Raw genomic sequence first — 141,513 nt, forward strand, 5'->3', positions numbered from 1 at the left:
GGCCGCATTGCTATGGTTTGCCCAGAATGTTTAATACTCAGCCTTTTCTATTAGCTTCCTGGAATGTGTGTTTTGAAGGAGATGCTCTTTTTACAGGTGGTGAGAGAAAAAAAGAAAGTCTCCCAGAAGCATCCAGGTTTACGTCTTTGGTGTTTGGTGTATTTAAGCAAAGGTCTGTGGCTAATGGATTCCAAATTCATGGGGCCCCATCTCCGTTTCTCAGGTGGGGCCAGAGTGGGAGGTTTCACCAGATCAGCATCACTCAGGCCTTTAGGATCAGACACTTTCCTTAACCCATGCACCCCAGAAGCATGAATCCTAAGTTCCCTCAGTGGCCTGGTAGGCAGGGGCCGGGAGCTGGGCCCAGGTCACAGGGCTCAGGCCCTCTCTCTGCCTCACAGGAACCAGGGGAACCCCAGCCTGGCTCCCAGGGCAGCATCCGTTCCTGCAGGTGGTGGCAGGGGGACGCATGGCCACCTGAAAGCCAGGGTGGAAGGTGTGCCTCCCCCCGCCTGCCCACTGGGGAGGCAGCGGGCGGGAGTCAGCGGGAATCTGAGCAGAGGTGTGCTGCTGCCTTCCCTCCCTGGGAACCTTCCAGCAGGGGAGCCTGTGGCCCCAACTCCACAAGCACCCCGACTTCCACATGTCTCTAGGCAGCAGGGCGGGGAGCACCGACAGGGCCACGCCCATGGCACACTGGGCTGCTGGCAGAGGTCACGGCCTGACTCTTGCTGAAGTGACAAGACTGAGCTTTCTGCCAGTGGTGGGAGCAGGGAGCCATCGATGGCAAACAACTCTCAGTGACAGTGCTGACAGGCGCCCAGCCCCTTCTGCCCCCTCACTTGCCACCCCCCACCCAGCCTGCAGTGACCCTGCCTGCCTGAGGCACCCGTGAGACAAGGGGCGTGACTCCACAGCCTCTCTTCCTACATGGGGAGATGGGCACGCTCAGCATGAACTGGGAGGGCAGGTGGTCTGAAACCAGAACCCTTTGCAAGAATAGGTGGCGTTCAGCCATGATGGGGAGATGGACATTTTGATATCTCTGGTTTCAGCCGCTAGCTGCCCACATAGACTTTATGAAGAAAAACAATTTACTACATTCCAGAGAAAGGAATGTGTTAAACCCAGTTGGTCTGCGTGGCCATGAGATGTGGCTGGGAACCCCAAACACTGGAGGAGGGTCAGCCAGATGCAAAGGCATGTTCAAGGGTCACTCTGTGGCTTCCCTGGAGGCTCAGATGGGAAAAAATCCATCTGACAGAGAACTTCCCTCCCACTTATAGGTATTTGTGTCCCTTTCTCCTGATGCTGCAGTGGGCCCCATGTCTCAGTCTCCCAGCCACTCACCATTGTTCCTCTCCAGGCCCAAGACCTCATTCATTGTTAATGGCTACCGGGGCTGTTGTGGAGAGGTCAGTCCTTTCCAGCCTGTGGTGTTGTAGGGAGGCCAGGACAGTGGTGACCACGTGGGCCTCAGTCTGTAGTTTTGGGACGCTGGGTTGAGGGGCTGAAGCGTGGCAGCTCTCCCAGGGCGGAGGCTCCCACAGCAACCAGGTTCTCCCCAGGCGTTCTGGGCCCACTGGGGCTGGCATCCCCTCCTTGTTTGGAGGACTGGGGCCTGGAGGCTGAGTCCCCTCCTCTGCCTTCCTCTTGGCCCAGGGTGAATAAAAGAGGATGGTAAATCTCCTCTTAAGCAGGACTGAGTCTGGGGTGTCCATGGGTCTTTGGATCTTAACGTGGTTAGATCAGTCAGGCATATGCAGGGCACTGCCCGGCGTGTTCTTCAGGCTGAGCACCCACTGACCCTGAATTGGGTGTGTCCTCCTTGTAGAGCCCAGAGCTGACCCCACAGCAATGTGGTATGAGGCAGGGCTGGAAAGTTCCACTGTGGGGTAGAGGCTTGGGGTGGTCTCAGCTCTGATGGTCGAGAGACCCGCAGCAAACTCTCGGGGAAGCTTCAGGATGTGGGGCTGAGGTGGGTCTTTGACCTGGGATCTGTGCTGCCCTGCAAGGATCTGGGCCCATCGCACCTGCTGTATAGGAATAATCACCCACTCTCGTTGTCTAGAAGTTGTGTGTAGGGGGTTTGAGCTGGAACACAGGGTGGACACCATCTCCTGGAAACATCTTATCCAGTGGGCCGAGGTGGTTATACTATGTGGTTCTGACAATCAGGTCTCAGACGCTCCCAAGGCCTGGGGCATCGCATATGATGTAAAACTTGGTGAAGATGTGCAACCGCAGTGATCTGGACCCCTGTCTCTCTCCAGTCTGCTTGAGTGTCAGGCGGCCTCAGTCTGCCCAGAGCATCTCTGAGGCCTGGTTAAGAGCTAATTGACCTGATGACACATTTAGTTGATATGATAGGTCTACTGATAGGTGTGCCAGTGTCTCTAAGATCGATGAAGGTCTTGCTATCTATCTGGAGAGGAATCGTGAGCTGAGGTTGAAAACGTATGTGCTTAGTCACTTCAGTCGTGTCTGACTCTTTGTGACCCCGTGGACCATAGCCCACCAGGTTTCTGTCCTGGGGATTCTCCAGGCAAGAATACTGGAGCGGGTTGCCATGCTCTCCTCTAGGGGATTTTCCTGACCCAGGGATCGAACTCACGTCTCCTACAGCTCCTGCGTTGCAGGAGGGTTCTTTACTGCTGAGGGACTGGGGAAGCCCAAGGGTGAACGGTACTCCCCCTAATTCATCCACCTGGACCTGTTGAATGGAACCTTATTTGGAGTCAGGGTCTTTGCAGATGTAGTCAAGATGAAACCATCCTGTCTGGCCTTAATCCCGATATGACTGATGTGCTTACAAGGAGAGACGATTTTGGATACTGGGAGAAGGCCATGCGGTGACGGGGCAGAGAGTGTGGAGACGTGGCCACAAGCCCAGGAAGCACGCATCGCCGGCACCACCAGGAGCTGGAAGAAGCCTGGGGCAGGTTCTCCCTCGGAGCCTCCAGGAAGCACTGACCCTACCCTGGTTTTGAACTTCTGGCCTCCAGAATTGTGAAAAAATTAATTGCTGTTGTTTTAAACCACTGCATTTGCAATTCATTCTGGCCTCCAGGTACAGATTTCTTCCCTACACGCCCCCTGCTCTGGGCGGGCTCTCTGGCTTCATGACAGGAAGCTGTGAGATGTGTGGTTCAAGGGGTGGACGAAAGGGACCCGTGTCCTTCGGTGCCTGGCAGCGTCAGCTGAGGTGTATAAGATGTGAGATTGTTGGCAGAGGCCGTGGTACTCGTCCATGCTGGTCAACACACATTTCACTTCCGGGACTGCTCTCCACGATGCAGTCAGACACAATTATACCTGCATCAACTCCACCCCCACCCCCACCCACTGCTGCCCATCTTTCTTTCTGTGTGAGACTTTGAAAACTAGAATTTTCTGAAATTCCTGTGTTTGTAGGGAGCCAAGGCACTTGTTTCACACCCCAGCAGGCCAAGCCCATCCTGCTCCATCATAAACGTCTTGTTCCAGCCAGGCTGTGCTTTCATATGAATGACATTTCTCTGTGCTCTTTTGTGGTCATCTGAAGAGGCCGCCAAAGAAGAGGCAGTGAAATTATGCAGCCAAAAAAAAAAAAAAAGAATGGTCTGCGGTATCGGTTAATTTTAAATATTGTTACTTCCTGGATATTTCGGATGCTTTATAAAATGTGTGATTTCTTTTCTCATTCCAAATAAGCATTTGCTTCCGTCCCAGGACTTGTACTGGTGATTTTGTGTTAATTTCCTTACAGAGCCCCTCTTGGTGTGCATGAGCTCCAGGTTGGAGCGAGCCTTCCTGCCACACTCTAGGGCGAGCCTGGGGAGGAGCTGGGGGCCGGCCACATGGCCTTCAGGTCAAGTCCCCGTCAGAGACCCCTCCAGATCATCCAGGATAACTCACAAGCTGCCCCTGCCCCCCTCAGAAGCTCAGGGCTGACTTTCTCACAGGAGTGTCTAGTTAGGATAACACTGGTAGCCCCGTGATCCTGCCCCTCTGCCCCACTTGCACACCAGGGAGAGGAGAAAGGAGGGCAAGAATGGGCAGGGGCAGGACCAGGAGAAAGACAAGGGGGTCCCCAGGTGGGGATGGGGGTCAGCTTCCAGATGCCCCGGTCTTCTGGTTCACTTTCTGCTGGGACTTGATTTATGTCCAGAAACTTGGAGTATCAAGTCAGTCACCACTGCCCCCTGGGGGCTGGGTGTGGTCGTAGGGAAAGGCCCGGGGCATGTGCCCAGGTTGTGGCTGCCCGAGTGGCTCACGATTCTCTTTCCTGTGGGTGCAAGGGCTGGAGACCACCCAGCTGGGCTACCATCCAGTATGTTGGTGCACCAGGGTACTGGTGAGCAGCCCTCAGGGCAGAGAGACACCCATGCCTGGACCCTGACCCCAAGGGCTCAGAGGTGCTTGAAGAGGAGACAGACTGTGGCAACCAGGAACAGGAAGATGTTTCTGTCCTGGCAGCCTTGGGCTAGAGGGCCAAGCTTCCAGTGTTGGCCTAAAGCCACATGTGTGTGTGCCGGGTGTGTATGTGTCGTTCACACGTGGACCAAGTGTGGCCAGACAGCCCTAAGAGATTTCCTCCCTAGAGACCCCCTTCTCTGACTGAATGCTCCTGTGCTGATGGTTCGGGGTCCTGGGTGGGATTTGGAGCGCATTAGGTTTGCTGGGTGAGCGCCCCTGGCCGGGGCTGTCCACCTACCTACAGACACTTCTTGCGTGAGGGGGTATCTATTTCAGGGGCAGAATCTTGCCAAAGGTACAGAAAATCCTAGCAAAACTGTTGGCAGGAACCAATAAAAGCATCAGGCTTGTCAAACACACCCCATCCTGCCTTTGTTAATCACCAGCACTCCCTGGGCGCCCACGTGTGCCAGGGCCAGTGCCAAGGGCAGAGAGTGAGACGAACGAGAGGCCCGTGGCCTGGAGACAACTCCAGGGAAGCACGAGCAGACCTGCGGCAGGACACACAGCACCTGTTGGGAGAGGGGTGCCGAACCTCAGGGGCCACAGGAGTAAAGGACAGGAGGTGAGAGAGGGTCAGGTGGCATATCTGGGAACAGGGTTCCAAGCAGAGGCATCAGCACACGCATGGTCCCCAGGGCCAGAGAATGCCTGGGGTTTCTGAGGGCCTGCAAGAGGGCTAGTGTGGCTGAGGATGAGCAAGGGGGGCCTGGGGCGAAGGGTCTTTAGGGCACTGCAAGCACTCAGAGCTAAACTTCCTTTAGAGAAATCCTTGAACGTACAGATAAGTAACAAGTCGAAAATTAAAATTAGCCAAAGACCCAGACACAGTATTTCTTTCTAGGCTTCCTGCCTTGGGTGTGCAGGGGCTGAATGACTTAATGTGAGCCCATCCCACCGTAATAGCAATATTAAAATGACCTTTGAATGACTTTCAAAGCATCAACACCTTTGGTTTGTTTTAGGCAAAATGGAACAGATTTCCTTGGCCCCCAAAGCATGGCAGTCCCACGTGCCGTGCCCACTGTGTCTGAGGGGCCTGGCCCAGGGGGTGGAACAAACCCAGCATTTCTGGCACGAACCTCTCTTTAACCTGGGAGATGCAAATGCAGTCAGTTCTAGACCTGGACTCGGTGCCAGCGAAGCTGTTCTGGGATCGTTACCCTCCTGTGAGGACAGTCGCCAGGCACCGTGCCTTGATCCAATCTGAGATTCTTCAAGGTGAGTGAGGACTCCCAGATATCTGGTCTTCTGCATGTATTTGGATTCCTTTTTTTTTTTTTTTAATATATATTTTTTAATATATTTATTTGGCTGTGTCGGGTCTCATGGGCTCTCTAGTTGTGGCATGTAGGCTTAGCTGCCCCACAGCGCTTGGAATCTTAATTCCCTCCCTAGGGATGGAATCCACTTCCCCTGCATTGCAAGGCAAATTATTAACCACTCGACCACCAGGGAAGTCCTCGTTGGGCTTTTCAGCTGGTAAGACTCACAGAGTTTCTTTCAGATTTTTATTTTCTTCACTTAAGGATGTTATTCTCAGCTCATTCGATGCTACGCTTCTAGGTTTAGTGTAGTCATCTTGAGGATTAGCAATGTGGACATTTTGCAAACCATGGAAGGTAGCACTCCTAGAAAAACCTTCTTTTTATCACATTATATGTACTTTTTACGAAATATTCAATGAATCACCAACCAGCTCTATCTTTAAAGGAACTTCTCTAAGCTGAAAAGAAAAGGCCACAACGAGAAACAGGAAAAGGATGAAATAAGAGGGCTCACCAGTAAAGGCAAACAGACAGTAGAAGTAGGACACCATCCACGCACACAAACAAGAGGTCAAAACCAGTAATCACGAGAGGAGGAGTGGATGCACGCAGGATATTTGAAATGCACTGGAAAGGAAGAGATCAGCAACTTAAAACAATCATGCATGTATATGTAGACTGCTGTATCAAAATCTCATGGTCACAACAAACCGAAAGTCTATTATCATAGATGTACACACACAAAAGAAAAAGGAATTCAAGTGCATCACGAAATTCATCATATCATAAGAGAACAACAGAGGTTGCACAGCTTTGCTTGTAAAGACATCTGGCATATATGGTTTGGGATGTGGTTTGGGAACAGGAAGGGGCTGCACGTTGGGGTAGGTGGCAGAGAGGGGAGTCCTAGGGCTGGGGAAGACCAGGGAGGTTGGACAGAGATTCCACCAGCAGCCACCTGTCCGGCCTCCCATCCAGAGGGGCTGCTCTACCCTGTGGGGGTGGTGGAGGATGCCCCATGCATCATCTCAGGCCACCGATATCCTCATTTTGGTTCCACAGGTGCTTCCTGGAAGGTCCCTCAAACTGGTTCTTTTTCATGTTCTAAAGACAAGAGAGTGTCCATGATCAGCTGAGGACCCCAGACTGGGGCATCTCCCAGGTGACCACAGCGTGGCATTCCTGCCCTGGGGAAGAGCCCAGGCCTGAGTGGGGTGGAGGAGGGGAGGGTCCTGTTAGGTCAAGTGCTATGGAACATGAGATTTTTGCACTTTGGGCCCCAGAACCTGCTAAGGAGCCCTCCCTGGCATGTCCATCAGGAAGACGCCAGGAAGTTGCCAAGCTTCCTAGTCCTCAGCCTGCTCTTCCCCGCACGTCCCCTCTGCAGAGTCCAGTGGGCACGGTGCACTCAGCTCCCCACCCCAGGTTCAGAGCCTCCTTACTTGGGGAAGTGGGGAGAGTGGGAGGGGTGAGAGCCTCGCAAGACACCTTTGCCTACAAGTGCGTCCTGTGGGAACATCCCCCACCCACACATCTAGGTCTCCTGGAAGAAGCAGGAAGCCCCCATGCCATCCCCTAGGGGGTCCTAGGGGTGGTGTGGACTCCATGGCCTGTCTGTGGTGGGGCATCTGCGTTCTGGGACTAGGACTGAATTTGCTGCCTGGGGTCCTCTTGGGCAGGGGTTCTGGCTCTCTGGGACCTCAAATGCTCCCCACTCTCTCACTGGTCTCGGTGAGTGTGAGACCATGGGGCAGAGTGTCTATACCGGGTCTGGGATGACCCTAACCGTCCCCAGCCCACAGACGGGGCTCAGCGGCCAATACCTTCTGGAGCTTGAAGTTCAGGGAGCCACACCTTCGGCACTAGGCCAGTGTGCAGATCAGCAGGCTGAGGAGGACGACGAGGCAAGGATGGGGAAGATTACCAGCATCTCGCTCAGTGTGTTCAGGATTATGATCAGAACGGGGTGTGCTCATCTGCCAACCTACGGTAAATGGGCGGGTGGGCCCTCCCTCCTTTGTTCACCTGTGCAGGAGCCCCCACCACCTTGGGGGCACCCTTGAGTGGGACATCGCCTGTGGTTGGGAAGCCCATGGGTGGGAGAATGGCAGGGGGATGGGTGCATGGGATGGGCAGGGCTCCAGGCACAGAGGGTGAGGGTGTCTGCGGAGGGAAGACCCGAGGGGGCTTTCTGGGGCTCCCCTCCTGTAGCCCAGGATGAAGATAGGAACACCTACCTGTCGGAGGTGCTAGAGGCAGGTAATGCGGGTCTGCCGAAGAGACACAGGGCAGGTTGGCGGGGGCCTGCCCAGGGCCTGCCCTGACACATCCCCTCCGCCCCAGGTGTCAGATGAGCCCTGGATACAGGAGATCATGAAGGCCTCACTGGGTTCCCCGCACAGAGCCCGGCTAGGCTGAGGGGTGCCTTCTCAGCCCCTCCCACTGTTCCTTGTTCGGGGCAAAGCTGGATCCCTGCTTCCTGTCCCCAGCGCTCAGAGTGACTCTGACTGCGTATGAACAGGCGAGGGCGGGGACGGAGCGATGGTGACTTGGGGAGTTTGCAGCACAGCAAGGGGTGGGGGTGGGGGGATAGGCGGTGTTTAGGCAGGGAGGTGCCAGCTCCCTGACCATAGGGGACAGTGAGCAGGCACACGTGCCAGGGCTGCCCTGAGAAGCTCAGAGAGGGCACAGCCTGGGCATGGGTGGGGCAGGGTGGAAGTCCTCTTCAGGCCTCATCTCCGTGGCTCTGGCCACCTCAGGTGGGCAGGAGTCACTCCTCCCTAGTTGCTCCGCACTCCTGCCCACCAAAAAGAGAAGCTCTTGGGGTCAATACCCCCCACCCCGCCCTGCTCACCTACGACGGTCAGTGTGGTGATTTCGGTATTTATCTGGCGTCCCTTCAGACTCCACTTGTACTGCCCTGCCTGGGTGTCCTGGGCTTTATCAGTTACTAGGTACGCCTCGCCATCCCAAATCCAGAGCTCCCATCCATCGTGACAGAAGTCTCCTGGGGGCTTTACATTGCAGATGAGCTTCCAGGGTGCCGTGGGGTTCGCTTTCAGGGAGATGTTGATGTGGGAGAAGGCATTGGAGATGCTGCAGCTCATCGTGGCTGGCTTGCCCCTCGACACAGAAACCTCACCCTTGGTGCACTTGGGGTTGTCCCAGGCTGTGTGCGGGGAAAGTCACACGTGTGGGTCATGGCTGGACCTCAGGCCATCCAGTGACTGCCCTTCCTGGGGTCACTGGCACTACCTGGAGCCTGGGCCCCTCCTGGCCTGATCTAGGTCTCTCCTCTCACACCCATCTTGCCCCTGCTGCATTCCCCACCCCCTCCCCACCTCCTTCCCCCGCAGGCAGAGTTGGGACCATGCAACTTACTTCCACTCTGAGCACTCCTCAAGGTGGTCAACAACAAGAGGACCCAGAACATCCTGGGAGCGAGGAGAGTGGATGCTGAGGTCAGCATGGCCAGCAGGACGTGGATGAGTTTTAAGGGGTCCCTTGTCCTCCTTACTGGTTTTGGGGACACTCCCTGAAGGACGGAAAGCTGATGAGTCAGAGTTCCCTTAGGCTCCTTGGGAAGCCAGTGAGAGGGGCTGCAGCCTGTCCAGGGTGGGCGAGGGTCCCCAAGCTCCTCCCTGACCCAACTGTGTCATGACCCTTCTCGACACCTTTATAATGTCTGCAGTGGGACCACTGTCAGACAGATGAGAAACACAGATGAGACAGGAAACAAGTCCCTGGGACACAAGTCCATTTATATTGCTGGGTTTATCTTGAATTTTATATAAAACATGCAAAACTCCCTGAGAATGTGTCCTGTAGAGACAGGTCATGACACACAGAATCTCGTGTGGCCACTTGAACCTGACACCAGCCTAGGACCACCTTGGATGCTCCCTACCCCTCTTGCACTCTTGCATTCTGAGGATTGGCATTTGGGGATATTTGGTTCACTCTCCAGATTTGCTTTTATCAACAACAAGAGTCTTCCTGTGGAACTCCTTAGTTACTGCCCGGAAAGCTGAACTTTCACTTCCTTTGAAACAAATGCTCATCTCGGGCTTTGGCATCCAGTAAAACTGACGTTTGGGCTTCCCAGATGGCACAATGGTGAAGAATCTGCCTGCCGATGCAGGAGACACAAGAGATGAGGGTTCAATCCCTGGATCAGGGAGATCCTCTGGAGTAGGAAATGGCAACCAACTCCAGTAGCCTTTCCTGGCAAATTCCATGGACAGACTCAGACATGACTGAGCGACTAACACTTTCACTTTTCATAATGACATGTAGCTACCATTAGGTACTACACAGAGGATGAGATGGTTAGATAGTATCACCAACTCAATGGACATGAATTTGAGCAAACTCAGGATACAGTGGAGGACAGAGGAGCCTGGCGGTTTACAATCCATGGAGTTACAAAGAATGGGATATGACTTAGTGACTGAACAACAACAAAAAGTAGCTTCACTGCCCGAAAAATCCTCTGTGTTCCATCCATTCATCCATCCTTCCCCCAACTCCTGATAACCATTGATCTTTTTACCATGTCAAGAGTTTTGCCTTTTCCAGAATGCCATGGACTTGGTACCCTTTGGTTTTGAATTCAGTGTCTGATTTTCCTTTTCCACTTTGCTGGGTACTGGGCAGAAGGGCCAGGAGCAAAGGAAAGTGTGGATGTAATCGCTTCCAGGAGCTGAGGGCCATTGGTGACCAGCCCCAGTCCTGACTCCAGGAGACTCTGCGTCAAACAAGGAGAATGACATGGCGAGGGACAGTCTCAGCCCCCAGACCCCTGTGACTGGTGCTCCTGTCTCTGGCTTCCCTTGATTTTCTAAACTTGCTTCTATTCCTAATTTACCGTCAGAAGGACAGCCTTCTTTTCTCACATAAGTACAACATTTGTAGTTGAGGAAGAAAGACGTCACCTGAGAGACACGTGTTCTGTGCACACACATGTATGTGATTTTACATACGTGGAATCAGGTTAGACAGCCCACTACTGTCTCTCTCTTCTCGCCCTCTGTACTGTATGTACAAGGGTGAATGCTGCTTTTTAGTCGCTAAGCCGTGTCTGACTCTTTGCAACCCCGTGTACTGGAGCCCACCAGGCTCTGCTGTCCATGGGATTTCCCTTGCAAGAATATTGGAGTGGGTTGCCATTTCCTTCTCTAGGGGATTTTACCGATTCAGTGATTAAACTCACCTCTCCTGCGTTGGCAGGCAGTTTCTTTACCACTGATCCATCAGGGAAGGGTGAAAGGTGGCCCCAAAACACATGTCCACCCAGAATCTGTGAAGGTGACCTTACTTGGATATAGAGCCTTTGCAGCCATAAATAAAGAAGAAGTTGTATTAGAGAAGTGTGGGCCCCAATGTAATGTGTCTGGCTTTCCTGTAAGAAGAGAGAAATTTGTCAGAAACAGACAAGGGAGAGGCCCGGAGCTGACAGAGGCACAGACTGGAGGGATGTGGCCACAAGCCAAGGGATGTCAGAGCCACCAGAAGCTGGAAGAGACAAGGAAGGATATTTCCCTGCAGCCGTGCTGAGACTCACAGACTTTCTACCACCACTTGGAGTCCTCCTGAAGGAGTATGGCCTGTGCACAGGTGACCCCTGGCCGTCTTCTGTCATGTTATCCAAGGCTGCTGAAAGTGCGGGCTCCCAGACGGGCACCAGTGGGGACTCCCTGCCACTCTTCCCACTGCCCCCAAACCTCCAGTCTTTCCTTAGCCTTCCCCAGGCCATGGCGGGGCTCTGCCCTCACACACACGAACCTCTCAGTCCAACTTCATGAGCTCCCAGAGATTCTCACCAGGAAGGGCTCTGGAGGGTTCCAGAATCCGGACAGGGATGCCAGGGTCCCTTCCCACCAGTCTCTGCCCCCAAACTCCAACCACCTTTGGCCTGGCTCCTCATTGTCAGATGATACAGCCTAGGAGCTGGGAAGAACTCCAGGTTGGGGTAGACCCTCGAAACCATAGACCAGTCTCAACTAAACCAAATCTGTACATCGGAGACACAGACTTTTCCACCTTATAGAGTGCAGAAGCGGTGTCTGCAAAGAGCTGGACTGGGGATGGATGAGCTGGACTGGGAAGGAGCGTCAGTCTGAGGATGGAGGAGTTGGGTTGGGATGGAGGGGCTGGTCTGAGGATGGATGAGCTGGAATGGGGATGGGAGGAGCTGGTCTGGGCTGGAGGAGCTGGACTGGGGATGGGAGGAGCTCCCCGTGTCCTCAGACACCTTGGCCGGCCTTATCAGTCTGGGGTTCCACTGCTGTCTTATTTTTAAATATAGGCATAATTTGTGCAGTTTTTGCCACATATTTACATTTCAAAGTGATTCGTTATCTGAAATTCAGATGGGTTTTTAAGTCTGGCATTTCCACTCCTCTGCCTGAGTCCCTCCTCTTGTCTCTGATGCTGCAAAGGACAGGAAAATGGGAGAGAGAGAGGCCAGGGCACAACAGGGGAAGAGTGGGGTGAGAAGGCAGAGGGTCGGGGGTGCTACAGGAAGACTGCATGATGGGGCAAGAGCTGGAGGGGCCCTGAGGTTTCTGGAGTTGGGAAAAGTGAGGCAACAATTCACCATTCTCTCAGATCACTGTCACAGCTGCTGGTATCTCCATGTGTTAAGCTGGGGCACACAGCTGGGATTTGTGCTGTCACTGGGGACGTGGTCACATTTGGGAGTCAGTGGAACACCTTGGAAGGTGCATGCCATTGCCAGCACTTTGTCCTGCCACAGGACCTTGGGGAAACTGAGGCAGCAGGTATGTGGCTCGAGGCTTATCAGCTGACCAGGGGCACAGGGGTTCTAGGTCAGCAGGGATCTCCATTGCTGCAGCGCCTAGGAGAAGGTGGACCAGGTTTTCAACGCAAAGGCTCAGTGGTAACGTGTATGTACCTGGATATTTACATGGGATGGTGAGCACCCTGCTGTCCAGGCAAGCCTTTCACCAACAGTGTGGAGGGAGACGACCAACCACCTTCAGGAGACACTGAAATGGAGCCCCAACCCTGGCTCAGAAGGAAGGGATGCCCCAGTCCAGGGAGCCTTTGCTGTGTCCTGTCCCTGCTGCTATGTCCAGAAGGGAGGGTCACTGGTTGCTGCTGCTGCTGCTGCTAAGTTGCTTCAGTCGTGTCCGACTCTGTGCGACCCCATAGACGACAGCCCACCAGGCTCCCCCATCCCTGGGATTTTCCAGGCAAGAACACTGGAGTAGGATGCCTTTTCCGTCTCCAATGCATGAAAGTGAAAATGAAAGTGAGTCGCTCAGTCATCTCAGACTCTGTGTGACCCCATGGACTGCAGCCCACCAGCCTCCTCCATCCATGGGATTTTCCAGGCAATATTAGTGGGCTGGGTTGTCATTGCCTTCTCTGGAGGGATCCCTACTGGGTAGTAATAAGTTCCTCCAGGCCTGGGGGCTGAGTCTGTAAACCATTGCTGCTCTCACGGGCCATCAGTACCTGCCAGCCCATCAGCTGGGCTACTTCTCACTCTCTTTCACAAGGCACTTCTTCTGAGAATCCTCCCCTCCTTGCACCTGCTGGTTGCACCCTCCGGGGATGGGTGGGGGCCTGTACCTCCCCACCACCTTCACTATTTAGTCCCAGGGGATGAGGGCCTCCCAGGGGCTCTGGCTCCCCAGGCACTGGGAGTGGAAATTGGCTTTCAAATTGCAGATCATTCACCAGTAGTGGGAGGTGAATTGAATTTAGATTGCTGCTGCAGCTTAACCAAAAATGAAAGGAGAGCATAGAACGAGTCAGTGGAGTGCCCCTCTCCAGGTTTCCTCTGTTTTAATGAGTGTTTGTGAGTGAATGGGCTGAGTGTGCATGTGTGCCCCTTGTCAGTGCACACAAGTGTGTATGTGCATGAAAGTGAGTGTGTGTGCACAAGTATGACAGTCGCAGTGTTGGCCTGGACCTGAAAGTGTTTCACGCCAGATGTGGTCAGGGACAGCAGGTGTCCCGGTGTTCCCAGGTTTGGTCTGGGACGCAGGTTTTGTGCGGATGGGTGGAGATGCTGGAGCTCAAGACGCCAACTTTCTGCCCCTCCCAACAACGGCAGAGTCAAGCCTAGAGCTGTCCCTCAGAGACACAGTTGTCCACCAGGTCAGGAAGCCTTTGTCTTTTTCCCTCCTTCAGCGGAGAGGCAGAGCGCAGAGCCTGGGAGCTCAGCGCTCCATCTGCATCAACCCAGCCCCTATTTGAGTGCGATCCTACACCAGGAGCCCCGGCCACCACCCCTCCAGCTCTCACCTGCGACCTGGTAACCGGCTCCTCCACGCCGGCAGCTGCAGCCTGTCTGTGCACAGGTCTGAGCGGCTGCATTCAAACCGAATGATGATTCCAGGGCGGAGCCAGGAAAGGAGGAGGCAGGAAGGATTCAGAATCAATGCACCTCAGGTCTGATACCCAGGTCCTGTATTCAAAAAGGAAACCTCAAGTTATGGGAAGTCACTCCAGTTTCCCATAAAAGCAGAGACATTACTTTGTCAAGAAAGTTCTGACCAGTCAACGCTATGGTTTTTCCAGTAGTCATGTATGGATGGGAGAGTTGGACTATAAAGAAAGCTGAGTGCAGAAGAATTGATACTTTTGAACTGTGGTGTTGGAGAACACTCTTGAAAGTTCCTTGGACGTCAAGGAGATCCAACCAGTCCATCCTAAAGGAGACCAGTCCTGGGTGTTCATTGGAGGGACTGATGTTGAAGCTGAAACTCCAATACTTTGGCCACCTGATGTGGAGAGCTGACTCATTTGAAAAGACCCTGATACTGGGAAAGATTGAAGGCAGGAGGAAAAGGGGACGACAGAGGATGAGATGCTTGGATGGCATCACCGACACAGTGGACATGGGTTTGGGTGGACTCGGGACTTGGAGATGGACAGGGAGGCCTGGCAAATGCGGTTCATGGGGTCGCAAAGAGTCAGACACGACTGAGTGACTGAACTGAACTGAACTGAACTTGAATTTCAGGAACTGCCCTGAGTTCAGGGGAAAAGATGAGTTTCTTGACAGTGCATTCCTTATTATATTTTTATTAGGCTCAGGGCATTAGATGGTCATTCTAAAGAAAACGGTAGGTGGCAGTTTTCCAGGAGACCAAGTTCCTGAGTTCTCCCCTTTCAAGCTCTGTCTGAACAGATCCTCCTTTGGGGAGCTGGTTGTGTCCACCCCGCTGCGTGGATCTGGGGACCTGCCTGTCCCCTGCTGTGTACATCACCCCCACACACAGACACTGGGCTGAGCCCTGCCCATTGAGAAACCTCAGAGCCTGATTCCAGCTTTCAGAAATGCAAGTTGGGTCCACCTAGATAGAAGTCATGCTGGGGACACAGGCAGGGATAAGGAGCGAGAGTGAGTAGGAGCAAGTGGTAAAGAGTTTAAACTATAAATTGTCCTTCATTAGGCCTTGAGCAGAAGGAGCCCCTCTTCCCGGCTCCCTCCCCACGGAGAGTCCTAGCAGGGGGATATAGAGACACTCTGTGGCCAAAACAGGTGTCCCTGGGGCATACCTGAGTGCCCTCATTCCCAGAGGGTGGAGTCCAATAGGTGCTGACCTCACAGAAGTGCTGGAAGCCAGGAGTTTCCTTGCAGGGATGTGTACGTCTCTCATGTAGAAAAGGTTTCGGTGCTTATAAAAATCACTAAGATAGAAGTCTCTCTTTGAGACTCTGAAAGTGGGGAATAAGGGCAATGTGTGAGAGTCACAAGGGCGGGGAAGGACAGAGGTGTTTCGATTCTTTGTTCTTTGTTTGACTCCAGGCTCCGTTTTTTTCTAATTGCTGTAGGCAAAGAGGTATCTGTGGACACTAGGGGAGAGGTCCCATAGACTGTGGACCCAGGCTGGGCAAATCCTCCGTAGGTGGGCAGAGACAGTGCTGGTGTGGGTGGGATCCTCGTGGACCAGCCCTCACCCATCCTATGCTGACATGTGTAGACTTGTATTCTCTCATTCTGGTTGAGCAGCTTCCCCGAGGCATGTGGCCACATTCATGAACACATGTCTGCTGGCATCTCAGACACTCGGCACCCCCACTGAAGGGCAGGTCTCGGAGTGCAGACCCTCCAAGGGCTCATGGGCCTAAGGGTGTGTTTAAACAGGGCTTTGTGTTTGTGAGCTTTGAGGCTGGGTTCACAGCCCCAGAATCCTGGCTTCTCGTTTCCTCGATATTTCGAAAGCCCTGGTCCAGTGTCGCCTTATTTCCAGAGCAGCTGAGGAAGAATCCGCTTGTGCTCATTCCTACGTACATCATCCTTGTGGGGAAGATTTAAACTTTTCCTCTTGTCTCTGGTTAGGAGTGCTGTGCTGGGCTCAGTTGCTGAGTCGTGTCTGGTGTTTTGCGACCCCGTGGACTGCAGCCCACCAGGCTCTTCTATCCATGGGATTCTCCAGGCAGGAATACTGGAGTGGGTTGCCATGTCCTCGGCCAGCGGATCGTCCTGACCCAGGCATTGAGCCCATGCCTCCTGCATCTCCTGCTTTGTCAGGCAGCTTCTCTACCACTGAGCCACCTGGGAAGCCCTTGGTTAGGGGAGGGGAGTGTTTTACTTACTTCCTCACCCTAGTGCCTATATCCCCCTTCCAACCAAAATCTTGCATTTCCTTTTCTTCTTTTTTCTAAACTCCAAGAAATGCACATCCTTCCTCTTCCTTTTGAGTGATCTCCCTAGGGCTCCTGCAGTCCAGATGTCAGCGTTCATGTCACAGTCTTTTCAGTCTCAGGTCCAGAATGTTTTCAGCTAAGCTGGCCGTGCCACGTGGCTTGTGGGATCTCAATTCCTCAACTAGGGATTGGACCCAGGCCACGGCAGGGAAAGTGCCAAATCCTTTTCACTAGAGACCAGGGAACTTTCTTGTTTTAGACATTTCTAAGTTTTAAAATGTAAGACTAAAATTCTTGACCCGTTAGTATTTCTCTTTCTGATGGAGTCACCCGGAAGCATGATGTTTGCTTTATGAAATGGCTGCATTCCTCCAACATCGGGTTATTTTGTCCCCAGCTGCCCCAGCCTTCAGTGCTTTTGGGAATTATTTGTCTTTACACTTCATTTTTTGAAAGAATCACATTTTCAGTATTCATCCTTCCTCAACCAACAGCCAGATATGCCTTTCCCTTTATCTGAACGTTCTTTTATTTTCTTCAAAATAGTATAACATTTTACTTATGGAAGTGCTTATAACTGGGGTGCCTGTTGCTGCTTCAGGGATCATGAGGTAGGTCTGGCTCTGGCCCCGCCCCTGCTGTGCATTGAGTAACTCGGTCCTGAGGGTCTAACTCCTGCAGTGGCCCCTCAGAGTCAGGGAGGAGGTGGGCTCCGCCAGTCTGGCTGAGCCATGTGGTCCCCACAGCTCCCTCCAGGGTCCCTGATGCCTCCGGGCTGCCCAGACCCTGGCGCGCAGGCCACCGCCGACTGGACGCTCTCCTCTCCCCTCTGGGGACGAGCCCTGTCAGTGTAACTTAGGTCACCTTGCTGATGGGGCAACAGGAATGGAGATTCAGTGGCCACAGTAGCCAGGGGGAGGCAGCTCTGCCTGGAAGGGGAAGGGCTCACTAGGTGATTTAAACATTAGAGCACTGTTTCCCCCTTATCCTGACAACCTGTTCATTGCCCAGCATTTACAAAAGCTGTTGTTGTTGGGTTGCTAAGTTGTGCCTGACTGTGACCCCATGGGCAACAGCATGCCAGGCTCCCCTGTCCTTCACTGCCTCCCAGAGTTTGCTCAGATTTGTGTCCATTGAGTCAGTGATGCTGTCCAACCACCCCATCCTCTGCTGCCTCCTCATTTGACTTCAATCTTTCCCAGCATCAGGGTCTTTTCCAGTGAGTCAGCTCTTCTCATCAAGTGGCCGACAGAATAGAGCTTCAGCTCAGCATTAGTCCTTCCAGTGAATATTCAGGGTTGATTTCCTTTAGGATTGGCTGGTGTGATCTCCTTGCTGTCCAAGGGACTCTCAAGAGTCTTCTCCAGCACCACCATTCAAAAGCATCAATTCTTCAGCACTCAGCTTTTTATGGTCCAACTCTCACATCTGTCCATGACTACTGAAAAAACCATAGCTTTGACTATATGGAACTTTGTCAGCAAGTGATGTCTCTGCTTTTGAACATGCTGTGTAGGTTGGGCATAGCTTTCCTTCCTTCTGAAAGAAGCAAGTGTCTTTTAATTTCATGGCTGCAGTCACCATCCACAGTGAATTTGGAGTCCAAGAACAGAAAATCTGTCATTGCTTCCATTTTTTCCCTTTCTTTGCCATGAAATGATGGGATCAGATGCTATGGTCTTAGTTTTATAAATATTGAGTTTTAAGCCAGCTTTTTCACTCTCCTCTTTCACCCTCATCAGGAGGCTCTTTGGTTTCTCTTCACTTTCTGCCATTTAGAGTGGTATCATCTATGAGGTTGTTGGTATTTCTTCCAACAGTCTTGATTCCAGCTTGTGCTTCACCCAGCCTGGCAATTCGCATGATGTACTCTGCATAGAAGTGAAATAAGAGGTAAACAGAAAGTAAGTCTCCGGGGATGGTATCCCGAGAGGGAATCCCCTGGTGTGCTCACAAGCGCTGTGGTTTATGTACAGGATGTACAGTGCCATGAGGGGGTTGGTGGCCCCATCCCTTGGTGGCCCTGACTGAGACACCGCCTGCCCGCTTTCCTCAGTTAAGCACCCATCCTGCTGCTGTCCCCCTGCCTCCAAACAGGCTTACCAGCCTGAGCTTCCCCCTGGTCCCCAAAGAGCAAGTTCCCTCTTGTTCTAATGCCTCTGAGCGCAGAGTGGGTGTCCTGCCCCCGGTGGGGCCCAGTCGGGTGTTTACCTTGAAAGGCAAGTCCTGTGCAAAAGTGACGAGCTCCCTGGCATCACCCAGGGTTGTGGCAGGAAAGTCACAGGTGGGGCTGCAGGCACAGGAGCTGGGGATACCAGATGTGAGTCCCTGAGCCAACTCAGACCTTCCTGGGGGACTGGTCTGGCTAATCTGGGCCTTGGGGGAGCATCCTCGAAAACTGCCAGGGTGCTAGATGACTTGGGGTGTTCAAACCTGCTCCCCACACCATCCTCACCTGTAAGGTGAGAGGCATCCCTGGCACAGGAACTTTGTGGGGCAGGATAAGTCCATTTTTGTGTTGATTTGTTGATTTTGTGTTGTTATTTATTGATTTGTTTAAAGTACTCTGCCCTAACAATGTGAATTCTTTGCCAAATCAACTCTTGTTTATTCAACAAACATTTGTGGAGGGCTGAGTGGGAACCAGTGCCAGGAAGGGTGAGGCTTATGACCCAATCCCGGGAAGTCCCTGGACCAGCAGGCCAGGGAGGGACATGCAGTTACAAAAACATACATAAAAGTTAGAGCCCTTCAAAGAGGCTTCCCTGCATCCCATTGAGCCTGAGAGTGGCCCACATGCCCCAGCCTCCGGCTCTCTCTTGCCCCAGTCACCCCATGTGGTCCCCAGAGAAGGTGGTGGAGGAACCTTCACACACAGAGTCTGCTCTCTCCTTTCAACTTTCTGCCTCCATTCCCAGAATTACCCGAGAATCAGGACGCTTCTCTGGGAAGACTCTAACCCCAGACCAAAGAGAGGGCAGGCCAGGGCCCAGGATGTAGCACCTTCTGTTCCCGGGAGATGCCCTCCCTCCACGGGAGTTTCCGAGAGGCATCTCAGAAAGAGTGCTTGGGACAGAGGGAGACTCCTCAGCTGTTCCTGGGGGAGGCAGGAGCTGGGAAAGACCTTCTTCAGGGGCTGCTTGAAATGGTCGTTGAGGGGGAGGGTCCCTGGGGGTCTGTCGTGTGGCAGAGAGGGGCCCTGGCCCTGGAAGTACCGCTGAGCCTGGAGGAGCCAGTGCTCCTGGGACCACCTGAGGGGAAGCAGAGGATCTGGTTGGGGCGCTCCTGTGACCGCAGCTGCATCAGTTACAGGTTCCATACACAGCTCCTGTGTGTGGACATGTCTGGTGTGGACTGAGGGGCTGTGGTGAGGCTGGGCACGTCTGACAGTACTGTCGGGGCATCAGCAGAACCAGGCAGCCCAAACCCCCAACTGTGCAGACAGCATCATCCCAATTTCCCTTTGAATGCACACCTGCCTGCATGCTAACTCGTTTCAATGGCGTCTGACTCTTTGGGATCCACTGGCGTGCAGCCTGCCAGGCTCCTCTGTAATGGGATTTCCCAGGCATGAATTCTGAAGTGGGTTGCCATGCAATCCTCCAGGAGATCTTCCCGATCCGGGGATCGAGCCTGCATGTGCTTATAGCTCCTGAATTGGCAGGCAGGTTCTAGTGCCATCTGGGAAGCCCCTTCCTTTTGAATCCATAGAAATATATACTTCCAGAAAAGCTAGACGAACATAGAATGTCATCAGGAAGTAAGTCTGAGTCTGGGAACTAAAGGTTTTTACAGTTTCTTCAACTTTTTTTCCTGCAGAATTTCTACAACAGTCCTGTGCTCGAGTAATCAGAGAATACTGTGTTCTTTAAGAATAAACAGCAATTTTTATTAGGTTAGAGAGAGCGGGGTTGATGGGATGATAGGGACAGTAGAATGACCCCTCCTTGGCTATCTTAGGCTTCCCCAAGGCCCCGGGGCAGTGGGTGGAAGGGCTGGGGCCAGGCTGAAATGCCCACGGGCTCTAAGTGCAAAGCCCTGGACCTTTGAAGGCCATCATGTCCCCCTTCTGACCCATCCCTGGCCTTTCCCAGGGGAGGGCTGTGGGACCCTGGCACCACCATGCTGCCTTTCCTGGGTGGAAGGTTATCCCAAGACCATCTGGAGAAGAGAGAGAGCTCCCAGGGGCTCCTGGATGGTCACCAAGGCTGAGGGGCCATCCCTGAGTGACTCAGCTGAGGGCTGCAGCCTGCTGGGCTTGACCCTGCACACAAAAGAGGAGCACAGCGTGTCTTGCTCACTGTCCAGTTCTGCAAAGGTTGATCCGCTGCAGCTGGGGACTCACCGTGCACTTCTGTGCTCAGATAGGAATTAGAGACGTTAACGGACTCTGTGTATCCGGACAAGCAGCCTGTCAGATGATTAGATGCGTGACTCAGGAAGAATTTCACTGACCCCAGCTGCTTGCGTTTTCCCACACAAAGAAAAGCACCCTCACCCTTAACTTGTGATATATCTGTTCTCTGTGGCAAGCAGTAGAGTCACCTTCGCCCAGATGTATCCTTGACCATCTGTATGTGCCAAGTCATTTCAGTCGTCTCCGACTCTGTGACCCTATGGCCTGTACCCCACCAGGCTCCTCTGTCCATGGGATTCTCCAGGCAAGAATTCTGGGGTGGGTTGCCATGCCCTCCTCAGGGGATCTTGCTAACCCAGAGATCCAACCCAGGTCTCTTACGGTTCCTGCATTGGTAGGCGGGTTCTTTACCACTAGAGCACCAGGAAAGCCCACCTGTACTCCTGGCCAGAAGCCCCACGAACTGGCCTCCCCCATCTCTTGGGACGGATTCTCTCACTCCATCATAGCTCTCTCACTGTGTGGTTTTTTTTTTTTTGTTAACTGCATCCCCCCAGAACACTCCCCCAATGCCACCCTGTTCAGAGGCTCACTCAGCCTTGAGTGGGGGTGAGAAGGTTCAAGGGTCTTCCCGTCCTCCTGGCCTAAGAAGATTGGCCCTCAGCACCAGGACACTCCAGGAGCACAGATCCCCCTCCTGTCCTCCCCCTCCTCACCCCAACCCTGGGGCAGTGCTTTCTTCCTCTGCATCCTCATTTGAACTCTGACCTCCTCTCTTGATAGAGGCTTCCAGGCCCAGGGCTAGAATATACAGGCCAGAGGCCACCAGGTCTGAGATGACTGAGGGTCAAAGTTTAAAATTGGGTATTTTCCCACAAGGGGCCCCGAGGAGGGCTGTGAGCAGGTAGGGCAGGTGCCCTGGGGACAGGTCCAGAAGCCTGGGCATCAGCTGGTCAGCACACACCTGAGGGTTCAGGTCCCCACCTTCCGGAATGTGCCAGAGTCAGCCTGAGGGGGAGGTCCACAGGCTGAGAGCAGAGCCCAGCCGGCTGTTCAGGCTTCATGGGAACCCCAGGGGACTGTCCACACTGAGGCTGGGACCCTTGGGGTGGGGGTGAGGGAGGGAGAGAGCGTGCAGTTCCCTTCTTCGAGGGGTCAGTAAACAGGGGTGTTTTGTTCTGACGAGGTCCCTGCTCTACCACGGGGTCAAGGTCAGCCATTCGCAACACGGTGGGTTCTCTGTGAAGGCTGCTCAACAGCCATGGGTGTCCCTGGGACAGAGGAACAAGTGTTTACAGAGCTGGCCCCCCAGCCCCTCCCCACTTTGGAGGTGGCTGCTTCTGATGTATTTGCTGAGTTGAGTCCAACTGTTTTACGATGTCATGGATGGTAGACCATCAGGCTCCTCCATCCCTGAGATTTCCCAGGCAGAATCCTGGAGTATGTTGCCATTCCCTTCTCCAGGGGTCTTCCCCACCCAGGGACCAAACTTGCCTCTCTTGCTGGGTAGACAGATTCTTCATCTCTGAGTCACCTGGGAAGCTTTTGGAGGCAGACTGCTAAATAAAGGAGGGGAGTAAGGCTTTCAGAGAGCACTGAGTCCCACCTGCTTCATAAAATATTCACACTAGTCACAAAACCCCGTTTGTTGCCATTTGGCACAAAATCTCGGGACTTGACTGGTGGCATGTGAATGGAGTCCCCACACTCCTTCACTCTGTCGGGGTCTAGCCCCAGCAGGATCCAGGGATACCCTCAGATTGACGGCCTAGGCGATAAGGATAGCAAAGTGGAGAGCAGGGCTTGATCTTCCTTCAGATCAGATCAGATCAGATCAGTCGCTCAGTCGTGTCTGACTCTTTGCGACCCCATGAATCAACAGAACACCAGGCCTCCCTGTCCATCACCAACTCCCAGAGTTCACTCAGACTCATATCCATCGAGTCAGTGATGCCATCCAGCCATCTCATCCTCTGTCATCCCCTTCTCCTCCTGCCCCCAATCCCTCCCAGCATCAGAGTCTTTTCCAATGAGTCAACTCTTCGCATGAGGTGGCCAAAGTACTGGAGTTTCAGCTTTAGCATCATTCCCTCCAAAGAAATCCCAGGGCTGATCTCCTTCAGAATGCACTGGTTGGATCTCCTTGCAGTCCAAGGGACTCTCAAGAGTCTTCTCCAACACCACAGTTCAAAAGCATCAATTCTTCGGCTCTCAGCCTTCTTCACAGTCCAACTCTCACATCCATACATGACCACAGGAAAAACCACAGCCTTGACTAGATGAACCTTTGTTGGCAAAGTAATGTCTTTGCTTTTGAATATGCTGTCTAGGTTGGTCATAACTTTCCTTCCAAGGAGTAAGCGTCTTTTAATTTCATGGGTGCAGTCACCATCTGTAGTGATTTTGGAGCCCAGAAAAATAAAGTCTGACACTGTTTCCACATCTATTTCCCATGAAGTGGTGGGACCGGATGCCATGATCTTCGTTTTCTAAATGTTGAGCTTTAAGCCAACTTTTTCACTCTCCACTTTCACTTTCATCAAGAGGCTTTTGAGTTCCTCTTCACTTTCTGCCATAAGGGTGGTGTCATTTGCATATCTGAGGTTATTGATAATTCTCCCAGCAATCTGGATTCCAGTTTGTGTTTCTTCCAGTCCAGCGTTTCTCATGATGTACTCTGCATAGAAGTTAAATAAACAGGGTGACAATATACAGCCTTGACGAACTCCTTTTCCTATTTGGAACCAGTCTTTTGTTCCATGTCCAGTTCTAACTGTTGCTTCCTGACCTGCATACAAATTTCTCAAGAGGCAGATCAGGTGGTCTGGTATTCCCATCTCTTTCAGAATTTTCCACAGTTTATTGTGATCCACACAGTCAAAGGCTTTGGCATAGTCAATAAGCAGAAATAGATGTTTTTCTGGAACTCTCCTTGATAAACACAGAAAGCCAATAAAGCTCCTGTGTTCCAAGGAGTCATCCTGAAAGAAGAACAGAGAGAACAGGAGGGAAAAGGAAAAAAAAGAACAACATGGGGAGAGCAAGCTTCCGTGAGTGAGGCCCATAACTTTATTTTCAAAAGGAACTTTTATACCTTCACTTGTACATAAAGGGAAATGAAAGATGCAAAGTCATACAGAGTCAGCCCAAACATTACATCTGTTTTGTCTTTATCAAAACCAGGATTTTTTCTGCATAACTTTCCCATAAACAGTGTTGTGTACAATATCTTCTGGCCTTGGAGGCATGTGGACATTTTATGACCCTTTTTTGATAAAGGCTGCTCAGCCAGAAAACTTATTTTCCCTTGAAGTGTTTTTTCTTTATATTTCTCCCAGCCTCAGAAAATACTAAACAGAGTTACATTTTCACGGAGCAAAGGTGCAGTGGGTCGCAACAAAGAAAGAACCAATTAGCTCAAAGGTCTGATGTGGGTAATTCCAAGGCTGCTGCTTGTTTTTCTTACATTCCAACTACGTTAACCAATCACTCCCAGGTGCACAGTGGATAAGGGATATGGGCACTCGGCAGCAAGCATTGGCCCGATAATGAAGCCCTTTACCAGTACTATCTATTCTAATAATTGTTCACCCCTTAAAGGACTCTATGCTCATTAGGACTTTTAGAATGTTTTGGCTTCCCGTGCCTTTCAAGGTTGCGGAGTTGTGAACAATCATGTGTGTTAATTGCAAGAGTATGGTAAACCTGTCAGGCAAGCTAGAACGCCAACAGAGGGGTTAAAATAGAAATATTCCTTTTGTGTCCAAGAGACTTCTTAACTAAAGCCCTAAGTTGACTTTTTCCAGAGAAAAGAGGTCGGGGATGACCTCCTGTTAATGTCAGAAGAGTTGGTGAAAGGCACAAAATAGTAAGGCAGACAGATTCTGGTTTTGGGGTAGATGCTCGAGCAGGTTCAGGGGGTCCCTTGAGGCCCGATCCGCCTTTGCCTGTCAGGTCTCTTCCGCATGACCTTTGTCATGGGTGGGGTCTCCCGTGGAGGCTCCCGGCATCACTCCATCGTTGTTGCGCATGGAGTATCGGCCACCCAGTTGTCATTTCCTTGTTGGATTTTCACTGGCTCAGCTGATAAAGGGTTCAAAAAAGCATTCAGAGGCTGAAAGAATGTGGAGATTGTTTGCTACTAAAGGAGCAGATGGGATTCCCTGGTGGCTCAGATGGTAAAGAATCTGCCTGCAATGTAGGAGACTCAGTTTCCCTCCCTGGGTCGGGAAGAACCCCTGGAAGAGGGAATGGCAACCCACTCCAGTATTCTTGCCTGGAGAAGTCTGTGGGCAGAGAAGCCTGGCAGGCGACAGTCCATGGGGTCACTAAGAGTTGGACAGGACTGAGCGACACACACACAAAGAGGAACACGTGGACCCGGAACCAATGACGTGGCCTTGGGCCTGAAATAGTCATCCCTCCTGCACGTCTCTGGCTTGCACTCTGCTAGGGGGAGGGGAGGTGGGTGGGAAGGCACTTGTTGGGAGCAGGAGGTCATCTTGTCTCAGAAACCAGACTAGGGACAAGACAGGGGCCTTGACAGAATGGCCAGCCGAGGGAGCAGCCCAGCCTCCTGCCTCCTCGTCCCCGTGAGGGCTATCCTGCCAAAAAGCTGAGATGTCTGGGAGGCAGGCAAGATCTTAGTTTTTTGTATGTCGTGTTTTAAGCCAGTTTTTCATTCTCTTTTTCAGTTTCATCAAAAGGCTCTTTAGTTCCCATTCGCTTTCTGCCATAAGGGTGGTGTCATCTGCATATCTGAGATTATTGATATTTCTCCCGGCAATCTTGATTTCGGCTTGTGCTTCAACCAGCTCAGCATTTTGCACTATGTACGCTGCGTATAAGTTAAATAAGCGGGGTGACAATATACAGCCTTGACGTACTCCTTTCCCAATTTGGAACCAGTCTGTTGTTCCATGTCTGACTCTAACTGGACAGGCCTTCTAGGCAGCTGCTCTCGGGGGTGGTCGGGGGAGGTGGAATACCATTCTGAACTGGGCCCCAAGTTGGCAGGTGTGAGTCAGCATGCCTGGGGGGCCTGGTCTGAGGGTCTGCTCAGGGTGAGGGAGACTCATATGTGGGTGATCCCCCAGGCACATATACACCTGACCAGGTCTCCTCTCAGCTGCCCGTGCCCTCTGTTGGAAGAGGGGCCTCCTGGTGATGGTCTGCGGTGGGGTATCCGTGGAAACAGGGGCCTCCAGCCCTACCCTGTGTTCCTGCCTGGAGAATCCCAGGGACGGGGGAGCCTGGAGGGCTGCCGTCTATGGGGTCGCACAGAGTCAGACACAACTGAAGTGACTTAGCAGCAGCAGCAGCAGCAGCAGACCTACCCTGGCAGCCTGTGCAGGGGGCCTGTGCCACACGGTCATTCAGGGGTCCAGGCAGCCAGAGGCCCCTCCAGCTGGTGACACTGTCGTCATCAGAATCACACTTGGGCCTGAAGGAGTCTTTTGGGCCTAGAAAAGAAAACAACAGTCTCAAAGGCCCTTGCTGAATCATTTAACTTCAGAGAAAACAAACAGAACTTTAGGTCCCGCCCTGATGCTCCAGGCCGGTTGCATCTATCTGGGACTTATCACCCCCTGTCCAGAGACCTTCCACCGCCTACACCTGCCCAGAAGACTTATCACCCCCTGCCCAACTACAAATGCCATCTCAACTAAAGAATACCCAAAACATCCCGCCTGATTAACGTTTCCCTTATCGCTTCCACAAACCTCCCTACAAATATGGAGCCTCCCTGGTCCCTCTGGCTCTCAGCCTGGTGCTTAGGCCGACTGTCGCCCCTCCTTGCCTGAATGAAGGTAACCTACTTCTGTTGAGCTCGTCTTTCCTCTCTCTGCCTCAGCCTGAACTATACCTTACGTTCTTGGTGCCGAAACCTGGAAGGGGCGAGGCACTCGGCTCACTCCCTCTCACTCTCCCTCAGTCTCATGTTTTCCCTTTTCCAGGAATCCGGGAGCGCGAACATCCTCCGAGCTCACTTTTCTGCCAGGGCTCAAGTTCCCCTCCGGGACACTAGTGCCTTCGTGAGGGGTTCAAGCCTTGGCCTAAGGCTTTATTGGTGTTTTGCGTACCCCCAGGCCTCGGCTCTACCCCCTTTCCCTCTCTCTCTCTCTCTCTGATGACCTCTGGAATAGGGAACTCCTTCCATTCGACTGCTCTACATGCAACACTCCACTCAAGCCGGCCCCTAGATTAAGGTAAGATCCGGACGGTGTTCAGGAGGCGCTCTAGAACTCAGTCCTCTCCGGGTCCCGGGGACCCCCAGCCCAGGGGCACTCTGTAGGTGACGGTGGGGGATGCTCCACCTCAACACAGAGCTCTCTTCTCATAACTCCTATTGCGACTACGGGTGAGGACTCAAGCTCTCAATAGGAGCCTCTGCTTGCCTTTCAATTATGGGGTCTGGCCAATCCATCCCAAAAGATTCCCCTCTGACCTGTGTTCTCAAAAATCTCAAACCACTGTCACTCACTGAACTCAAAGCTAACCGTTTAAAACAACTCTGTACACAGATTTGGCCTCAATAATAATTAGACAATCAAGACCGCTGGCCTGAAGTCAGCACATTTGACTTGAACATTCTTCAAAATCTCATCAACTTCCTTAAACAGAATGGCAAGTGGTTGGAGGTCCCATATGCCCAAGGCTTTTGGGCCCTTTGGAGCAGGCCCTCCCTATGCAAGGCCTGCTCCACCCACGAGGTCCTTCTATGCACCTTGTCTCCCAAGCAAACGGGCTCTTCCTCAACTAACCGCAGACCGCGACTTTCCGCGCCCCTTCTCTACCTGCCACCCGCCAACCCTCTCCTTCCCCTTCATCCAACTCTCCTACTGGCCCAGAAACCTCTCCTGACGCCCCTCGACCCCGCTACTCCATCTCCCCGACTCCCCCTCCCCCCTTCCTTCCCCCACTGCCACACGGTCATGTACCCAACATGATCCCCTGAGAGAGGTGGCAGGACCAGAGGGCCCCACCTGAGTCCACGTACCATTTTCATTGTCAGATATGAGCCAGATAGAAGAAAAGTTAGGATCGTTTTCTGAAAATCCTACCAGACCCAGGAAAGAATTCCTGAGACTCTCCCAGGCCTATAACCTCACATGGAGTGGCGTCTATTATATCCTAAATGCCACTCTCACCCCTGATGAAAAAGGCCATATCTGGCAAGCTGCAAAAGTCCATGCTGATCATTTACATAAGCAAGACTGGGAGAACCCAGGTGCTGATGAGGCGGTGCCTCCGTTAGATCCCCACTGGACTTACCAGCCCGGTGACCCAGGTATCAGGAGAATCATATGATTACCTGCATTCTAGAAGGGATGCAGAAAAATACTCATATCCATGTCAATTATGATAAAGTCAGGAAAATCTCCCAAGGGGCAGACGAAAATCCAGCTTTATTCTCGGCCCGCCTCACAGAGGCAGTCCAGAAGTATACCAACCTAGATATCACCACCCCTGCTGGCTTACTCTACCTTCACATTCATCAGCCAGTCCGCCCCTGACAATCAGATGCAAGCTTCGACAACTAGAAAAGGGCCCTGAGACCCCCCAAAGAGACCTTCTAGAAGTAGGCTTCAAGGTGTTCAATAATAGAGAGGAGGAGGCTAAGAGAGAAAAGGAACATGAGAGAAAAGCTAAATATGCCTTTTTGGTGGCAGCAATTAAGGGAAGAGATCAACCTGGCCCAAGTCATCCCAGAACGAGATTTAAGACCCGCCCCTCAGCCCCGGACCCTGCTTCCGATGCAACCAGTTCAGGACACCGGGCAAAGGCATGCCCACATCCACGGTCCCCCCAAAAGCATGCCCAACCTATGGCCAATGGGGACACTGGAAGATGGACTGTCTGCAGGGACGCCCTGGCAACTCTGGGGAAATCCCCACTTCTCCCCAGAACCCCAGCCCAACCCTACGAGAGTTGTTCCAATGATGGAGCCCAGGTTCCAGCCCCCCGGCCTGTGTCCCAAACATGAGCTCAGAACTTAGGGTAGATGGGGTAGTGGCTGGAAAAAAGACCTTGTTTATAGTAGACACCAGAGCTGCTTTCTCTCTCTTAACTTCCTACTCTGGCCCGACTCAAGACTCAGAACTCACAGTCAAGGGGGTCTCTGGAGTTCCCCTAAGGCCAAAAATCAGCCCTCTATTACTCTGTCAATTTGGAAAACCGACCCTTATACACTCATTCCTCATAATGCCTCAGTGCCCGATGGCACTCCTAGGGAGAGGTTTGTTATCCAAATTGGGAGTCTTTATGACCATACCCCTCTCGATACAGTCTCTATATTCTGCATGCAGATGGCACCTGGACGGTCCCTATCCCTCACCCTGACCTTCCCTTGGATCTACCCACCTCAGACCCCCAAGTCTGGGACACTGATCACCCATCCGTAGCCAAACATCATCCCCCAGTCCACATTACCCTAAAAGACCCCTTGACTATAATTACCCAACAACAGTACTCTCTCACCCCGGAGGCCCACAAGGGACTTAAGCCTATCGTAGACCATCTTCTTCAAGCCTCTATCCTAATTCCTACCCATTCACCACACAACACCCCTACTCTGGCAGTAAGGAAGTGACCAGGATCTGGTCCAGAATCCTGAACCAGGATCTGTGAAAGTCAATGAGGCTTTTCTTACATCGACATTCCCAGTAGTCCCTAACCCTTACACCCTTCTCTCCGCCATACCCCTGACTGCAACCCACTTCACGGTATTAGATCTCAAAGATCGCCTTTTTCACCATCCCGCTCCACCCCCTCTCACAACCCCCTTTCACCTTCACCTGGCAAGATCCCGAGACTCACGTTTCCCAACAACTAACATGGACAGTTCTCCCCCAGGGGTTCAGAGACAGTCCCCACTTTTTTGGACAGGCTTTACAAAAGGACCTAGAGACACTCGACCTAGCCCTGAGTCATCTCCTGCAATACGTAGATGACCTCCACCTTTGTAGCCCAACCCGAAAACTCTGCCTCCAACATACTGCCAAACTCCTTGGGGCCCTGGGATCCTGGGGTTATCGGGTATCCCAATCTAAGGCCCATATAGCCCAGACCATCATCACCTACATGGGGCTCTCCATATCCCATCAACAAAGAACTATTCCCCCAGATAGAATCCAGGCCTTGATTAACTGTCCACTTCCAAAAACGAAAAGGGAGCTCCTGTCTATCCTCGGCCTCCTCAACTTTTTCCGTATCTGGATCCCTAACTTCCCCCTCATGCAAACTGCTCTATGAGGCAACTAAAGGATGTCCGGATGAGCCCCTTTTTAACCCCTCCTCTCTGGCCAATCCTCTTCGCCAGCTCACCCAGAGCCTCCTCCGAGTGCCAACTCTCCACCTGCCAGATCACACTAGACCATTCTTTCTCTTTGCACACTCCAACCAAGCACAGGCCCTGGGACTTCTGTGTCAGCGGGCTGGAGACACCTGGGTTCCCATAGCCTATCTATCAAAACAGCTGACATGGTGACCAAGGGCTGGCCTCCCAGTATACAGGCCATGGCTGCTATCGCAGCCCTCGTACCCGAAGCAAATAAACCCTCTAGGCATGCCCCTTTAACAGTCTGTTCTCCACACACCTTCGGAGACTTACTATCACATCTGGCTTTCCTCTCCCTTCCCCCTTCCAGGGTACAGGTCCTACATACTTTTCTCCTCGACCCTCAGCTCTCATTCTCCCCCTGCTCTCCCCTTAACCCCGCCAGCTTATTACCCACGTCCTCTACAACAGACTCCCTCCTACATAGCTGCAGCCTAACAGTAGATCTTACCCAAAACCCCTTCCAACATTTAACAGATCAGCCCATCCTAGACCCAGACACCCCACACTGGTTCGTTGATGGCAGCTCTCAAAAATCCCCACCCTTTGCAGCAGAATATGTCATCATCCAAGGGGACCTTTGTCACAATCATGGAACCCAGACAATTGAAGCTTCACCTCTGCCACCTCACACCACCTACCAACAGGCAGAACTGATAGCTCTCACCAGAGCTTTGAGTGTGTGAGTGTGAAGTCGCTCAGTCGTGTTAGACTCTTTGCGACCCCGTGGACTGTAGCCTGCCAGGCTCCGCTGTCCATGGGATTCTCCAAGCAGGAATACTGGAGTGGGTTGCCATTTCCTTCTCCAGGGGATCTTCCCAACCCAGGGATCAAACCCGGGGTCCTGCTTTGCAGGCAGACGCTTTATCCTCTGAGCCAAAAGGAAAGCCTTTAACTGGGAAGCCACCAGAGCTTTAACTCTGGCTAAAAATCTAAGGGTTAACATCCACACAGACTCCAAATATGCCTATAACGTACTTCACTCAAACATCCTAATATGGAGGGAAAGAGGTTTCCTAACCCAAAAGGGACCCCCCATTATTAATTCAGACCTGATCCACAAACTCCTAGAGGCAGCACTCTTACCAAACAAAGCCGCCATCCTCCACTGTAGGGGCATCAAAAGGGAAGTGTCGTATCAGCCACAACAATGCTGCAGACCAGAAGGAAAGGAGACAGCCCTGTCCCATCCTTCCCTCCAGTCCCCTGTCATCCTAGCTCTGACTCCACACGACCCTCCCTCCACCACAGAAATCCTCTCTTATCTACACTCACTTTTTCCTCCCTCATCCAAGACACTCCGACAGTTCCTCCGTAACCACTTCCCCATATCCAATGCTGACCAACAATATTTAGATAACCTTACCTGCTCCTGTCAAACATGTCAATGTACTAACCCCAATTCCAACCTTAAACCGACATCCTTTCCAACCCATCAAATGCGAGGCAGCCTCCCAACACAGGACTGGCAGATAGACTTTACGCATATGCCCCCGGTCCGGAGAGTCAGATACCTCCTGGTCCTTGTGGACACCTTTTCGGGGTGGATAGAAGCATTTCCCACCACAAACACAAGAGAGGGAGTTTCATGAGTACCTGCCATAAGCCAAATGGAAGAAACATATGTTTCTATCCCATTATCCACTGGGGGTACTCAGATGGGGGCGGGGTACTAGATCAAAATCGGGAAAAGAAACAAGAACAAGTCATCAAGAACATAACTTCCAGGTTACAGGCGACCCCTGAGCCTTATAAATGCCTAGACCTCCTTTCCCAATTATGGCCTGTCCTAAAACCTCCCTCTGGCAACCAACACCTTATCCGCCTTCTCAACTCTTCCTTCCAATTCTTCCGTACACACAACACACATCCCAGTCTTAGATATGCATGTCACTGTCTCCCTCAGTGTCATAACAATTCCTTTACCTTCAACCTGGCCTTTACAGGGCAACTACATCTCCCCTTCCCAACAAAAAACTGCACAACCCACTGGGCCAGTCTCTGACAATGCCCTACTCTCAGCCTCTTCAAACCTAACCTGTATCAACTACTCTAGTCCCAACTACACTGGTCTTACAAACTCCGCTCCCTCCTTCTGTTCCACTTGGGTTCTCTGGAACAGCACAAACAATTGCACCAATCCGGGAATCCTCACTGTCTGCGGGACCTGCACATATTCGTGTCTCCCATTGGACCCCCTGGACCTTGCATCTTGGTCTTCCTGACCCCGGGCCTAACATTCCTCAAAGAAGAAGAGGTAGAATAAAGAGTCTCCCCACAAGGGGAACTTTCCCACAAAAAAGACCAGCTGTCATAGCCCCCTCCTGATTGGGACTGGCAGAGCAGCAGCCCTAGGCACCAGGATTTGAGGCAGCTCGACCTCTGCCCAATTCTACTACAAGCTGTCCTAAGAACTTAATGAAGACATGGAGCAGGGAGTGGGGTCCTTCATTTCAATCCAAAGACAAATTAACTCATTAGCTTCTGTGGCTCTTCAAAATAGGCGAGCCCTGGACCTTCTCACTGCAGAAAAGGGAGGGCCCTGCCTTTTCCTAGGAGAAGTGTGCTGCTATTTTGTTAATGAAATGGGCATAGTCCAGGGCAGAGTCAAAGAACTTAGAGACAGAATTGAACGCCACAGAAAAGAGTTACAAAACCTTTACAGTCCCCGAAAGCAGTTCCCTTGGTTGCTCCCTCCTGGGACCACTGGTACTTATCATTCTATTCCTCTTATTTGGACCCTGTTTCTTCAATCTCTTTCAAAGGTTTCTCCAAGAACGGATTCGGGCCATCTCTCGAGATCAGGTCAACACCATTCTTCTTCTCGAGAGCCTCACCCCAAGCTCAGAAAAAGGAGACCCTGGGCCCTAGGACGATCCTCCATTCCAGACCCAACTCGTTGCCCCTATCCAGCAAGAAGTAGCCAGAGAGATACGGCACCCTTTTTCCCATTTTTTTAAATGATTTCAGGTCTGGAATGAAGGAGTCTTTTGGGCCAAGAAAAGAAAACAAGAGTCTCAAAGGCCCTTGCTGAATCATCTAACTTCAGGGAAAACAAAACAGAACTTTAGGTCCGGCCCTGATGCTCCAGGCCGGTTATATCTATCTGGGACTTATCACCCCCTGTCCAGAAACCTTCCACTCCCTACACCTGCCCAGAAGACTTATCACCCCTGCCCAACTACAAATGCCTTGTCAACTAAAAAGTACCCAAAACATCCTGCCGGATTAACTTTCCATTATCACCTGCACAAACCTCCCTATAAATATGGGGCCTCCTTGATCCCTCTCTGAGCTCAGCCTGGTCGTTGGGCCGACTGTCGCCCGTCCTTGCCTGAAAAAGGTAACCTACTTCTGTTGAGGTCGTCTTTCCTTTTTCTGCCTTGGCCTGAACTATGCCTTACAGGGCCTGCCCTGGCTGCACGTGTCGCTGTCATGTTGCAGGGCAGTTCACGGAGGAAAGGGAGCGCCCGGGTCACTTTTGCCCCGTGTCTCTTCCAACCCAGATCTACACCTTTTTCTCAAAACAGACTTCGACACAACTTGCATGTATCATTTTCTTTTTTGTCTGATGTTCAATCTTTACTTAGACAGCATTGAGACTCTGCAGAGCAACTTGACCTTGGAGCTCAGTGTGGCTGGAGGTTGCCCCAAAGCACCCGGTGCTGTCCTGCTGGGCTCACCGGGCACTTCTGTTAGCCCACCTGCCCCATGACGGTGGTCACTGCCCTCGGGCTCGACTTGACCCACAGCCGGGCGCTCTCACAAACACGGGCTCACGTAGGCTCACATGGTGCATGCCATGGAGCCACGGGGCTGGGAGCAATCCCTGCTGTCCTGGAGTCAGACAATGAATAAAGCTCCAAGACAGGTTTAGAGTTAAAATTGTCAGGAGAATTGTAGAATTTAATTATAGAATTAAGCACTGCTGAAGAGCAGAGGGCAGTCCACCGCTCATAAACACAGGAGACCACATCAGATCTGAGGACAGTGCTGGTGTGATCGACCCTGTCCCCTGCCCGTGCATCCCTGGAGCACCTGGTCACATGTGGCTTTGTTCTTCAGGTCTGGACAGCGGCGATGCTGTGTGCTGCTCACCAGCTGCTGCTGCTCCTGGACCACACGGGGGGAGGTGTCCAGGAGCCATGCCCCATGCTGGCCCACACCTCACAAACCTGGTGGCCACAGATTTGTTTCAGGTGGGTCCAACCCCACTCCACAGGCAGGCATGGTGGCCAGCCCTCCCTGGGGCAAAACCTTCCTCTGTGGCTTGGCCCAGAGGAGAGGGGCCCCTAGCTTCAAGGGCTGATCAGTGGCCAGAGCTCCCTCTATCATCCTGCAGGACACACAGTCAGGGCAGATCACAGCACAGCACTGGGGATTCAAGGCCAGAGACGCCCAGAAGACTCACGTTTCTCTTTCATTAGAGCTAAAGACTTCTGACTTTCTGATTTGTGTTTCCTTTGAGGGGCTTCAGGTTAACCTGTCCTTATGGTGGGAAAGTGGGATTTGGGTTTCTATTTCAGTTCTGAGTCCCAGTGGTTGGAGGGATAGAAGACACTAGAGCCTCAGGACACACAAAAGGAAACCAGAGCTGGAGGAATGGGCCCCCACTTGCTGGCCAGGGAAAAGGGGTCGTCAGGGCTGAGGTGTCTCCGTGAGGTTTCCTACATTCCTCGGGCTGGCTGCTGCTACCGTCCTGCCCTGGCCATCACCCCAAAACCTTTCTTTGTCTGTCTTTCCTCCTCCAACTCACCCACCGGACATCTGATGCACTTTCCCTGCCAGGTTTTATTTTGACACATTCCTTTGACCAGTTTCCTTAGGGGAGCCTGGAAAGCACATCTCCGGCCCGCCTCACCCCTACCCCCCACCCCCACCCCCCTCCTGCCATCGCCCAGGGCGAGGGCATGATGAACCTGTAAGTTACTGAGCCACCCTGCAGAGGGCGCCAACGGCACAGGTGTAGAAGGGTTTCCAGAGACAGGGAGGCCTTAGGATGGGGGTCTAAAAAAATCCACCCTGATCCACCAGGATACATTGGGATCACGGTACATTGGAGTGTCAAGATCACAGGGAAGAAATGTGGAGCTTGGCAACCTATTGCAAAAGTAGCAAGTTCCTCCTCCTCCTTCAAACACAAATGACCAGAATCAGGGCAACAACTAGCCTGGCCCCTTTTTGCCATTTCCACTCTGTCTCTCCTGTTTCCTCCAGCAGTGGCTTGGAAGCCAAGCCTGGGGGGAGGGAGTGCAGCAATGGCTTTAATTAGTGAGTAATTCTATTACCTCCTGCACCACATTCCTGGCCCTCGCGGTTTAACCTGGGCAATGAGCTTCCTTGTCTCATTTGCCTGCAGCTTAGATTGGAGACCAGGTACATGGTTTAATAGCTTATTTCTTAGCGCTTTTCCTAATTATATGCTAAGTCGCTTCAGTCATGTCCAACTCTGTGTGACCACATAGATGGCAGCCCACCAGGCTCCGCCGTCCCTGGGATTTTCCAGGCAAGAATACTGGAGTGGGTTGCCATTCCTTCTCCAATGCATGAAAGAGAAAAGTGAAAGTGAAGTCGCTCAGTCCTGTCCGACTCTTAGCGACCCCATGGACTGCAGCCTACCAGGCTCCTCTGTCCATGGATTTTCCAGGCAAGAGTACTGGAGTGGGGTGCCATTGCCTTCTCCTTCCTAATTATAATACTGTTGCAAAAGGGGAAACATCTTTTACGACCCACAAATCCTGTTTTCCCCAAGCCATTGATATAAATGATTTTTAAATTTCGATTCCTGAGAGAATGGCATTTAAATTGACAGAGAATTCCTGCATCGTCTGGGTCTGAGTATGTGAGTATGTTTTAGCCCAAATGTCCTGAGAGTCCAACATCCACAGTCTTGCTTTCCAAAAAGGAGCAGAATGTGCAGCTTTAACCAAGGGCCATGCGTGGGGTGGCTGGCACAAAGAACGTTTCCTCCTCCCCAGGCAGGCCCCATCCCTCCACAGGGAAGCGTGTCACTCTGCCCCATTACTCGATCTGTTCGAAAAGCTTGGGTGTAAAGAGATTGTGTTTTAGGGACCTCCATCCACCAGGCCAATTACCCAGCCCACTCCCGAGTCACTGCTATGGTGACCTCCTTTCTACGGCGGCAAAGACGATCCAGCGTACTGAAGACTGTGATTCTAGAAGCTGGAGTGTTCCGAGGACTTGCTCCTACAATTTCTCTTTCTGCAGAATCAGGAAAGAATGAAAAGGAATTGCCACCAAATCCCAAGAAGCAAAGTCCACCAAAAGAGCGCACACCAGCCACTGCCTCTGCTGAGGGGTTTGAGAAAGCACCTTTAAGAATCTCCAGCATCATGATTATGGCACATACACCTTCTTAGCCCCTTCATGGATCCCAGCCCTGTTGTGGTGAAGGGGCTTGTGTAACTCAGTGAAGCTGTGAGTCATGCCACATGGGGCCACCCAAGAGAGATGGGATATAGTGAAAGGTTCTGACAAAATTGATCCAATGCAGTAGGAAATGGAAACTCCTCCCAGTATTTTTGCCATGAGAACCCCATGAACAGTATGCAGAGGCTTAAAGATATGATACCTGATGAGCGCCCCACCCCACCCCACCCCTAGATCAGAAGGTGTCCAATATGATACTGGGCAAGAGCAGGATAAGCAGAGTGCAATTACTAAAAGCTCCAGAAAGAATGAAGAAACTGGGCCAAAGTGGAAACGACGCTCAATCACTTCGTGAGCCACTCGGGCAGCCATAACCTGGGCACATGCCCCGGGCCTTTCCCTACAACCACACCCAGCCCCCAGGGGGCAGTGGTGACTGACTTGATACTCCAAGTTTCTGGACATAAATCAGGTCCCAGCAGAAAGTGAACCAGAAGACCGGGGCATCTGGAAGCGGACCGCCATCCCCACCTGGGGACCCCCTTGTCTTTCTCCTGGTCCTGCCCCTGCCCATTCTTGCCCTCCTTTCTCCTCTCCCTGGTGTGCAAGTGGGGCAGAGGGGCAGGATCACGGGGCTACCAGTGTTATCCTAACTAGACACTCCTGTGAGAAAGTCAGCCCTGAGCTTCTGAGCGGGGCAGGGGCAGCTTGTGAGTTATCCTGGATGATCTGGAGGGGTCTCTGACGGGGACTCGAGCTGAAGGCCATGTGGCTGGCCCCCAGCTCCTCCCCAGGCTCACCCTAGAGTGTGGCAGGAAAGCTCGTTCCAACCTGGAGCTCATGCACACCAAGAGGGGCTCTCTAAGGAAATTAACACAAAATCACCTGTACAGTCCTGGATCAGAAGCAAATGCTTATTTGGAATGAGAAAAGAAATCACACATTTTATAAAGCATCCAAAGTATCCAGGAAGAAACAATATTTTAAGATTAACTGACACTACAGACCACTCTTTTTTTTTTTTTGGCTGCATAATTTCACTGTCTCTTCTTTGGTGGCCTCTTCAGATTACCACACAAGAGCACACAGAAATGTCATTCTTATGAAAGCACAAGCCAGGCTGGAACAAGACGTTTATGAGGGACCAGGACCGGCTTGGCCTGCTGGGGGTGTGAAACAAGTGCCTTGGCGCCCTACAAACACAGGAATTTCAGAAAATTCTACTTTTCAAAAGTCTCACACAGAAAGAAAGATGGGCGGCAGGCGTTGGGGGTGGGGGTGGAGTTGGTGCAGTTATAATTGTGTCTGATTGCATCGTGGAGAGCAGTCCCGGAAGTGAAATGTGTGTTGACCAGCATGGACAACTACCACGGCCTCTGCCAACAATCTCACATCTTATACACCTCAGCTGACGCTGCCAGGCACCGAAGGACACGGGTCCCTTTCGTCCACCCCTTGAACCACACATCTCACAGCTTCCTGTCATGAAGCCAGAGAGCCCGCCCAGAGCAGGGGGCGTGTAGGGAAGAAATCTGTACCTGGAGGCCAGAATGATTGCAAATGTAGTGGTTTAAAACAACAGCAATTAATTTTTTCACAAATCTGGAGGCCAGAAGTTCAAAACCAGCGTAGGGTTGGTGCTTCCTGGAGGCTCCGAGGGAGAACCTGTCCCAGGCTTCTTCCAGCTCCTGGTGGTGCCTGCGATGCGTGCTTCCTGGGCTTGTGGCCACGTCTCCACACTCTCTGCCCCGTCACCCGCATGGCCTTCTCCCAGTATCCAAAATCGTCTCTCCTTGTAAGGACATCAGTCGTATCGGGATTAAGGCCAGACAGGATGGTTTGGTCGTGACTACATCTGCAAAGACCCTGACTCCAAATAAGGTTCCATTCACAGGTCCGGGTGGATATGGATTTGGGGGAGTACCATTTACCCTTGGGCTTCCCCGGTGCCTCAGCAGTAAAGAACCCTCCTGCAACGCAGGAGCTGTAGGAGACGTGAGTTCGATCTCTGGGTCAGGAAAATCCCCTGGAGGAGAGCATGGCAATCCACTCCAGTATTCTTGCCTGGAGAATCCCATGGACAGAGGAACCTGGTGGGCTACGGTCCATGGGGTCACAAAGAGTCAGACACGACTGAAGTGACTAAGCACATACGTTTTCAACCTCAGCTCACCATTCCTCTCCCAGATAGATAGCAAGACCCTCATTGATCTTAGAGACACTAGCACACCCATCAATAGACCTATCAAATCAACTAAATGTGTCGTCAGGTCAATTTGCTCTTAACCAGGTCTCAGAGATGCTCTGGGCCAGACTGAGGCCGCCTGACACGCAAGCAGACTGGAGAGAGACAGGGGTCAGGATCACTGCGGTTACACATCTTCACCAAGTTTTACATCATACGCGATGCCCCAGGCCTTGGGAGCGTCTGAGACCTGATTGTCGGAACCACATAGTATAACCACCTCGGCCCACTGGATAGGATGTTTCCAGGAGATGGTGTCCACCCTGTGTTCCAGCTCAACCCCCCTACACACAACTTCTAGACACCGAGAGTGGATGGTTATTCCTATACAGCAGGTGCGATGGGCCCAGATCCTTGCAGGGCAGCACAGATCCCAGGTCAAAGACCCACCTCAGTCCCACACCCTGAAGCTTCCCCGAGAGTCTGCTGCTGGTCTCTCGACCATCAGAGCTGAGACCACCCCAGGCCTCTACGCTACAGTGGAACTTTCCAGCCCTGCCTCATACCACATTGCTGTGGGGTCAGCTCTGGGCTCTACAAGGAAGGCACACCCAATTTTTGGTCAGTGGGTGCTCAGCCTGAAGAACACACCGGGCAGTGCCCTACAGATGCCTGACTGATGTAACCACGTTAAGATCCAAAGACCCATGGACACCCCAGACTCAGTCCTGCTTAAGAGGAGATTTACCATCCTCTTTAATTCACCATGGGCCAAGAGGAAGGCAGAGGAGGCGACTCAGCCTCCAGGCCACAGTCCTCCAAACAAGGAGGGGATGCCAGCCCCAGTGGGCCCAGAACGCCTGGGGAGAACCTGGCTGCTGTGGGAGCCTCGGCCCTGGGAGAGCTGCCACGCTTCCAGCCCCTCAACCCAGGGTCCCACAACTACAGACTGAGGCCCACGTGGTCACCATTGTCCTGGCCTCCCTACAACACCCCAGGCTGGGAAGGACTGACCTCTCCACAACAGCCCCGGTGGCCATTAACAATCAATGAGGTCTTGGGCCTGAAGAGGAACAATGGTGAGTGGCCGAGAGACTGAGACATGGGACCCACTGCAGCATCAGGAGAAAGGGACACAAATACCTATAACTGGGAGGGAAGTTCTCTGTCAGATGGATTTTTTCCCATCTGAGCCTCCAGGGAAGCCACAGAGTGACCCTTGAACATGCCTTTGCATCTGGCTGACCCTCCTCCAGTGTTTGGGGTTCCCAGCCACATCCCATGGCCACACAGACCAATTGGGTTTAACCCATTCCTTTCCCTGGAATGTAGCAATTTTTTTTTCTTTCATAAAGTCTATGTGGGCAGTTAGCAGCTGAAACCAGATATAGCAAAATGTCCATCTCCCCATCATGGCTGAAAGCCACATATTCTTGCAAAGGGTTCTGGTTTCAGACCACCTGCCCTCCCAGTTCATGCTGAGCATGCCCATCTCCCCATGTAGGAAGAGAGTGGCTGTGGGGTCACGCCCCTTGTCTCACGGGTGCCTCAGGCAGGCAGGGTCACTGCAGGCTGGGTGGGGGATGGCAAGTGAGGGGGCAGAAGGGACTGGGCGCCTGTCAGCACTGTCACTGAGAGTTGTTTGCCATCGATGGCTCCCTGCTCCCACCACTGGCAGAAAGCTCAGTCTTGTCACTTCAGCAAGAGTCAGGCCGTGACCTCTGCCAGCAGCCCAGTGTGCCCCTGGGCGTGGCCCTGTCGGTGCTCCCCGCCCTGCTGCCTAGAGACATGTGGAAGTCGGGGTGCCTGTGGAGTTGGGGCCACAGGCTCCCCTGCTGGAAGGTTCCCAGGGAGGGAAGGCAGCAGCACTCCTCTGCTCAGATTCCCGCTGACTCTCGCCCGCTGCCTCCCCAGTGCGCACGCGGGGGGAGGCACACCTTCCACCCTGGCTTTCAGGTCTCTGCGTGTCCCCCTGCCACCACCTGCAGGAACGGATGCTGCCCTGTGAGCCAGGCTGGGGTTCCCCTGGTTCTCATGAGGCACAGAGAGGGCCTGAGCCCTGTGACCTGGGCCCAGCTCCCCGCCCCTGCCTACCAGGCCACTGAGGGAACTTAGGATTCATGCTTCTGGGGTGAATGGATTAAGGAAATCTCTGATCCTAAAGGCCTGAGGGATGCTGATCTGGTGAAACCTCCCACTCTCGCCCCACCTGAGAAACGGAGACGTGGCCCCATGAATTTGGAATCCATTAGCCACAGACCTTCGCTTAAATACACCAAACACCAAAGACGTAAACCTGGGGTGCTTCTGGGAGACTTTCTTTTTTTCTCTCACCACCTGTAAAAAGAGCATCTCCTTCAAAACACACATTCCAGGAAGCTAATAGAAAAGGCTGAGGATTAAACATTCTGGGCAAACCATAGCAATGCGGCCTCAGTGACTGGCGGCCTGCCCTCATGGAGACCGGGCTCGTCACTGGCTGTCATCTGAGTGAACGGCTGAGGCGCTTGATGAATAACACGTGTTTTCCGTTAAAATCCATTTCTAAGGTTTATTTCAGTTTGTTTGTTTTGAAGTCAGAGAAAACCCAAACTTGTATGGAGAATGAGCTGGGAGGTTCAGATATTCGACACAGGCACAGGTCACACTCACTCAGCTTGCACTCCATGACGGTCCTGCCCACAGGCTGTAGACGGGCCTGCACTGGAGAAACCGCAGGACGTATGTGGGCAGGTCTCGTCGCCGCCACGGACCCCGCTGTGGACACGGTGCGGGATGCCATGAGGGGACATCCTGAAGGGAATCACAAGGGGACCCAAAGAGGAGTCACTACGAAGGGATAATCATGAGAGGATGCCACGAGGAGACACCATGAGGGAAACATCATCAGGGGATGTCATGAGAGGACACCATGAGGGCAGCCGTGAAGGGAACATCATGAGGAGCCGCCATGGGGAAACCGCTGGGTACACTATGAGGGGAACAGGATCAGGGACGCCACGAGGGGATAGTAAGGAGGAGACCCCGCGAGGAAAGAAACATCATCCGGGGAAGCCAGGAGGGAACAACCTGAGGCAATGCCATGAGGAGAATATCAAGAGGAACAGCCATGTGGGGAACTTGAGGGGAACTGTGAGAGGATTCTCTGAGGGGATATCAGGGGAGTGTGCCATGAGGGGACATTGACAGATACACAAACGGCCCCACAGAGGCATAGCCACGCCTCCTACTTTATGCCCCTGTTCCTGCTGTGCGTTGCACTTTTGTTTAAAGACCCACGACTAGACAAAACCAGCATGTAAACACAAAACTGAATCACACCCATAAATCTTTGGGTGGTGGGAGGATTATGGAAACTGAGGGATTCTAGGAACCCTTGACCTGCCCCACTGGCCTGTGGCAGGCCCCTCAAGTTCCTGGGGATCCCAACAACACGGAGGAGCAGCCCTGGGGCGGCAGCTTCTGCTCCCAGGCCTGGGACTCTGCTGCTGACTTAGTGTTTGCCAATGGCATCCCCTGGTGGTGACTTCAGGCTGCATGGACTGGTGTGTCCCCACCCCAAACCGCAGGCTCCAGAAAGGAGCCCCAGGCCAATGCCGGCCTGGCTCTCATCAGAACCAAAACTAAGAGCCTGTCCTTGGAAACGCTGAGAACTCCCGACTCTGATCTGTCAGGCCTCTGTTTTCTAATCTGTGGAATCACGATGCTGCATCCTCGGCGTCCATTGTTCTCTCCCGGCAGAGCCCTGTCTGGTGGGTTGGGAACATGTGGAAGCCATCCCCAGGCCAGCTCTGCTGCATCAGTAGCCCCACAGACCTGCTGTGAGTGTGCAGGTGTGTCATGTCTGTGAGTGTGGGAGTGCAGTGTCTAAGTGTGCATGCATGTGCCCCTGGTGTTAGGTGTGTTCCCAGGGCCCTTGGAGCAGGTACCATGGTTCCTGGATCCCTCGTGCCTCGGCCAGGTCTAGTGACTGCAAGTCAATAGAAGGCCTGATTAATAACCACAGGACCTTGAGATGCAGAGGGCTGGACCCCAAAGGCAGAAACCACAAACGTAGAGGACTGAACCAGATGTTGGCCAAGGCCACTTTTGGGAAGGATTTTCTGCTTATCTGCATTTTCCAAGGCTTCTAAAATGAACATGAACTTCTGTGGAAATAAGAAAACACACAACTGTAACATTCTCAGCCAGTCTGTAGCCTATGTCCACAGTCTGGGTGAAGCAGAGACACGGAAAAGCATCAAGAAGGGCAAAGGGGTGACCCATCCAGCCTTCCCCTGCAGATGGAAACCCCAGGCCATGCAGAAGCCTGTGAGTGGGGTGCGGGTAGTGTGGATGCTGTGTCACCGTGCTGGGTTCGACAGCAAAGGGGCGGGGGGCGGTGTTAGGGAAATGACAACGGAGGAAGGCTTGTTCAGGTTTCAGGGGCTGGAGAGAAGGCCTCTGACTGACTTCTGATCTTGCCTGGTCCATGTGCCTGCTGGCAAACACAGAAATTGTTACCAGTAAGTCAAGGGGCACTTTGGATAAGAAAGGGAACGGGGCTTGGATTTTCTTGAGCCCCTGGAGTTCTGGCCAACTCCCTGGGGTCTGGAAAATCTCCTGACTCACAAGGTGCAACAAACAACAATGTAAAAGGTGAAGGAAAACCAGAGCTGCATTGTTGCACACCCACGGATGATGGTATCAGCTGCACCCTGGGATTCCAAGCGGGAGCCTCCAAAACTGCAATTTGATGTCTCACCTGCGAGATTCGGACCTTTTCCCAACTGGGACTCCATAAGGCTTTTATCGAGGGACCTTCCAGCTGTGTTTAAGTCTGGATGTTGGTTGGCCCCATGTGGTGATGTATGTGCTGTTACTTTTCTCTATTGTTTCTATTTCTCTTCTTTTAATGCCTGTATATTAAAATTAAGCCAAATGACCTTCTAGTAAATATTGAAATTGTTTATTTTGTGAGAAGTGGTTTCTTTTATTAATGAATCCTTCGAATCAAAAACAAAAGTAAAACTTTCAGCAAAATGGTGAGGGGGAAGGGTGGCTCTGAGATCTGTCACCCAGACAGATGTGATGCGGCACCATCCTTGAGGACTGTTTTACCTCTTTCTGTGACAATTTAGATTCTCTGCAATCTCAACAGACTGAGCTGGCAGCATAGGTGCCCACCAACATTCCCTGCATGCCGGAAAAAGTGATACTGCCGCTGGGGGTGATTTCCAAATTGGATCCTGGAGCTCATCTTTGTACTAAGACTCCAGGAACAGTCATGCTTGTCTGGGGTTCATCCCTTGCCAGGCCACACAGGACATGTGTGGACTTACCACAGGGCATCCAACCCCGAGACACTGTGAGGCCAGTGCCGAGAAACTTCAAAACAGCCGAGTTCATGCCAGACTGCTGGGGCTCAGGGCCCCCAGAGCTGGGTGTGGCCCCTCAGCTGGACTCCAGCCTGGGTCAGGCCCCCTGAGAACTGGAGAAACAGAAGGTGCCGTGTCAGAGTCCAAGGCCCTGAATCCTCAGCCAAAGGTCACTCTCATGTGGAGAAACCTCTGCAGCCTGTTCAGGGTCTGGTGTTGACTGGTTCACACCCTGGGCATCTTGCCCTGAAAATGACACTCTCTGCTCTAGCTTTCCGGTCGCCACCAGATACATCCACTACTGATCGTCGTTTCTGCTTTGGCCCAGTCTCTTCATTCTTTCTGGAGCTGTTAGTAATTGCCCTCTGCTCGTCCTGCTCTTGCCCAGTATCATATTGGACACTTTCTGATCTGGGGGCGGGGTGGGGTGGGGCGCTCATCGGGTATCATATCTTTTTGCCTTTGCATACTGTTCATGGGGTTCTCATGGCGAAAATAATGGAAGGAGTTTCCATTTCCTCCTCCGTGGATCATTTTTGTCAGAACCCTTCACTATGTCCAGTTTCTCTTGGGTGACCCCATGTGGCATGACTCACAGCTTCACTGAGTTACACAAGCCCCTTCACCACAACAGGGCTGGGATCCATGAAGGGGCTAAGAAGGTGTATGTGCCATAATCACGATGCTGGAGATTCTTAAAGATGCTTTCTCAAACCCCTCAGCAGAGGCAGTGGCTGGTGTGCGCTCTTTTGGTGGACTTTGCTTCTTGGGATTTGGTGGCAACTCCTTTTCATTCTTTCCTGATTCTGTAGAAAGAGAAATTGTAGGAGTAAGTCCTCGAAACACTCCAGCTTCTAGAAGCACAGTCTTCAGTACCCCGGCTCGTCTTTGCCGCAGTAGAAAGGAGGTCACCATAGTGGTAACTCAGGAGTGGGCTGTGTAATCGGCCTGGTGAGTGGAGGTCACACCCTAAAACACAATCTCTTCCCATCCAAGCCTTTCGAACAGGCTGAGTAATGGGGCAGAGTGACACGCTTCCCTGTGGAGGGATGGGGCCTGCCTGGGGAGGAGGAAACGTGCCTTGTGCCAGCCACCCCACGCACGGCCCTTGCTTAAAGCTGCACATTCTGCTCCTTTTTGGAAAGCAAGACTGTGGATGTTGGACTCTCAGGACATTTGGGCTAAAATGTACTCACATACTCAGACCCAGACGATGCAGGAATTCTCTGTCAATTTAAATACCATTCTCTCAGGAATCGAAGTTTAAAACTCATATATATCAATGGCTTGGGGAAAACAGGATTTGTGGGTCGTAGAAGATGTTTCCCCTTTTGCAACAGTCTTATAATTAGGAAGGAGAAGGCAATGGCACCCCACTCCAGTACTCTTGCCTGGAAAATCCATGGACAGAGGAGCCTGGTAGTCTGCAGTCCATGGGGTCGCTAAGAGTCGGACACGACTGAGCGACTTCACTTTCACTTTTCTCTTTCATGCATTGGAGAAGGAAATGGCAACCCACTCCAGTGTTCTTGCCTGGAGAATCCCAGGGACAGCGGAGCCTGGTGGGCTGCCATCTATGGGGTCACACAGAGTCGGACACGACTGAAGGGACTTAGTATATAATTAGGAAAAGTGCTAAAAAAGAAGCTATTAAACCATATATGTCATCTCCAATCTAAGCTGCAGGCAAACGAGACAAGGAAGCACATTGCCCAGGTGTTAGGAAACCCAAACCGAGAGGGCCAGGAATGTGGTGCAGGAGGTAATAGAATTACTCACTAATTAAAGCCATTGCTGCACTCCCTCCCCCCAGGCTTGGCTTCCAAGCCACTGCTGGAGGAAACAGGAGAGACAGGGTGGAAATGGCAAAAAGGGGCCAAGCTAGCTGCTACCCTGATTCTGGTCACTTGTGTTAGAAGGAGGAGGAGGAACTTGCTGCTTTTGCAGTAGGTTGCCAAGCTCCACATTTCTTCCCTGTGATCTTGACACTCCAATGTACCGTGATCCCAATGTATCCTGGTGGATCAGGGTGCATTTTTTAGACTCTCATCCTCAAGCCTCCCTGTCTCTGGAAACCTTTCCACATCTGTGCTGTTGGCGCCCTCTGCAGGGTGGCTCAGCAACTTACAGGTTCATCATGCCCTCGCCCCGCGGGGGAAAGGTGTGCTTTCCAGGCTCCCTAAGGAAACTGGTCAAAGGAATGTGTCAAAATAAAACCTGGCAGGGAAAGTGCATCAGATGTCGGGTGGGTGAGTTGGAGGAGGAGAGAGAGATGAAGAAAGGTTGTGGGGTGATGGCCAGGGCAGGACGGTGGCAGCAGCCAGCCCAAGGAATCGCAGGAGACCTCACGGAGAGACCTCAGCCCTGACGACCCCTTTTCTCTAGCCAGTAGGTGGGGGCCTGTTCCTCCAACTCTGGTTCTCTTTTATGTGTCCTGAGGCTCCAGTATCTTCCATCCCTCCAACCACTGGGACTCAGAACTTAAGATAAACCCAAATCCCTCTTTTCCACCATGAGGACGGGTTAACCTGAAGTCCCTCAAAGGAAACACGAATCAGAAAGTCAGAAGGCTTTAGCTCTAATGGAAGAGAAACGTGAGTCCTCTGGGTGTCTCTGGCCTTGATTCCCCAGTGCTGTGCTGTGATCTGCCCTGACTGTGTGTCCTGCAGGGTGATAGAGAGAGCTCTGGCCACTGATCAGCCCTTGAAGCCGGGGGCCCGTCTCCCTCTGGGCTCCAGCCACAGGGGAAGGTTTTACCCCTGGGAGGGCTGGCCACAGTGCCTGCCTGTGGAGCAGGGTTGGACCCACCTGAAGCAAATCTGTGGCCACGAGGTTTGTGAGGTGTGGGCCAGCATGGGGCATGGCTCCTGGACACCTCCCCTGGTGTGGTCCAGGAGCAGCAGCAGCTGGTGAGCAGCACACAGCATCGCCGCTGTCCAGGCCTGCGGAACAAAGCCACATGTGACCAGGTGCTCCAGGGATGCACAGGCAGGAGACAGGTTGATCACAGCAGGCACGGTCCTGAGATCTGATGTGGTCTCCTGTGTGTTTTTGAGCGGTGGACTGCCCTCTCTTCTGCAGCAGTGCTTAATTCTAAAATTAAATTCTATAGTTCTCCTAACAATTTTAACTCTAAACCTGTCTTGGAGCTTTATTCATTGTCTGACTCCAGGACAGCAGGGATTGCTCCCAGCCCCGTGGCTCCATGGCATGCACCATGTGAGCCTACGTGAGCCCGTGTTTGTGAGAGCGCCCGGCTGTGGGTCAAGTCGAGCCCGAGGGCAGTGACCACCGTCATGGGTCAGGTGGGCTAACAGAAGTGCCCGGTGAGCCCAGCAGGACAGCACCGGGTGCTTTGGGGCAACCTCCTATGGCATGAGGGGCTCCAGCCACACTGAGCTCCAAGGTCAAGTTGCTCTGCAGAGTCTCAATTCTATCTAAGTAAAGACTGAACATAAGACAAAAAAGAAAATGATACATGCAAGTTGTGTCGAAGTCTGTTTTGAGAAAAAGCTGTAGATCTGGGTTGGAAGAGACACGGGGCAAAAGTGACCCAGGCGCTCCCTATCCTCCGTGAACTGCCCTGCAACATGACAGCGACACGCGCAGCCAGGGCAGGCCCTGTAAGGTATAGTTCAGGCCAAGGCAGAAAAAGGAAAGACGACCTCAACAGAAGTAGGTTACCTTTATTCAGGCAAGGAGGGGCGAAGTCGGCCTAACGACCAGGCTGAGCTTGGAGAGGGATCAGGGAGGCTCCATATTTATAGGGAGGTTTGTGCAGGTGATAAGGGAAACGTTCATCAGCCGGGATGTTTTGGGTAGTTTTTGGTTGAGATGGCATTGCAGTTGGGCAGGGGTGATAAGTCTTCTGGGCAGGTGTAGGGGGTGTAAGGTTTCTGGACAGGGGGTGTTAAGTCCCAGATAGATATAACCGGCCTGGAGCATCAGGGCGGGACCTAAAGTTCTGTTTTCTTTTCTCTGAAGTTAGATGATTCAGTAAGGGCCTTTGAGACTCCTGTTTTCTTTTCTAGGCCCAAAAGACTCCTTCATTCCAGACCTGAAATCATTGTAAAAAAATGGGAAAAAGGGTGCCGTATCTCTCTGGCTACTTCTTGCTGGATAGGGGCAACGAGTTGGGTCTGGAATGGAGGATCGTCCTAGGGCCCAGGGTCTCCTTTTTCTGAGCTTGGGGTGAGGCTCTCAAGAAGAAGAATGGTCTTGACCTGATCTCGAGAGATGGCCCAAATGCATTCTTGGAGAAACCTTTGAAAGAGATTGAAGAAACAGGGTCCAAATAAGAGGAATAGAATGATAAGTACCAGTGGTCCCAGGAGGGAGCAACCAAGGGAACTGCTTCCGGGGACTGTAAAGGTTTTGTAACTCTTTCCTGCGGCGTTCAATTCTGTCTAAGTTCTTTGACTCTGCCCTGGACTACGCCCATTTCATTAACAAAATAGCACCACTCTTCTCCTAGGAAAAGGCAGGTCCCTCCCTTTTCTGCAGTGAGAAGGTCCAGGGCTCGCCTATTTTGAAGAGCCACAGAAGCTAATGAGTTAATTTGTCTTTGGATTGAAACGAAGGAACCCACTCCCTGCTCCATGTCTTCATTAAGTTCTTGGGACAGCTTGTAGTAGAATTGGGCAGAGGTCGAGCTGCCTCCAATCCTGGTGCCTAGGGCTGCTGCTCTGCCAGTCCCAATCAGGAGAGGGGCTATGACAGCTCGTCTTTTCCTGGGTAAAGTTCCCCTTGTGGGGAGACTCTTTGTTCTACCTCTTCTTCTTTGAGGAATGTTAGGCCCAGGGTCAGGAAGACCAAGATTCAGGTCCAGGGGGATCTGACGGGAGACACAAATATGCACAGGTCCGCAGAGAATGAAGATTCCCGGATTGGTGCATTATTTGTGCTGTTCCAGAGAACCCAAGTGGAACAGAAGGAGGGAGCGGAGTTTGTAAGACCAGTGTAGTTGGGACTAGAATAGTTGATACAGGTTAGATTTGAAGAGGCTGAGAGTAGGACATTGTCAGAGACTGGCCCAATGAGTTGTGTAGTTTTTTGTTGGGAAGGGGAGGTGTAGTTGCCCTGTAAAGGCCAGGTTGAAGGTAAAGGAATTGTTATGACGGTGAGGGAGACAGTGACATGCATATCTAAGACTGGGATGTGTGTTGTGTGTACTGGAAGAATTGGAAGGAAGAGTTGGGAGGTCGGGTAAGGTGTTGGTTGCCAGAGGGACGTTTTAGGACAGGCCGTAACTGGGAAAGGAGGTCTAGGCGTTTATAAGGCTCAGGGGTCGCCTGTAACTGGGAAATTATGTTCTTGATAACTTGTTCTTGTTTCTTTTCCCGATTTTGATCTAGTATCCCGCCCCCGTCTGAGTACCCCCAGTGGGTAATGGGATAGAAACATATGTTTCTTCCATTTGGCTTATGGCAGGTACTCACGAATTTCCCTCTCTGTTGTACCTGAACAGTGAGTAGGAATTTGGACTTCCCGCCCCCAAGGTTCATGGTGCATGGTTTTGGAGCTGTATTATAACATGAGGAATGTACATAGGAATAAATGTCAGAGCAGGGGCAGGGAGTAGCCAGAAGGCTGGGTAGTGCAGCAAGGATGAGGAACAGAGGAGTCATGGGCTGTTAGTTAGGCAGTGCAGAGGAAATAGCACCCTGGGAGTAGAACACAGCTAGCAACGTAGGCGATACCCACGGAAAGACGAAGGCTAGGTGGCCAGTCCTGAGGGAGACAGTTACTAGGCCTACAGCAAGGATTAAGCTTAAGAGTGCTGTTATAGTTAGAGAGACAGGGAGAGGCCAGTGAGGGCGAGGGGAAAGGCCCCAAGTTGGTGGTGGTTTGAGTCTGAGGAGGAACACTGTTTATTAGGATGTAGAATGATGTAGAGAATGAGAGTAAAGAAATCAATTTCGTCTGGAGTCAGGTTGTAGGAGGATCCCTGGAGCCACAGTTGAGACACCAGTGTAGTCAGGTCTTTGGAGGAGGTTCCTGTCGGGGTGCTGGTCCAGAGGTCTTGTAGTAGTTGGGTCAGGAACAGTTGCAGGCTGAGAGTCCAGGTCATTCAGTGTCTTCTTCGATGGTGGACAGAGGTTGTCGCTGGGTGAATTTTAAGGAGGTGGGTCCTGTGAGGGAGACCCGATAGGTGTCATTTAAGGAGGGCAGCGCAGGATCGGAGGTGACCCGTTTTAGGCGAGACGGGTGTACTCAGGAGGTGACCTCGAGTTTATCTGCAGTTGGGGTGAGGAGGATGATTTTGAATGCTCCCTGCCACTTTGGGGTTAGGTCACCCTGGGGATTATCAGACAGATAGACCATGTCCCCAATTTGTAAAGGAGGCAAGGAGGCTTGGGGGTCAGGGGCAGGAAAGTTGTGGTTGACGTATTTCCAGAGGGCATTGCGGAGTTCTGCCAGCAGAGGGGCGTGTAAGAAGCTTGGTATGGGAGGAGGTTCAGGGTGGCGTCCAGGAGGGAACATGGGCCTCCACACATCACCTCAAAGGGGCTCAGCCCCAGGGGTTTTCTGGACAAAGCCCGTATTCAGAGGAAAACAATCGGCACAAGTTTAGTCCAATCCAGATGTACTTCGAGGGTTAGTTTGGTAAGGGTTTCTTTGATTTTTCTATTCATCCTTTCTACCTTTCCTGAGGACTGGGGACTGTATGGAACGTGAAATTTCCAGGGTATCTGTAAGAATTGGACCAGTTGTTGGGTGACCTCGGATGTAAATTCCGGGCCATTATCAGACTGTAGGGATGAAGGTAGGCTACACCTGGGATAATTTTTGTGAGGAGGATTTGGGCCCCGGTGTGGGCTCTTGTGTTTCTGGTGGGGAATGCTTCTACCCACCCTGAAAAGGTGTCCAAAAGGACCAGGAGGTATCTAACTCTCCGGACCAGGGGCATATGAGTACAGTCTATCTGCCAATCCTGTGTTGGGAGGCTGCTTTGCATTTGATGGGTTGGAAAGGATGTCGGTTTTAGGTTGGAATTGGGGTTAGTACGTTGACATGTTTGACAGGAGCAGGTAAGGTTATCTAAATATTGTTGGTCAGCATTGGATATGGGAAAGTGGTTACAGAGGAACTGTCGGAGTGTCTTGGATGAGGGAGGAAAAAGTGAGTGTAGATAAGAGAGGATTTCTGTGGTGGAGGGAGGGTCGGGTGGAGTCAGAGCTAGGATGACAGGGGACTGGAGGGAAGGATGGGACAGGGCTGTCTCCTTTCCTTCTGGTCTGCAGCATTGTTGTGGCTGATACGACACTTCCCTTTTGATGCCCCTACAGTGGAGGATGGCGGCTTTGTTTGGTAAGAGTGCTGCCTCTAGGAGTTTGTGGATCAGGTCTGAATTAATAATGGGGGGTCCCTTTTGGGTTAGGAAACCTCTTTCCCTCCATATTAGGATGTTTGAGTGAAGTACGTTATAGGCATATTTGGAGTCTGTGTGGATGTTAACCCTTAGATTTTTAGCCAGAGTTAAAGCTCTGGTGGCTTCCCAGTTAAAGGCTTTCCTGGTGGCTCAGAGGATAAAGCGTCTGCCTGCAAAGCAGGACCCCGGGTTTGATCCCTGGGTTGGGAAGATCCCCTGGAGAAGGAAATGGCAACCCACTCCAGTATTCCTGCTTGGAGAATCCCATGGACAGAGGAGCCTGGCGGGCTACAGTCCACGGGGTTGCAAAGAGTCGGACAGGACTGAGGACTTCACACACACACTCAAAGCTCTGGTGAGAGCTATCAGTTCTGCCTGTTGGGAGGTGGTGTGAGGTGGCAGAGGTGAAGCTTCAGTTGTCTGGGTTAAGTGATTGTGACAAAAGTCCCCTGGATGATGGCGTATTCTGCTGCAAAGGGTGGGGATTTTTGAGAGCTGCCATCAACGAACCAGTGTGGGGTGTCTGGGTCTAGGATGGGCTGATCTGTTAAATGTTGGAAGGGGTTTTGGGTAAGATCTACTGTTAGGCTGCAGCTATGTAGGAGGGAGTCTGTTGTAGAGGACGTGGGTAATAAGCTGGCGGGGTTAAGGGGAGAGCAGGGGGAGAATGAGAGCTGAGGGTCGAGGAGAAAAGTATGTAGGACCTGTACCCTGGAAGGGGGAAGGGAGAGGAAAGCCGGATGTGATAGTAAGTCTCCGAAGGTGTGTGGAGAACAGACTGTTAAAGGGGCATGCCTAGAGGGTTTATTTGCTTCGGGTACGAGGGCTGCGATAGCAGCCGTGGCCTGTATACAGGGCCTTGGTCACCATGTCAAGCTGTTTTGATAGATAGGCTATGGGAGCCCAGGTGTCTCCGGCCCGCTGACACAGAAATCCCAGGGCCTGTGCTTGGTTGGAGTGTGCAAAGAGAAAGAATGGTCTAGTGTGATCTGGCAGGTGGAGAGTTGGCACTCAGAGGAGGCTGTGGGTGAGCTGGCGAAGAGGATTGGCCAGCGAGGAGGGGTTAAAAAGGGGCTCATCCGGACATCCTTTAGTGGCCTCACAGACAGGCTTTGCAAGGAGGGAGAAGTTAGGGATCCAGATACGGAAAAAGTTGAGGAGGCTGAGGATAGACAGGAGCCCCCTTTTCGTTTTTGGAAGTGGACCGTTAATCAAGGCCTGGATTCTATCTGGGGGAATCGTTCTTTGTTGGTGGGATATGGAGAGCCCCATGTAGGTGATGATTGTCTGGGCTATATGGGCCTTAGATTGGGATACCCGAAAACCCCAGGATCCCAGGGCCCCAAGGAGTTTGGCAGTATGTTGGCGGCAGAGTTTTCGGGTTGGGCTACAAAGGAGGAGGTCATCTACAAATTGCAGGAGATGACTCAGGGATAGGTCGAGTGTCTGTAGGTCCTTTTGTAAATCCTGTCCAAAAAAGTGGGGACTGTCTCTGAACCCCTGGGGGAGAACTGTCCATGTTAGTTGTTGGGAAACGTGAGTCTCGGGATCTTGCCAGGTGAAGGTTGTGAGGGGGGGTGGAGCGGGATGGTGAAAAAGGCGATCTTTGAGATCTAATACCATGAAGTGGGTTGCAGTCAGGGGTATGGCGGAGAGAAGGGTATAAGGGTTAGGGACTACTGGGAATGTCGATGTGATGGCCTCAATGACTTTCACAGATCCTGGTTCAGGATCCTGGACCTGATCCTGGTCCCTTCCTTACTGCCAGAGTAGGGGTGTTGTGTGGTGAATGGGTAGGAATTAGGATAGAGGCTTGAAGAAGACGGTCTACGATAGGCTTAAGTCCCTTGTGGGCCTCCGGGGTGAGAGAGTACTGTTGTTGGGTGATTATAGTCAAGGGGTCTTTTAGGGTAATGTGGACTGGGAGATGATGTTTGGCTACGGATGGGTGATCAGTGTCCCAGACTTGGGGGTCTGAGGTGGGTAGATCCAAGGGAAGGTCAGGGTGAGGGATAGGGACCGTCCAGGTGCCATCTGCATGCAGAATATAGAGACTGTATCGAGAGGGGTATGGTCATAAAGACCCCCAATTTGGATAACAAACCTCTCCCTAGGAGTGCCATCGGGCACTGAGGCATTATGAGGAATGAGTGTATAAGGGTCGATTTTCCAAACTGACAGAGTAATGGAGGGCTGATTTTTGGCCTTAGGGGAACTCCAGAGACCCCCCTTGATTGTGAGTTCTGAGTAGTGAGTTGGGCCAGAGTAGGAAGTTAAGAGAGAGAAAGTAGCTCCAGTGTCTACTATAAAAGAGGTCGTTTTTCCAGCCCTACCCCATCTACCCTAAGTTCTGAGCTCATGTTTGGGACAGGGGCTGGGTGGCTGGAACCTGGGCCGCATCATTGGAACAACTTTCTTAGGGTTGGGCTGGGGTTCTAGGGAAAAGTGGGGATTTCTCCAGAGGCGTCAGGGCATCCCTGGGGACACTCCATCTTCCAGTGTCTCCATTGGCCACAGGTTGGGCATGCTTTTGGGGGGCCGCGGGTTTGGGCATGCCTTTGCCCAGTGTCCTGAACTGGTTGCATCAGAAGCAGGGTCTGGGGGAGGGGGGTCTTAAATCCCGTTCTGGGATGACTTGGGCCAGGTTGAACTCTTTCCTTAATTGCTGCCGCCAAAAAGGCATATTTAGCTTTTCTCTCACGTGCCTTTTCTCTTAGCCTCCTCCTCTCTATTACTGAACACCTTGAAGCCTACTTCTAGAAGGTCTCTTTGAGGGGTCTCAGGGCCCTTTTCTAGTTGTCGAAACTTGCGTCTGATGTCAGGGGCGGACTGGCTGATGAATTGAATGTGAAGGTAGAGTAAGCCAGCAGGGGTGGTGATATCTAGGTTGGTATACTTCTGGACTGCCTCTGTGAGGCGGGCCGAGAATAAGGCTGGATTTTCATCTGCCCATTGGGTGATTTTCCTGACTTTATCATAATTGACATGGATATGAGTATTTTCCTGCATCTCTTCTAGAATGCAGGTAATCATATGATTCTCCTGATACCTGGGTCACCGGGCTGGTAAGTCCAGTGGGGATCTAACGGAGGCACCGCCTCATCAGCACCTGGGCTCTCCCAGTCTTGCTTATGTAAATGATCAGCATGGACTTTTGCAGCTTGCCAGATATGGTCTTTTTCATCAGGGGTGAGAGTGGCATTTAGGATATAATAGACGTCACTCCATGTGAGGTTATAGGCCTGTGAGAGTCTCAGGAATTCTTTCCTGGATCTGGTAGGATTTTCAGAAAATGATCCTAACGTTTCTTCTATCTGGCTCATATCTGACAATGAAAATGGCACGTGGACTCGGGTGGGGCCCTCTGGTCCTGCCACCTCTCTCAGGGGATCGTGTTGGGTACATGACCGTGTGGCAGTGGGGGAAGGAAGTGGGGGAAGGAAGTGGGGAGGGGGGAGTCGGGGAGATGGGGCAGTGGGGTTGAGGGGGCGTCAGGAGAGGTTTCTGGGCCAGTAGGAGAGTTGGATGAAGGGGAAGGAGAGGGTTGGCGGGTGGCGGGTAGAGAGGGGGCTCGTCTGCGGGTTGAACTCCTGGGGCAGGTGCGGAAGGTCTCGGGTCTGTGGTTAGTTTAGGAAGAGCCCGTTTGCTTGGGAGGCAAGGTGCATAGAAGGACCTCGTGGGTGGAGCGGGCCTTGCATAGGGAGGGCCTGCTCCAAAGGGCCCAAAAGCCTTGGGCATATGGGACCTCCGACCACTTGCCATTCTGTTTAAGGAAGTTGATGAGATTTTGAAGAATGTTCAAGTCAAATGTGCTGACTTCAGGCCAGCGGTCTTGATTGTCTAATTGGTATTGAGGCCAAATCTGTATACAGAGTTGTTTTAAACAGTTAGCTTTGAGTTCAGTGAGTGACAGTGGTTTGAGATTTTTGAGAACACAGGTCAGAGGGGAATCTTTTGGGACGGATTGGCCAGACCCCATAATTGAAAGGCAAGCAGAGGCTCCTATTGAGAGCTCGAGTCCTCACCCGTAGTCGTAATAGGAGTTATGAGAAGAGAGCTCTGTGTTGAGGTGGAGCATCCCCCACCGTCACCTAGAGAGTGCCCCTGGGCTGGGGGTCCCCGGGACCCGGAGAGGACTGAGTTCTAGGACGCCTCTAGAACACCGTCCGGATCTTACCTTAATCTAGGGGCCGGCTTGAGTGGAGTGTTGCATGTAGAGCAGTCGAATGGCAGGAGTTCTCTATTCTGGAGGTCGTCAGAAAGAGAGAGAGAGGGAAAGGGGGTAGAGCCGAGGCCTGGGGGTACGCAAAGCACCAATAAAGCCTTAGGCCAAGGCTTGAACCCCTCACGAAGGCACTAGTGTCCCGGAGGGGAACTTGAGCCCTGGCAGAAAAGTGAGCTCGGAGGATGTTCGCGCTCCCGGATTCCTGGAAAAGGGAAAACATGAGAGTGAGGGAGAGTGAGAGGGAGTGAGCCGAGTGCCTCGCCCTTTCCAGGTTTCGGCACCAAGAACGTAAGGTATAGTTCAGGCCGAGGCAGAGAGAGGAAAGACGAGCTCAACAGAAGTAGGTTACCTTCATTCAGGCAAGGAGGGGCGACAGTCGGCCTAAGCACCAGGCTGAGAGCCAGAGGGACCAGGGAGGCTCCATATTTATAGGGAGGTTTGTGGAAGCGATAAGGGAAACGTTAATCAGGCGGGATGTTTTGGGTATTCTTTAGTTGAGATGGCATTTGTAGTTGGGCAGGGGGTGATAAGTCTTCTGGGCAGGTATAGGGGGTGGAAGGTCTCTGGACAGGGGGTGATAAGTCCCAGATAGATGCAACCGGCCTGGAGCATCAGGGCGGGACCTAAAGTTCTGTTTGTTTTCTCTGAAGTTAAATGATTCAGCAAGGGCCTTTGAGACTCCTGTTTTCTTTTCTAGGCCCAAAAGACTCCTTCAGGCCCAAGTGTGATTCTGATGACGACAGTGTCACCAGCTGGAGGGGCCTCTGGCTGCCTGGACCCCTGAATGACCGTGTGCCACAGGCCCCCTGCACAGGCTCCCAGGGTAGGGCAGCTGCTGCTGCTGCTGCTAAGTCGCTTCAGTTGTGTCTGACTCTGTGCGACCCCATAGACGGCAGCCTTCCAGGCTCCCCCGTCCCTGGGATTCTTCAGGCAGGAACACAGGGTAGGGCTGGAGGCCCCTGTTTCCACGGATCCCCCACCGCAGACCATCACCAGGAGGCCCCTCTTCCAGCAGAGGGCACGGGCAGCTGAGAGGAGACCTGGTTAGGTGTATATGTGCCCGGGGGATCACCCACATATGAGTCTCCCTCACCGTGAGCAGACCCTCAGACCAGGCCCCCCAGGCATGCTGACTCAGACCTGCCAACTTGGGGCCCAGTTGAGAATGGTATTCCGCCTCCCCCGACCACCCCCGAGAGCAGCTGCCTAGAAGGCCTGTCTAGTTAGAGCCAGACATGAAACAATGGACTGGTTCCAAATTGGAAAAGGAGTCAGGGCTGTATATTGTCACCCTGCTTATTTAACTTATACGCAGAGTACATAGTGCAAAATGCTGGGCTGGTTGAAGCACAAGCAGAAATCAAGATTGCCAGGAGAAATATCAATAATCTCAGATATGCAGATGACACCACCCTTATGGCATAAAGCGAACGGAAACTAAAGAGCCTCTTGATGAAAGTGAAAAATAGAATGAAAAAGCTGGCTTAAAGCACGACAAACAAAAAACTAAGATCTTGCCTGCGTCCCAGATGTCTCAGCTTTTTGGCAGGATAGCCCTCACAGGGACAAGGAGGCAGGAGGCTGGGCTGCTCCGCGGGCTGGCCGTTCTGTCAAGGCCTCTGTCAATCCCTAGTCTGGTTTCTGAGATAGGATGACCTCCCGCTCCCGACAAGTGCCTTCCCCACCCACCTCCCCTCCCCCTAGCGGAGTGCAAGCCAGAGACGTGCAGGAGGGATGAGTCTTCCAGGCCCAAGGCCACGTCATTGGTTCCAGGTTCACATGCTCCTGTGTGTGTGAGTTGCTCAGTCATGTCCAACTCTTAGTGACCCCATGGACTGTCGCCCGCCAGGCTTCTCTGCCCACGGATTTCTCCAGGCAAGAATACTCGAGTGGGTTGCCATTCCCTCTTCCAGGGGTTCTTCCGGAGTATCCTAAAGTGCAGGCAGATTCTTTACCGTCTGAGCCACCGGGGAATCCCATCTGCTCCTTTAGTAGCAAACAATCCCCATTCTTTTAGCCTCTGAATGCTTTTTTCGAACCCCTTATCAGCTGAGCCAGTGAAAATCCAACAGCAAAATGGCAACTGGGTGGCCGATACTCCATGCGCGAAAACGATGGAGTGAAGGAGTGTGGGGCCTCCACTCACATGCCACCAGTCAAGTCCCGAGATTTTGTGCCAAATGGCAACAAACCGGGATTTGTGACTAGTGTGCATATTTTATGAAGCAGGTGGGACTCAGTGCTCTCCGAAAACCATACTCACCTCCTGAATTTAGCAGTCTGCCTCCAAAAGCTTCCCAGGTGACTCAGAGATAAAGAATCTGTCTACCCAGCAAGAGAGGCAAGTTTGGTCCCTCGGTGGAGAAGACCCCTGGAGAAGGGAATGGCAACACACTCCAGGATTCTTGCCTGGGAAATCTCAGGGACGGAGGAGCCTGATGGTCTACCGTCCATGGCGTCTTAAAAGAGTTGGACCCAACTCAGCAAATAAAACAGCAGCAGCCACCTCCAAAGTGGGGAGGGGCTGGGGAGCCGGCTCTGTAAACACTTGTTCCTCTGCCCCAGGGACATCCATGGCTGTTGAGCAGCCTTCACTGAGAACCCACTGTGTTTAGAATGGCTGACCTTCACACCATGGAAGAGCAGGGACTTCGTCAGAACAAAACACCCTTGTTTACTGACCCCTCGAAGAAGGGAACTGCACCCTCTCTCCCTCCCTCACCCCCACCCCAGGGGGCCCAGCCTCAGTATGGACAGTCCCCTGGGGTTCCCATGAAGCCTGAGCAGCTGGCTGGGCTCTGCTCTCAGCCTGTGTACCTCCCCCTCAGGCTGACTCTGGCGCATTCTGGAAGGTGGGGACCTGAACCCTCAGGTGTGTGCTGACCAGCTAAGGCCCAGGCTTCTGGACCTGTCCCCAGGGCACCTGCCCTCAGCCTCCTGCTCACAGCCCTCCTTGGAGCTCCTTGTGGGAAAATACCCAATTTTAAACTTTGACCCTCAGTCACTCTCAGACCTGGTGGCCTCTGGCCTGTATATTCTAGCCCTGGGCCTGGAAGCCTCTACCAGGAGAGGAGGTCAGAGTTCAGATGAGGAAGCAGAGGAAGAAAGCACTGCCCCAGGGTTGGGGTGAGGAGGGGGAGGACAGGAGGGGCATCTGTGCTCCTGGAGTGTCCTGGTGCTGAGGGCCAATCTTCTCAGGCCAGGAGGGTGGGAAGACCCTTGAACCTTCTGACCCCTACTCAGGGCTGAGTGAGTCTCTGAACAGGGTGGCATTGGGGGAGTGTTCTGGGGGGATGCAGTTGACTAAAAGAAAACCACACAGTGAGAGAGCTATGATGGAGTTAGAGAATCCGTCCCAAGAGATGGAGGAGGCCAGGTCGTGGGGCTTCTGGCCAGGAGTACAGGTGGGCTTTCCTGGTGCTCTAGTGGTAAAGAACCCGCCTACCAGTGCAGGAACCGTAAGAGACCTGGGTTCGATCTCTGGGTTAGCAAGATCCCCTGAGGAGGGCATGGCAACCCACCCCAAAATTCTTGCCTGGAGAATCCAATAGCTACAGGCCATAGGGTCGCATTTTGGACACAAATGAAATACCTTGGAATGATGCACAGATGATGAAGGATACGTCTGGGTGAAGGTGACTCTACTGCTTGCCACAAAGAACAGATATATCACAAGTTAAGGGTGACAGTGCTTTTCTTTTGTGGGAAAATGCAAGCAGCTGGGGTCATTGAAATTCTTCCTGAGTCACGCATCTAACCATCTAAGGGGTTGCTTGTCCAGATACACAGAGTCCGTTAACATCTCTAATTCCTGTCTGAGCACAGAAGTGCACTGTGAGTCCGCGGCTGCAGTGTATCAACCTTTGCAGAACTGGACAGTGAGCAAGACACTCTGTGCTCCTCTTTTGTGTGCAGGGTCAAGCCCAGCAGGCTGCAGCCCCCAACTGAGTCACTCAGGGATGGCCCCTCGGCCTTGGTGACCATCCAGGAGCCCCTGGGAGCTCCCCCTCTTCTCCAGATGGTCTTGGGGTGACAGTCCTCCCAGGAAAGGCAGCATGGTGGTGCCAGGACCCACAGCCCCTCCCCTGGGAGAGGCCGGGGATGGGTCAGAAGGGGGAGATGATGGCCTTCAAAGGACCCAGGGTTTTGCACTTAGAGCCCGTGGGCATTTCAGCCTGGCCCCAGCCCTTCCACCCACTGCCCCGGGGCCTTGGGGAAGCCTAAGATAGCCAAGGAGGGGTCATTCTACTGTCCCTTCTCCTCTCATCAACCCTGCTCTCTCTAACCTAATAAAAACTGCTGTTTATTCTTAACGAACATATTATTCTCTGATTACTTGAGCACAGGATTGTTATAGAAATACTGGAGGAAAAAAAGGTTGAAGAAACTGTAAAAACCTGTAGTTCCCAGACTCAGACTTACTTCCTGATGACATTTTATGTTCGTCTAGCTTTTCTGGAAGTATATGTTTCTATGGATTCAAAAGGAAGGGGCTTCCCAGGTGGCACTAGAACCTGCCTGCCAATTCAGGAGCTATAAGCACATGCAGGCTCGATCCCCGGATCGGGAAGATCTCCTGGAGGATCGCATGGCAACCCACTTCAGAATTCATGCCTGGGAAATCCCATTACAGAGGAGCCTGGCAGCTGCACGCCAGTGGGTCCCAAAGAGTCAGACGCCATTGAAACGACTTAGCATGCAGGCAGGTACGCATTCAACGGGAAATTGGGATGATGCTGTCTGCACAGTTGGGGTTTAACCTGCCTGGTTCTGCTGATGCCCCGACAGCACTGTCAGACGTGTCCAGCCTCACCACAGCCCCTCAGTCCACACCAGACACGTCCACACACAGGAGCAGTTATGGAACCTGTAACTGATGCAGCTGCGGTCACAGGAACACCCCAACCAGATTCTCTGCTTCCCCGCAGACCCTCAGGTGATCCCAGGAGCACTGGCTCCTCCAGGCTCAGCGGCACTTCCAGGACCAGGGCCCCTCTCTGCCACACGACAGACCCCAGGGACCCCCCCCCTTCCAGCAGCCCCTGAAGAAGGTTTTCCCAGCTCCTGCCTCCCCCAGGAACAGCTGAGGAGTCTCCCTCTGTCCTCAGCGCTCTTTCTGAGATGCCTCTCGGAAATTCCCGCGGAGGGAGGGCATCTCCCGGGATCAGAAGGAGCCGCATCCCGGGCCCTGGCCTGCCCTCTCTTTGGTCTGGGGTTAGAGTCTTCCCAGAGAAGCATCCTGATTCTCGGGTAATTCTGGGAATGGAGGCAGAAAGTTGAAAGGAGAGAGCAGACTCTGTGTGTGAAGGTTCCTCCACCACCTTCTCTGGGGGTCACGCGGGGTGACTAGGGCAAGAGAGAGCCGGAAGTCAGGGTGTATGGGCCAGTGTCACGCTCAGTGGGATGAAGGGAAGCCTCTTTGAAGGGCTCTAACTTTTATGTATGTTTTTGTAACTGCATGTCCCTCCCAGGCCTGCTGGTCCAGGGACTTCCCGGGATTGGGGCATAAGCCTCACCCCCCTGGCACTGGTTCCCACTCAGCCCTCCACAAATGTTTGTTGAATAAACTAGAGTTGATTTGGGAAAGAATTCACACTGTTAGAACAAAGTACTTTAAACAAATCTATAAATAACAACACAAAATCAACCAACCAACACAAAAATGGACTTCTCCTACACCCCAAATTCCCTTGCTAAGGATGCCTCTCACCTTACAGGTGAGGATGGTGTGGGGAGCAGGTTTGAATACCCCAAGTCATCTGGCACTCTGGCAGTTTCCAAGGGTGCTCCCCCAGGCCCCAGATTAGCCAGGCCAGTCCCCCAGGAAGGTCTGAGTCGGCTCAGGGACTCACGTCCGGTATCCCCAGCTCCTGTGCCTGCACCCCACCAATGACTTTCCTGCCACAACTCTGGGTGATGCCAGGGAGCTCGTCACACTTGCACAGGACTTGCCTTCCAAGGTAAACACCCGACTGGGCCCCACCGGGGGAAGGACACCCACTCTGCGCTCAGAGGCATTAGAACAAGGGGGAACTTACTCTTTGGGGACCAGGGAGAAGCGCAGGCTGGTAAGCCAGTGCCGAGGCAGGGGGACAGCAGCAGGATGGGTGCTTAACTGAAGAAAGCGAGCAGGCGGTGCCTCAGTCAGGGCCACCAAGGGATGGGGTCACCAACCCCCTCATGGCACTGCGCATCCTGTACATAAACCACAGTGCTTGTGAGCACACCAGAGGACTCCCTCTCGGGATACCATCCCCGGAGACTTACTTTCTGTTTACCTCTTATTTCACTTCTATGCACAGTACATCATGCGAATTGCCCGGCTGGATGAAGCACAAGCTGGAATCAAGACTGTTGGAAGAAATACCAACAACCTCATAGATGCAGACGATACCACTCTAAATGGCAGAAAGTGAAGAGGAACCAAAGAGCCTCCTGATGAAGGTGAAAGAGGAGAGTGAAAAAGCTGGCTTAAAACTCAACATTCATAAAACTAAGACCATAGCATCTGATCCCATCACTTCAGGGCAAAGAAAGGGAAAAAAATGGAAGCAATGACAGATTTTCTGTTCTTGGGCTCCAAATTCACTGTGGGTGGTGACTGCAGCCATGAAATTAAAAGACACTTGCTTCTTTCAGAAGGAAGGAAAGCTATGCCCAACCTACACAGCATGTTCAAAAGCAGAGACATCACTTGCTGACAAAGTTCCATATAGTCAAAGCTATGGTTTTTTCAGTAGTCATGGACAGATGTGAGAGTTGGACCATAAAAAGCTGAGTGCTGAAGAATTGATGCTTTTGAATGGTGGTGCTGGAGAAGACTCTTGAGAATCCCTTGGACAGCAAGGAGATCAAACCAGCCAATCCTAAAGGAAATCAACCCTGAATATTCACTGGAAGGACTAATGCTGAGCTGAAGCTCTATTCTGTCCGCCACTTGATGAGAAGAGCTGACTCACTGGAAAAGACCCTGATGCTGGGAAAGATTGAAGTCAAAAGGAGGAGGCAGCAGAGGATGGGGTGGTTGGACAGCATCACTGACTCAATGGACACAAATCTGAGCGAACTCTGGGAGAGAGTGAAGGACGGGGTGCCTGGCATGCTGCTGCCCATGGGGGTCACAGAGCCAGACACAACTTAGCAACCCAACAACAACAGCTTTTGTAAATGCTAGGCAATGAACAGGTTGTCATGATAAGGGGGAAACAGTGCTCTAATGTTTAAATCACCTAGTGAGCCCTTCCCCTTCCAGGCAGAGCTGCCTCCCGCTGACTACTGTGGCCACTGAATCTCCATTCCTGTTGCCCCATCAGCAAGGTGACCTAAGGTACACTGACAGGGCTCGTCCCCAGAGGGGAGAGGAGAGCGTCCAGTTGGCGGTGGCCTGCGCGCCAGGGTCTGGGCAGCCCGGAGGCATCAGGGACCCTGGAGGGAGCTGTGGGGACCACATGGTTCAGCCAGACTGGCGGAGCCCTCCTCCTCCCTGACTCTGAGGGGCCACTGCAGGAGTTAGACCCTCAGGACCGAGTTACTCAATGCACGGCGGGGGCCGGGCCAGAGCCAGACCTACCTCATGATCCCTGAAGCAGCAACAAGCACCCCAGTTATAAGCACTTCCATAAGTAAAATGTTATACTATGTTGAAGAAAATAAAAGAACGTTCAGATAAAGGGAAAGGCATATCTGGGTGTTGGTTGAGGAAGGATGAATACTGAAAATGTGATTCTTTCAAAAAATGAAGTGTAAAGACAAATAATTCCCAAGAGCACTGAAGGCTAGGGCAGCTGGGGAGAAAATAACCCGATGTTGGAGGAATGCAGCCATTTCAGAAAGCAAACATCATGCTTCCGGGTGACTCCATCAGAAAGAGAAATACTAATGGGTGAAGAATTTTAGTCTTACATTTTAAAACTTAAAAGTTTCTAAAGCACGGACATTCCCTGGTACTCTAAAGGTATGGATTTTAAACTTTCACTGCCGTGGCCTGGGTCCAATCCCTAGTTGAGAAATTGAGATCCAACAAGCCACGTGGCATGGCCAGCTTGGCTGAAAACATTCTGGACCTGAGAATGAAAAGACTGTGACGTGAATGCTGACATCTGGACCGAAGGAGCCCTAGGGAGATCACTGAAAAGAAAGAGGAAGGATGTGCATTTCTTGAAGTTTAGAAAAAAGAAGAAAAGAAAATGCAAGATTTTGGTTGGAAAGGGGATATAGGCACTAGGGTGAGGAAGTAAGTAAAACACTCCCCTCCCCTAACCAAGGGCTTCCCAGGCGGCTCAGTGGTAGAGAAGCTGCCTGACAAAGCAGGAGATGTGGGAGGCACGGTCTCAATGCCTGGGTCAGGACGATCTGCTGGCCGAGGAAATGGCAACCGACTCTAGTATTCTTGCCTGGAGAATCCCATGGACAGAAGAGCCTGGTGGGCTGCAGTCCACGGGGTTGCAAAACACCAGACAGGACTCAGCAACTGAGCCCAGCACAGCACTCCTAACCAGAGACAAGAGGAAAAGTTTAAATCTTCCCCACAAGGATGATGTACGTAGGAATGAGCACAAGCGGATTCTTCCTCAGCTGCTCTGGAAATAAGGCGACACTGGACCAGGGCTTTCGAAATATCAAGGAAACAAGAAGCCATGATTCTGGGGCTGTGAACCCAGCCTCAAAGCTCACAAACACAAAGCCCTGTTTAAACACACTCTTAGGCCCATGAGCCCTTGGAGGGTCTGCACTCCGAGACCTGCCCTTCAGTGGGGGTGCCGAGTGTCTGAGATGCCAGCAGACATGTGTTCATGAATGTGGCCACATGCCTCGGGGAAGCTGCTCAACCAGAAAGAGAGAATACAAGTCTACACATGTCAGCATAGGATGGGTGAGGGCTGGTCCACAAGGCTCCCACCCACACCAGCACTGTCTCTGCCCACCTGCCGAGGATTTGCCCAGCCTGGGTCCACAGCCTATGGGACCTCTCCCCTAGTGGCCACAGATACCTCTTTGCCCCTTACTCTGCTCTACACCCTGCCAGCAGGTCACTTTAGGTTCTAGTGGAAGGGGACAGTCCACATGGCACTCAGTTGGCACTGCGGACCTCTGGGCTTCCTCACCCCACCTCCAAACTACCGATAACTGTGGGGTCTCCCTTCTCCATACACCTTCGAGGCTTCTGCTCCCTCATGGAAGGACCTTCAGACTCACTGTCCCCACCCCACTCCTGCCTTCCAGGGGGCTTTATTGGAAGTGCAGGTCTGATGAGGGACGTCCTACACTGAACAGAAACAAACTCTTTCTCCTGCCCCCAACCCCTGCCACAGCATCCCTGCTGGGTCTCTCTCTCTCCCAGGCTCTCTCCTTGGGGGTGCGGGGACAGAGCCAGGCCCAGCCCTGCAGGTGCCCCTTTTTCTCTGGTCACCCTTGGCTCATGACTCCGCTGCCCCAGGTGTGAGCTCCCAGGACACATGCTGCCCGCAGCTGAGGCTGCACACCTGGCCCTCTGCCACAAGGAAGTTGGAGCTGGGAGGGTGTATGCAGGCAGGCTAGGCAGCGGGAAGACGACAGCAGCCTTCCTCCTGGTCTGCAGGAAATCTTGGCGCTGCTGCCGAGAACCCGGAAACTAGCGAGGCTGGACATGGACCAAGGACTCAGTTCAAGTCAGCAGCAGCCGCTTGCCTCCAGCAATTTGAATAAAACAGAGCCTGGAGTCGAACAAAGAGTTGAAACACCTCTGTCCTTCCCCGCCCTTGTGACTCTCACACATTGCCCTTATTCCCCACTTTCAGAGTCTCAAAGAGAGACTTCTACCTTAGTGATTTTTATAAGAACCGAAAGCATTTGTACAAGAGAAACATACACACCCCCGCAAGGACACTCCCGGGTTCCAGCACTTCTCTGAGGTCAGCACCTATTGGACTCCACCCTCTGGGAATGAGGGCACTCAGGTATGCCCCAGGGACACCTGTTTTGGCCACAGAGTGTCTCTATACCCAGCCTGCTAGGACCCTCCCTGGGGAGGGAGCCAGGAAGAGGGGCTCCTTCTGCTCAAGGGCTAATGAAGGACAATTTATAGTTTAAACTCTTTACCACTTGCTCCTACTCACTCTCATTCCTTATCCCTGCCTGTGTCCCCAGCATGACTTCTATCTAGGTGGACCCAACTTGCATTTCTGAAAGATGGAAACAGGCTCTGAGGATTCTCAGTGGGCAGGGCTTGGCCCAGTATCTGTGTGGGGGTAATACACAGCAGGGGACAGGCAGGTCCCCAGATAAACGCAGCGGGGTGAACACACCTGGCTCCCCATAGGAAGATCTGTTCAGACAGAGCTTGAAAGGGGAGAAAGGAACTGGCTCTCCTGGAAAACTGCCACCTACCATTTTCTTTAGAATGATTATCTAATGCCCTGCGTCTAATAAAAATATAATAAGGAATTCACTGTCAAGAAACTCATCTTTTCCCCTGAACTCAGGGCAGTTCCTGAAATTCAAGTTCAGTTCACTTGCTCAGTCATGTCCGACTCTTTGCGACCCCATGAACCGCAGTACGCTAGGCCTCCCTGTCCATCACCAAGTTCCGGAGTCCACCCAAACCCATGTCCACTGTGTCGGTGATGCCATCCAAGCATCTCATCCTCTGTTGTCCCCTTCTCCTCCTGCCCTCAATCTTTTCCAGCATCAGGGTCTTTCCAAATGAGTCAGCTCTCCACGTCAGGTGGCCAAAGTATTGGAGTTTCAGCTTCAACATCAGTCCCTCCAATGAACACCCAGGACTGGTCTCCTTTAGGATGGACTGTCTGGGTCTCCTTGACATCCAAGGGACTTTCAAGAGTCTTCTCCAACACCACAGTTCAAAAGTACCAATTCTTCTGCACTCAGCTTGCTTTATAGTCCAACTCTCCCATCCATACATGACTACTGGAAAAACCATAGCCTTGACTAGTCAGACCTATCTTGGCAAAGTAATGTCTCTGCTTTTATGGGAAACTCGAGTGACTTCCCATAACTTGAGGTTTCCTTTTTGAATACAGGACCTGGGTATCAGACCTGAGGTGCATTGATTCTGAATCCTTCCCGCCTCCTCCTTTCCTGGCTCCGCCCTGGAATCATCATTCGGTTTTGAATGCAGCCGCTCAGACCTGCGCACAGACAGGCTGCAGCTGCCGGCGTGGAGGAGCCGGTTACCAGGTCGCAGGTGAGAGCTGGAGGGGTGGTGGCCGGGGCTCCTAGTGTAGGATCGCACTCAAATAGGGGCTGGGTTGATGCAGATGGAGCGCTGAGCTCCCAGGCTCTGCGCTCTGCCTCTCCGCTGAAGGAGGGAAAAAGACAAAGGCTTCCTGACCTGGTGGGGAACTGCGTCTCTGAGGGGCAGCTCCAGGCTTGACTCTGCCCTTGTCAGGAGGGGCAGAAAGTTGGCATCTTGAGCTCCCGCCTGTCCACCCATCCGCACAAAACCTGCGTCCCGGACCACACCTGGGAACACCGGGACACCTGCTGTCCCGACCACATCTGGCGTGAAACACTTTCACGTCCAGGCCAACACTGCAACTCTCATACTTGTGCACACACACTCACTTTCATGCACATACGCACTTGTGTGCACTCACAAGGGGCACACACGCACACTCAGCCCATTAACTCACAAACACTCATTAAAACAGAGGAAACCTGGAGAGCGGCACTCCACTGACTCGTTCTATGCTCTCCTTTCATTTTTGGTTAAGCTGCAGCAGCAATCTATATTCAATTCACCACGCACTACTGGTGAATGATCTGCAATTTGAAAGCCAGTTTCCACTCCCAGTGCCTGGGGAGCCAGAGCCCCTGGGAGGCCCTCATCCCCTGGAACTAAATAGTGAAGGTGGTGGGGAGGTACAGGCCCCCACCTGCCCGCTGAGGGTGCAACCAGCAGGTGCAAGGACAGGGAGGATTCTCAGAGGAAGAACCTTGTGAAAGAGAGTGAGAAGTAGCCCAGCTGATGGGCTGGCAGGTACTGATGGCCCGTGAGAGCAACAGTGGTTTACAGACTCAGCCCCCAGGCTTGCAGGAACTTATTACTGCCCAGTAGGATCCCTCCTAGCCATAGCAGCAAGGACAGGACACAGCAAAGGCTCCCTGGACTGGGGCATCCCTTCCCTCTGAGCCAGGGTTGGGGCTCCGTTTCAGTGTCTCCTGAAGGTGGTTGGTCGCCTCCCTCCACACTGCTGGTGAAAGGCCTGCCTGGACAGCAGGGGGCTCACCCTCCCATGTAAATACCCAGGTACATACACATTACCACTGAGCCTTTGTGTGGGAAACCTGGTCCAGCTTCTCCTGGTGCTGCAGGAGTGGAGATCCCTGCTGACCGAGAACCCCTGTGCCCCTGGTCAGCTCATAAGCCTCAAAGCCACATACCTGCTGCCTCAGTTTCCCCAAGGTCCTGTGGCAGGACAAAGTGCTGGCAATGGCATGCACTTTCCAAGGTGTTCCACTGACTCCCAAATGTGATCATGTCCCCAGTGACAGCACAAATCCCAGCTGTGTGCCCCAGCTTAATACATGGAGATACCAGCAGCTGTGACAGTGATCTGAGAGAATGATGAATTGTTGCCTCACTTTTCCCAACTCCAGAAACCTCAGGGCCCCTCCAGCTCTTGCCCCATGCATGCTGTCTTCCTGTAGCACCCCCCACCCTCTGCCTTCTCACCCCGCTCTTCCCCTGTTGTGCCCTGGCCTCTCTCTCTCCCATTTTCCTGTCCTTTGCAGCATCAGAGACAAGAGGAGGGACTCAGGCAGAGGAGTGGAAATGCCAAACTTAAAAACCCATCTGAATTTCAGATAACGAATCACTTTGAAATGTAAACATGTGGCAAATATTGCATAAAATATACCTATATTTAAAAATAAGACAGCAGTGGAACCCCAGACTGATAAGGGCGGCAAAGGTGCCTGAGGACACGGGGAGCTCCTCCCACCCCCAGTCCAGCTCCTCCATCCCCAGTCCAGCTCGTCCATCCTTAGACCAGCCCCTCCTTCCCAGTCCAGCTCATCCATCCCCATTCCAGCTCTTTGCAGACACCGCTTCCGAATTCTATAAGGTGGAAAAGTCTGTGTCTCCATTGTACAGATTTGGTTTAGTTGAGACTGCTCTATGGTTTCAAGGATCTACCCCAACCTGGAGTTCTTCCCAGCGCCTAGGCTGTATCATCTGATTATGAGGAGTCAGGCCCACGGTGGTTGGAGTTTGGGGGCAGAGACTGGTGGGAAGGGACCCTGGCATTTCCTTGTCCAGATTCTGGAACCCTCCAGGGGCTTTCCTGGTGAGGAGAACCTCAGGGAGCGCATGAAGTTGGACTGAGAGGCTCGTGTGTGTGAGGGCAGAGCCCCGCCATGGCCTAGGGAAGGCTCAGGGAAGACTGGAGTTTTGGGGGCAGCGGAAGAGCGGCAGGGAGTCCCAGCCAGTGCCCGTCTGGGAACCCACACCTTCAGCAACCTTGGACAACATGACAGAAGATGGCCAGGGCTCACCTGTGCACAGGCCATACTCCCTCAGGAGGACTCCAAGTGGTGGTAGAAAATCTGTGACACTTCCTGCTTTCATAGTCTTCTGGTCCTTTCATTTTTGTGAGAACATACCTATAAATAGCACATCTAGTGACTACAAATGGGTATTTAAGGTGAAGCTAAAACATATACTAATGTTTAAAAAATGAGTCAGTGTAAAATAATTTTAGGACATAGGGTTATATGAAAAGTGAAAGTGTTAGTCGCTCTGTCGTGTCTGACTCTTTGTGACCCCATGAACTGTAACCCACCAGGCTCTTGCATCCATGGGATTCTCTAGGCAAGCTGCTGAAGTGGGTTGCCATGCCCTCCTCCAAGGGATCATCCCGACCCAGGGGTCAAACCCACGTCTCCCTCATTTCAGGCAGATTCTTTACTGTCTGAACCACCAGAGGAGCCCACCAATACTGGAATGGGTAGCCTATCCCTTCTCCAGGGGTCTTCCCAACCCAGGAATTGAACCGGGGTCTCCTGCATTGCAGGTGAATTCTTTACCAGCTGAGCTACCAGGGAAGAACTAATTTTTAGGACATAGGTGCCGGGGTCCTGCCCCGGCTGATCCAGGGTATTCGAAGTGGGGACGGCGTCGGCGACCTATTTATTTAAATATTTTATCAAAGATATACAGAGTAATAGGATGAGGATAGCTCAGTAGGAAAATTCAGTGGAGAAAAGAGGCTGAGTAGCTTGGTTTACGCCGGAGACCAATAAAACTTCAAGACAAGAAGTTTGCACCACTTACGTAGGCCACAGGCATCCTTCCGTTCTCCCGAAGGAGAGGAGACACTGAGGCCTCCCCAGTCAGATCTTAGAAGCCCAGGCATAATTAGTAAGCATGGTGGCTTCCGCGCTCCAGATGGAGACTCAACCAGAGTGAGAGAGAGAGCGACATGGGGAGACCAGTATTTCGAGAAACTGATCCCAATTCTTTATTTTCCAGAGTCTGTTTTTATACACTGAGATGTTATACAAAAGTCATGTGGGGACAGCAGTCGTGACTTTTATCAAAGTCAGGTGCTTCACACAAATGCATACAGAGGTCTTAGGGGTGTTACATCATCTTCTGGCCAGGGGGTCTGCTGACAATTTATGACCCTCTCCTTGTGACAACGGTCAGTTAACCAGGACATTTATTTCTCCAGGGGTGATTATTCTTAAAACAGATGCCACCCAAATAAAGTTACACTCCTATAGGGTGAGGGTGTAGTGGGTTTTAGTTAAGGAAAGAATTTACTTAGCCTAAGGTCTAACGTGATTAATATCAAAGGTTAATACTTATTTCTTCTATATATTCATTAATGTGTGTAAGGGCAGGGGATGTGGAGACTTAGCAACAAACATTGGCTCAACAAATGAAAAACCCTTCACCAATACAATTTCTAATCAGCCCATTATACTTATACTAATAGTTTTCTAACTTTTCTAAGGAACCTGTTTTTAGAAGGTTTAAAGCATCTCGTGCCTCTCACGGTTGGGAGGCTGTGAGCAATCACATGTGGCCGGACAAGCCTGGCAGGCAGGCTAGAGAACCTTCAGAGGAGTTTGTAGGTTAAAACACTCTTATCACGCCCAGGAATTATTATTAACTGGAGCTCTAAGTTAACTCCTTCTCCGAAAGAGGTGGTGGGGGACAGCCCCCCGTAAAGTCAGAGATGTAGGTGAGAGCACAAAGTAGTAAAGTAGGCAGGCTCTGGTTATGGGGGTAGATGCTTGAGGATTTCCAGGGGGACTCCTGAGGCTCGATCCCGCCTTTGCGTATGTCGAGCCTCCTTCCTCATGACCTTTGTCACGGGCAGAGTACCTCACTCTGGCCCCCAACACATAGGGATATGTAGTGTTGTGAAAAGTACAGAGGTTAGGGTGGGGAGGCTGGTGAGACAGGCTCTCTGGGGTGTTTCCCTGGAAGGTAGACAAAATATGAGATACTGAGAGCAGAGGGTGGTTTGGTGAGCCTGACGTAGGCTCAGGAGACCCCACACACCTTTCCCAGGGGGCCACGCCCTCACTGCTGGAAGACACCATCCGCCCTCCTACCCGACGTCTGGACTTCAGCCTGCTTCGTCCCTTTTGCTTTCCTTTTACTTGTCAACACACGCTCCCTCCCAGAGTCCAGTCGGACAGGTCAGCGTGTATTACAAAAACACCGTTTTGCTGAGGTCACCCCTCTCCATGTCACCTGGTCCAGGTGCAGACCAAGGTTGACCTTCGACTCATTCAGCTCCGCCGGGCCCCTGCCCAGAGCTCACTGGGGGGGACTGACCGCACCCTTCGTGTGGCATCGGCCCTGCAGGGAGTTCTGAGCAGGTCTAGGGACTGAGCACCTATTGTAGGCAGAGCATGTGGGGGCCCTAGGGGCCCTCCCCCCAGCACTGTGTGTGTGTGTGTGTGTGTGTCTGTGTGTGTCTGTGTGTGTGTCTGGGTGTCTGTGTGTGCGTCTGTGTGTGTGTTTGTGTGTGCATCTGTGTGTGTGTGCGTCTGTGTGTGTGTGTCTATGTGTGTGTCTGTGTGTGTCTGTGTGTGTGTATCTCTGTGTGTGTGTCTGTGTGTGTGTGTGTCTGTGTGTGTCTGTGTGTGTGTCTGTCAGTGTGTCTGTGTGTGTGTGTTTCTGTGTGTGTGTGTGTCTGTGTGTCTGTGTGTCTGTGTCTATGTGTCTGTGTGTGCTGTGTAGTGACAGGGTGCTCTCCCAGGGAGTGGGAGTAGGATCCTGGAAGCTTCTGAAGAGGGGGTGGCTTTGCCAGCCTAGCTTGTCCTGGCTCCACATGGAGTGAGACCCTGCGTGGTTCAGGACTGTGAATGAACCCACTCATTCATTTACTTTCAATCAATGTCCTGGTGGCTCAGAGAATCTGCCTCCAAGGCGGGAGACTCAGGTTCGATCTCTGGGTTGGGAAAATCCCCTGGAGAAGGGAAGGGCAACCTACTCCAGTATTCTTGCCTGGAAAATCCCATGGACAGAGGACCCTGGCGGACTACAGTCCATGGGGTCACAAACAGTCAAACAGGACTGAGTGATTTTCACTTTCACTTTCACTCAGCATCCGAGAAAGTGTACTAGGAACATGAAACACGACTCCTAAATTTATGGGAAGGATGAAAGCTGGACAATGGTCAGGAAAACGTGATGAGGAAACGTTTTGAGGAGTGAGTTTCCCTCTGGATACTGTAGACCCCTGGCTGTCTCCCTCCCAGAGGGACCACAGCTGCCCTTCCCACTAAGTCTCCTGGTCGCACTGGGCATTTGGTGATGATGCCAGGTCACCAGCAGGAGGCTCCCCCTGTCACACGTGAGGGATCACTGCTCTCAGAGCACAGGCTTAGGTGGCATTCTTCCTTTGGGTCCCTGGGGGTTAGCCCTCCATGTGACCCTGAGGACACCTGCCTGCTCCAGCCTTGGGGCCAGTGGGCATGGGGCCTGGGAATGTATTTTCAGCCTGGGGAGACTTGGCCTGCCTCCCCATCGATAGGACACACAGGCCCACGTTCAATGGGGAACAGGGGGGCAAAGGCTGTTCTGAGGTCAGTGGAAGCAGCAGAGTGGCTGGGATCCGAGGGGAGATCTTGAGGAGACTGGAAAGGCTGGGGGTCCTGCCCAAGGCTTCCTCCAGGACGGGTCAGTGGCCAGAGATGAGCACACAAGATCAATCTCCTGCCTGCTCAGGCAGGCTCAGGGGAGGACATCCCTGGGCAAGGGTCTCCCTCCAGGCAGCCCCAAGGGCTCTGGCTAGGAGGCCAGGAGTCACTGTCGACCACCAGCAAGGGTGCCTTCGGGCCCTATGGGTCACTGGGCACCATTCTGTGTATGAGAACCTTCCAATTTAAGAGAAGTTATTTTATAAAAAATACTCAGGAAAAGAATTGAACAGATCCAAGTTTCCAGGAAAAGCCCCAGCACAGGAAGTTGCAACACCTCTTTCAAGAACATTCCATCACATGGGGTGCTCAGCAGCAAGTAATAGTGATGAGCTGTCTATGCCCCATCCTGGCAATTGCTGAAAGGCAGCTACTGGGTTGCGTCCACCTGTGAAATCTCAGCCTCTTTTGTATTATGCTGAGCAGGTTGGGGCAGGATCAGGGCAGCTGTCTCTCTTCACTCAATCACCAAATTCTTGTTAAAAAAAAAAAAAGTCATTGATTAAAACCGTGTTAATGTTCTTGTGAGAAACAAATGTCCAAGGAAAGATAAACAGCCATAGAGAGAACCTGCCTTCCCGGGGTGAAAACGCATGATGGACAGCATAGTGGCCTGTACCCTGCGGCTGGCAGAGCCTGAATGGCCCCACGTGGTGGGGGTGCCTTGGCCAGGGCGACAGGGTGCTTCACTCTTCAGTGCCTCAGGCACCACTTGTCCTCCTGGAAAGGAGCAACATTAGATCTGTGACATGCCACTTGCAAACAGACCTTGAGGAATATTCAAGATTTGAGCATAAAAATAGACAAAATTTGACCGTGATGGATATTCCACCATCTGGGAAGCCTTTTAAAAAGGATTCTCTACACAAACAAACAAAAACTAATTTAAAACAAAACCCTGGAGCTTTGAAGGAAAAGACAGACAGGACGACATAAACACGTGGAGTCCTTATTCCAAAGACGATCTGGGGAGAAATGATGATGGAAAAGTACCTCTCCTGGAAGGCAGTTTGTTTCTTTAAGGGGTTAAAGTTTTATAAACCTGTAAGGAGAAGACAGAAACTCCCAGGAAGAGGAGCAAAGGGTTTGCAAAGGCAGTGACAATGTGGAAATCTGAAGGGCCAGAAACAGGATGAGCTGGTCAGCCCTCCACAGCACCAGGTGTCACCAGGAAGAGGCGGAGCTAGAAGCCAAGGGGACAGGGCAGCTCACAAGCTAAGACAAAGGGAATCCTTGCAGCCACTGAAGTCAAGCTTTCAGGATCGGGGGAGGCAGACCTCACCAGCAGCACACTACAAAGTGAGAACCAGACACAGAGAAGTGGACAGAACGTGACCCCAGAACACTCCCTCCAGTGTTGGGGTTTGTGCCTGATTATTCTAGTGAGGGGAAAGCTGGGGTCTGGGGAAAGAGGGAGGGGCCAGTGTGAGTGTCCTGGGGCAGCCGTGACCAAGAACCACAAACAAGGAATCAAAAGAAGCAAAGTTTGCCCTCCTCCAGTCTGGAGCCGGAAGTCCAAAATCAAGGTGTCAGCACAGCTGCAGGGAAATATCCTTCCTTGTCTCTTCCAGCTTCTGGCGGCTCTGGCGTCCCTTGGCTTATGGCCACATCCCTCCAGTCTGTGCCTCTGTGAGCTCTGGGCCTCTCCCTTGTCTGTTTCTGACAAATTTCTCTCTTTTTACAAGAAAGCCAGACACATTACATTGGGTCCACGCTGCCCTAAAACGACCTTCTCTTTATTTATGGCTGCAAAGGCTGTATTTCCAAGTAAGGTCACCTTCACAGATTCTGGGTGGACACGTGTTTTGGGGCCACCTTTCACCCTTCCCTGATGGATCAGTGGTAAAGAAAGTGCCTGCCAATGCAGGAAAGGTGAGTTTGATCCCTGAGTCTGGAAGATCCCCTAGAGAAGGAAATGGCAACCCACTCCAATATTCTTGCAAGGGAAATCCCACTGGTCGGCTCCAGAACATGGGGTTGCAAAGAGTCAGACATGGCTTAGCGACTAAAGAGCAACATTCAGCCTAGTACATACAGTACAGAGGGCGAGAAGAGAGAGACAGTAGTGGGCTATCTAACCTGATTCCACATATGTAAAATCACATACCTGTGTGTGCACAGAACTCGTGTCTCTCAGGTAACATCAATCTTTATCAACGACAAATGTTGTACTTAAGTGAGAAAAGAAGACTGTCCTTCTGATGGTAAATTAGGAATAGAAGCAAGTTTATAAAATCAAGGGAAGCCAGACAGCAGGACCGATCACAGGGGTCTGGGGGCTGAGACTGTCCCTCGCCATGTCATTCTCCTTGTTTGACCCAGAATCTCCTGGATTCAGGACTGGGGCTGGTCACCAATGGCCCTCAGCTCCTGGAAGCGATTACATCCACATTTTCCTTTGCTCCTGGCCCTTTTGCCCAGTTCCCTGCAAAGTGGATAAAAGAACTCAGAGACATGGAATTCAAAACCAAAGGGTTCCAACTCCATGGCATTCTGGAAAAGGCAAAACTCTGGACACAGTAAAAAGATCGATGGTTGTAAGGAGTTGGTGGGAAGGATGGATGAATGGATGGAACACAGAGGATTTTTCAGACAGTGAAGCTACTTTTTGTTGTTCAGTCGCTAAGTCACATCCCATTCTTTGTAACTCCATGGATTGTAACCCGCCAGGCTCCTCTGTCCTCCACTATCTCCTGAGTTTGCTCAAATTCATGTCCATTGAGTTGGTGATACTATCTAACCATCTCATCCTCTGTGTAGTACCTAATGGTAGCTACCTGTCATTATGAAAAGTGAAAGTGTTAGTCGCTCAGTCATGTCTGAGTCTGTCCATGGAATTCCCCAGGAAAGGTTACTGGAGTTGGTGCCATTTCCTACTCCAAAGGATCTCCCTGACCCAGGATTGAACCCTCATCTTTTGTGTCTCCTGCATCGGCAGGCAGATTCTTTACCACTGTGCCGCCTGCAAAGCCCAGATGTCAGTTTTACTGGATGCCAAAGCCTGAGATGAGCATTTGTTTCAGAGGAAGTGAAAGTTCAGCTTTCCGGACGGTAGCTCATGAGTTCCACAGGAAGACTCTTTTTGTTGATAAAAGCAAATCTGGAGAGTGGACCAAATGTCCCCAAATGCCAATCCTCAGAATGCAAGAGCCGAAGAGGGGCAAGGAGCATCCAAGGTGGTCTTAGGCTGGTGTCAGGTTCAAGTGGCCACACGAGATTCTGTGTGTCACAACCCGTCTCTACAGGACACGTGCTCAGGGAGTTTTGCATGTTTTATATAAAATTCAAGATAACCCCAGCAATATAAATGGGCTTGTGTCCCAGGGACTTATTTCCTGTCTCATCTGTCTTTCTCATCTGTCTAACAGTGGTCCCACTGCAGACATTATAAAGGTGTCGAGAAGGGTCATGACACAGTTGGGTCAGGGAGGAGCTTGGGGACCCTCGCCCATCCTGGCCAGAGTGCAGCCGCTCTCAGTGGCTTCCCAAGGAGCCTAAGGGAACTCTGACTCATCAGCTTTCCTTCCTCCAGGGAGTGTCCCAAAAACCAGTAAGGAGGACGAGGGACCCCTTAAAACTCATCCATGTCCTGCTGGCCGTGCTGACGTCAGCATCCACTCTCCTCACTCCCAGGATGTTCTGGGTCCTCTTGTTGTTGGCGGCCTTCATGAGTGCTCAGAGTGGAAGTAAGTGGCATGGTCCCAACTCTGCCTGCCCGCGGGGGTGGCGGGGGGACGGGGCGAGGAATGCAGCAGGGGCAAGATGGGTGTGGGAGGAGAGACCTAGATCAGGCCAGGAGGGGCCCAGGCTCCAGGTAGTGCCAGTGACCCCAGGAAGGGCAGTCACTGGATGGCCTGAGGTCCAGCCATGACCCACACGTGTGACTTTCCCCCCACACAGTCTCGGACAACCCCAAGTGCACCAAGGGTGTGGTTTCTGTGTCAAGGGGCAAGCCAGCCATGATGAGCTGCAGCATCTCCAATGCCTTCTCCCACATCAACATCTCCCTGAGAGCGGACCCCAAGGCACCCTGGAAGCTCATCTGCAGTGCAAAGCCCCCAGGAAACGTCTGCCAGGATGGATGGGAGCTCTGGGTTTGGGAGGGCGAGGCGTATCTAGTAACTGAAGAAGCCCAGGACACCCAGGCAGGACAGTACAAGTGGACTCTGATGGGGCGCCAGAGAAATGTCAGAACCACCACACTGACCATCGTAGGTGAGCAGGGCCAAGTGGGGGGAGGGGATCGACCCCCAAGAGCTTCTCTTTTTGGCGGGCAGGAGTGCGGAGCAACTAGGGAGGAGTGATTCCTGCCCACCTGAGGTGCCCAGAACCACAGGACATAGGCCTGAAGAGGACTTCCACCCTGCCCCACCCACGCCGTGGCTGTGCCCTCTCTGAGCTTCTCAGGGCAGCCCCGGCATGTGTGCCTGCTCACTGTCCCCCTGTGCTCAGGGAGCTGGCACCTCCCTCCCTAAACACCGCCTATCCCCCCACCCCCACCCCTTGCTTTGCTGCAAACTCCCCAAGTCACCGTTGCTTCCTTCCCTTCTTCACCTGTGCATACGCAGTCAGAGTCACCCTGAGCGCTGGGGACAGGAAGCAGGGATCCAGCTTTGCCCCGGACCAGGAACAGGGGGAGAAGCTGAGAAGGCACCCCTCAGCCTAGCGGGCCCTGGGTGGGGAACCCAGTGAGGCCTTCATGATCTCCTGTATCCAGGGCTCGTCTGACACCTGGGGTGGAGGGGCTGTGTCAGGGTAGGCCCTGGGAAGGCCCCCGCAAACCAGCCCTGTGTCTCTTTGGCAGGGCCGCAATACCTGCTCCTCAAAGCTTCTACGGGCAGGTGTTCCTATCTTCATCCTGGGATACCAGGAGGGGAGCCCCCAGAAAGCCCCCTCAGGTCTTCCCTCCGCAGACACCCTCACCCTCTGTGCCTGGAGCCCTGCCCATCCCATGCACCCATGCCCCTGCCATCTCCCACCCATGAGCTTCTCAACCACAGGTGATGTCCCCCTCGAGGGTGCCCCCAAGGTGGTGGGGGCTCCTGCACAGGTGAACAAAGGAGGGAGGGCCTGGCCCTTCCCATTTATCTCAGGTCTGCAGATGAGCACACCCTGTTCCGATCTTAATCCTGAGCACACTGAGCAAGATGCTGGTAATCTTCCCCATCCTTGCCCTGGGTGTCCTCAGCCTGCTGATCTGCACACTGGCGTGGTGCCGAAGGTGTGTCTCCCTGAACTTCAAGCTCCAGAAGTTAATGGCTGCTGAGCCTGGTCTGTTGGCTGGGGAAGGTTGGGGTCATCTCGGACCAGGCATAGACACTCTACCCCATGGTCTCGTACCCACTGAGACTAGTGAGACAGTGGGGAGCATTTGAGGTCCCAGAGAGCCAGAACCCCTGCCCAAGAGGACCCCAGGCAGCAAATGCAGTCCTAGTCCCAGAATGCAGATGCCCCACCACAGAGAGGCCACGGAGTCCACACCACCCCTAGGACCCTCTAGGGGATGGCATGGGGGCTTCCTGCTTCTTCCAGGAGACCTAGATGTGTGGGTGGGGGATGTTCCCACAGGACGCACTTGTAGGCAAAGCTGTCTGTGCGAGGCTCTCATCCCCCCCATCCTCCCCACTTCCCCAAGTAAGAAGGCTCTGAGCCTGGGGTGGGGAGCTGAGTGCACCGTGCACACTGGACTCTGCAGAGGGGACATGCGGGGAAGAGCAGCTGAGGACTAGGAAGCTTGGCCACTTCCTGGCGTCTTCCTGATGGACGTGCCAGGGAGGGCTCCTTAGCATGTTCTGGGGCCCAAAGAGCAAAAATCTCACGTTCCATATCACTTGACCTAACGGGACCCTCCCCTCCTCCACCCCACCCAGGCCTGGGCTCCTCCCCAGGGCAGGAGTGCCACGCTTCGGTCACCTGGGAGATGCCCCAGTCTGGGGTCCTCAGCTGATCATGGACACCCTCTTGTCTTTAGAACATGAATAAGAACCAGTTTGAGGGACCTTCTAGGAAGCACTTGAGGAACCAAAATGAGGATATCAGTGGCCTGGGATGATGCATGAAGCCTCCTCCACAAACCCCACAGGGTAGAGCAGCCCCTCTGGACGGGAGGCCGGACAGGTGGCTGCTGGTGGAATCTCTGTCCAACCTCCCTGGTCTTCCCCAGCCCTGGGGCTCCCCACTCTGCCACCTTCCCCACGTGCTGCCCCTTCCTGTTCCCAAACCGCATCCCCAACCATATACGCTAGATGTGTCTACAAGCAAAGCTGTGCAACTCCCTGAGTGTATTCTTTGTTGTTTTTTTGGAGGTGGGCTGGGACGTCTTTTTTTCTTCCTTTTCTCTTTTGTTCCCTTATGATTTGATGACTTTCGTGATGCACTTGAATTGCTTTCTCTTTTGTGTGTGTATACCTATGATAATAGACTTCCGGTTTGTGGTGACCATGAGATTTCGATACAGCAGTCTACATATACGTGCATGAGTGTTTTCAGTTGCTGATCTCTTCTTTCCAGTGCGTTTCGAACGTCCTGCGTGCGTCCTCTCCTCCTCTGCTGATTCCTGGTTTTGACCTCCTGTTTGTGTGCGTGGATGGTGTCCTACTTCTACTGCATGTTTGCCTTTACTGGTGAGCCCTTTTATTTCATCCTTTTCCTGTTTCTCGCTGTGGCCTTTTCTTTTCATTGTAAACAAGTTCCTTTAAAGATAGAGCTGGTTGGTGGTTCATTGAATATGTTCGTAAAAGGAACATATAATGTGAAAAAAAGTTTTTCTAGGAGTGCTACCTTCCGTGCTTTGCAAAACGTCTACATTGCTAATCCTCAAGATGACTACACTAAACCTAGTAGTGAATCATCGAATGAGATGAGAAATACATCCTTAAGTGAAGAAAATAAAAATCTGAAAGAAGCGCTGTGAGTCTTACAAGCTGAAAAGCCCAACGAGGGCTTCTCTGGTGGTCGAGTGGTTAAGAATTCGCCTTGCAATGCAGAGGACACGGGTTCGATCCCTGGTGAGGGAATTAAGATCCCAAGTTCTGTGTGGCAGCTAAGTCTACATGCCACAACTAGAGAGCCCATGAGACCCGACACAGCCAAAAAATAAATACTGAAAAAAAAAAAGTAGTCCAAATACATGCAGAAGGCCAGATATCTGGGAGTCCTCACTCACCATGAAGAATCTCAGATTGGATCAATGCACGGTGCCTGGCGACTGTGTCCTCACAGGAGTGTAACGATCCCAGAACAGCTTCGCTGGCACCCAGACTCCAGGTCTAGAACTGACCATATTTGCATCTTCCAGGTTAAGGAAAGGTTCGTGCCAGAAATGCTGGATTTGTTCCACCCCCTGGGCCAGGCCCCTCAGACACAGTGGGCACAGCACGCGGGACTGCCATGCTTTGGGGGCCAAGGAAATCTGTTCCATTTTGCCTAAAAGAGACCAAAGGTGTTGATGCTTTGAAAGTCATTCAAAGGTCATTTTAATATTGCTATTATGGTGGGATTGGCTCACATTAAGTCATTCAGCCCCTGCACACCCAAGGCAGGAAACCTAGAAAGAAATAATGTGTCTGGGTCTTTGACTAATTTTAATTTTCAACTTGTTGCTTATCTGTACGTTCAAGGATTTCTCTAAAGGAAGTTTAGCTCTGAGTCCTTGCAGTGCTCTAGAGACACTTCCCCCCAGGCCCTCCTTGCTCCTCCTCAGCCACACTGGCCATCTTGCAGGCCCTCAGAAACCCCAGGCATTCTCTGGCCCTGGGGACCATGCGTGTGCTGATGCCTCTGCTTGGAACCCTGTTCCCAGATATGCCACCTGACCCTCTCTCACCTCCTGTCCTTTACTCCTGTGGCCCCTGAGGTTCAGCACCCCTCTCCCAACAGGTGCTGTGTGTCCTGCCGCAGGTCTGCTCGTCCTTCCCTGGAGTTGTCTCCAGTCCCCGGGCCTCTCATTCGTCTCACCCTCTGCCCTTGGCACTGGTGCTGCACACGCAAGCGCCCAGGGAGTACTGGTGATGAACAAAGGCAGGACGAGGTTGGAATGGGGTGTGTTTGACAAGTCTGATGCGTTTTTTGATTCCTGCCAACAGTTTTGCTAGGATCCTCTGGGCCTTTGGCAAGATTCTGCCCCTGAAATAGATACCCCCTCACGCAAGAAGTGTCTGTAGGTAGGTGGACAGCCCCTGCCAGGGGCAGTCACCCAGAAAACCTAATCTGCCCCCACCCCAAACCCAACCCAGGACCCTGAACTATCAGCACAGGACAATCCAGTCAGACGATAGGGTCTCCAGGGAGGAAATCTCTTAGGGCTGTCTGGCCACACTTGGTCCACGCATGAACCACACGCACACACCCGGCACACACACATGTGGCTTTGGGCCAACACTGGAAGCTTGGCCCTCTAGCCCAAGGCTGCCAGGACAGAGAAACATCTTCCTCTTCCTGGTTGCCCAGAGTCTGTCTCCTCTTCAAGCACCTCTGAGCCCTCAGGGTCAGGATCCAGGCATGGTGTCCCTCTGCCCTGAGGGCTGCTCACCAGGACCCTGGTGCACCAACATACTGGATGGTAGCCCAGCTGAGCAGTTCCAGCCCTTGCACCCACAGGAAAGAGAATCGTGAGCCACTCGGGCAGCCACAACCTGGGCACATGCCCGGGGCCTTTTCCTACGACCACACCCAGCCCCCAGGGGGCAGTGGTGACTGACTTGATACTTCAAGTTTCTGGACATAAATCAGGTCCCAGCAGAAAGTGAACCAGAAGACCGGGTCATCTGAAAGCTGACCCCCATCCCCACCTGGGGACCCCCTTGTCTTTCTCCTGGTCCTGCCCATGCCCATTCTTGCCCTCCTTTCTCCTCTCCCTGGTGTCCAAGTGGGACAGAGGGGCAGGATCACGGGGCTACCAGTGTTATCCTAACTAGACACTCCTGTGAGAAAATCAGCCTTGAGCTTCTGAGGGGGGCAGGGACAATTTGTGAGTTACCCTGGATGATCTGGAGGGGTCTCTGACGGGGACTCGACCTGAAGGCCATGTGGCTGGCCCCCAGCTCCTCCCCAGGCTTGCCCTAGAGTGTGGCAGGAAGGCTCACTCCAACCTGGAGCTCATGCACACCAAGAGGGGCTCTCTAAGGAAATTAACACAAAATCACCAGTACAAGTCCTGGGACAGAAGCAAATGCTTATTTGGAACGAGAAAAGAAATCACACATTTTATAAAGCATCCAAAATATCCAGGAAGTAACAATATTTTAAAATTAACTGACACCACAGACCATTCTTTTTTTTTTTTTTTTTTGACTGCATAATTTCACTGTCTCCTCTTTCGTGGTCTCTTCAGATGACCATAAAAGAGCACAGAGAAATGTCATTCATATGAAAGCACAGCCTGGCTGGAACAAGACATTTATGATGGACCAGGATGTGCTTGGCCTGCTGGGGTGTGAAACAAGTGCCTTGGCGCCCTACAAACACAGGAATTTCAGAAAATTCTAGTTTTGAAAAGTCTCACACAGAAAGAAAGATGGGCAGCAGGGGGTGGGGGTGAGGGTGGGGTTGGTGCAGGTATAATTGTGTCTGACTGCATCGTGGAGAGCAGTCCCGGAAGTGAAATGTGTGTTGACCAGCATGGACGAGTACCACGGCCTCTGCCAACAATCTCACATCTTATACACCTCAGCTGACGCTGCCAGGCACCGAAGGACACGGGTCCCTTTCGTCCACCCCTTGAACCACACATCTCACAGCTTCCTGTCATGAAGCCAGAGAGCCCGCCCAGAGCAGGGGGCGTGTAGGGAAGAAATCTGTACCTGGAGGCCAGAATGAATTGCAAATGCAGTGGTTTAAAACAACAGCAATTAATTTTTTCACAATTCTGGAGGCCAGAAGTTCAAAACCAGGGTAGGGTCAGTGCTTCCTGGAGGCTCCGAGGGAGAACCTGCCCCAGGCTTCTTCCAGCTCCTGGTGGTGCCGGCGATGCGTGCTTCCTGGGCTTGTGGCCACGTCTCCACACTCTCTGCCCCGTCACCGCATGGCCTTCTCCCAGTATCCAAAATCGTCTCTCCTTGTAAGCACATCAGTCATATCGGGATTAAGGCCAGACAGGATGGTTTCATCTTGACTACATCTGCAAAGACCCTGACTCCAAATAAGGTTCCATTCACAGGTCCGGGTGGATGAGTTTGGGGGAGTACCATTCACACTCCGGCTTACCCGGTGCCTCAGCAGTAAAGAACCCTCCTGCAATGCAGGAGCCGTAGGAGACGTGAGTTCGATCCCTGGGTCAGGAAAATCCCCTGGAGGAGAGCATGGCAACCCGCTCCAGTATTCTTGCCTGGAGAATCCCATGGACAGAGGAACCTGGTGGGCTACGGTCCATGGGGTCACAAAGAGTCAGACATGACTGAAGTGACTAAGCACATACGTTTTCAACCTCAGCTCACCATTCCTCTCCCAGATAGATAGCAAGACCTTCATTGATCTTAGAGACACTGGCACACCTATCAATAGACCTATCAAATCAACTAAATGTATCGTCAGGTCAATTTCCTCTGAGCCAGGCTCAGAGATGCTCTGGGCCAGACTGAGGCCGCCTGACACGCAAGCAGACTGGAGAGAGACAGGGGTCCGGATCACTGCGGTTACACATCTTCACCAAGTTTTACATCATACGCGATGCCCCAGGCCTTGGGAGCGTCTGAGGCCTGATTGTCAGAACCACATAGTAGAACCGCCAGGGCCCACTGATTAGGATGTATCCAGGAGATGGTGTCCACCCTGTGTTCCAGCTCAAACCCCCTACACACAACTTCTAGACACCGAGAGTGGATGGTTATTCCTATACAGCAGGTGTGATGGGCCCAGATCCTTGCAGGGCAGCACAGATACCAGGTCAAAGACCCACCTCAGCCCCACACCCTGAAGCTTCCCCGAGAGTCTGCTGCTGGTCTCTCGACCATCAGAGCTGAGACCACCCCAAGCCTCTACCCCACAGTGGAACTTTCCAGCCCTGCCTCATACCACATTGCTGTGGGGTCAGCTCTGGGCTCTACAAGGAGGACACACCCAATTCAGGGTCAGTGGGTGCTCAGCCTGAAGAACACGCCGGGCTGTGCCCTGCAGATGCCTGACTGATGTAACCACGTTAAGATCCAAAGACCTAGACTCAGTCCTGCTTAAGAGAAGATTTATCATCCTCTTCTATCCACCCTGGGCCAAGAGGAAGGCAGAGGAGGCGACTCAGCCTCCAAGCTACAGTCCTCCAACCAAGGAGGGGATGCCAGCCCCAGTGGGCCCAGAACACCTGGGGAGAACCTGGCTACTGTGGGAGCCTCGGCCCTGGGAGAGCTGCCACGCTTCCAGCCCCTCAACCCAGGGTCCCAAAACTATGGACTGAGGCCCACGTGGTCACCATTGTCCTGGCCTCCCTACAGCACCCCAGGCTGGGAAGGACTGATCTCTCCACAACAGCCCCGGTAGCCATTAACAATGAATGAGGCCTTGGGCCTGGAGAGGAACAATGGTGAGTGGCCCAGAGACTGAGACATGGGGCCCACTGCAGCATCAGGAGAAAGGGACACAAATACCTATAAGTGTGAGGGAAGTTCTCTGTCAGATGGAATTTTTCCCACCTGAGCGTTCAGGAAAGCCACAGAGTGACCCTCAAACATGCCTTTGCATCTGGCTGACCCTCCTCCAGTGTTTGGGGTTCCCAGCCACATCCCATGGCCACACAGACCAACTGGTTTAACCCATTCCTTTCCCTGGAATGTAGCAATTTTTTTTCTTTCATAAAGTCTATGTGGGCAGTTATCAGCTGAAACCAGATATAGCAAAATGTCCATCTCCCCATCATGGCTGAAAGCCACCTATTCTTGCAAAGGTTCTGGTTTCAGACCACCTGCCCTCCCAGTTCATGCTGAGTGTGCCCATCTCCCCATGTAGGAAGAGAGTGGCTGTGGGGTCACGCCCCTTGTCTCACGGGTGCCTCAGGCAGGCAGGGTCACTGCAGGCTGGGTGGGGGGTGGCAAGTGAGGGGGCGGAAGGGGCTGGGCGCCTGTCAGCACTGTCAGTGAGAGTTGTTTGCCATCGATGGCTCCCTGCTCCCACCACTGGCAGAAAGCTCAGTCTTGTCACTTCCAGCAAGAGTCAGGCCGTGACCTCTGCCAGCAGCCCAGTGTGCCCCTGGGCATGGCCCTGTTGGTGCTCCCCGCCCTGCTGCCTAGATACATGTGGAAGTCGGGGTGCCTCTGGAGTTGGGGCCACAGGCTCACCTGCTGGAAGGTTCCCAGGGAGGGAAGGCAGCAGCACGCCTCTGCTCAGATTCCCGCTGACTCGCGCCCGCTGCCTCCCCAGTGCGCAGGCAGGGGAGGCACACCTTCCACCCTGGCTTTCAGGTCTCCGCTGGTCCCCCTGCCACCACCTGCAGAATGGATGCTGCCCTGTGAGCCAGGCTGGGGTTCCCCTGGTTCCCGTGAGGCACAGAGAGGGCCTGAGCCCTGTGACTTTGGCCCAGCTCCCCACCCCTGCCTACTAGGCCACCGAGGGGACTTAGGATTCATGCTTCTGGGGTGAATGGATTAAGGAAATCTCTGATCCTAAAGTCCTGAGGGATGCTGATCTGGATGAAACCTCCAACTCTGGCCCCACCTGAGAAACAGAGAGGTGGCCCCGCGGATATGGAATCCATTAGCCACAGACCTTCTCTTAAATACACCAAACACCAAAGACGTAAACCTGGGTGCTTCTGGTAGACTTTCTTTTTTTCTCTCACCACCTGTAAAAAGAGCATCTCCTTCAAAACACACATTCCAGGAAGCTAATAGAAAATGCTGAGGTTTAAACATTCTGGGGAAACCATAGCAATGCAGCCTCAGTGACTGGCGGCCTGCCCTCATGGAGACCGGGCTCGTCACTGTCTGTCATCTGAGTGAATGGCTGATGCGCTTGATGATAACACATTTGTCAGTTAATAGCCATCTCTTAGATTTATTTCAGTTTATTTGTTTTGAAGTCAGAGAAAACCCAAACTTGTATGGAGAATGAGCTGGGAGGTTTAACATTTGACACAACACAGGTCACACTCACTCAGCTTGGGCTCCGTGACGGTCCTGCCCGTAGGCTGTAGATGGGCCTGCACTGGAGACACCACAGGACGTATGTGGGCAGCTCTCGTCACCGCCATGGACCCCGCTGCTGGACACGGTGCGTGATGCCATGAGGGGACATCCTGAAGGGAATCATTCAGTTCAGTCCAGTTCAGTTCAGTCGCTCAGTCGTGTCCGACTCTTTGCGACCCCATGAATCACAGCATGCCAGGCCTCCCTGTCCATCACCAACTCCCGGAGTTCACTCAGACTCATGTCCATCGAGTCAGTGATGCCATCCAGCCATCTCATCCTCTGTCGTCCTCTTCTCCTCCTGCCCCCAATCTCTCCCAGCATCAGAGTCTTTTCCAATGAGTCAACTCTTCACGTGAGGTGGCCAAAGTATTGAGTTTCAGCTTTAGCATCGTTCCCTCCAAAGAAATCCCAGGGCTGATCTCCTTCAGAATGCACTGGTTGGATCTCCTTGCAGTCCAAGGGACTCTCAAGAGTCTTCTCCAACACCACAGTTCAGAAGCATCAATTCTTCGGCGCTCAGCTTTCTTCACAGTCTAAATCTCACATCCATACATGACCACTGGAAAAACCATAGCCTTGACTAGATGGACCTTTGTTGGCAAAGTAATGTCTCTGCTTTTGAATATGCTGTCTAGGTTGGTCATAACTTTCCTTCCAAGGAGTAAGCATCTTTTAATTTCATGGCTGCAGTCACCAACTGTAGTGATTTTGGAGCCCCAAAAATAAAGTCTGACACTGTTTCCACTGTTTCCCCATCTATTTCCCATGAAGTGATGGGACCGGATGCCATGAGCTTCGTTTTCTGAATGTTGAGCTTTAAGCCAACTTTTTCACTCTCCACTTTCACTTTCATCAAGAGGCTTTTTAGTTCCTCTTCACTTTGTGCCATAAGGGTGGTGTCATCTGCATATCTGAGGTTATTGATATTTCTCCCGGCAATCTTGATTCCAGCTTGTGCTTCTTCCAGTCCAGCGTTTCTCATGATGTACTCTGCATAGAAGTTAAATAAGCAGGGTGACAATATACAGCCTTGACGTACTCCTTGTCCTATTTGGAACCAGTCTCTTGTTCCATGTCCAGTTCTAACTGCTGATTCCTGACCTGCATACAGATTTCTCAAGAGGCAGGTCAGGTGGTCTGGTATTCCCATCTCTTTCAGAATTTGCCACAGTTTATTGTGATCCACACAGTCAAAGGCTTTGGCATAGTCAATAAAGCAGAAATAGATGTTTTTCTGGAACTCTCTTGCTTTTTCCATGATCCAGCGGATGTTGGCAATTTGATCTCTGCTTCCTCTGCCTTTTCTAAAACCAGCTTGAACATCTGAAAGTTCACGGTTCACATATTGCTGAAGCCTGGCTTGAAGAATTTTGAGCATTAGTTTACTAGCATGTGAGATGAGTGCAATTGTGTGGTAGTTTGAACATTCTTTGGCATTGCCTTTCTTTGGGATTGGAATGAAAACTGACCTTTTCCAGTCCTGTGGCCACCTCTGAGTTTTCCAAATTTGCTGGCATATTGAGTGCAGCACTTTCACAGCATCATCTTTCAGGATTGAAATCCTGAAAGAAGGGAATCATGAGGGGACCCAAAGAGGAGACACTACGAAGGGATAATCATGAGAGGATGCCACAAGGAGACACCATGGGAAAACATCATCAGGGGATGTCATGAGAGGACACCATGAGGGCAGCCATGAAGGGAACATCATGAGGAGACGCCATGGGGGAAACCATTGGGTACACTATGAGGGGAACAGGATCAGGGACGCCACGAGGGGATAATAAGGAGGAGACCCCGCGAGGAAGAAACATCATCCGGGGAAGCCAGGAGGGAACAACCTGAGGAGATGCCATGAGGAGAATTTCAAGGGGACAGTCATGTGGGGAACTTGAGGGGAACTGTGAGAGGATTCTCTGAGGGGATATCAGGGGAGTGTGCCATGAGGGGACATTGACAGATACACAAACGGCCCCACGGAGGCATAGCCACGCCTCCTACTTTATGCCCCTGTTCCTGCTGTGCGTTGCACTTTTGTTTAAAGACCCACGACTAGACAAAACCAGCATGTAAACACAAGACTGAATCACACCCATAAATCTTTGGGTGGTGGGAGGATTATGGAAACTGAGGGCTTCCAGGAACCCTTGGCCTGCCCCACCAGCCTGTGGCAGGCCCCTCAAGTTCCTGGGGATCCCATCGACACGGAGGAGCAGCCCTGGGGCTGCAACATCCGCTCCCAGGCCTGGGACTCTGGTGCTGACTTACTGTTTGCCAATGGCATCCCCTGGTGGTGACTTCAGGCTGCATGGATGGGTGTGTCCCCACCCCAAACCGCAGCCTCCAGAAAGGAGCCCCAGCCCAATGCCGGCCTGGCTCTCATCAAAACCGAAACTAAGAGCCTGTCCTTGGAAACGCTGAGAACTCCCGACTCTGATCTGTCTGGCCTATGTTTTCTGATCTGTGGAATCAGGATGCTGCATCCTCAGCGTCCATTGTTCTCTCCCGGCAGAGCCCTGTCTGGTGGGTTGGGAACATGAGGAAGCCATCTCCAGGCCAGCTCTGCTGCATCAGCAGCCCACAGAGCTGCTGTGAGTGTGCAGGTGTGTCATGTCTGTGAGTGCGGGTGTGCAGTGTCTAAGTGTGCATGCATGTGCCCCCGGTGTCAGGTGTGTTCCCAGGGCCTTTGGAGCAAGTACCATGGTTCCTGGATCCCTCGTGCCTCGGCCAGGTCTAGTGACTGCAAGTCAATAGAAGACCTGATTAATAACCACAGGACCTTGAGATGCAGAGGGCTGGACCCCAAAGGCAGGAACCACAAACTTAGAGGACTGAGGACCAGATGTTGGCTAAGGCCATTTTTGGGAAGGATTTTCTGCTTATCTGTGATTTCCAAGGCTTCTAAAATGAACATGAACTTCTGTGGAACTAAGAAAACACAGAACTGTAACATTCTCAGCCAGTCTGTAGCCTATGTCCACAGTCTGGGTGAAGCAGAGACACAGAGAAGCATCAAGAAGGGCAAAGGGGTGACCCATCCATCTTTCCCCTGCAGATGGAAACCCCAGGCCATGCAGAAGCCTGTGAGTGGGGTGCGGGTGTGTGGGTGCTATGTCTCTGTGCTGGGTTCGACAGCAAAGGGGTGGGGGGCGGTGTTAGGGAAATTACAACGGAGGAAGGCTTGTTCAGGTTTCAGAGGCTGGAGAGAAGGCCTCTCACTGACTTCTGATCTTGCCTGGACTATGTGCCTGCTTGCAAACACACAAATTGTTACCAGCAAGTCAAGAGGCACTTTGGATAAGAAAGGGCATGGGGCTTGGACTTTTTTGAGCCCCTGGAGTTCTGCCCAACTCCCTGGGGTCTGGAAAATCTCGTGACTCACAAGGTGAAAAACAACAATGTAAAAGGTGAAGGAAAACCAGAGCTGCATTGTTGCACACCCACGGATGATGGTATCAGCTGCACCCTGGGATTCCAAGCAGGAGCCTCCAAAACTGCAATGATGCTGGGAGCCGGCATATTGCATATTGCGTGCATATTGCATATTGAGTGCAGCACTTTTCAGGATCTGGAATAGCTCAACTGGAATTCTATCACTGCCGGTAGCCAGCGTGAGGAACTCCGCCCATGACAAAGGTCATGAGGAAGGAGGCTCGGCATACGCAAAGGCGGGATCGAGCTTCAGGAGTCCCCCTGGAAATTCTCGAGCATATACCCCCAAAACCAGAGTCTGCCTACTTTCTGCTTTGTGCTTTCACCTACACCTCTGACTTTACGGGGGGGGGGCTGTCCCCCACTACCTCTCTGAAAAAAGAGTTAGCTTACAGCTCCAGTTAATAATTCCTGGGTGTGACAGTGTTTAACCTACAAACTCCTTTGGAAATCCTCTAGCCTGCCTGAATAGGTTTTTCCGGCCACATGTGATTGTTCAGAGCCTCCCAACTGTGAGAGGCAGGAGATGTTCTAAACTGTCTAAACACAGATTCTTTTGAGTAGTTAAAAGATTGATTAGAAATTGTATTGGTGAAGGGATTTTCACTTGTTGGGCCAATGTTTGCTGCTAAGTTTCCATATCCCTTACCTGCTGTGTCCCTGGCAGTGTATTGATTAATATAATAGGTGTAAGTAGTAGCTTTAATGTTTGTAACCTGGGACCCTTGAGTTAATTCTTTTTCTTGTTATAGCCCACCACACCTTTGCTCTGTAGGAATGCAACTTTATCTAATGCTTTTGGAGGGTGGCTCCTGACCAATCACCTTTAGAGAAAAATAAGTTTTCTGAAGAAAAGGTCTTAAAATGTTAACAGGCCTCTGGGCCAGAAGATGATGCAAATCACCTAAGCTTTTGCATATGATAAGTTTGCAGGAAGAAAGCCTGGTTTGCTGCAAGACTCTACCCCTTCCCCCATTATCCTCTATGCATAACTTAAGGTATAAAAACTACTTTGAAAAATAAAGTGCGGGCCTTGTTCACCGAAACTTGGTCTCACCATGTCGTTCTTTCTCTTACCTTCTGGCTGAATTATTCAGCCTCTTTTCTCCACTGAATTTCTTCACTGAGCTATCCTCATTCTATTAGTCTTTATATCCTTAATTAACATTTAATTAAGCAATTGTTTCCTGATCTTCGCCTACGCCGTCTCTCCTTCGAATACCCTGGATCAGCCGGGGCTGGTCCCCGGCACAATATGAAGTCTCACCTGTGTGATGTGGACCTTTTCCCAATTGGGACTCCATATGGCTTTTATCAAGGGACCTTCCAGCTCTGTTTAAGTCTGGATGTTGGTCGGCCCCATGTGGTGATGTATGTGCTGTTACTTTTCTCTATTGTTTCTATTTCTCTTTTTTTAAGGGCTGTATACTGAAATTAAGCCAAATAATCTTCTAGTAAATATTGAAATTGTTTATTGTGTGACAAGTGGTTTCTTTTGTTAATGAATCCCTTGAACCAAAAACAAAAGTAAAAAACTCTCCAGAAAGCAGGAATAGAAGGAACATACCTCAACATAATAAAAGCTATATATGACAAACCCACAGCAAACATTATCCTCAATGGTGAAAAATTGAAAGCATTTCCCCTAAAGTCAGGAACAAGACAAAGGGGCCCACTTTCACCATTACTATTCAATATAGTTTTGGAAGTTTTGGCCACAGCAATCAGAGCAGAAAAAGAAATAAAAGGAACCCAAATTGGAAAAGAAGAAGTAAAACTCTCACTGTTTGCAGGTGACATGATCCTCTACATAGAAAACCCTAAAGACTCCACCAGAAAATTACTAGAACTAATCAATGAATATAGTAAATTGCAGGATATAAAATCAACACACAGAAATCCCTGGCATTCCTATACACTAATAATGAGAAAATAGAGAACTTAAGGAAACAATTCCATTCACCATTGCGACGAAAAGAATAAAATACTTAGGAATACATCTACCTAAAGAAACTAAAGACCTATATATATAAAACATTGGTTAGAGAAATCAAAGAGGACACTAATAGATGGAGAAATATACCATGTTCATGGATTGGAAGAATCAATATAGTGAAAATGAGTATACTACCCAAAGCAATTTATAGATTCAATGCAATCCCTATCAAGCTACCAATGGTATTCTTCACAGAGCTAGAACAAATAATTTCACAATTTCTATGGAAATACAAAAAACCTCAAATAGCCAAAGCAATCTTGAGAAAGAAGAATGGAACTGGAGGAATCAACCTGCCTGACTTCAGGCTCTACTACAAAGTCACACTTATCAAGACAGTATGGTACTGGCACAAAGACAGAAATATAGATCAATGGAACAAAATAGAAAGCCCAGAGATATATCCACACACCTATGGACACCTTATCTTTGACAAAGGAGGCAAGAATATACAATGGATTAAAGACAATCTCTTTAACAAGTGGTGCTGGGAAAACTGGTCAACCACTTGTAAAAGAATGAAACTAGAATACTTTCTAACACCATACACAAAAATAAACTCAAAATGCATTAAAGATCTAAACGTAAGACCACAAACTATAAAACTCCTAGAGGAGAACATAGGCAAAACATTCTCCAACATACATCACAGCAGGATCCTCTATGACCCACCTCCCAGAATATTGGAAATAAAAGCAAAAATAAACAAATGGGACCTAATTAAACTTAAAAGCGTCTGCACAACAAAGGAAACTATAAGCAAGGTGAAAAGACAGCCTTCAGAATGGGAGAAAATAATCGCAAAGGAAGCAACTGACAAACAACTAATCTCAAAAATATACAAAAAAAAAGCAACTCCTACAGCTCAACTCCAGAAACATAAATGACCCAATCAAAAAATGGGCCAAAGAACTAAATAGACATTTCTCCAAAGAAGACATACAGATGGCTAACAAACACATGAAAAGATGCTCAACATCACTCATTATCAGAGAAATGCAAATCAAAACCACCATGAGGTACCATTTCACACCAGTCAGAATGGTTGTGATCCAAAAGTCTACAAGCAATAAATGCTGGAGAGGGTGTGGAGAAAAGGGAACCCTCTTACACTGTTGGTGGGAATACAAACTAGTACAGCCACTATGGAGAACAGTGTGGAGATTCCTTAAAAAACTGGAAATAGAACTGACTTATGACCCAGCAATCCCACTGCTGGGCATATACACACTGAGGAAACCAGAATTGAAAGAGACACATGTACCCCAGTGTTCATCACAGCACTGTTTATAATAGCCAGGACATGGAAGCAACCTAGATGTCCATCAGCAGATGAATGGATAAGAAAGCCATGGTACATATACACAATGGAGTATTACTCAGCCATTAAAAGAATACATTTGAATCAGTTCTAATGAAGTGGATGAAACTGGAGCCTATTATACAGAGTGAAGTAAGCCAGAAAGAAAAACACCAATACAGTATACTAACGCATATATATGGAATTTAGAAAGATGGTAACAATAACCCTGTATACGAGACAGCAAAAGAGACAATGATGTATAGAACAGTCTTTTGGACTCTGTGGGAGAGGGAGAGGGTGGGATGATTTGGGATAATGGCATTGAAACATGTATAATATCATATATGAAACGAGTCACCAGTCCAGGTTCGATGCACGATACTGGATGCTTGGGGCTGGTGCACTGGGATGACCCAGAGGGATGGTATGGAGAGGGAGGAGGGAGGAGGGAGGAGGGTTCAGGATGGGGAACACGTGCATACCTGTGGTGCATTCATGTTGATATATGGCAAAACCAATACAGTATTGTAAAGTTAAAAAATACAATAAAGAAAAAAAAATTTTTTTTCAGCAAAATGGTGAGGGGGGGTGGCTCCGAGGTCACCCAGCCAGATGTGATGCAGCACCATCCTTGAGGATTGTTTTACCTCTTTCTGTGACAACTGAGATTCTCTGCAATCTCAACAGACTGTCCTGGCAGCATAGGTGCCACGAACACTCCCTGCGATGCCGGGAAAAGTGATACTGCGGCGGGGGATGGTTTTCAAACTGGGTCCTCGAGCTCATTTTTGTACTAAGACTCCAGGAACAGTCATGCTTGTGTGGGGTTCATCCTGTGCCAGACCTCATATGACATGTGTGTGCTTACTACAGGGCATCCAACCCCCAAAACAGTGCCAGGCCAGTGCCGAGAAACTTCAAAACAGCCGAGTTCATGCCAGACTGGTGGGGCTCAGGGCCCCCAGAGCTGGGTGTGGCCCCTCAGCTGGACTCCAGCCTGGGTCAGGCCCCCTGAGAACTGGAGAAACAGAAGGTGCCGTGTCAGAATCCAAGGCCCTGAATCCTCAGCCAAAGGTCACTCTCATGTGGAGAAACCTCTGCAGCCTGTTCAGGGTTTGGTGTTGACTGGTTCACACCCTGGGCATCTTGCCCTGAAAATGACACTCTCTGCCCTAGCTTTCCAGTTGCCGTCGTTTCCACTTTGGCCCAGTCTCTTCATTCTTTCTGGAGCTATTAGTAATTGCTTTCTGCTCTTTGTCCTCTTGCTCAGTATCATATTGGACACCTTCTGATCTGCGGCTGGGGTGCGGTGGGGTGCTCATCAGGTATCATACTTTTTGCCTTTGCATACCGTTCTTGGGGTCCTCATGGCAAGAATACTGAGAGGAGTTTCCACTTCCTCCTCCAGTGGATCAATTTTGTCAGAACCCTTCACTATGTCCTGTCTTTCTTGGGTGGCCCCATGTGGCATGACTCACAGCTTCACTGAGTTACACAAGCCCCTTCACCACGACAGGGCTGGGATCCATGAAGGGGCTAAGAAGGTGTATGTGCCATAATCATGATGCTGGAGATTCGTAGAAGTGCTTTCTCAAACCCCTCAGCAGAGGCAGTGGCTGGTATGCGCTCTTTTGGTGGACTTTGCTTCTTGGGATTTGGTGGCAATTCCTTTTCATTCTTTCCTGATTCTGCAGAAAGAGAAATTGTAGGAGCAAGTCCTCGGAACACTCCAGCTTCTAGAAGCACAGTCTTCAGTACCCCGGATCGTCTTTGCTGCCGTAGAAAGGAGGTCACCATAGCAGTGACTCGGGAGTGGGCTGGGTAATTGGCCTGGTGGATGGAGGTCCCTAAAACACAATCTCTTTACACCCAAGCTTTTCGAACAGATCGAGTAATGGGGCAGAGTGACACGCTTCCCTGTGGAGGGATGGGGCCTGCCTGGGGAGGAGGAAACGTGCCTTGTGCCAGCCACCCCACGCATGGCCCTTGGTTAAAGCTGCAAATTCTGCCTCTTTTTGAAAAGCAAGACTCTAGATGTTGGACTCTCAGGACATTTGGGCTAAAATGTACTCACATACTCAGACCCAGACAACGCAGGAATTCTCTGTCAATTTAAATGCCATTCTCTCAGTAATAGAAGTTTAAAAGTCATTTATATAAATGGCTTGGGGAAACAGGATTTGTGGGTCATCAAAGATGTCTCCCCTTTTGCAACAGTCTTATAATTAGGAAAACTGCTAAGAAAGAAGCTATTAAACCATGTATGTGGTTTCCAATCTAAGCTGCAGGCAAATGAGACAAGGAAGCTCATTGCTCAGGTGTTAGGATACCAAAACCGAGAGGGCGGGGAACGCGGTGCAGGAGGTAATAGAATCATTCACTAATTCAAGCCATTGCTGCCCCCTGCCCCCTAGGCTTGGCTTCCAAGCCACTGCTGGAGGAAACAGAAGAGACAGGGTGGAAATGGCAAAAAGGGGCCAGGCTAGTTGCTGCCCTGATTCTGGTCACTTGCGTTAGAAGGAAGAGGAGGAACTTGCTGCTTTTGCAATAGGTTGCCAAGCTCCACATTTCTGCCTTTTGATCTTGACTGTCCAATGTATCGTGATCCCAATTATCACCATACCTTGGATCACAGGTGGTTTTTTTTAGAACCTCAGCCTAACGCCTCCCGGTCTCTGGAAACCCTTCCACACCTGTGCCTTTGGCGCCCTCTGCAGGGTGGCTCAGCGACTTACAGGTTCATCATGCCCTCGCCCCGGGGGACAGGTGTGCTTTCCAGCCTCCCCTAAGGAAACTGGTCAAAGGAATGTCTCAAAATAAAACCTGGCAGGGAAAGTGCATCAGATGTCGGGTGGGTGAGTTGGAGGAGAAGAGAGAGATGAAGAAAGGTTGTGGGGTGATGGCCAGGGCAGGACGGTGGCAGCAGCCAGCCATAGGAATCGCAGGAGACCTTATGGAGGGGCCTCAGCCCTGACAACCCCTTTCCCTGGCCAGCAGGTGGGGGCCCGTTCCTTCAACTCTAGTTCTCTTTCCTGTGTCCTGAGGCTCCAGTATCTTCCATCCCTCCAACCACTGGGACTCAGAACTGAAATAGAAACCCAAATCCCACTTTTCCACCATGAGGACAGGTTAACCTGAAGCCCCTCAAAGGAAACACGAATCAGAAAGTCAGAAGGCTTTAGCTCTAATGAAAGAGGAACTTGAGTCCTCTGGGCGTCTCTGGCCTTGATTCGCCCAGTGCTGTGCTGTGATCCGCCCTGACTGTGTGTCCTGCAGGGTGATAGAGAGAGCTCTGGCCACTGATCAGCCCTTGAAGCTGGGGGCCCCTCTCCCTCTGGGCTCCAGCCACAGGGGAAAGTTTTGCCCTTGGGAAGGCTGGCCACAGTGCCTGCCTGTGGAGCAGGGTTGGACCCACCTGAAGCAAATCTTTGGCCACCAGGTTTGTGAGGAGTGGGCCAGCATGTGGCATGGCTCCTGGACACCTCCCCTGGTGTGGTCCAGGAGCAGCAGCAGCTGGTGGGCAGCACACAGCATCGCCGCTGTCCAGACCTGCAGAACCAAAGCTACATGTGACCAGGTGCTCCAGGGATGCACAGGCAGGAGACAGGGTCAATCACACCAGCACTGTCCTGAGATCTGATGTGGCCTCCTGTGTTTATGAGTGGTGTACTGCCCTCTCTTCTTCAGCAGTGCTTAATTCTAAAATTAAATTCTATAGTTCTCCTAACAATTTTAACTCTAAACCTGTCTTGGAGCTTTATTCATTGTCTGACTCCAGCAGCAGAGATTGCTCCCAGCCCAGTGGCTCCATGGCATGTATGTGTGAGTATACAGGAGCCCGTGTTTGTGAAAGAGCCCGGCGGTGGGTCAAGTAGAGCCTGAGGGCAGTGACCACCGTCATGGGGTAGGTGGGCTATCAGAAGTGCACCGTGAGCCCAGCAGGACAGCACTGGGTGCCCTGAGGCAACCTGCTGTGGCATGAAGGGTTCCAGCCACACTGAGCTCCAAGGTCAAGTTGCTCTGCAGAGTCTCAAAGCTGTCTAAGAAAAGATTAAACAAAAGACAAAAAAGAAAAAGATACATGCAACTTGTGTCAAAGTCTGTTTTGAGAAAACGGTGTAGATCTGGGTTGGAAGAGACAGGGGGCAAAAGTGACCCGGGCGCTCCCTATCCTCCGTGACCTGCCCTGCAACATGACAGCGACACATGCAGCCAGGGCAGGCCCAAGTGCGATGCTGACGACGACAGTGTCACCAGCTGCAGGGGCCTCTGGCTGCCTGGACCCCTGAATGACCGTGTGCACCGGCCCCCTGAACCGGCTCCCAGCGTATGGGTGGAGGCCCCTGTATCCACAGATCCCCCACTGCAGACCATCACCAGGAGGCCACTCTTCCAACAGAGGGCTTGGGCAGCCAAGGGAGACCAGGTCAGGTGCATATGTGCACGGGGGATCACCCACACACAAGTCTCCCTCACCATGAGCAGACCCTCAGACCAGGCCCCCCAGGCGTGCTGACTCACACCTGCCAACAAGGGGCCAAGTTCAGAATCGTATTCCACGCCCCCTCCACCAGACAGCAGCTGCCCCCAAGGCCTGTCCAGTTAGAGCCAGACATGAAACAACGGACTGGTTCCTTATTGGGAAAGGAGTACGTCAAGGCTGCATATTGTCACCCTGCTTATTTAACTTATATGCAGAGTACATTGTGCAAAATGCTGGGCTGGTTGAAGCACAAGCCAGAATCAAGATTGCCAGGATTAATATCCATAATCTCAGCTATGCAGATGACACCACCCTTATGGCAGAAAGCAAACGGGAACTAAAGAGCCTCTTGATGAAAATGAAAGAAGAGAGTGAAAAAGCTGGCTTAAAACATGACATTCAAAAGACTAAGATCATGGCATCTGGTCCCACCAGTTCAGTTCAGTTCAGTCACTCAGTCGTGTCCGACTCTTTGCAACCCCACAGACTGCAGCATTCCAGGACTTCCCATCATTCACCAACTCCCAGAGTTAACTCAAACTCATGTCATTTGAGTCGGTGATGCCATCCAACCATCTCATCCTCTGTCATCCCCTTCTCCTGCCTTCAATTTTCCCCAGCATCAGGGTCTTTCAAATGAGTCAGCTCTTCGCATCAGGTGGCCAAAGGATTGGACTTTCAGCTTCCACATCAGTCCTTCCAATGAATATTCAGGACTGATTTCCTTTAGGATGGACTGGTTGGATCTCCTTGCAGTCCAAGGGACTCTCAAGAGTCTTCTCCAACACCAGAGCTCAAAAGTATTAATTCCTTGCCAATCAGCTTTCTTCATAGTCCAACTCTCATATCCATACATGACTACTGGAAAAACCATAGCCTTGACTAGATGGACCTTTGTTGGCAAAGTAATGTCTCTGCTTTTTAATATGCAGTCTAGGTTAGTCATAACTTTTCTTCCAAGGAGGAAACATCTTTTAATTTCCAGGCTGCAGTCACTGGTCCCATCACTCACGGCAAATAGATGGGGACACAATGGAAACAGTGACAGACTTTATTTTCTTAGGCTCTACAATCACTGTAGATGGTGTCTGCAGCCATGAAATTAAAAGACAGTGGCTCCTTGAAATGACTCTAGCAGTCATGTATGGATGTGAGAGTCGGATCGTAAAGAAAGCTGAGCACCAAAGAATTGATGTTTTTGAACTGTGATGCTGGAGAAGACTCTTGAGAGTCCCTTGAACTGCAAGGAGATCCAACCAGTCCATCCTAAAGGAAATCAGTCCCGAATATGCATTGGAAGGACTGATGCTGAAGTTGAAGCTCCAACACTTTGGCCCCTTGAGCGAAGAGTCAGTTCTTTGCAAAAGACTCTGATGCTGGGATAGATTGAAGGCAGGAGGAGAAAGGGACAATAGAGGATGAGATGGTTGGATGGCATCACCGACTCGATGGAAATGAGTTTGAGCAAGCTCTGGGATTTGATGGACAGGGAAGCCTGGCGTGCTGCAGTCCACGGGGTCCCAAAGAGTTAGTCACAACTGAAATGACTGAGCTTATCCTGAGAAGGCCTGCCTGGGTGGTAGGGGCCTCCCCCAGTGAGCCTGGTCCCCATCTGGGCTCATAGCCTGAACACCCAGCACCTGCGTCCTCGAGCAGGTGTCCACATTTCCAGCTTCTTCTGATTTTAAGGGCGAGGCCATGGACAGCCTGTCAGACCAGCACCAGTTCCCAGAACAGCAGGCACAGTTCAGGGCAGCATGGGGAGCCCGGGGGTCGGCAGGGAGAGGCTGTCCGGCTGACTCAGCTCTTCTGTGCAGATGCTGCTGAGGCTCGGCTCGACAAGGGAATGTGGACCAGTTGTAAACAGTGAGGGAGGAGCTCAACTGACCACCACCCCACCCTGACAGGTCTCCTCACCTGCCTCCCAGTCCTCTCAGCTTTCTGGCAGGATAGCCCTAGCCCTCACGGGCACACGGAGGAATGAGGCTGGGCTACTCCGCAGGCTGGCCATTCTATCAAGGCCTCTGCCTAGTCCCTAGTCTGGCTTCTGAGACAGGATGACCTCCCGCTCCCGACAAGTGCCTTCCCCACCCACCTCCCCTCCCCCTAGCAGAGTGCAAGCCAGAGACGTGCAGGAGGGATGAGTATTCCAGGCCCAAGGCCACGTCATTGGTTCCAGGTCCACGTGTTCCTCTGCGTGTGTGAGTCGCTCAGTCATGTCCAACTCTTAGTGACCCCCATGGACTGTTGCTTGCCAGGCTTCTCTGCCCATGGAGTTCTCCAGGCAAGAATACTGGAGTGGGTTGCCATTCCCTCTTCCAGGGGTTCTTCCCGACCCAAGGATGGAGACTGAGTCTCCTGCATTGCAGGCAGATTCTTTACCGTCTGAGCCACCAGGGAATCCCATCTGCTCCTTTAGTAGCAAACAATCCCCATTCTTTTAGCCTCTGAATGCTTTTTTGAACCCCTTATCAGCTGAGCCAGTGAAAATCCAACGGCAAAATGGAAACTGGGTGGCCGATACTCCATGCGCGAAAACGATGGAGTGAAGGAGTGTGGGGCCTCCATTCTCATGCCACCAGTCAAGTCCCGAGATTTTGTGCCAAATGGCAACATACCGGGTTTTGTGACTAGTGTGCATATTTTATGAAGCAGGTGGGACTCAGTGCTCTCCGAAAACCATACTCATCTCCTGAATTTAGCAGTCTGCCTCCAAAAGCTTCCCAGGTGACTCAGAGATAAAGAATCTGTCTACCCAGCAAGAGAGGCAAGTTTGGTCCCTGGGTGGGGAAGACCCCTGGAGAAGGGAATGGCAACATACTCCAGGATTCTTGCCTGGGAAATCTCAGGGACGGAGGAGCTTGACGGTCTACAGTCCACGGGATGGTAAAAGATTTGGACCCAACTCAACAAATAAAACAGCAGCAGCCACCTCCAAAATGGGGAGGGGCTGGGGGGGCCGGCTCTGTAAACACTTGTTCCTCTGCCCCAGGACACCCATGGCTGTTGAGCAGCCTTCAGAGAGAACCCTCTCTGTTTGGAATGGCTGGCCTTCACCTGGCTGGAAGAGAAGGGACCTCGTCAGAACAAAACACCCTTGTTTACTGACCCCTCGAAGAAGGGAACTGCACGCTCTCTCCCTCTCTCACCCCCACCCCAGGGGGCCCAGCCTCAGTGTGGACAGTCCCCTGGGGTTCCCATGAAACCTGAGCACCTGGCGGGGCTCTGCTCTCAGCCTGTGGACCTCCCCCTCAGGCTGACTCTGGCACATTCCGGAAGGTGGGGACCTGAACCCTCAGGTGTGTGCTGACCAGCTGAGGCCTGGGCACCTGGACCTGTCCCCAGGGCACCTGCCCTCAACTTCCTGCTCACAGCCCTCCTTGGGGCCCCTTGTGGGAAAACACCCAATTTTAAACTTTGACCCTTAGTCACTCTCAGACCTGGTGGCCTCTGGCCCATATATTCTAGCCCTGGGTCAGGACGCTCTGCCATGAGGGGAGGTCAGAGTTCAAAGGAGGATGCAGAGGAAGAAAGAACTGCCCCAGGGTTGGGGTGAGGAGGAGGAGGACAGGAGGGGCATCTGTGCTCCTGGAGTGTCCTGGTGCTGAGGGCCAATCTTCTCAGGCCAGGAGGGTGGGAAGACCCTTGAACCTTCTGACCCCTACTCAAGGCTGAGTGAGCCTCTGAACAGGATGGCATTGGGGGAGTGTTTTGGGGGGATGCAGTTGACTAAAAGAAAACCACACAGGGAGAGAGCTGTGATGGAGTGAGAGAATCCGTCCCAAGAGATGGGAGAGGCCAGTTCGTAGGGCTTCTGGCCAGTAGTACAGGTGGGCTTTCCTGGTGGCACTATGGTAAAGAACCTGCCTACGAATGCAGGAACCGTAAGACACCTGGGTTCAATCTCTGGGTTAGGATGATCCCCTGGAGGAGAGCATGGCAAAGTACCCCAGTATTCTTGCCTGGAGAATCCCATGGCTACAGGCCATAGGGTCACAGAGTTTGACACGACTGAAATGACTTGGCATGCACAGACGGTGAAGGATACGTCTGGGCAAAGGTGACTCTACTGCTTGCCACAAAAGACACAATATCTCAAGTTAAGCGTGACAGTGCTTTTCTTTTGTGGGAAAACGCAAGCAGGTGGGGTCAGTGAAATTCTTCCTGAGTCAGGCATCTAACCATTTAAGGGGCTGCTTGCCCAGATACACAGAGTCCGTTAACATCTCTAATTCCTGTCTGAGCACAGAAGTGCACTGTGAGTCAGCGGCTGCAGAGGATTCATCTTTGCAGAACAGGACAGTGAGCAAGACGCTCTGTGCTCCTCTTTTGTGTGCAGGGTCAAGCCCAGCAGGCTGCAGCCCCCAGCTGAGTCACTCAGGGATGGCCCCTCAGCCTTGGTGACCATCCAGGAGCCCCTGGGAGCTCCCCCTCTTCTCCAGATGGTCTTGGGGTGACAGTCCTCCCAGGAAAGGCAGCATGGTGGTGCCAGGACCCACAGCCCCTCCCCTGGGAGAGGCCAGGGATGGGTCAGAAGGGTGAGGTGATGGCCTTCAAAGGACCCAGGGTTTTGCACTTAGAGCCCGTGGGCATTTCAGCCTGGCCCCAGCCCTTCCACCCAACGCCCCGGGGCCTTGGGGAAGCCTGAGATAGCCAAGGAGGGGTCATTCTACTGTCCCTTCTCCTCCCATCAACTGCACTCTCTCTAACCTAATAAAAATTGTCATTTATTCTTAAAGAACATAGTGTTCTCTGATTAGTTGAGCACAGGACTGTTGTAGAAATTCTGGAGGAAAAAAAGTTGAAGAAACTGTAAAAACCTTTAGTTCCCAGACTCAGTCTTACTTCCTGATGACATTCTATGTTCGTCTAGCTTTTCTGGAAGTATATGTTTCTATGGATTCAAAAGGAAGGGGCTTCCCAGGTGGCACTAGAACCTGCCTGCCAATTCAGGAGCTATAAGCACATGCAGGCTTGATCCCTGGATCGGGAAGATCTCCTGGAGGATCGCATGGCAACCCACTTCAGAATTCATGCCTGGGAAATCCCATTACAGAGGAGCCTAGCAGGCTGCACACCAGTGGGTCCCAAAGAGTCAGATGCCATTGAAAAGAGTTAGCATGCAGGCAGGTGCACATTCAAAGGGAAATTGGGACGATGCTGTCTGCACAGTTGGGGGTTTGGGCTGCCTGGTTCTGCTGATGCCCCGACAGCACTGTCAGACGTGCCCAGCCTCACCACAGCCCCTCAGTCCACACCAGACACGTCCACACACAGGAGCTGTTATGGAACCTGTAACTGATGCAGCTGCAGTCACAGGAGCACCCCAACCAGATCCTCTGCTTCCCCGCAGACCCTCAGGTGGTCCCAGGAGCACTGGCTCCTCCAGGCTCAGCGGCACTTCCAGGAGCAGGGCCCCTCTCTGCCACACGACAGACCACAGGGCCCTCCCCCTCGATGACCATTTCCAGCAGCCCCTGAAGAAGGTCTTTTGCGGGGAGCCGGTGAGGCATTCCACTCGTGACAAAGGTCATGAGGAAGGAGGCTCGGCATACGCAAAGGCGGGATCGAGCCTCAGGAGTCCCCCCGGATATTCTCGAGCATTTTCCCCCAAAAAACCAGAGTCTGCCTACTTTATTGCTTTGTGCTCTCACCTCTGACTTTACTGGGGGCTGTCCCCTACCACCATCTCGCTCTCTCTCTGTCAAAGAGTTAACTTACAGCTCCAATTAATAAAGTTCCTGGGCAATTAGGAGTGTTTAAATCCAAACCCCTCTGATGGCTCTCTAACTCGCCTGACAAGTTTACCCGGACTCCTGCAGCTATGCATACGATTGTTTACAGTCTCCCAGCCTCGAGAGGCATGGGAAGCTTAAGATATTCAAATAGCTTAGAGCCTCTCAGAGAGTTAAAAACTGTCAGAATAAACTAGTAAAGGATTTCATTGATGAGTCAATGCTTGTTGCCAAGTTTTCACATCCCCTGAATTGTATCCTTGAATATGTATCAATTAATAGTGGGTATGTAGAAAAAATAAGTAGTGGCCTTGGTGTTAGTAACTTTAGACCCTTAAGGTAATAAATTCTTTCTTTGTAAACCCATTACACATCCGCCCTATAGGAATGCAATTTTATCTTTGGAAGATGGTGCCAAACCTTGAAATAATTACTCTTAGAGAAAGTAAGTCTTTGTTGATAAGTCCTTGTCAAGAGTCATAAAATGTTAGTAGGCCTTCTGGCCAGAAGATGATGTAAATCACCTAAACCATTTGTATACGATACATTTGCAGGAAAGAAACCTTGGTTTTTGATAAGAATCAAAGACTGCTGACTTTGCATCCCCTATTATCCTCTATGTGTAACTTAGGGTATAAAAGCCCCTGTTAAAAATAAAGCTACGGGCCTTGCTCACCAACGCTTGGTCTCCCCATGTCATTCTTTTAACTTCCAGCTGAGTCTCCATCTGGAGCGCGGAACCCACCACGCTTACTAATCATGCCTGGGCTTCTAAGACCCACTCGAGAAGGTGTCTAGGGTGAGACACCTTCCGCTATTCGAGAGGGCGCCTGCGGCCTACGTAAGTGGTGCAAACTTCTTGTCTTGAAGTTTTATTGGTCTCCCGCGTAAACCAAGCTACTCAGCTTCTTTTCTCCACTGAAATTTCCTACTGAGCTATCCTCATTCTATTGTTCTCTATATCCCTAATTAGCATATAAATAGTCGCCGACGCCGTCTCCCCTTCGAATACCCTGGATCAGCCGGGGCTGGTCCTCGGCAGGTGGCGCCCGATACAGGGATTTCGAAGGTAAGTCCCCAACCCCATTCCCCCAGTGTTGAGTTTTCGGGACGGATAGGACCCCACTTAGGGTGCTGCAGACCCCCCTGTAGAATAGACAGGGAGAGAGGAGTGGGAAGTGTTGAAAGTGTTGAAGAGTTAGAAAGAAAAAACGATTTCTAAAAAGGCTGACAAAAAAGGCCTAATCTTTTGATAGCTAAAAGCAAAATCTTTTACTATACTTAATTTTCTGACATGGGTAATACTGAATCAAATGAAAGACAGCTCTTTATAGGAGTAATTTTACAGTTATTAGGTAAAAGAGGAATTAAAGTTAAAAAATCTGCCATTCAATCATTTTTTTCCTTTGTACAAGAGCACTGTCCCTGGTTTCCAGACGAAGGCTCTGTTAACTTAGATGTCTGGGAAAAAGTAGGAAAACAGTTAAAAACTTACCATGCAGAACATGGCTCAGAAAAGGTGCCTAATGACGCCTTTTCCTTATGGAATATCATTAGAGATGTCTTAGACCCTGCCCCTGATTCAGAAAAAGTACATCTTAAAAGTGATAGTGAAGAAAATGCTGTAGCTAAACCTGCCCCTGAATCTAAAAGAGTAACTTTTAAAGAGGAAAATGAGGTCGAAACTGTAATTAAACCTGAGGAAAATGAGAAAAACGAAGACCCGCCTGACTATCGGCAACTAAGAAAAATGTTAGCAGCCATGACTACTCAGGAACAACTTAAAGATAGGGATGAGAAAGAAGATCAGCCTTCCCCAAAAGGAAAAGAGAATTTAGATGAGATAACAGCTAAATATCATTCCGATGAAGATCGGCATCTCTTAAACAAAGATGCCCCAAAAGGCCTAAGAGAAACTTCCCCTGTCAGGCCATCAGCTCCAAAGAGCTTAAGGGAAACGTCTCCCATCAGGCTATATGCCCCCAGGGACTCCCAAGAGACCTTCCCAGTTAATCCATATGTAACTTCTGCATACCAAACAGTTCAAAGAGCTCCAGAGTACAGAGCAGAGAATATAAAACCTATGCCATTGCCACCTCCTCCCATACCACCTCCCCCCATACCTCCCCCCATACCAAGCCGTACAGGTCCTATTAAACCCACATTATTGCTGCCACCTCCCTATCGAAGTGGGAAAATTCCAAAATCGATCCCACGGAGACGGGCCTCTTTTGCCCCTGGCGAGAAATTCGATCCCCAGCTTCAGGCTTGTTTCCCTTTAATTTTTGACAATGATGAAAGTGAACAAAAGGCTATCGACTGGGAGCCTGTTTCTTTTCAATTGGTAAAAGAACTTAAAAATGCATGTATTTCATATGGGCCTAAAGCCCCATATACAATGCAGCTAGTAGAAAATTTAGCAGGTCAGTGCTTAACTCCTCGAGAATGGAAATCAATTGCTAGGGCCTGCCTGTCCGGAGGACATTTTATACTTTGGAAATCTGAATATGATGATCTCGCTCGTATATATGCTTTTTCTAACCAAAATGGAGACTTTACACATATCACTGAACCTATATTACTTGGTCAGGCCGACTACCCCTCGTATGACGAACAGATGAAATTAGATAGGACTACTATACAACAGGTGGCTGATTGTGCCTTTACTGCCTGGCGCTCATTGCCCGATGGTAAAGCATCAGGTGCCGCTCTATCTGATATTAAACAAAAGTCAGAAGAGCCATTTGAAGACTTTGTCTCACGACTCTCAGAAGCTGTCCAGAGAATAATTTCTGATTCTGAGGCAGCTAAACTGTTAACAAAACACTTGGCCTTCGAAAATGCTAATTCTACCTGCCAGGCTATATTGCGCCCTCTTAGAAGAACTGGATCTTTAATTGATTATATGAAACAGTGTGCAGATGTAGGACCGTCAATGCTACAAGGTGTTGCGATAGCTGCAGCAATAACAGGGAATTCTTATCAGCAGGCAGTCCAGTCCTTTTTTACTAACAAGAATAAGCCATCACAAAGTGATCTCAATAACCAAAGCAAGAATGCATTCCCTAAAACTTGTTTTTCCTGTGGCCAGGAGGGACACACTTCTCGTTACTGCCCTCAAAGAACACCTGGTTCTTATCTACCTAATCTGGCCCAACCAGCTGTGTTTGCTCCGCAAAACCCTGCCCCCCCGCCCATGAATGCTAGGTCTCTTTGCCCTCGCTGCCAGAAAGGATATCACTGGGCAAGGGACTGCAGGTCAAGACTCCACAGAAATGGAGCCCTTTTAGGCCCTGACCAGCAGTCGGGAAACGGGTTGAGGGGCCAGCCCCAGGCCCCGACAACGATTGGGGCAGCCTCACTGAACCCATTCATTCCCTTCGTCCCGTCGCAGAGCTCATCAGAGCAACCCCAGGCAGCGCAGGACTGGACCTCAGTTCCACCACCTCAACAATATTAACACCAGATAGCCCCACTGTAAAAATCCCTACAGGAGTTAAAGGTCCATTACCGACAGGCCTGGTAGGAATTATACTAGGCAGAAGTTCCTTAGCTATACAAGGTCTTACAATTATTCCTGGAGTAATTGACTCAGATTATACAGGAGAAATTCAGATAATGATTTCACCCCCAACTAAAACTTTCCAAATACATCAGGGACAGAGAATAGCCCAACTTTTACTTTTGCCTTATCATAATGCAATTGGGCAAACAGCCACCCAAAATGAAAGACAGGACAAAGGATTTGGGTCTAGTGACATGGTTTTTTGGGTAACAGAAATTACTAAAAAGCGTCCTATGAAATCTATTCTTGTCAGTGGCAAGTCTATTGAAGGGCTTTTAGACACAGGAGCAGATGTTTCCTGTATTTCTGGGAAAGACTGGCCCAATTCCTGGCCCACACACACTACTGCAAATAACTTAGTGGGCATCGGGAGAGCTCCTGCAGTAGCCCAAAGTGCAAAAATTTTAGACTGGCAATTTGAGGATACCCGTGGAACATTCCAACCGTATATGATTCCTTCGCTGCCCTTCTCGCTGTGGGGGAGAGATGTGCTGTCTCAAATGGGCATGTTACTTTTTAGCCCTGATGATAAAGTAACTTTGCAAATGCTACAAATGGGCTATGACCCTTCAAAAGGGTTAGGTAAACAGCAGACAGGAATAACTGAACCAATTTGCCCTGCTCCTCTAAAGTTCCGTGCTGGGTTAGGGTATCCAAATTTTTGATGGAGGCCATTGTTTTTGCTGCCGACCCCATTACCTGGAAATCTCAAGACCCAGTGTGGGTAGAACAATGGCCTCTGACTAAAGAAAAACTACTGGCAGCCAAAGCGTTAATTTCTGAACAACTAGCACTGGGACATATTGAGCCCTCCAATAGCCCCTGGAATACTCCTATTTTTGTTATTAAGAAAAAATCTGGCAAGTGGCGACTTTTACAAGATTTAAGAGCTATTAATGCCACTATGGAAGATATGGGAGCCTTACAACCTGGGCTTCCTTCCCCAGTAGCCGTCCCAGAAGGATATAATATTATTGTAATTGATTTACAAGACTGTTTTTTCACCATCCCCTTAAATGCTGAGGATAAAAAGCGATTTGCCTTTAGTTTACCAGCTGAAAATTTTAAACAGCCTTATTTAAGGTTTCAATGGAAAGTGTTGCCCCAGGGAATGAAAAATAGCCCTACTCTATGTCAAAAATTTGTTAATGCAGCTATAGAAGATATTAGGGCTAAATATGAACAACTGTATATGATTCACTATATGGATGATATTTTAATAGCTCACCCTGATAGAGCTCATTTACAAACTGTTCTCCAGGATTTGACTCAGGCTTTAACAGACAGAGGCTTAAAAATTGCCCCAGAGAAAATTCAAGTCAATCCGCCCATAACTTACTTAGGGCGGGTTATCAATTCAGAAACTGTGACTCATGCCCCATTAAAATTGAGAAAAGATCACCTTGTTACTTTAAATGATTATCAAAAACTTTTAGGCGACATTAATTGGATCAGGCCTTATTTAAAATTAACTACTGCTGAATTAAAACCTCTTTTTAACATTTTACGTGGGGATCCCGATCCAACTTCTAAGAGACAATTAACTGCTGAGGCTCAGGAGGCCTTAGAAAAAGTGGAAGCAGCTTTATCTGATAGCTATGTTAAAAGAGTTAATTTACAAACAAATTGGCAATTCCTCTGCCTAGCTACTCCAACAGCACCTACGGGAGTTTTATGGCAAAATGGCCCTCTAGAATGGGTCCATCTCCCCGCCCAGGCTAAAAAAGTAGTGGCCTCTTATCCAGGACTGATAGCTACACTGATATTGAAAGGGAGAAAACGTAGTATTGAATTGTTTGGTAAAGAACCAGCAGAAATTGTAATTCCATATAATAAAGAACAACTTGATGCTCTCCTAATGTTTGATGAGGATTGGCAGATTGCTATCGGAAATTATTTTGGCCAAATTCTGCATCATTTACCTTCACATGTTTTGCTCAATTTTATGTCTAAACACCCAGTTATTTTCCCTGTTAGGTGTAAATACTCTCCCATCTCAGATGCTCAAATGGTATTTACTGACGGGTCTGCTAATGGCAGAGCTTCTATAGTTACAAAAGATCAGCGTAAAGTTTTACATACGCAGGAGACTTCGGCCCAGAGAGCTGAACTCACAGCTGTTATAGAGGCCTTTGTTATGTTTGCAGAGGAGGAATTTAACCTTTATTCTGATTCTCAGTATGTGGTCAGGCTGTTTCCACACATTGAGACTGCGATCCTGCCTGAGAATAAAACTGCAATATTTCACTTGTTAACTAAACTGCAGCAGCAAATTTGGAGACGAAGCCGAGCATATTTTATTGGTCACATTCGGGCTCATTCTGGATTGCCTGGACCTTTAAGTGCCTTAAATGACCTGGCAGATTCACTAACTAAGGTCACAGTGGCTTCTGCTTTTGAAGAAGCCCGAGCTTCTCATTCACTCCACCATCAAAATGCTACTGCGCTAAGATATCAATTTCAGATTCCTCGAGACTCTGCTCGGGAGATTGTTCGTTCCTGTTCTCATTGTCCCACTACTATAAATAGTTTACCTATGGGAGTTAACCCTCGCGGTCTTAAACCTAATGCACTCTGGCAGATGGATGTAACTCACATCTCTTCATTTGCAAAATTGTCTTTTGTTCATGTAACAGTAGACACCTTTTCTCATGTTATTGTTGCAACTGCTCGCACAGGGGAAGCAGTTAAAGACGTAATACAACATCTCTTTACTTGTTTCTCATATATGGGTCTGCCAAAAGCCTTGAAAACTGATAATGCTCCTGCTTACACATCTAAGTCTTTTCAGGAATTTTGTCTAAAGTTTCAAATTAAACATAATACAGGCATCCCTTATAATCCACAAGGACAAGCCATTGTGGAAAGAGCACATCAAACTTTAAAAACCCAAATTCAAAAACTAAAAGAAGGGGAGTTTAAATATAGTTCTCCCCATCACCTCTTGCAACATGCTCTTTTTGTAATAAATATTTTAAATACTGATTCAGCTGGAATGACTGCAATGCTTCGCCATTGGTGCCCGGAGCAATTGAATGCAAAACCATTAGTTAAATGGAAGGACCTCCTTTCCGGACAATGGAAAGGCCCTGACCCATTGTTAACCAGCGGTCGAGGATATGCTTGTATTTTTCCACAGGACGCAGATTCTCCAATTTGGGTTCCGGATAGATTGATTCGCCATGTCTCAGCCTCTCGGATACCGGGTTCCACGGCCGCCGCGACCCCGAAAGAGAAAAGGGCCTCCTCTGCCTTCGCTCCCCCCGCCAGCACGGGAAACACCACTGACATCGGAGCAACTGACATCAGGGATCCCGGATGAGCAGGGGACGGATCCGCCCACCAAACAGATGTCTCAACTTCACATACAGGATATCGCTCCCCCCGATCCTTTGCCTCACAAAAGGAGGTCAGGCCGCCTGACTCAGGCGACCCGGAATGCCTCCATACCTACTTGGGGACAAATAAAAACACTCTGCCATCAGGCACGGGGAATAACCTCTTTGCAGGGCTCTCCAACCTCCCCTGAGAAGATGTTTATTGCTATGCTTGCCTTATTATCTTGCCAGGTAAGCGCCTCCTCCCCCACTCCTGAAAAGTATTGGGCTTACTTTCCAGATCCTCCAACACTTCAAGTAGTTACCTGGAACAGTGACCCCCTACGGGTCCACACAAACCAGCCTCAGTTACTGGGAGGGTCATATACTTCCTATACCACAGACGAATATCCTATTAATTTCAATTTTACCTTCAGGGGATTAGCAGACGACCTTCCTGTTTGTTTCAACTTCCCCAGTGATATAGAAAGCTTTATTATTCCCCTTAAAGAAGGATGTGTCGGAGCCTCTAAAAAGGCAGTTCTGACTCATTCTCCAGCCTCAGGTATTGAACATAGAGGGCGTCTAGCGCTTTGGGTTTTACAGGCTCGTATGCCCGGGGCCCTTGATCCCCATGAACTTATAATCCATAGACCCCCTCCTGGATATCCAAGTTGTTATAATACCGAGCCTTCAGATGCCATATGGAACACTATAGATGATCGTACAGGGTATCCGATTTGGAAATCTTGTACTTATCGTTTAAGAGCTGATTATAGAATACCGGGAGGAGGAAATTACATGATTCAAGATTGGAGTAACTCAGACCTAGATAGGAGCCCATTGCCCCTTGATGACTTTCCCAGCAGATTTTATAATTGGAAGAAAGATTTGGTTTCTTGGCCTTTAAGCATTACTAGATGGCATAATAATCGATTTGTTTCGCCTATATTGTCTTATACAACTAAGAACAGAACCTCTTGGCAGCCAGAAATTTGGAGGGCCCTTGCTGCCACCGCTCCCATTTCCTTATTCCGTCCAAATAGCAATTCTACTTATTCTGTTTTAGCTTGTGTACCCTCGCCTTATGTTTTTCTCTTTACTAATGACTCCAAAAGATTAAATGTACACATGAATTATTCAGGTGGACCTAATATCGTAACTTGTGAACAATGTATGCTTTCATCTTGTTTGACCCCCCAATATAATGTTTGTTCTTTTGTTGTGTTGAAACGCCCACCCTATCTCATGATACCTGTGTCTGTGCATTCTTATTGGTATGATAATTACGGTTTGGCTGTATTGCAACAACTGCAGGATTTAATGCGAACACGACGGTTTGTGGGCTTACTTATCTTGGGAATAGCAGCTTTGATAAGTGCAATTACTTCTGTTACTGTGGCAGCAATATCATTGACTCAACAAGTACATACTGCTCAATATGTTGATTCTATGTCCAAAAATGTTTCTTTAGCATTGGCAACACAGGAAGCTATAGACAGGAAATTAGAAATGAGGGTAGATGCCCTAGAGGAAGCAGTAATACATATTGGGACTGAATTGCAGGCTTTAAAGGTGAAAATGGCATTGTCCTGTCATGCTGACTACCGGTGGATATGTGTAACACCCCTGAAAGTAAATGAGACAGATTTTGAATGGGAAAAGATTAAAAACCATATTTCAGGTATTTGGAACAGCTCTGACATTAGCTTAGACTTAGGGAAACTTCACAATCAAATAGCAACCCTGGAACACTCCCGATTAGATTTTACTGCCGCTGGAACAGCAAATGATTTCTTCCATACTTTCTCTAACTACATTTCAGGAAAAAATATTCTGTCTACCTTCCTCGGCTACGCTACCTTGGCTGTTTTAATTTTATTTCTAATAATCATTCTTCCTTGTATTGTCAGGATTCTTCGGCAGAGCATTCAGAGGCTCGCGACTGAGCTACATCTGGCTGTTTTAAGAAATAAAAAAGGGGGAGATGCGGGGAGCCGGTGAGGCATTCCACTCGTGACAAAGGTCATGAGGAAGGAGGCTCGGCATACGCAAAGGCGGGATCGAGCCTCAGGAGTCCCCCCGGATATTCTCGAGCATTTTCCCCCAAAAAACCAGAGTCTGCCTACTTTATTGCTTTGTGCTCTCACCTCTGACTTTACTGGGGGCTGTCCCCTACCACCATCTCGCTCTCTCTCTGTCAAAGAGTTAACTTACAGCTCCAATTAATAAAGTTCCTGGGCAATTAGGAGTGTTTAAATCCAAACCCCTCTGATGGCTCTCTAACTCGCCTGACAAGTTTACCCGGACTCCTGCAGCTATGCATACGATTGTTTACAGTCTCCCAGCCTCGAGAGGCATGGGAAGCTTAAGATATTCAAATAGCTTAGAGCCTCTCAGAGAGTTAAAAACTGTCAGAATAAACTAGTAAAGGATTTCATTGATGAGTCAATGCTTGTTGCCAAGTTTTCACATCCCCTGAATTGTATCCTTGAATATGTATCAATTAATAGTGGGTATGTAGAAAAAATAAGTAGTGGCCTTGGTGTTAGTAACTTTAGACCCTTAAGGTAATAAATTCTTTCTTTGTAAACCCATTACACATCCGCCCTATAGGAATGCAATTTTATCTTTGGAAGATGGTGCCAAACCTTGAAATAATTACTCTTAGAGAAAGTAAGTCTTTGTTGATAAGTCCTTGTCAAGAGTCATAAAATGTTAGTAGGCCTTCTGGCCAGAAGATGATGTAAATCACCTAAACCATTTGTATACGATACATTTGCAGGAAAGAAACCTTGGTTTTTGATAAGAATCAAAGACTGCTGACTTTGCATCCCCTATTATCCTCTATGTGTAACTTAGGGTATAAAAGCCCCTGTTAAAAATAAAGCTACGGGCCTTGCTCACCAACGCTTGGTCTCCCCATGTCATTCTTTTAACTTCCAGCTGAGTCTCCATCTGGAGCGCGGAACCCACCACGCTTACTAATCATGCCTGGGCTTCTAAGACCCACTCGAGAAGGTGTCTAGGGTGAGACACCTTCCGCTATTCGAGAGGGCGCCTGCGGCCTACGTAAGTGGTGCAAACTTCTTGTCTTGAAGTTTTATTGGTCTCCCGCGTAAACCAAGCTACTCAGCTTCTTTTCTCCACTGAAATTTCCTACTGAGCTATCCTCATTCTATTGTTCTCTATATCCCTAATTAGCATATAAATAGTCGCCGACGCCGTCTCCCCTTCGAATACCCTGGATCAGCCGGGGCTGGTCCTCGGCAGTCTTTCACAGCTCGTGCCTCGGAACAGCTGAGGTGTCTCCCTCTGTCCTTAGCGCTCTTTCTGAGATGCCTCTCAGAAACTCCCACAGAGGGAGGGCATCTCCTGGGATCAGAAGGAGCTACATCCTGGGCCCTGGCCTGCCCTCTCTTTGGTCTGGGGTTAGAGTCTTCCCAGAGAAGCGTCGTGATTCTCGGGTAATTCTGGGAATGGAGGCAGAAAGTTGAAAGGAGAGAGCAGACTCTGTGTGTGAAGGTTCCTCCACCACCTTCTCTGGGGGTCACATGGGGTGACTGGGCCAAGAGAGAGCCAGAATCCGGGGCGTTGGGCCAGTGTCACGCTCAGTGGGATGAAGGGAAGCCTCTTTGAAGGGCTCTAACTTTTATGTATGTTTTTGTAACTGCATGTCCCTCCCGGGCCTGCTGGTCCAGGGACTTCCCGGAATTGGGGCATGAGCCTCACCCCCCTGGCACTGGTTCCCACTCAGCCCTCCACAAATGTTTGTTGAATAAACAAGAGTTGATTTGGGAAAGAATTCACACTGTTAGAATAGAGTACTTTAAACAAATCAATAAATAACAACACAAAATCAACCAACCAACACAAAAATGGACTTATCCTATCCCCAATATTCCCTTGCTAGGGATGCCTCTCACCTTACAGGTGAAGATTCTGTGGGGAGCAGGTTTGAACACCCCAAGTCTTCTGGCACCCTGGCAGTTTCCGAGGGTGCTCCCCCAGGGCCCAGAGTAGCCAGGCCAGTCCCCCAGGAAGGTCTGAATTGGCTCAGGGACTCACGTCCGGTATCCCCAGCTCCTGTGCCTGCAGCCCAACCACTGACTTGCCTGCCATGCCCCAGCTGATGCCAGGGAGCTGGTCACGCTTGCACAGGACTTGCCTTCCAAGGTAAACACCCGACTGGGCCCCACCGGGGGAAGGACACCCACTCTGCGCTCAGAGGCATTAGAACAAGGGGGAACTTGCTCTTTGGGGACCAGGGGGAAGCGCAGGCTGGTAAGCCTGTTTGGAGGCAGGGGGACAGCAGCAGGATGGGTGTTTAACTGAGGAAAGGAGGCAGGTGGTGCCTCAGTCAGGGCCACCGAGGGATGGGGCCACCAACCCCCTCATGGCACTGTGCATCCTGTACATAAACCGCACCACTCGTGAGCACACCAGAGGATTCCCTCTCAGGATACCATCCCCGGAGACTTACTTTCTGTTTACCTCTTATTTCACTTCTATGCAGAGTACATCATGCGAATTGCCGGGTTGGATGAAGCACCTGCTCGAATCAAGACTGTTGGAAGAAATACCAACAACCTCATAGATGCAGATGATACCACTCTAAATGACAGAAAGTGAAGAGGAACCAAAGAGCTTCCTGATGAGGGTGAAAGAGGAGAGTGAAAAAGCTGGCTTAAAACTCAATATTCATAAAACTAAAATCATAGCATCTGATCCCATCACTTCAGGGCAAAGAAAGGGAAAAAGTGGAAGCAGTGACAGATTTTCTTTTCTTGGGCTCCAAAATCACTGTGGATGGTTACTGCAGCCATGAAATTAAAAGACACTTGCTTCTTTCAGAAAGAAGGAAAGCTATGCCCAACCTAAACAGCATGTTAAAAAACAGAGACATCACTTGCTGACAAAGTTCCATATAGTCAAAGCTATGTTTTTTTCAGTAGTCATGGACAGATGTGAGAGTTGGACCATAAAAAGCCTAAGTGCAGAAGAACTGATGCTTTTCAGCGGTGGTGCTGGAGAAGACTCCTGAGAGTCCCTTGGACAGAAAGGAGATCAAAGCAGCCAATCCTAAAGGAAATCAACACATCGGCCACCTGATGCGAAGAGCTGACTCACTGGAAATGACCCTGATGCTGGGAAAGATTGAAGTCAAAAGGAGAAGGAGGCAGCAGAGGATGAGGTGGTTGGACAGCATCACTGACTCAGTGGACATAAATCTGAGCAAACTCTGGGAGACAGTGAAGGACAGGGAGCCTGGCATGCTGGTGCCTATCGGCTCATAGTCAGGCACAACTTAGCAACCCAACAACAACAGCTTTTGTAAATGCTGGGCAATGAACAGGTTGTCATGATAAGGGGGAAACAGTGCTCTAATGTTTAAATCCCTTAGTGAGCCCTTTGCCTTCCAGGCAGAGCTGCCTCCCCCTGGCTACTGTGGCCACTGAATCTCCATTCCTGTTGCCCCATCAGCAAGGTGACCTAAGGTACACTGACAGGGCTCGTCCCCAGAGGGGAGAGGAGAGTGTCCAGTCGGCGGTGGCCTGCGAGCCAGGGTCTGGGCAGCTCGGAGGCATCAGGGACCCTGGAGGGAGCTGTGGGGACCACGTGGCTCAGCCGGACTGGCGGAGCCCGCCTCCTCCCTGACTCTGGGGGGCCACTGCAGGAGTTAGACCTTCAGGACTGAGTTACTCAATGCACTGCAGGGGCGGGGCAGAGCCAGACCTACCTCATGATCCCTGAAGCAGCAACAGGCACCCCAGTTATAAGCACTTACATAAGTAAAATGTTATACTATTTTGAAGAAAATAAAAGAACGTTCAGATAAAGGGAAAGACATATCTGGGTGTTGGTTGAGGAAGGATGAATACTGAAAATGTGATTCTTTCAAAAAATGAAGTGTAAAGACAAATAATTCCCAAGAGCACTGATTGCTAGGGCAGCTGGGGACAAAATAACCTGATGTTGGAGGAATGCAGCCATTTCAGAAAGCAAACATCATGCTTCCATGTGACTCCATCAAAAAGAGAAATATTAATGGGTGAAGAATTTTAGTCTTACATTTTAAAACTTAAAAATTTCTAAAGCACGGACTTTCCCTGGTATTCTAATGGTATGGATTTTGCACTTTCACTGCCGTGGCCTGGGTCCAATCGCTACTTGAGGAACTGAGATCCCACAAGCCACGTGGCACGGCCAGCTTGGCTGAAAACGTTCTGGACCTGAGACTGAAAAGACTATGAGGTGAATGCTGACATCTGGACCGAAGGAGCCCTAGGGAGATCACTGAAAAGGAAGAGGAAGGATGTGAATTTCTTGGAGTTTAGAAAAAAGAAGAAAAGAAAATGCAAGATTTTGGTTGGAAGGGGGATATAGGCACTAGGGTGAGGAAGTAAGTAAAACACTCCCCTCTCCTAACCAAGGGCTTCCCAGGTGGCTCAGTGGTAGAGAAGCTGCCTGACAAAGCAGGAGATGAAGGAGGCACGGGTTCAATCCCTAGGTCAGGAAGATCCGCTGGCCGAGGACATGGCAACCCACTCTAGTATTCTTGCCTGGAGAATCCCATGCACAGAGGAGCCTGGTGGGCTACAGTCCATAGTGTTGCACAGAGTCGGACACATAGGAAGCAACTTGGCACGCATGCATTACAAACCGATTACAGTATAGCAGTCCCCACTCCAGTGTTCTTGCCTGGAGAATCCCAGGGACGGGAACCTGGTGGGCTGCCGTCTATGGGGTCCACAGAGTCAGACAAGACTGAAGCGACTTAGCAGCAGCAGCAGCAGCAGGACTACATAGCCATTGTGTTAGTCGGGTACCAAGGCTAGCTTTGTTGGACTCACAAATTAGACCTGTGAATGTGCTCCCAAAACACACATGTAAGGTTCATATGTAGGGGACTCAGTGTATAACACTTTAAGTATTTTTGCATCTAATAGTATAGCTTCCATAAATGCTTCTAATAGCATATATGATAAAAGACTGCTAGAACCACAGGGAGAAATGGATGATCCTCCATCTTCGGAGCAGTTCCAACCCACCTCTCCCAACCATTGACAAATCAGCTCAAGCTGAAAACATTTGGCAAGTACATAAAAGATCTACATTACCCCACTGACCACTTTGATGGGAGGGACCCCAGAAGATACAGGGATGTCTCAAGGACCTGAGGCATTTACAAAAACTGTGTGTGTGTGTGCGTGTGGCAACTGAGACACAAAATGGCAAAATGTCCCAGTGAGGGAGCCCAGAGAATGAGGACAGAAGTTAGAAAGAAGTCACAAGCTGCTAACAGAAAGATAAACATGCCACCACTTCTGGAATATGAAGAATGTGCTGCTGAATGTTTGTTTGTAGTCAGATAGGAAATCAGAACTGAAATCGACAAATTCCTAGAACCAAGACAAAACAAAACTCCACCCTTCCCGTGATGCAGCAGATGCTATGATTTGAGGGTGAAACTTTCAAGAGAAGTAAAGGGATGACATTGAGGGAGCCTAGTGCCCTTGAAAGACAGGTTCCCAGGTTGCACAGCAAAAGATGCACGCCTTAGACAAGCGTGAGTGTTTGTACAGACACAAGAAATGTCTAGAAAGCTCTAAGGGGACGTGTCCACAAATGTTACCTTTGGGAAGTAAACAGGAGTCCCAGTGAGATACAGCACAGTTCATTTCTCTTATCTTCTTGGGACATTTGAGTGGTTTCAGTTCAGTTCAGTTCAGTCGCTCAGTCATGTGCGACTCTTTGCGACCCCATGAACCGCAGCATGCAAGGCCTCCCTGTCCATCACCAACTCCCTGAGTCCACCCAAACCCATGTCCATCGAGTCGGTGATGCCATCCAACCATCTCATCCTCTGTCGTCCCCTTCTCCTCCTGCATCATGGTCTTTTCAAATGAGTCAGCTCTTTGCATCAGCTGGCCAGAGTATTGGAGTTTCAGCTTCAACATCCGTCCTTCGGATCAGTCCTGAACACCCAGGACTGATCTCCTTAGGATGGACTGGTTGGATCTCCTTGCAGTCCAAGGGACTTTCAAGAGTCTTCTCCAACACCACAGTTCAGAAGCATCAATTTTGTGCTCAGCTTTCTTCACAGTCCAACTCTCACATCCATACATGACCACTGGAAAAACCGTAGCCTTGACTAGATGGACCTTTGTTGGCAATGTCTCTGCTCTTTAATATGCTGTCTAAGTTGGTCATAACTTTCCTTCCAAGGAGTAAGTGTCTTTTAATTTCATTGCCACAATCACCATCTGCAGTGCTTTACTTTCAACATAAACTAGTTTCATTTTCAAATGCTTTATCAGGATACCCATTGTCATCAAGGTCCCAGGAGGTCTCTTTCTGTAGGGACAAGACTCTAAGTGCTCAGCCGAAGCTCAGGGCCCATCAGTGTGTGGGACTCTCCTCCTGCTGCAACAGCCCCTTCCCAGGAGCCCCCATGAACTGAGAGACCCTAGGCAAGGCTGGATGTGAGGGCAAGCAAGGACTGATTTGGAAGGTGGCCTTGGAACTAGACCCTCCCTCCAGCACAGAGGAGAATGGTGGGCAAGCATCAAACACGACGTGTGGCAATTTGGTCCCCAGGCTGGATCATATCTGAGGCCCTTCGGATGGGGCCAGGGACCCAGGCCTTCGTGCCTCTTTGTGGGGAGGATGAATTTCACACCGACTTTCGTGCACCTTCCTGTGAGGACAACTGACTCTGAGGCTTATTTATTCACCAGGCAAAGGTTACTCCTTTGGCACAGCCAGGACTTTGTCCTGTTCAACTCAGCTCCAGACACCAAGTTGTTGCTCAATGTTCAGGCCCTGAGTCCAGCTGGAGAATGGCCCTTCTTGCCCTTGATCTCCTTAAAGATCTAGAGGATCCACCTGTGGGGCAGCTGCAATGTTCTTTCCTGTCCAGTCTGGGCCCTTCCTCTGCCACTCACAAAATTCAGGGATCCCCCAGAACTTGGTTCTGCATTTTCCTTTCTTTACATGAAATCTCGGCATCACCCACACCAGCAACTCTCTGCCCACTTGACGAATACTTGCCCAACCTGAGTCCACAGCCTCTCCCCTGATGGCCCAGAGATACCTCTTTGCCCCTTATTCCACTCTCCACCCTGCCAGCAGGTCACTTTAGGTTCTAGTGGAAGGGGACAGTCCACAGGGCACTCAGTTGGCACTGCGGACCTCTGGGCTTCCTTACCCCACCTCCAAACCACCCATAACTGTGGGGTCTCCCTTCTCATACACCTTCGAGGCTTCTGCACCCCCATGGAAGGACCTTCAGATTCACTGCCCCCACCCCATTCCTGCCTTCCAGGGGGCTTTATTGGAAGTGCAGGTCTGATGACGGATGTCCTACACTGAACAGAAACAAACTCTTTCTCCTGCCCCCAACCCCTGCCACAGCATCCCTGTTGGGTTTCTCTCTCCAAGCCTCTCTCCTCGGGGGTGAGGGGGGGCAGAGCCAGGCCCAGCCCTGCACGTGCCCCTTTGTCTCTGATCACCCTTGACTCATGACTCCGCTGCCCCAGGTGTGAGCTCCCAGGATACAAGTTGCCTACAGCTGAGGCTGCACCTGGCCCTCTGACACAAGGAAGATGGAGCTGGGAGGGTGTACGCAGGCAGGCTAGGCAGCGGGATGATGACTGCAGCCTTCCACCGGGTCTGCAGGATATCTGGGCACTGCTGGCGAGAGCCCGGAAGCTAGCGAGGCTGGACATGGACCAAGGACTCCAGATTCAAGTCAACAGCAACCAATTGCCTCCAGCAATTTGAAAAAAAACGGAGCCTGGAGTCAAACAAAGAATGATTCAAATACCTCTGTTCTTCCCTGCCCTTGTGACTCTCACACATTGCCCTTATTCCCCACTTTCAGAGTCTCAAAGAGAGACTTCTATCTTAGTGATTTTTATAAGCACCAAAACCATTTCTACATGAGAAACATACACACCCCTGCAAGGACACTCCCGGGTTCCAGCACTTCTCTGAGGTCAGCACCTATTGGACTCCACCCTCTGGGAATGAGGGCACTCAGGTATGCCCCAGGGACACCTGTTTTGGCCACAAAGTGTCTCCACAACCAGCCTGCTAGGACCCTCCATGGGGAGGGAGCCGGGAAGAGGGGCTCCTTCTGCTCAAGGGCTAATGAAGGACAATTTATAGTTTAAACCCTTTACCACTTGCTCCTACTCACTCTCGCTCCTTATCCCTGCCTGTGTCCCCAGCATGACTTCTATCTAGGTGGACCCAACTTGCATTTCTGAAAGATGGAATCAGGCTCTGAGGATTCTCAATGGGCAGGGCTTGGCCCAGTGTCTGTGTGTGGGGGTGATGTACACAGCAGGGGACTAGCAGGTCCCCAGATCCACGCAGCGGGGTGAACACACCCGGCTCCCCAAAGGATGATCTGTTCAGACGGAGCTTGAAAGTGGAGAACTCCAGGAACTTGGTCTCCTAGAAAACTGCCACCTACCGTTTTCTTTAGAATGATCATCTAATGCCCTGTGTCTAATAAAAATATAATAAGGAATTCACTGTCAATAAAATCATCCTTTCCCCTGAACTCAGGGCAGTTCCTGAAACTTGAGTGACTTCCCATAACTTGAGGTTTCCTTCCTGAATGTTGGACGTGGGTGTCAGACCTCACGTGCATGGATTCTGAATCCTCCTTTCAGCTGCCTCCTCTTTGCCTGGCTCCACCCTGGAATCATGACTGGGGTTCAGTCAGGCCACGCAGACCAGTGCACAGACAGGCTGAAGCTGAGGACTGGAAGGCGGAGTGCAGGAGCCATGGGCGTGGAGGAGCCGGGGTACTGGGGCGCAGGTGAGAGCTTGATGGGCACTGGCCAGGGCTCCTGGTGTCAGACCAGTCTGTGCACTCAAATAGGGGCTGGGTTGATGGAGATGGGGCGCTGAGCTCTCAGGATCTGCGCTCTGCACCTCCGCTGAGGGAGTGAAAAAGACAAAGACTTCGCAGTCCTGGTGGGGAACTGCGTCTCTGCAGCGCGGCCCCAGGCTTGGCTCTGCCCGTCTGTGGAAGGACAGAGAGTTGGCATCTCGAGCTCCTAGACGTCCACCCATCCGCACAGAGCCCCTGCTGTCCCGGACCACATCTGGGACGGAACACTTTCACATCCAAGCCAAACTGTGGCTCTCATACTTGCCCACACGCTCACTTTCATGCACATACACACTTGTGTGCACTCACAAGGGGCACACATGCACACTCAGCTCATTCACTCACAAGCACTCATTAAAACAGAGCGAAACCTCTGAGACTTCCCCTAAGGTCGGGGGAGAGGGGCACTCCACTGTCTCTGTCTACGCTCTCCTTTCATTTTTGGTTAAGCTGCAGCAGCAATCTCAAAATTCAATTCACCACCCACTACTGGTGAATGATCTGCCATTTGAAAGCCACTTTCCACTCCCAGTGCCTGAGAAGCCAGAGCCCCTGGGAGGCCCTCATCCCCTGGGACTAAATAATGAAGGTGGTGGGAAGGTACAGGCCACCCCTCCCCTCTCCCCCCCTCTACCCCCCGGAGGGTGTAACCAGCAGGTACAAGGAGGGGGAGGATTCTCAGAGGAAGTGCCTTGTGAAAGAGAGTGCGAAGTAGCCCAGCTGATGGGCTGGCCTGTACTGATGGCCTGTGAGAGCAACGGTTTACAGACTCAGCCCCCAGGCCTGGAGGAACTTATTACTGCCCAGTAGGGATCTCTCCTGGCCATAGCCGCAGAGACAGGACACAGCAAAGCCTCCCTGGACTGGGGCATCCCTTCCCTCTGAGCCAGGGTTGGGGCTCCATTTCAGTGTCTCCTGAAGGTGGTTGGTCGCCTCCCTCCACACTGTTGGTCAAAGGCCTGCCTGGACAGCAGGGTGCTCACCCTCCCATGTAAATATCCAGGTACATACATGTTACCACTGAGCCTTTGCGTGAAAAACCTGGTCCAGCTTCTCCTAGGTGCTGTAGGTATGGAGATCCCTGCTGACCGAGAACCCCTGTGCCCCTGGTCAGCTGATAAGCCTCGAGCCACATACCTGCTGCCTCAGTTTCCCCAAGGTCCTGTGGCAGGACAAAGTGCTGGCAACGGCATGCACTTTCCAAGGTGTTCCACTGACTCCCAAATGTGATCAGGTCCCCAGTGACAGCACAAATCCCAGCTGTGTGCCCCAGCTTAATACATGGAGATACCAGCAGCTGTGACAGTGATCTGAGAGAATGGTGAATTGTTGTCTCACTTTTCCCAACTCCAGAAACCTCAGGGCCCCTCCAGCTCTTGCCCCATCATGCAGTCTTCCTGTAGCACCCCCCACCCTCTGCCTTCTCACCCCGCTCTTCCCCTGTTGTGCCTGGCCTCTCTCTCTCCCATTTTCCTGTCCTTTGCAGCATGAGAGACAAGAGGAGGGACTCAGGCCAGAGGAGTGGAAATGCCAGACTTAAAAACCCATCTGAATTTCAGATAACGAATCACTTTGAAATGTAAATATGTGGCAAATATTACATAAAATATACTATATTATATTATAGTATAGTATACTATACTACAATGTACTATATATACTATAGTATATTATACTATATTAAAAATAAGTCAACAGTGGAACCCCAGACTGATAAGGGCGGCAAAGGTGCCTGAGGACACGGGGAGCTCCTCCCACCCCCAGTCCAGCCCCTCCCAACCCCAGTCCAGCTCCTCCCAACCCCAGTCCAGCTCCTCCATCCTCAGTCCAGCTCCTCCCAACCCCAGTCCAGCTCCTCCCAACCCCAATCCAGCTCCTCCATTCTCAGTCCAGCTCCTCCCAACCCCAGTCCAGCTCCTCCCAACCCCAGTCCAGCTCCTCCATCCTCAGTCCAGCTTCTCCTTCCCAGTCCGGCTCCTTCATCCCAGTCCAGCTCCTCCATCCCCAGTCCAGCTCTTTGTAGACACCCCTTCTGCCCTCTATAGGTGGAAAAGTCTGTGTCTCCATTGTACAGATTTGGTTTGTTTCAGACTCGTCTATGGTTTCGAGGACCTACCCCAACCTGGAGTTCTTCCCAGCTCCTACGCTGTATCGTCTGACGATGAGGAGCCAGCCCCACGGTGGTTGGAGTTTGGGAGCAGAGCCTGGTGGGAAAGGACCCTGGCATTTCCTTGTCCAGATTCTGGAACCCTCCAGGGGCTTTCCCAGTGAGGAGAACCTCAGGGAGCGCATGAAGTTGGACTGAGAGGCTCGTGTGTGTGAGGACAGAGCCCCGCCATGGCCTAGGGAAGGCTCAGGGAAGACTGGAGTTTTGGGGGCAGTGGAAGAGCGGCAGGGAGTCCCAGCCAGTGCCCGTCTGGGAGCCCACACCTTCAGCAACCTTGGACAACATGACAGAAGATGGCCAGGGCTCACCTGTGCACAGGCCATACTCCCTCAGGAGGACTCCAAGTGGTGGTAGAAAGTCTGTGACACTTCCTGCTTTCATAGTCTTCTGGTCCTTTCATTATCTGTGAGAACATATGTATAAATAGCACATCTAGTGACTACAAATGGGTATTTAAGGTGAAGCTAAAACAGATACTAATGTTTAAAAAATGAGTCAATGTAAAATAATTTTTAGGACATAGGGGTATGTGAAAAGTGAAAGTGTTAGTCGCTCTGTCATGTCTGACTCTTTGTGACCCCATGGACTGTAACCCACCAGGCTCTTGTATCCATGGGATTCTCTAGGCAAGAATGCTGAAGTGGGTTGCCATGCCCTCCTCCAGGGGATCTTCCAGACCCAGGGATCAAACCCAAGTCTCCCACATTGCAGGCAGATTCTTTACCATCTGAGCCACCAGAGGAGCCCGAGAATACTGGAGTGGGTAGCCTATTCCTTCTTCAGGGGATCTTTCCAACCCAGGAATGGAACCGGGGTCTCCTGCATTGCAGGCAAATTCTTTACCAGCTGAGCTACCAGGGCAGAACTAATTTTTAAGACATAGGGATATGTAGTGTTGTAAAAAGCACAGAGGTTAGGGTGGGGAGGCTGGTGAGACAGGCTCTCTGCGGTGTTTCCCTGGCAGGTAGACAAAATATGAGATATTGAGAGCAGAGGGTGGTTTGGTGAGCCTGACGTAGGCTCAAAGGACCCCACACACCTTTCCCAGGGGGCCACGCGCTCGCTGCTGGAAGACACCATCCGCCTTCCCACCCGACGTCTGGACTTCAGCCTGCTTCGTCCCTTTTGCTTTCCTTTTACTTGTCACACACACACGCTCCCTCCCAGAGTCCAGTCGGACAGGTCAGCGTGTGTTACAAAAACACCATTTTGCTGAGGTCACCCCCTCTCCATGTCACCTGGTCCAGGTGCAGACCAAGGTTGACCTTTGACTCATTCAGCTCTGCCGGGCCCCTGCCCAGAGCTCACTGGAGGGGACTGACTGCACCCTTCGTGTGGCATCGGCCCTGCAGGGAATTCTGAGCAGGTCTGCAAGGACTGAGCACCTATTGTAGGCAGAGCATGTGGGGGCCCTAGGGGCCCTCCCCCCAGCACTGTGTGTGTGTGTGTGTGTGTGTGTGTGTGTGTGTGTCTGTGTGTCTGTGTGTCTGTGTGCTGTGTGCAGCGACAGAGTGTTCTCCCAGGGAGTGGGAGTAAGATTCTGGAAGCTTCTGAAGAGGGGGTGGCTTCACCAGGCTAGCTTCTCCTGGCTCTCCATGGAGTGAGACCGTGCTTGGTTCAGGACTGTGAATGAACCCACTCATTCATTTACTTTCAATCAATGTCTTGGTGGCTCAGAGGATCTGCCTCCAAGGCGGGAGACTCAGGTTCGATCTCTGGGTTGGGAAAATCCTCTGGAGAAGGGAAGGGCAACCTACTCCAGTATTCTTGCCTGGAAAATCCCATGGACAAAGGACCTTGGCAGACTACAGTCCATGGGGTCACAAACAGTCAAACAGGACTGAGTGATTTTCACTTTCACTTTTCACTCAGCATCCCAGAAAGTGCACTAGGAACTTGAAACACGAGTCCTAAATTTATGGGAAGAGTGAAAGCTGGACAATGGTCAGAAAACGTGATGAGGAAAGGTTTTGAGGGGGTGAGTTTCCTTCTGGATACTGTGGACCCCTGGCTGTCTCCCTCCCAGAGAGAACAAGCCTACCCTTCCCACTAAGTCTCCTGGTCGCACTGGGCATTTGGTGATGATGCCAGGTCACCAGCAGGAGGCTCCCCCTGTCACACGTGAGGGATCACTGCTCTCAGAGCACAGGCTTAGGTGGCATTCTTCCTTTGGGTCCCTGGGGGGTTAGCGCTCCATGTGACCCTGAGGACACCTGCCTGCTCCAGCCTTGGGGCCAGTGGGCAGGCCTCCCTGGAAACGTATTTTCAGCCTGGGGAGACTTGGCCTGCCTCCCCATCGATAGGACACACAGGCCCACGTTCGATGGGGAACAGGGGGGCAAAGGCTGTTCTGAGGTCAGTGGAAGCAGCAGAGTGGCTGGGATCCGAGGGGAGATCTTGAGGAGACTGGAAAGGCTAGGGGTCCTGCCCAAGGCTTCCTCCAGGACGGGTCAGTGGCCAGAGATGAGCACACAAGATCAATCTCCTGCCTGCTCAGGCAGGCTCAGGGGAGGACATCCCTGGGCGAGGGTCTCCCTCCAGGCAGCCCTGAGGGCTCTGGCTAGGAGGCCAGGAGTCACTGTCGACCACCAGCAAGGATGCCTTCGGGCCCGATGGGTCACTGGGCACCATTCTGTGTATGAGAACCTTCCAATTTAAGAGAAGTTATTTTATAAAAAAATACTCAGGAAAAGAATTGAGCAGATCTTATCTGAGGTCCAGGAAGCCCCAGCACAGGAAGTTATAACACCTCTTTCTAGAACCTTTCATCACATGAGGTGCTCAGCAGCAAGCAATAGTGTTGAGCTATTTATGCCCCATCCTGGCAATTGCTGAAAGGCAGCTGCTGGGTTGTGTCCACCTGTGAAATCTCAGCCTCTCTTGCATTATGCTGAGCAGTTTGGGGCAAGATCAAGGCAGCTGTCTCTCTTCACTCAATCACCAAATTCTTGTTAAAAAAAAAAATTCATTGATTAAAACCGTGTTAATGTTCTTGTGAGAAACTAATGTCCAAGGAAAGATAAACAGCCATAGAGAGAACCTGCCTTCCCGGGGTGAAAACGCATGATGGACAGCATAGTGGCCTGTACCCTGCGGCTGGCAGGGCCTGAATGGCCCCACGTGGTGAGGCCACCTTGGCCAGGGCGACAGGGTGCTTCACTCTTCAGTGCCTCAGGCACCACTTGTCCTCCTGGAAAGGAGCAACATTAGACCTGTGACATGCCACTTGCAAACAGACCTTGAGGAATATTCAAGATTTGAGCATAAAAATAGACAAAATTTGACCGTGACGGATATTCCACCATCTGGGAAGCCTTTTAAAAAGGATACTCTACACAAACAAACAAAAACTAATTTAAAACAAAACCCTGAAGCTTTGAAGGAAAAGACAGATAGGACAACATAAACACGTGGAGTCCTTATTCCAAAGACGATCTGGGGAGAAATGATGATAGAAACATACTTACCCTGGAAGGCAGTTTGTTTCTTTAAGGGGTGAAAGTTTTATAAACCTGTAAAGAGAAGACAGAAACTCCCAGGAAGAGGAGCAAAGGGTTTGCAAAGGCAGTGACAGTGTGGAAATCTGAAGGGCCAGAAACAGGATGAGCTGGTCAGCCCTCCACAGCACCAGGTGTCACCAGGAAGAGGCGGAGCTAGAAGCCAAGGGGACAGGGCAGCTCACAAGCTAAGACAAAGGGAATCCTTGCAGCCACTGAAGTCAAGCTTTCAGGATCGGGGGAGGCAGACCTCACCAGCAGCACACTACAAAGTGAGAACCAGACACAGAGAAGTGGACAGAACGTGACCCCAGAACACTCCCTCCAGTGTCTGGGGTTTGTGTCTGATTATTCTAGTGAGGGGAAAGCTGGGGTCTGGGGAAAGAGAGAGGGGCCGGTATGAGTGTCCTGGGGCAGCCGAGACCAAGAACCACAAACAAGGAATCAAAAGAAGCAAAGTTTGCCCTCCTCCAGTTTGGAGCCGGAAGTCCAAAATCAAGCTGTCAGCACAGCTGCAGGGAAACATCCTTCCTTGTCTCTTCCAGCTTCTGGCAGCTCTGGCGTCCCTTGGCTTGTGGCCACGTCCCTCCAGTCTGTGCCTCTGTCAGCTCCTGGCCTCTCCCTGTGTCTCTTTCTTACAAATTTCTCTCTTCTTACAAGGAAGCCAGTCACATTAGATTGGGTCCACGCTGCCCTAATACGACCTCCTCTTTATTTATGACTGCAAAGGCTCTGGGAGAAGGCAGTGGCAACCCACTCCTTTACTCTTGCCTGGAAAATCCCATGGACGGAGGAGCCTGGTAGGCTGCAATCCATGGGGTCGCGAAGAGTCGCACACGACTGAGTGACTTCACTTTCACTTTTCACTTTCATACATTGGAGAAGGAAATGGCAACCCACTCCGGTGTTCTTGCCTGAAGAATCCCAGGGACGGGGGAGCCCAGTGGGCTGCCATCTATGGAGTCGCACAGAGTCAGACACGACTGAAGCGACTTAGCAGCAGCAGCAGCAAAGGCTCTATTTCCAAGTAAGATCACCTTCACAGATTCTGGGTGGACATGTGTTTTGGGGCCACCTTTCACCCTTCCCTGATGGATCAGTGGTAAAGAAAGTGCCTGCCAATGCAGGAGAGGTGAGTTTGATCCTTAAGTCGGGAAGATCCCCTAGAGACAGAAATGGCAACCCACTCCAATATTCTCGCAAGAGAAATCCCATGGACAGCAGAGCCTGGTCGGCTCCAGCACATGGGGTTGCAAAGAGTCAGACACGGCTTAGTGACTAAAGAGCAGCATTCACCCTAGTACATACAGTACAGAGGGCGAGAAGAGAGAGACAGTAGTGGGCTGTCTAACCTGATTCCACATATGTAAAATCACATACATGTGTGTGCACAGAACACGTGTCTCTCAGGTGACATCTTTCTTCCTCAACTACAAATGTACTTATGTGAGAAAAGAAGGCTGTCCTTCTGACGGTAAATTAGGAATAGAAGCAAGTTTAGAAAATCAAGGGAAGCCAGAGACAGGAGCACCAGTCACAGGGGTCTGGGGGCTGAGACTGTCCCTCGCCATGTGATTCTCCTTCTTTGACACAGAGTCTCTTGGAGTCAGGACTGGGGCTGGTCACCAATGGCCCTCAGCTCCTGGAAGCGATTACATCCACACTTTCCTTTGCTCCTGGCCCTTCTGCCCAGTACCCAGCAAAGTGAAAAAAAGAAATCAGAGTCACTGAATTCAAAACCAAAGGGTACCAAGTCCATGGCATTCTGGAAAAGGCAAAACTCTGGACACAGTCAAAAGATCAATGGTTGACAGGAGTTGGTGGGAAGGATGGATGAATGGATGGAACACAGAGGATTTTTCGGGCAGTGAAGCTACTTTTTGTTGTTGTTCAGTCACTAAGTCACATCCCATTCTTTGTAACTCCATGGATTGTAACCTGCCAGGCTCCTCTGTCTTCCACTATATCCTGAGTTTGTTCAAACTCATGTCCATTGAGTTGGTGATACTATCTAACCATCTCATCCTCTGTGTGGTACCTAATTGTAGCCACATGTCATTATGAAAAGTGAAAGTGTTAGTCCCTCAGTCATGTCTGAGTCTGTGCATGGAATTTGCCAGGAAAGGCTACTGGAGTTGGTTGCCATTTCCTACTCCAGAGGATCTCCTTGACCCAGGGATTGAACCCTCATCTTTTGTGTCTCCTGCATCGGCAGGCAGATTCTTTACCACTGTGCCGTCTGGGAAGCGCAAATGTCAGTTTTACTGGATGTCAAAGCCTGAGATGATCATTTGTTTCAGAGGAAGTGAAAGTTCAGCTTTCCGGACTGTAACTCACGGGTAGCACAGGAAGACTCTTTTTGTTGATAAAAGCAAATCTGGAGAGTGGACCAAGTGTCCCCAAATGCCAATCCTCAGAATGCAAGAGTGGAAGACGGGCTTGGAGCATCCAAGGTGGTCTTAGGCTGGTGTCAGGTTCAAGTGGCCACACGAGATTCTGTGTGTCACAACCTGTCTCTACTGGACACCCAGCTCAGGGAGTTTTGCATGTTTTATGTAAAATTCAAGATAACCCCCAAAATATAAATGGACTTTTCTCCCAGGGACCTGTTTCCTGTCTCATCTGTGTTTCTCATCTGTCTTTCTCATCTGTCTAACAGTGGTCCCACTGCAGACATTATAAAGGTGTCAAGAAGGGTCATGACACAGTTCGGTCAGGGAGGAGCTTGGAGACCCTCACCCACCCTGGCCAGGGTGCAGCCCCTCTCACTGGCTTCCCAAGGAGCCTAAGGGAACTCTGACTCATCAGCTTTCCTTCCCCCAGGGAGTGTCCCAAAAGCCAGTAAGGAGGACGAGGAACCCCTTAAAACCTATCCATGTCCTGCTGGCCATGCTGACGTCAGCATCCACTCTCCTCGCTCCCAGGATGTTCTGGGTCCTCTTGTTGTTGGCCACCTTGAGGAGTGCTCAGAGTGGAAGTAAGTTGCATGGTCCCAACTCTGCCTGCAGGAGGGAGGGGAGGGGAGGGGGAGGGGGAGGGGGCCGGGAATGCAGCAGGGGCAAGATGGGTGTGGGAGGAGAGACCTAGATCAGGCCAGGAGGGGCCCAGGCTCCAGGTAGTGCCAGTGACCCCAGGAAGGGCAGCCACTGGATGTCCTGAGGTCCAGCCATGACCCACACGTGTGACTTTCCCCGCACAGCCTGGGACAACCCCAACTGCACCAGGGGTGTGGTTTCTGTGTCGAGGGGCAAGCCAGCCACGATGAGCTGCAGCATCTCCAATGCCTTCTCCCACATCAACATCTCCCTGAAAGTGAACCCCACGGCACCCTGGAAGCTCATCTGCAGTGTAAAGCCCCCAGGAGACCTCGCCAGGATGAATGGGATCTCTGGGTTTTGGAGGGCGAGGCGTACCTAATAACTGATAAAGCCCAGGACACCCAGGCAGGACTGTACAAGTGGAGTCTGCAGGGACGCCAGGTAAATACCGAAATCACCACACTGACCGTCGTAGGTGAGCAGGGCGGGGTGGGGGGTATTGACCCCCAAGAGCTTCGCTTTTTTGCGGTCAAGAGTGCGGAGCAACTAGGGAGGAATGATTCCTGCCCACCTGAGGTGCCCAGAGCCATGGAGATGAGGCCTGAAGAGGACTTCCACCCTGCCCCACCCACGCCACAGCTGTGCCATCTCTGAGCTTCTCAGGGCAGCCCCGGCATGTGTGCCTGCTCACTGTCCCCGTGTGCTCAGGGAGCTGGCCCCTCCCTCCCTAAACACCGCCTATCCCCCCACCCCCACCCCTTGCTGTGCTGCAAACTCCCCAAGTCACCGTCGCTCCCTCCCCGCCCTCGCCTGTTCATACGCAGTCAGAGTCACCCTGAGCGCTGGGGACAGGAAGCAGGGGTCCAGCTTTGCCCCGGACCAGGAACAGTGGGAGGGGCTGAGTAGGCACCCCTCAGCCTAGCCAGGCCATGGGCGGGGAACCCAGTGAGGCCTTCATGAACTCCTGTATCCAGGGCTCATCTGATACTTGGGGCGGAGGGGCTGCTTCAGGGCTGTAGGTGTTTCTATCTTCATCCTGGGCTACAGGAGGGGAGCCCCCAGAAAGCCCCCTCAGGTCTTCCCTCCACAGACACCCTCATCTTCTGTGCCTGGAGCCCTGCCCATCCCATGCACCCATCCCCCTCCCATTTTCCCACAATGGGTTTCCCAACCACAGGCGATGTCCCCCTCAAGGGTGCCCCCAAAGGAGAGAGGTCCCACCCATTCCCCGCAGCCCTGGATATGTGGACATTCCGTTTCGATGTTAATGCTGAACACAAGAAGCAGATCCTGGTAATCCTCCCCATCCTTGCCCTGGTCGTCCTCCTCAGCCTGCTGATCTGCACACTGGTGTGGTGCCGAAGGTGTGGTTCCCTAAACTTCAAGCTCCAGAAGGTATTGGCTGCTGAGCCTGGCCTGTGGGCTGGGGAGGGGTGGGGTCGTCTCAGACCCGGCATAGACACTCTGCCCCATGGTCTCGTACCCACTGAGACTAGTGAGACAGTGGGGAGCATTTGAGGTCCCAGAGAGCCAGAACACCTCACCCAGAGGACCCCAGCCAGCAAATGCAGTCCCAGGCACAGAATGCAGATGCCCCACCGCAGACAGGCCACTGAGTCCACACTGTCCTTAGGACCCCCTGGGGGATGGCATGGGGGCTTCCTGCTCCTTCCAGGAGACCTAAGATGTGTGGGTGGGGGGTGTTCCTACAGGACACACTGGTAGGCAAAGGTGTCTGCACGTGGCTCTCATCCCTCCCATCCTCCCCCCTTCTCCAGGTAAGAGGCTCTGAGCCTGGGGTGGGGAGCTGTGTGCACCGTGCACACTGGACTCTGCAGAGGGGACATGCGGGGAAGAGCAGGCTGAGGACTAGGAAGCTTGGCAACTTCCTGGCCTCTTCCTGATAGACATGCCAGGGAGGGCTCCTTAGCAGGTTCTGGGGCCCAAAGTGCAAAAATCGCAACTTCCATAGCACTTGACTTAACAGGACCCTCCCTTCCTCCACCCCAGTCAGGCCTGGGCTCCTCCCCAGGGTAAGAGTGCCATGCTGCAGTCACCTGGGAGATGCCCCAGTCTGGGGTCCTCAGCTGATCGTATACACCCTCTTGTCTTTAGAACATGAATAAGAACCAGTTTGAGGGACCTTCCAGGAAGCACCTGTGGAACGAAAATGAGGATATCAGTGGCCTGAGATGATGCATGGGGCCTCCTCCACCAACCCCAAAGGGTAGAGCAGTCCCTCTGGATGGGAGGCTGGACAGGTGGCTGCTGGTGGAATCTGTGTCCAACCTCCCTGGTCTTCCCCAGCCCTGGGGCTCCCCTCTCTGCCACCTGCCCCAACGTGCAGCCCCTTGCTGTTCCCAGACTGCATCCCAAACCATATATGCCAGATGTCTTTACAAGCAAAACTGTGCAACCCCAGTGAGTGTATTCTTTGTTGTTTTTTTGGACGTGGGCTGGGACGTCTTTTTTTCTTCCTTTCCTCTTTTGTTCTCTTATGATTTGATGACTTTCGTGATGCACTTGAATTGCTTTTTCTTTTGTGTGTGTACATCTAGATAATAGACTTTTGGTTTGTGGTGACCATGAGATTTCGATACAGCAGTCTACATATACGTGCATGGTTGTTTTCAGCTGCTGATCTCTTCCTTTCCAATGCATTTCAAATATCCTGTGTGCGTCCTCTCCTCCTCTCGTGATTCCTGGTTTTGACCTCCTGTTTGTGTGCGTGGATGGTGTCCTACTTCTACTGTCTGTTTGCCTTTACTGGTGAGCCCTCTTATTTCATCCTTTTCCTGTTTCTCGCTGTGGACTTTTCTTTTCAACATAGACAAGTTCCTTGAAAGATAGAGCTGGTTGGTGGTTCATTGAATATGTTTGTAAAAGGTACATAAAATGTGATAAAAAGAAGGCTTTTCTAGAAGTACTACCTTCCGTGCTTTGCAAAACGTCCATATTGCTAATCCTCAAGCAAATCATCGAATGAGCTGAGAAATACATCCTTAAGTGAAGAAAATAAAAATCTGAAAGAAGCGCTGTGAGTCTTACAAGCTAAAAAGTCCCAACTAGGGCTTCCTTGGTGATCCAGTGGTTAAAAATCTGTCTTGCAATGCAGGGGATGTGGGTTCAATCCCTGGAGGGAATTAAGTTCCCAAGTGCTGTGGGGCAGCTAAGGCTACATGGCACCACTAGAGAGCCCATGAGACCCGACACAGCCAAAAAATAAATATTAAAAAAAAAAAGAAGTCCAAATACATGCAGAAGGCCAGATATCTGGGAGTCCTCATTCACCATGAAGAATTTCAGATTGGATCAATGCACCGTGCCTGGCGACTGTCCTCACAGGAGGGTAACGATCCCAGAACAGCTTCGCTGGCTGTTCTGAGTCCAGGTCTAGAACTGACTGCATTTGCATCTCCCAGGTTAAAGAAAGGTTCGTGCCAGAAATGCTGGGTTTCTTCCACCCCCTGGGCCAGGAGGGCCACGTGGGACCGCCATGCTTTGGGGGCCGTGGAAATCTGTTCCGTTTTGCCTAAAACAAACCAAAGGTGTTGATGCTTTGAAAGTCATTCAAAGGTCATTTTAATATTGCTATTATGGTGGGATGGGCTCACATTAAGTCATTCAGCCACTGCACACCCAAGGCAGGAAGCCTATAAAGAAATACTGTGTCTGGGTCTTTGACTAATTTTAATTTTCGACTTGTTGCTTATTTGTACGTTCAAGGATTTCTCTAAAGGAAGTTTAGCTCTGAGCCCTTGCATTGCCCTAGAGACCCTTCCCCCCAGGCCCTCCTTGCTCCTCCTCAGCCACACTGGCCATCTTGCAGGCCCTCAGAAACCCCAGGCACTCTCTGGCCTTGGGGACCAGGCGTGTGCTGATGCCTCTGCTTGGAACCCTGTTCCCAGATATGCCACCTGACTCTCTCTCACCTCCTCAGTCCTTTACTCCTGTGGCCCCTGAGGGTCGGCACCCCTCTCCCAACAGGTGCTGTGTGTCCTGCCACAGGTCTGCTCATCCTTCCCTGGAGTCGTTTCCAGTCCCCGGGGCTCTCGTTTGTCTCACCCTCTGCCCTTGGCACTGGCATTGGTACGCACGGGCGCCCAGGGAGTGCTGGTGATGAACAAAGGCAGGACGAGGTTGGAATGGGGTGTGTTTGACTAGCCTGGACAAGGCAATGGCACCCCACTCCAGTGCTCTTGCCTCGAAGATCCCATGGGCGGAGGAGCCTGGTAGGCTGCAGTCCATGAGGTTGCTAAGAGTCGGACACAACTGAGCGTCTTCCCTTTCACTTTTCACCTTCATGCATTGGAGAAGGAAATGGCAACCCACTCCAGTGTTCTTGCCTGGAGAATCCCAGGGACGGGGGAGCCTGGTGGGCTTCTGTCTATGGGGTCGCACAAAGTCAGACACAACTGAAGCGACTTAGCAGCAGCAGCAGCCAACAATTTTGCTACGATCCTCTGGGCCTTTGGCAAGATTCTGCCCCTGAAATAGATACTCCCTCAAGCAAGAAGTGTCTATAGGTAGGTGGACAGCCCCTGTCAAGGGCAGTCACCCAGAAAACCTAATCCGCCCCCACCCCAAACCATCAGCACGGAAGTGTCCAGTCAGAGGAGGGGGTTCAGGGAGGATATTTCTTCGGGCTGTCTGGCCGCGCATGGGCCACGTGTGAACCACACGCACACACTCGGCACATGCACATGTGGCTTTGGGCCAACACTGGAAGCTTGGTCCTCTAACCCAAGGCTGCCAGGACAGAGAAATGTCTTCCTCTTTCTGGTTGCCCAGAGTCTGTCTCCTCCTCGAGCACCTCTGAGCCCTCAGGGTCAGGGTCCAGGCATGGGTCTCCCTCTGCCCTGAGAGCTGATCACCAGGACCCTGGTGCACCAATATACTGGATGGTAGCCCAGCTGGGCAGTCTCCAGCCCTTGCACCCACAGGAAAGAGAATCGTGAGCCACACGGCAGCCACAACCTGGGCACATGCCCCGGTACTTTCCCTACAACCACACCCAGCCCCCAGGCTGCAGTGGTGACTGACTTGATACTCCAAGTTTCTGGATATAAAACAGATCCCAGCAGAAAGTGAACCAGAAGGCTGGGGCATCTGGAAGCTGACCCCCATCCCCACCTGGGGACCCCCTTGTCTTTCTCCTGGTCTTGCCCCTGCCCATTTTGCCCTTCTTTCTCCTCTCCCTGGTGTGCAAGTGGGGCAGAGGAGCAGGATCATGGGGCTACCAGTGTTATCCTAACTAGACACTCCTGTGAGAAAGTCAGCCCTGAGCTTCTGAGGGGGGCAGGGGCAGCTTGTGAGTTATCCTGGATGATCTGGAGGGGTCTCTGACGAGGACTCGACCTGAAGGCCATGTGGCTGGCCCCCAGCTCCTCCCCAGGCTCGCCCTAGAGTGTGGCAGGAAGGCTCACTCCAACCTGGAGCTCATCCACACCAAGAGGGGCTCTAAGGAAATTAACACAAAATCACCAGTACAAGTCCTGGGACAGAAGCAAATGCTTATTTGGAACGAGAAAAGAAATCACACATTTTATAAAGCATCCAAAATATCCAGGAAGTAAAAATATTTTAAAATTAACTGACACAGCAGACCATTCTTTTTTTTTTTTTTTTGGCTGCATAATTTCACTGTCTCCTCTTTGGTGGCCTCTTCAGATGACCATAAAAGAGCACAGAGAAATATCATTCTTATGAAAGCACAAACCTGGCTGGAACAAGACATTTATGATGGACCAGGATAGGCTTGGCCAGCTGGGGATGTGAAACAAGTGCCTTGCTGCTGCTGCTGCTCCTAAGTCGCTTCAGTCTTGTCCGACTCTGTGCGACCCCATAGACAACAGCCCACCAGGCTCCCCTGTCCCTGAGATTCTCCAGGCAAGAACACTGGAATGGGTTGGCATTTCCTTCTCCAATGCATGAGAGTGAAAAGTGAAAGTGAAGTTGTTCAGTCGTGTCCGACTCTTAGCGACCCCATGGACTGCAGCCCACCAGGCTCCTCCGTCCATGGGGTATTCCAGGCAAGAGTACTGGAGTGGGGTGCCATTGGCTCCCTACTGTTGGGGATTTTCTCCCCGGCACTTGGAAGCGACGAACCTGAAAGAATGACACTCGGATAGTCTCTTGCAAGGACTGACAAGTTTATTTCTGCAGTCAAGCCTTTTTATAGAAGCAGGAACAGAGAGCTTAAAGTATACAGCCAGCAGAGCGTATACGGGGTTAACACATAAGCAGTAAAAACATTTCAAGGACAGCGTGGTCTAAGTGACTCATGTGCTTATCCCACCACAAGTTTTCTCAAGTAACATCCCTATTTATTATTAAATCTTGGCACCGAGCATAACCAAAGGCAAGAGATGTTTTTCTGTCCGCAGTACAAAGCTGGGTACTTCTGGCCCTTCGCCATTTTCCCATGGACTTTCTCCTTTTACGGCTATTTTGTACTATGCTTCCCAACATATCCTCTTTTTGTTTTTAAATTAAGCACGGCGGCTGCTAGTTGGACTCCATTGTGGGAGGCACGGAGTCTTGAGTAGAGACTTCTGTATCCTATAAGCAATGACAAAAAGAGCAGGGTGATTAATACATATATAAAAATATTGCTTCCTGAAAGCCAAGCTCTAGGGTCTAGAGACGATAGGGTTTTGGTTAAAGTATCATAGAATTGAGTGCTATACAATTCCCTAGGTACCCTAACTTGAAAATTAGCAACTTGTTGTTTCAACAAATTGATGTCTAAACTTGAGTTATCTGTGAGATCCTGCAAATGCACCTTAACTTTATCCCAAGGATATTCAGTGCTATTATAGGGCATGTTAGTCAGACAAAAAGAAGTAAAATTCCAGTGACAGCGTATACATGTTCGGAAAGTCAGTTGCTGCATTTGATCTCCTAAGTAGATAACCACAGTTTGTAACTCATTAATTTTTGTGTGTAATTGCTGATCTATTTGAGCTTGTCGAGTCCATAAATCATGAGAGTCTTTGTGCCAAGCAGTGATAAAATCATGATTTTGTATAGAATTATGTAAAGCCATACCAGACAAAGTTCCTACAGTCACAATGGAGATAAGGCTTAAGATGCCTGCAATAATCCACCCAATGATGCGCTTAGATCATCTAAGCCCAGTTTTCAACAATACAGAAAGAAATACAGAATCAGCCCAAGGTTCAGTTAAGTTTACGGGAAGCCATAACTCAGATCTTTGTTTAACTAGCACAATGCTAACATTGTGATGTGAAATGGTGTGATTAAAGCAGGTATACAATGCACATGCAGTACAATTGACAATCTTGGTCGATAAGTCGATATCAAAATGCCCTACAATAAACAAGTACGGAAGGTGAACACACGATTGAATATAGCCAGTACTATTATATAAGAAGATATAATTAGAAGGACGAAACACACCCACAGTCCTATAAACACTATCGAAGTGCTCTAAAGCTGCTGGAATTTTCCAAATGTGCCATTGCTTGGCCCCACAATGGGGACGACAATCCTGGGTCATGGGAGTGATAAGCCCCCGTTATACCAATTCAGCAATATGTCCTTATCAGTCCAAAAACTTGTCTTAGATTTATGAAAGCCTCCAATGCTTGATCTATTAAACCAGGAGCAATTATGATGTTCCTCCTGCTCTTCAGAACAGTTTACATTGCCAGAAACAGCTTATCTGGAGTCATAGGAGTTCCAGTATTCTTCAGTGTCTGCTCAGCCTGACGAGTCATGTTTTCACTTGAGCCCATGTCGGGTAAGGATTCAGACGATGGCGATTCCTCATTGGCTCCTCCAGGGTCATTGACGAGACCCTTCGCATCAACTTCGTCACTTCCCGAGGGAGTCCCGTCTTGGGGTCCCTCTTGGTAACAGACATGGCAAAGGGGAACCCAGATTTCCTCTCCATCTGCAATGACAAGACCATAACCCTTGCCTAAGAGTCGTAAGATTCCTGGAAGCCACTGATTAAATTGCTTATACCATATTGGTGTATTGATTTCTAATTTGCTGTTTTTGTCTTCTGCAAAATGTCTATCTGCATGAGTGTCAGAATTATTTTTTGTTAAGTTTAAAAAATTTAGGGAATAAAGAGTTAAAGAAAATAATAATTGAGGGTTCATAGGATAAGAAGTGTATCTCCTCTTCCATTTTCCCCCTTTCTGTTTTAGTAAATGAGTTTTTAGGGTGTGGTGGGCTCTTTCAATAATGGCTTGACCCTGAGGATTATAGGGTATTCCTGTAATGTGTGTGATGTTCCATTCTGATAAAAATGAACAAAACAAATGCGAGGTGAATGTAGGTCCATTGTCTGTTATCAAGACAGAAGGAATCCCCATAATGGGGAAGGTGAGTAAGAGTGCGGAAATGGCGTGTTTATTGGATTCTGAAGAGACAGGTACTGTCCAGATAAAGTTGGAAAATGTATCTATTGAGACAAAAAGTAAAGAAAATTTTCTTTAAGGAGCAGTGAGTGAAGTCAGATTGCTAAAGGGAATTAGGTTGTTGCCCCTGGGGATTAACTCCTGAAATTGTAGTTCGTAAGTGCAGAGGGGCGCAGACATCACAGGTTTTAATAATATGCCGTGTTTCAGTGAGAGGAATATGGTATATAGAGTGCAATCTGTTAGCACTGGTATGAAGATTAGCATGTTCGTCATTGGCAAATGTAAAAATGGGAGCTATGAGCCTGTCAACAGCATCATTTCCTGCGACCAGAGGGCCAGGTAAACCTGAATGAGCACGTACATGTGCAATAAAGAAAGGTTCCGTATGTGAGTGAATTAAAGCTTGAGTCTGTGGAAAGAGAGTATATAATTCTTCATCTAGATTGTATAAAAAGGCAGTAACAAAATCAGGAAAAAGGGAAGCAAGGTATTTGGAATCAGTATATACGTTGAAGGATAATGGTTGAAGCGACAAAAGAGCTTGTATGTGTATGTGTAAAGCATACAATTCAACTCTTTGTATTGAAGAATAGGTAGTGGGTAATTTCTCTTTGATATCAGGGCCGACAATCCCTGCTATGCATTTCTTGTCGCCATCAATGAAATAGGTGGGTGCATTGGTGATAGGCTGGGATGCAATGATATTAGTTATAATGAATTTAGTACATTGTAGAAAGTCCTATAATTTTCCTTTTGGTAAATGAAATGAGATAACATTTTGAAAATCATTTAATGCCATTTGTATGGTCAAGTTATACTGTAAGGCAATTTGCAATTCCTTTTTTGTCAAGGGAACGTGTATTGCATATGGATCAAATCCAGTCAAAGTTTGTACATGGCTTCTCCCTGACATAATTAAGTGCCCTATTTTTTCAATATATGATACAATTTTTTTAGACTGTTCAGTGTGTAAATATACCCATTCTATTGGGCTATGTTGAGCTATAATTGCAGTGGGCGAATGTTCAGTGGGGAATATATCTAAAGAAACTGGTTGATCATAATCTAGCCGAGTTGAAAAAGATTGTTGAATGTGTTTCTCCATTAAGGCCAGTTCTTCTTTGGCCTCTTTTGTTAGTTGTCTAGGGCTATTAGGGTCAGGGGATCCCTTTGAAATTTTAAATGGATTTTGTAAGGCATAGGTGGGGATGCCAACAGATGGCTGCAGCCAATTAATATCTCCTAGCAATTTTTGAAAATCATTCAGTGTGCGTAGAGATTGCATAGAAATTTGAGTTTTTTGAGGTTTGATTTTAGATTCTTCCATAACATGTCCTAAATAATTAAAGGGTGCTTTCCATTGAATTTTATCTGGTGCTACAAGCAGGCCATGATTTTTAAGAGTAGTAGTAACTTCATTATATAACTGTTGTAAATAGAATTCAGATTCCATAGAGAGAAGTATATCATCCATATAATGAATTATAAAGGCACTAGGATATTTATCTCTAATGGGTTGCAATAAAACAGATATGAGATATTGGAAAATGGTAGGGGCGTTCATCATTCCCTGAAGTAGTACCGTCCACTGAAATATTTTAACAGGAGCCATGTGATTTATAGAAGGAATTGAAAAGGCAAAACATTTTCTATCTTTAGGGTGCAAAGGTATAGTAAAAAAGCAGTCTTGTAAGTCAATAATAACTATAGACTATTCTTTTGGTACCATAGAAGGGGAGGGCAATCCGGGTTGTAAGGGCCCCATAGGTAACATGGTATTATTAACATTTCTTAAATCTATCAACATTTGCCATTTTCTTGATTTCTTTTTTATTACAAAAATAGGGGATTTCATGGGGAAAATGAAGGTTCTATATGAGCTTTTTGTAATTGTTCATTAACTAATTGTGTAAGAGCTGCCAATTTTTCTTTAGTCAGGGGCCACTGAGGTGTTCATACTGGGGTATCAGATTCCCAATCGAGGGGCAGCGGTGTTAACTCAATGGCCCCCATTAAAAGGTTCATTTAAAGAAATTGTGGCTTTCATTTGTTCAAGAAAATCCCATCCCCATAAATTGATTAGGACATTAGTAATATATGGTTTAAGATAAGCTACAATTTTATTAGGGCCATACATTTGTAAATTGGATGCATTGACAAAAGTTTGTGTGGCATTAGCTTCATTTACTTCTAATAGTCCAGAAGGAGCTATAACCTTATCCCAATCAAGGGGCCATTTTGCAGTTCTAATGATTGAAATGTTAGCTCTGGTATCTAACATGCCTGTGAAATTCTTTCCCTGTATGCGTAAAGTAAGCATGGGTTTCTAATGTTCCTTTAATAAGGTGGATAGTGCAGCAGTAAGGTTGGTACTGCCAAAGCCTCCCTGCCGAACTTTATCAGACGCCTTCATTGGTTTGACATATGGTAAAAGTAATAATTGTGCAAAGTGTTCCCTTTTTTATAAGTATACATTTCCCATTTTCACAACATTTACCATAACATGTATTTCCCCTTCATAATCTTCGTCCACAACACCGGTCAATACCATTAAACCTCTCATTGTGCAGCTACTACGTCCCAAAATCAGTCCCACTGTCCCGGGTGGAATCGGGCCATAATATCCAGTGGGAATCTTGTGGGGGTTGTATAATGCTATTAGTTCCATATCATAAGGACTAGGTATATCAATGCAAGCACTCTTAGATGTAGCTGCTTGTAGCATCATAACGCTAGGTCCTCCTTTTGTAGTGGGGCTAGAGAACGGCCCCTTTATCAGTTTCCCTGTTGTTTTGGTTGTGTGTCGGGGTTCAAGGTGTTTCCATCCTTATCAAATTTAGAATGACATTCATTCAGCCAATGGAACCCATTTTTACATCTTGGACATATTCCTGGGAGTCTCTTCTTATTAGAAGTAGTAGTATTTTTTCTGGCCTGTGTTGACATGCGACATTGTTTTTTCATATGGCTGGGCTTCCCACAGTTAAAACATTGGCATTAGCAGCTTTTTGTACATTAGTTTCCAATGTTGCCAATTTTGTTCTATGGGAACTAGATCTGATATCCCTATATGCTTTCAAATATTCCATAAGAGAGCCAGTCTCTCGAACTGGTCTGAGCATGGACTGACATTCCTCATTAGCATTTTCAAAAGCAAGTTGTTTTAAAATAATATTTTGTAAAGTTACATCCTTAATAGATTTCTCAATTGCATCCTTTAATTTTCCTATAAATTGAGAATATTCCTCCTCATGTCCTTGAATAATCTTAACAAATGAATCATCAGAGTTAGTGCTATCAACCTTTGCTTATGCCCTGCAGGCAGTTTCTTTAATGAAATCTAACATCTGAGGGGTAATATTAGCTACTTGCGCAATCATATCAGCCATGGCACTTGTTCCAGTGAGTATATCATAGGTTAAACTGGCAGGGTTACCATGAGACTGCTGGTCAATCATCAGCTGTCGGGCCTCATCATTAACCCAAATTTGCCATTGCAGTAATTGTTGAGGATTTAAAACCATCTTTGCTACTTGAAAAAAAATATATGGCATCCAATGGTCAGCCCATCCTCTGAGAAATTCTCTACAGTAAGGAGAACTAGGTCCATACAGAGTACATGCTTTCTTAAAATTAGACAACATGCTAAAATCTAGATTAGCCCAAGTATTTTGGTCTTGGGCAGGTTGATTAAATTGCATTGGGAAAGCGAAAGTGCAAGCAGGCATCTCCCAAGGAGGAGTGAAATGATTAGTATGAGCAAAGTTAGCAATTGCTGTTACAGGCAGAGCAGAAGGAAAAACCTTAGATTTGGGCTGTCCG

The 141,513-nt window shown here is 50.7% G+C and overlaps 2 protein-coding genes and 3 long non-coding RNA genes across 12 annotated transcripts in view; 1 reads left to right on the plus strand and 4 right to left on the minus strand.

The window, feature by feature from the left end:
• Nucleotides 1-5,955: 5,955 nt before the first annotated feature.
• LOC113877631 (secreted and transmembrane protein 1A-like) lies at nucleotides 5,956-15,448 on the minus strand. 5 transcript variants are annotated; one of them, XM_027517913.1, is made up of 8 exons: nucleotides 15,264-15,447; nucleotides 14,004-14,166; nucleotides 11,044-11,127; nucleotides 9,108-9,261; nucleotides 8,581-8,895; nucleotides 7,964-7,999; nucleotides 7,550-7,710; nucleotides 5,956-6,830 (listed from the first exon to the last, which is right to left on the minus strand). In XM_027517913.1, the coding sequence occupies exons 2-7, from the start codon at nucleotides 14,073-14,075 to the stop codon at nucleotides 7,589-7,591; spliced, it is 783 nt and encodes a 260-aa protein (XP_027373714.1). In that variant the 5' UTR covers nucleotides 14,076-14,166; nucleotides 15,264-15,447; the 3' UTR covers nucleotides 5,956-6,830; nucleotides 7,550-7,588. The 5 variants fall into 5 exon arrangements, with proteins under 5 accessions (XP_027373714.1, XP_027373713.1, XP_027373712.1 ...); XM_027517912.1 differs by having other exon boundaries at nucleotides 7,964-7,996; nucleotides 10,939-11,127; nucleotides 15,309-15,446; XM_027517911.1 differs by having other exon boundaries at nucleotides 7,964-7,996; nucleotides 10,939-11,127; nucleotides 15,264-15,446.
• A 4,771-nt stretch (nucleotides 15,449-20,219) lies between these two features.
• Nucleotides 20,220-26,230, minus strand: LOC113878382. Its single transcript, XR_003506974.1, has 2 exons — nucleotides 26,049-26,230; nucleotides 20,220-20,619 (listed from the first exon to the last, which is right to left on the minus strand). It is a non-coding gene; the product is annotated as an uncharacterized LOC113878382 (long non-coding RNA).
• A 16,477-nt stretch (nucleotides 26,231-42,707) lies between these two features.
• LOC113877593 (secreted and transmembrane protein 1-like) lies at nucleotides 42,708-79,645 on the plus strand. 3 transcript variants are annotated; one of them, XM_027517824.1, is made up of 5 exons: nucleotides 42,708-42,938; nucleotides 66,600-66,763; nucleotides 76,274-76,427; nucleotides 76,642-76,956; nucleotides 78,713-79,645. In XM_027517824.1, the coding sequence occupies exons 2-5, from the start codon at nucleotides 66,692-66,694 to the stop codon at nucleotides 78,721-78,723; spliced, it is 552 nt and encodes a 183-aa protein (XP_027373625.1). In that variant the 5' UTR covers nucleotides 42,708-42,938; nucleotides 66,600-66,691; the 3' UTR covers nucleotides 78,724-79,645. The 3 variants fall into 3 exon arrangements, with proteins under 3 accessions (XP_027373625.1, XP_027373622.1, XP_027373624.1); XM_027517821.1 differs by having other exon boundaries at nucleotides 42,711-42,938; nucleotides 76,642-79,645; XM_027517823.1 differs by lacking the exon at nucleotides 42,708-42,938 and adding an exon at nucleotides 63,983-65,516 and having other exon boundaries at nucleotides 76,642-79,645.
• LOC113877594 lies at nucleotides 47,651-55,780 on the minus strand. Its single transcript, XR_003506774.1, has 2 exons — nucleotides 55,534-55,780; nucleotides 47,651-50,115 (listed from the first exon to the last, which is right to left on the minus strand). It is a non-coding gene; the product is annotated as an uncharacterized LOC113877594 (long non-coding RNA).
• Nucleotides 79,646-135,430: 55,785 nt separating the features above from the next.
• Nucleotides 135,431-141,513, minus strand: part of LOC113878169 — a 6,739-nt gene continuing 656 nt past the window's right edge. The window contains exons 2-3 of one of the 2 annotated variants that reach the window (XR_003506927.1): nucleotides 136,718-137,213; nucleotides 135,431-135,856 (exon numbers count right to left, since the gene is read on the minus strand). This is a non-coding gene — a long non-coding RNA (uncharacterized LOC113878169). Of the gene's footprint in view, nucleotides 137,214-141,513 lie in introns of both variants that reach the window. The other variant, XR_003506926.1, reaches the window with a different exon arrangement.

The sequence above is a fragment of the Bos indicus x Bos taurus genome, chromosome 19 (genome assembly GCF_003369695.1).
Source record: "Bos indicus x Bos taurus breed Angus x Brahman F1 hybrid chromosome 19, Bos_hybrid_MaternalHap_v2.0, whole genome shotgun sequence".
Taxonomy (NCBI): domain Eukaryota; kingdom Metazoa; phylum Chordata; class Mammalia; order Artiodactyla; family Bovidae; genus Bos; species Bos indicus x Bos taurus.

Excerpts from the sequence above, each read along its gene's own strand:
- LOC113877631 (XM_027517912.1), bottom strand. The coding sequence starts at position 14,075 with ATGCAGCCGCTCAGACCTGTGCACAGACAGGCTGCAGCTGCCGGCGTG. Across the intron at positions 8,896-9,107 it reads GAGGAGTGCTCAGAGTGGAA|CCTGGGACAACCCCAAGTGC; the intron begins GTAAGTTGCATG and ends CCCCGCACACAG. Across the intron at positions 7,997-8,580 it reads CACCACACTGACCGTCGTAG|ACCCGCATTACCTGCCTCTA; the intron begins GTGAGCAGGGCG and ends TCTCTTCGGCAG.
- LOC113877593 (XM_027517821.1), top strand. The coding sequence starts at position 66,692 with ATGCAGCCGCTCAGACCTGCGCACAGACAGGCTGCAGCTGCCGGCGTG. Across the intron at positions 66,764-76,273 it reads AGCCGGTTACCAGGTCGCAG|GGAGTGTCCCAAAAACCAGT; the intron begins GTGAGAGCTGGA and ends TCCTTCCTCCAG. Across the intron at positions 76,428-76,641 it reads CATGAGTGCTCAGAGTGGAA|TCTCGGACAACCCCAAGTGC; the intron begins GTAAGTGGCATG and ends CCCCCCACACAG.